The 139,056-nt window shown below is 47.2% G+C and overlaps 1 protein-coding gene, 35 non-coding genes and 1 pseudogene across 38 annotated transcripts; all 37 read right to left on the bottom strand.

The window, feature by feature from the left end:
• Positions 1 to 427: 427 nt before the first annotated feature.
• Positions 428 to 25,746, bottom strand: rpf2 (ribosome production factor 2 homolog). 3 transcript variants are annotated; one of them, XM_067985054.1, is made up of 11 exons: positions 25,342 to 25,628; positions 25,214 to 25,236; positions 22,355 to 22,487; positions 21,260 to 21,297; positions 19,028 to 19,067; positions 14,735 to 14,816; positions 9,991 to 10,067; positions 9,767 to 9,866; positions 8,932 to 9,034; positions 4,325 to 4,469; positions 428 to 2,070 (listed from the first exon to the last, which is right to left on the bottom strand). In XM_067985054.1, exons 3-11 carry the CDS (start codon positions 22,409 to 22,411, stop codon positions 1,885 to 1,887), a joined length of 828 nt encoding a protein of 275 aa, XP_067841155.1. In that variant the 5' UTR covers positions 22,412 to 22,487; positions 25,214 to 25,236; positions 25,342 to 25,628; the 3' UTR covers positions 428 to 1,884. The 3 variants fall into 3 exon arrangements, with proteins under 3 accessions (XP_067841155.1, XP_067841154.1, XP_067841153.1); XM_067985053.1 differs by lacking the exons at positions 25,214 to 25,236; positions 25,342 to 25,628 and adding an exon at positions 25,661 to 25,746; XM_067985052.1 differs by lacking the exons at positions 25,214 to 25,236; positions 25,342 to 25,628 and adding an exon at positions 23,814 to 25,167.
• A 2,847-nt stretch (positions 25,747 to 28,593) lies between these two features.
• Positions 28,594 to 28,713, bottom strand: LOC137322335 (5S ribosomal RNA; annotated as a pseudogene).
• A 3,018-nt stretch (positions 28,714 to 31,731) lies between these two features.
• On the bottom strand, positions 31,732 to 31,851 carry LOC137322290 (5S ribosomal RNA). The gene has a single exon (XR_010963045.1). It is a non-coding gene; the product is annotated as a 5S ribosomal RNA (ribosomal RNA).
• A 3,022-nt stretch (positions 31,852 to 34,873) lies between these two features.
• On the bottom strand, positions 34,874 to 34,993 carry LOC137322289 (5S ribosomal RNA). The gene has a single exon (XR_010963044.1). It is a non-coding gene; the product is annotated as a 5S ribosomal RNA (ribosomal RNA).
• Positions 34,994 to 38,015: 3,022 nt separating this feature from the next.
• Positions 38,016 to 38,134, bottom strand: LOC137322238 (5S ribosomal RNA). Its single transcript, XR_010962995.1, has one exon. It is a non-coding gene; the product is annotated as a 5S ribosomal RNA (ribosomal RNA).
• Positions 38,135 to 41,678: 3,544 nt separating this feature from the next.
• On the bottom strand, positions 41,679 to 41,798 carry LOC137322288 (5S ribosomal RNA). The gene has a single exon (XR_010963043.1). It is a non-coding gene; the product is annotated as a 5S ribosomal RNA (ribosomal RNA).
• A 3,022-nt stretch (positions 41,799 to 44,820) lies between these two features.
• On the bottom strand, positions 44,821 to 44,940 carry LOC137322286 (5S ribosomal RNA). Its single transcript, XR_010963041.1, has one exon. It is a non-coding gene; the product is annotated as a 5S ribosomal RNA (ribosomal RNA).
• A 2,998-nt stretch (positions 44,941 to 47,938) lies between these two features.
• Positions 47,939 to 48,058, bottom strand: LOC137322285 (5S ribosomal RNA). The gene has a single exon (XR_010963040.1). It is a non-coding gene; the product is annotated as a 5S ribosomal RNA (ribosomal RNA).
• A 2,998-nt stretch (positions 48,059 to 51,056) lies between these two features.
• On the bottom strand, positions 51,057 to 51,175 carry LOC137322225 (5S ribosomal RNA). Its single transcript, XR_010962982.1, has one exon. It is a non-coding gene; the product is annotated as a 5S ribosomal RNA (ribosomal RNA).
• A 3,030-nt stretch (positions 51,176 to 54,205) lies between these two features.
• Positions 54,206 to 54,325, bottom strand: LOC137322296 (5S ribosomal RNA). The gene has a single exon (XR_010963050.1). It is a non-coding gene; the product is annotated as a 5S ribosomal RNA (ribosomal RNA).
• Positions 54,326 to 57,335: 3,010 nt separating this feature from the next.
• Positions 57,336 to 57,454, bottom strand: LOC137322224 (5S ribosomal RNA). Its single transcript, XR_010962981.1, has one exon. It is a non-coding gene; the product is annotated as a 5S ribosomal RNA (ribosomal RNA).
• A 3,006-nt stretch (positions 57,455 to 60,460) lies between these two features.
• LOC137322223 (5S ribosomal RNA) lies at positions 60,461 to 60,579 on the bottom strand. Its single transcript, XR_010962980.1, has one exon. It is a non-coding gene; the product is annotated as a 5S ribosomal RNA (ribosomal RNA).
• A 3,010-nt stretch (positions 60,580 to 63,589) lies between these two features.
• On the bottom strand, positions 63,590 to 63,708 carry LOC137322222 (5S ribosomal RNA). Its single transcript, XR_010962979.1, has one exon. It is a non-coding gene; the product is annotated as a 5S ribosomal RNA (ribosomal RNA).
• A 3,010-nt stretch (positions 63,709 to 66,718) lies between these two features.
• Positions 66,719 to 66,837, bottom strand: LOC137322221 (5S ribosomal RNA). Its single transcript, XR_010962978.1, has one exon. It is a non-coding gene; the product is annotated as a 5S ribosomal RNA (ribosomal RNA).
• A 3,010-nt stretch (positions 66,838 to 69,847) lies between these two features.
• LOC137322220 (5S ribosomal RNA) lies at positions 69,848 to 69,966 on the bottom strand. The gene has a single exon (XR_010962977.1). It is a non-coding gene; the product is annotated as a 5S ribosomal RNA (ribosomal RNA).
• Positions 69,967 to 72,972: 3,006 nt separating this feature from the next.
• Positions 72,973 to 73,091, bottom strand: LOC137322218 (5S ribosomal RNA). The gene has a single exon (XR_010962975.1). It is a non-coding gene; the product is annotated as a 5S ribosomal RNA (ribosomal RNA).
• A 3,010-nt stretch (positions 73,092 to 76,101) lies between these two features.
• Positions 76,102 to 76,220, bottom strand: LOC137322217 (5S ribosomal RNA). Its single transcript, XR_010962974.1, has one exon. It is a non-coding gene; the product is annotated as a 5S ribosomal RNA (ribosomal RNA).
• A 3,006-nt stretch (positions 76,221 to 79,226) lies between these two features.
• On the bottom strand, positions 79,227 to 79,345 carry LOC137322216 (5S ribosomal RNA). The gene has a single exon (XR_010962973.1). It is a non-coding gene; the product is annotated as a 5S ribosomal RNA (ribosomal RNA).
• Positions 79,346 to 82,347: 3,002 nt separating this feature from the next.
• LOC137322215 (5S ribosomal RNA) lies at positions 82,348 to 82,466 on the bottom strand. Its single transcript, XR_010962972.1, has one exon. It is a non-coding gene; the product is annotated as a 5S ribosomal RNA (ribosomal RNA).
• A 2,998-nt stretch (positions 82,467 to 85,464) lies between these two features.
• Positions 85,465 to 85,583, bottom strand: LOC137322214 (5S ribosomal RNA). The gene has a single exon (XR_010962971.1). It is a non-coding gene; the product is annotated as a 5S ribosomal RNA (ribosomal RNA).
• Positions 85,584 to 88,585: 3,002 nt separating this feature from the next.
• On the bottom strand, positions 88,586 to 88,704 carry LOC137322411 (5S ribosomal RNA). Its single transcript, XR_010963119.1, has one exon. It is a non-coding gene; the product is annotated as a 5S ribosomal RNA (ribosomal RNA).
• Positions 88,705 to 91,706: 3,002 nt separating this feature from the next.
• Positions 91,707 to 91,825, bottom strand: LOC137322410 (5S ribosomal RNA). Its single transcript, XR_010963118.1, has one exon. It is a non-coding gene; the product is annotated as a 5S ribosomal RNA (ribosomal RNA).
• Positions 91,826 to 94,827: 3,002 nt separating this feature from the next.
• On the bottom strand, positions 94,828 to 94,946 carry LOC137322409 (5S ribosomal RNA). Its single transcript, XR_010963117.1, has one exon. It is a non-coding gene; the product is annotated as a 5S ribosomal RNA (ribosomal RNA).
• A 3,002-nt stretch (positions 94,947 to 97,948) lies between these two features.
• Positions 97,949 to 98,067, bottom strand: LOC137322408 (5S ribosomal RNA). The gene has a single exon (XR_010963116.1). It is a non-coding gene; the product is annotated as a 5S ribosomal RNA (ribosomal RNA).
• A 3,002-nt stretch (positions 98,068 to 101,069) lies between these two features.
• On the bottom strand, positions 101,070 to 101,188 carry LOC137322407 (5S ribosomal RNA). The gene has a single exon (XR_010963115.1). It is a non-coding gene; the product is annotated as a 5S ribosomal RNA (ribosomal RNA).
• Positions 101,189 to 104,190: 3,002 nt separating this feature from the next.
• LOC137322405 (5S ribosomal RNA) lies at positions 104,191 to 104,309 on the bottom strand. The gene has a single exon (XR_010963113.1). It is a non-coding gene; the product is annotated as a 5S ribosomal RNA (ribosomal RNA).
• Positions 104,310 to 107,307: 2,998 nt separating this feature from the next.
• On the bottom strand, positions 107,308 to 107,426 carry LOC137322404 (5S ribosomal RNA). The gene has a single exon (XR_010963112.1). It is a non-coding gene; the product is annotated as a 5S ribosomal RNA (ribosomal RNA).
• A 3,002-nt stretch (positions 107,427 to 110,428) lies between these two features.
• Positions 110,429 to 110,547, bottom strand: LOC137322402 (5S ribosomal RNA). Its single transcript, XR_010963111.1, has one exon. It is a non-coding gene; the product is annotated as a 5S ribosomal RNA (ribosomal RNA).
• Positions 110,548 to 113,549: 3,002 nt separating this feature from the next.
• Positions 113,550 to 113,668, bottom strand: LOC137322401 (5S ribosomal RNA). The gene has a single exon (XR_010963110.1). It is a non-coding gene; the product is annotated as a 5S ribosomal RNA (ribosomal RNA).
• Positions 113,669 to 116,666: 2,998 nt separating this feature from the next.
• LOC137322400 (5S ribosomal RNA) lies at positions 116,667 to 116,785 on the bottom strand. The gene has a single exon (XR_010963109.1). It is a non-coding gene; the product is annotated as a 5S ribosomal RNA (ribosomal RNA).
• A 3,002-nt stretch (positions 116,786 to 119,787) lies between these two features.
• Positions 119,788 to 119,906, bottom strand: LOC137322328 (5S ribosomal RNA). The gene has a single exon (XR_010963072.1). It is a non-coding gene; the product is annotated as a 5S ribosomal RNA (ribosomal RNA).
• A 3,002-nt stretch (positions 119,907 to 122,908) lies between these two features.
• Positions 122,909 to 123,027, bottom strand: LOC137322399 (5S ribosomal RNA). The gene has a single exon (XR_010963108.1). It is a non-coding gene; the product is annotated as a 5S ribosomal RNA (ribosomal RNA).
• A 3,006-nt stretch (positions 123,028 to 126,033) lies between these two features.
• Positions 126,034 to 126,152, bottom strand: LOC137322398 (5S ribosomal RNA). The gene has a single exon (XR_010963107.1). It is a non-coding gene; the product is annotated as a 5S ribosomal RNA (ribosomal RNA).
• A 3,002-nt stretch (positions 126,153 to 129,154) lies between these two features.
• LOC137322213 (5S ribosomal RNA) lies at positions 129,155 to 129,273 on the bottom strand. Its single transcript, XR_010962970.1, has one exon. It is a non-coding gene; the product is annotated as a 5S ribosomal RNA (ribosomal RNA).
• Positions 129,274 to 132,275: 3,002 nt separating this feature from the next.
• On the bottom strand, positions 132,276 to 132,394 carry LOC137322397 (5S ribosomal RNA). Its single transcript, XR_010963106.1, has one exon. It is a non-coding gene; the product is annotated as a 5S ribosomal RNA (ribosomal RNA).
• A 3,006-nt stretch (positions 132,395 to 135,400) lies between these two features.
• LOC137322387 (5S ribosomal RNA) lies at positions 135,401 to 135,519 on the bottom strand. Its single transcript, XR_010963099.1, has one exon. It is a non-coding gene; the product is annotated as a 5S ribosomal RNA (ribosomal RNA).
• Positions 135,520 to 138,521: 3,002 nt separating this feature from the next.
• On the bottom strand, positions 138,522 to 138,640 carry LOC137322381 (5S ribosomal RNA). The gene has a single exon (XR_010963096.1). It is a non-coding gene; the product is annotated as a 5S ribosomal RNA (ribosomal RNA).
• Positions 138,641 to 139,056: the final 416 nt, after the last annotated feature.

Below are 139,056 nucleotides of genomic sequence, written 5' to 3'. Positions count from 1 at the left end.
AACCTTAAACACAGAACCCATGGTGGCTGCCTCGGTTTGAATACATCGCAGCCTTTTTTTGTGCTCTGAAGAGGAACTCAAAGCTAGCATGTCTGTTCCATATAGTTTCTTTAAATCTGTTAACACATATTAGGGGCGACTACACATCAATTTGGAAGCTCAGAAAATATCCTCGTATGCAGGCAATACTCCCTCTCATTTCAATTATGCCTTACAGAATGAATTGATTTCAATGTGAAAACAAGCCAAACCCAAAGAAAATTGGAATGAATCCAAAGCAATTCTCTCCAGACCACAATAACCAGCTGCTTTAAGTTCTTTTCTATGCTGCTAGGGAAGGCACAAGAGATCTGGATACCAAATTTGATCTAGACTTCACATAGGAAATTTATTATCACAACTGCTGTTTTAAGATGAAGCTCTGTGCTTGTATTCAAAACAAATTTATTTCTCAAATTGGGTTGCCAATGGCCGTCTATGGCCCTTTTGGGAGATTTGTCTCAACAAAATACAGAACGATTTTGTCCAAAATTGATTAAAAACAGTATCAAAATGAATTAAATGTTACATAGCTGGCAGAGTAAGACCAGAAATGTTACATTCAAGTAATTCTTTAAGTTCTCGGAGGAAAAAAGGAGACATTCATTTCAAACAAATAGAAAACACATTTCAGATACAAAGCTGACAAAAAAATTAGTTACATTAACCAAACATTATATAACCAAAATATAAGGTAGAACAGAAAACAGTTTAATTTGTTTGGGATGGGGGGGGGGGGGGGAATTTATAATCTATTCATCACTCAAAAGTCACAAAGTCTTCCTCACTCATGGAAGTTACCCCTGTATTTCCTCTGCAGAAGGTGTTTTATGTGGCTTCCGGTAGTTAGGAATATGTAAGCAACCTCCAACTGAAAATATTTGAAAAGGGTTAAAAGGGACATGCAATTGCACAGCCAGTTCCATGGGACCATAAAATTATATATTTAATGGTATGTAGAATAAATTGTTTTTGTCCAAAATATCCATGCATTTGTCAGCATCTGCTATTGTTAAATTTCTTTCCTCATTATGAGTGGGTGGATGAATCCTCATTTAATTTTAATCAGAGTTCAGAAGATGGGGCTACTCAAGACAAAACAAGTTTCTTTTAACAAAAAGCAAAATACTGCAGCTGCTGGAAATCTGAAATAAAAACAGAAAGTACTGGAATTCTGGTGATTAAATCAGATGGAACTCACTGAATTTCCTAACTTGAGTGTTAAGGCACAAGAGACACCAATACAAGAAGTGCTTCTGAAAGCAATGAAACCATTGAGTTAGCTTTGCTAGTAACCAGGATTTTGTTTTCCAAAACCCAAAAGAATAATTTTGTTGCTTCAGAAGCAGTTATTATGAAAGGTAATTATGCCAGAGAACTTTTTTATATTTGTTCCATGTTGCACTGATCTGTATTTTACTAAATGTATACTTCATGTCACTATTTAATTGTAAATAACAGTATCAAGTTGCTGTAGTCTATCTGAATTGAATATCTGGCACTCCAAAGCAAGCATGAGTGTAGTTTGAAATTACATTTAATCCAGCAATGCAAGGATAATTGCTAACGCCCAGGGTCAAACAACTCTATAAGGGCAGATTTCTCAAACAGTACAGCTTCCAAACCATAAAGGAAAGGTCAGCCTATAGAACCCTGAAATTTTACTCCCCCAAAAGAAATACTGTAAACATCAGTCTATGGTACAATAAAAACATGCCCATTTATATCAACACACTGATGGTATGTAAGTCCTCTATAAATACATTTGATCATTTATTTGGTCTGTGCTTGCTGGTGCTGAAAATTCAGAAGATCCTAGATTGCTCACATTTTCCAACAGTCCCTTTACTCTACTTTTGTCTTTTTGGAGCTGCTCTCTGCCCCATCATCTACAACCACCTTCTCTCCTTTCCTCTTCTTCAGTCCTTTCACTTTTCTGGTCTGCAGTTTGCCAAGGTCTTGCTTCTGCATATGGATTCGGCCATATGTTGTTCCAAACACATCTTGGGAAATATTCTTCTTCTTCTTTGCCTAAAGCAAAAGAGGACAAAACAATTATGGAAAACAGTTTTCTTTCCCCTATAATCCCAATCCTCACATTTAGCTCTGAAATAAACAAAATCAAAGCCGCATTTTGAAGTTAACTGCAATTTAAATAGTTTAAGAAATATAGCCTTAAATTAACAGCCATTGCTCTGTGAATTGATGTGAAGATCCTCACTTTGAAATCCTTCCATGGCCTCATTTTACCTCAGCGATCTCCTACAGCTGTACACTCCTGCCCACAACCTCCCTCCTCCAACACTGACTTACTCCTTACTCCACCAATGGCAGTCCCTCGTTTTTAAAATATATTTTTGTTACATATTTGTTCTTGGGATGTGGGCGACACTGGCAAGGCCGCATTTATTGCCCAAGCCTAGTTACCCTGAGGACATTAACAGTCAGCATGTAGTGTGGGACTGGAGCCAGATGTAGTGTAGGCCAGACCGGGTAGGGTAGCTGGTTCCCCTCCCTGAAGTACATTAGTGAACCAGTTGGGTTTTTACAAGCTCTGGCAGCTCTCAGTTATTTTCTAGCAGCTTTCAGAGTTATTTTCTAGCAGCTTTCAGAGTTATTTTCTAGCAGCTTTCAGAGTTATTTTATCTGGTGCCAGCCCACAAATGACCAGATTTACTGAATTCAATTTCTTAACATGCCATGGTGGGATCTGAACTCACACCCACTGGATGCTAGTCCAGTACCATAAACCATAGGCTACAGTACCCAGACTTTTCAGTCACTGCGCATTAGTCCTCTGGAACTTCCTCCCTACCTCCCATCTGATTTGCTTTCAAACCCTTGAGTCCTTTGATTTCCCTTTCTCCCTCCTACTCAGTGCCCACTTTAATCCTCTGCATTGTAAATCATTCTGCACGCGAGAACAGTAGAAATGAAAGTTGTTGCATATCACGAGACAAAAACCATTAGGTATTCTGTGGTTACACAGTCCTGCTTTCAACAGGTACATTTTGGTTAATGCATTTTGGAGAGAGGTAATAAATGAATGCATTTTAGTTTTCAGATGTGTAAATATAACAGTAATGAGCAATTCGCTATTAGATCCAACATTTTTTGCACTGCAGTTCTGAAAGTCTGAATAAACTGATAAACTAAATTAATAAACAAGCTGCTTTTTTAATGCCATTTGAGAAGAAAAATCTGTTGCACTGAAAGTATAAAAAGTCATCTATTTATGACTGAGGACAGTCCAATGTAGCTTTTTCCTTACATTTAAAATATAAAAAGATTATATCACCCATTTTCTTCCCTTCCTGTTTTACGACCTTGGTCACTTTCCACTGAAATTTATTTTACACAGATCAACCACCAGCAAGAGAGCACTTGAGGAGCGACAAGACAGCAAATATATTTTGTCTCCAATTACTCCCAAGACCCGGCAAAGAAGTCTTTTTTCTTGAGAGCATGCTAACCTAGGTATACACCCTCTTTTACCTCCTCTTTCAGGCCACACACTTCTTCCAGCAAAAAAAACAACAGGGCAGGTAGCCCACTACCATGACATTGATAGTCAGTAACCAAGAAGGCATTGAATATAATCAGGTGCTAGAACATTTTTTGGCCTCATCACCTCTCCACACAACTTTGTCGTGGTTGGACACTTAGTGGAGGAAAAATTTGAAACAAGATGTAGTGTCACCTGCTGCACCTGGATTGAGAACAGATTCAGTTCATCACATGTATCTAGTTAATTCAGTGTCGGACAGCCTCAGGTAGTTACATTTCTAATCATGATGTCTGCCTGTGAACATTAAACTGTTTGGTTTGATCGAGTGCTTGAATCTTGTTTTTGATGGTGGTGGGGGGGGCAGGGTAGTGAATGTTGTAGAACAAAAAAACACTTGCCTCAATACTTCACCTAGCTTTTTCTAGGTATCTCATACAAACATTTACCATTTCATATAATGGATAAATATTGTGGTCAACAGTCCTTCTGATTATTTATATTATTAAAAATTTTGTGTCTGTGTAATGTAGTATTATATAGTCCCTTTGATCAATCAGATCACAGAATGTTTGATCATGACACTCAACTGTGTCAACCAGGACAGAGGAGCCCAATCCATATAAATCCTCAAGGAATCCCATGGGAGGTCAACTTGCCATGCTTAATTCCATCACAAAAATGTCCAGTTCCTTAATGGTTATATGACATTAAAACAGAAACAGGCTCCAGAACTCAATACTATCCTGGAACCTTAACTCTTGTTTCTACCCATCTCACCTTAAGTGCCTTTGGCTGTTTAAGGGACTTTTTGTAGAGGTCATCAGATGCCAAGTGCGTTCTCCTCAATACAAAATTAAAGGAAGGTCCCATTTCTTCCAGCTCTATCCTGGGTGTTCTACAACCAGACTTCTTCAGCAGGACCCTGTGAATAAGGCAGGTCTTCATTAGTCAAGATTCACATTAATTGTAAGGCAGAGCAGGCGCTAAGCAATATGACAGACTGCTATTTTAATACAAATATTCAAATTATATAGACTCTCATGCCACCTGGCAATCTCCAGGATGAAATTCGACCTGCAAACACAAAACAGGAAATCCAGTGTCGTACTCAGGTCAACTTTATCGCCATTATTGTAGACAAGAGGAATTTCACGTCTTATGTATCCTGGTATAAATCCTATCAGAGGCCAAATTCAACCTAGTACCAGCAACTGTGTAGTCATTAGGTATTGAATTCTCATCTAGTAACTTTCTAAAGTCTCAGTGGCACAGTGAAATCGATTTCATATCATGTCACTTTGATTGAACTCTGATCTGAGACGAACGGGAAGCATTGATCACGACCTTGGACAGACCTGCAGTAAAAGAGGCAGTGTGCTTAATTCAGATAACCAGCATAGCATACTTCTACGGCAACTAACTTAAAACAAGCGTAATCAACAAAAATTGAATATATCCCCAAATTGGGCATGGCACAATTAACTGGGTTTAGATCAGGTTCTACACAAAATTGGTAATGTCTTTGTTTTTAAAAAAAAATTAATTGAGCAATAGATGTACAGAAGGTGATTGGATCAGTGTGCTATTTCTTCAGCATGACAACAACTTTGTGCAGGATCTAAAATGAACATTTAACTAGGTAAATTGCACCATCTTTATGGTAGATAAAACTAAAATGTTATTTTTTTTAATAGAATACTCAGCCATCGGAGAAATAAACACTCCTGGACTACTGTGGGCTGTGTAAGCGGCAACTACATTCGACATTCTGGGCGTTTGTACATATGTCCCCTCTAGAGGTATGTTTACATTAGACTTAATAACTTCAAATTGATCTACTGTGTCGCTGATCAGGAGAAAAATCAGCTACAAGGAGACTAATACAAGCAAATTTAAACACATACTATGCAGGGTGGGAATGCCCCCTGCTGACAGGTTTGCAGTCTGGATCCTGGAAGAACTGCTAGATAATACTCAGACTTAATGGATGCAGAGATGCCATAACACCACAAAATCAGAGGGTGGTTATGCAAATCAAACCCCACCCTCCAAAGAAATACAGCTCTTCATTTGGTTTTGTTCCTGTGTAGTTATGGGAAAGCTGCATTTGCATCAAGTTGCAGAATTGAATATAAGATGGAAAGGTTCACACACAGAAAGATCAGGAGGCTGTGTCTATAAATCCAAGAACACTTCAAGAAGGAATTGAACTTAAAAAAAAAGAAAATGATTGCTGTGTATCCTCAACTAATACAAGTGGCTCTTGAAGTTAAATGTACTTCAAATTCTGCTGGCAGGTCAAGATTGTGTGATGTTTTCAGATAACCATTAAAATCTGTTTTGAGTAGGTTTTGACCTAACCAACTGATTGCAACATTTTACCTTTACTTTGTAGTTTATTTTTTTTTGGCTTACTTTTTCCCCCAATATCAGTATTTCAGGCTCTCAAGGTGGGAGGCACTTTTAGACTTTGGGCACCCAGTGTCAGGACCAAAGACGTCCAAGTACAAGTCAAATTCACTGTGTACTCTGCCCCAGCAATGTAGCTTGCAGCTAAATTCAACATCTCCTACAACACCAGTGTGACATTTCACATAGAAAACACCCTGAACTTATTTATCAATCTACATTATTACAGATATAATCAGGTCTGTGATACAAACTGAAGCTCATTGTAAAATGAGTCGAGAATGTCTAAAGTAATTTCAGTTAGAATCCTTAGAGCTGGTAGATAAAGAATTTCATATTGAGTTTGAGAGTGGTGTAGTTAAGTCTGAAACTAGGGTCTTAAATTTAAACAAAGCCAATTACATAGGTATGAGGGGTGAATTGGCTAAGGTAGATTGGGAAATTAGATTAAAAGATATGACTGTAGATAAGCAATGGTGAACATTTAAAGAAATAACTCAATTCTCAACGAATATACATTCCCTTGAGGAATTAAAAACTCCACGGGAAGAGTGATCCATCTGTGGCTAGCTAGAGAAGTTAAGGATAGTATTAGATTAAAAGAGGCTTACAACGTTGCCAAAAAGTGTAGTAAGCCTAAGGAGTGGGAGGATTTTAGAAATCAGCAAAGGATGACCAAGAAATTGATAGAGAAAGAAAATTGAATATGAGAGTAAACTACAAGAAATATATAAGGAGTCGCACAACACCAGCTTTGCTCCGTCGTCAGGTGAAGGAGCAAAGCTCCGAAAGCTTGTGATTTCAAATAAAGCTGTTGGACTATAACCTGGTGTTGTGCGACTCCTCACATTTGTTCACCCCAGTCCATCACCGGCATCTCCACATCATGGCTACAAGAAATATAAAAATAGATTGTAATAGCTTCTACTGGTATGTAAAAGGAAAGAGATTAGCGAAAGTAAACGTGGGTCCCTTAGAAATTATAATGGGGAATAAGGAAATGGCAGACGTTAAACAAATATTTTGTATCTGTCTTCACAGTAGAAGACATAAAAAACATATTGGAAATAGTGGGGAACCAAGGATCTAATGAGTGAGGATTAAAGTAATTAAGATTAGTAAAGAAAATTTACTGGAGAAATTAATGGGACTAAAAGCCGACAAATCCCCTGGACCTGATGGCCTACATCCTAGGGTTTTAAAAGAGGTGGCTGCAGAGAAAGTGGATGCATTGGTTTTGATCTTCCAGTATGATCCCCGTGGATTGGAAGGTAGCAAATGTTACCCCGCTATTCAAGAAAGGAGGGAGAGAGAAAAGAGGGAACTACAGGCCAGTTAGTCTGACATCAGTAGTAGGGAAAGTGCTAGAATCGATTATTAAAGATGTAGTAACAGGGCACTTATAAAATCATAATATGATTAGGCAGAGTCAACACAGTTTTATGAAAGGGAAATAGTGTTTGACAAATCTTAGAGAATTTTTTTGAGGGTTTAACCAGCAGGGTAGATAAGGGAAAACTAGTGGATATAGTATATTTGGATTTTCAAAAGACATTCGATAAGGTGCCACACAAGAGGTTGTTACACAAGATTAGGGCTCATGGGATTGATTAATGGACTGAAAACAGACAGTAGGAATAAACGGGTCATTTTCGAGTTGGCAGGTTGTAACTAGTGAGGTGCCGCAAAGATCGGTGCTTGGGCCTCAGCTGTTTACAATATATATCAATGACTTAGATGAGGGGACAAAGTGTAATGTATCCAAGTTTGCTGATAATATAAAGCTAGGTGGGAAAGTAATGGTCTGTGAGGAGGACGCAAAGAAGCTGCAAAGGGATATAGACAGGTTAAGTGAGTGGGTAAGAAGATGGCAGATGGAGTATAATGTGGGGAAATGTGAAATTATCCACTTTGGTAGGAAGAATAGAAAAGCAGAGTATTTAAAAAGGTGAAAGACTAAGAAATGTTGGTAGTCAGAGGGATTTAGGTGTCCTTCCACATGAATCACAGAAAGTTAACATGCAGATACAGCAAGCAATTAGGAAGGCAAATGGAATGTTAGCCTTTATTGCAAGGGTGTTGGAGTACAAAAGTAAAGAGGTCTTGTTGCAACTATATAGGGCTCTGGTAAGATCACACCTGGAGTAGAGTGTACAATTTTGGTTTCCTTACCCAAGGAAGGATATACTTGCCTTAGAGGGGATACAACAAAGGTTCACAAGATTGATTCCTGGGATGAGAGGGTTGTCCTACGAGGAGAGATTGAGTAGAATGGGCCTATATTCTCTGGAGTTTAGAAGAATGAGAAATGATCTCATTGCAACGTCTATAAATATTAGAGGGCTTGACAGGGTAGATGCTGAGAGGCTGTTTCCCCTGACTGGAGAGACTAGATCTAGGGGTCAGAGTCTCAAGATAAGGGGTCGGCCATTTAGGTCTGAGATGAGGAAAAATTTCTTCACTCGGTGGGTTGTGAATCTTTGGAATTCTCTACCCCAGAGGACTGTGGCTGCTCAGTCGTTGAGTATATTCGACTCTGAGATCAATAGATTCTTGGACACTAAGGGAATCAAGGGATATGGGGATAGTGTGGGAAAGTGGAGTTGAGATAGATCAGTCATGATCTTATTGAATGGCGGAGCAGGCTCGAGGGGCCGTATGGCCTGCTCCTATTTCTTATGTTCTTATCCCATCAGGCTGGGTTGCATTTAAATCCATGTGTGTATCTTTAAGTCAGAGTTCAATTTCCTCCACCAGCATGCATTGCCCACTGTCAAACCAGTTAGGGAACATCAACACTAAAGAACCTGAAGCTGATTCTGATACTCCTCAAGCATGCGAATGAACCCAAAGAGGTTGCAAATTAAACAGGCACCTTTAATGGACAGTCTGAACACAGACTTAGTGTTCACGGGCCAGAGCTGAGCGATCAGTTTTTAAACATAAATAGGAAAGAAACATTACAGACAACTCACTTATAGGTTCGCATGAAGATCTTTCCAGCAAAAGCTGTGAAATGAAGTACAATTTCCAGGCCACCTAAACGAACCTTTGGCACTGTGGGTCCTCGAAAGAAATCTATGAAGTGCATTGAAAGAAATTAACAGATGTCATTAATCAAATTTTAAATGCAATCAACGAGTGGCCAACTTCGAAATTTTAAACATCAGATTTAGGAAGATCACTCAAATAAACTAAAAGCATGACAGGAAGCTAAAGTATATCTACTTAATTGTTGGCTTGGTTTATCCTTCGCTTCAAATGTCAAGTTTTGGCTTCTGTTTAGGCTAAAAACATCATTACAAACAGAATACAATGACATTCTCTTCCTTTCTTTGCCCTTACTCTTCTCTCTTTCCCCCTCCCCCACCGCTGCCATTTCTCTGAGCCAGACATCATTCCTCAGCCAACAGATAGGCACACAGGTCACTTGCTCTCACACCATTCTCCATATTCTTCAGCAGATTGCCAGAAAATGCACAAATAAATAAGTCCTTTGATTTTCTTTCCCTGCGAGGATGTAAATGCTCGCTCGCCTGCCCATTTCCTTACTGCAAGAATCTCACATTTGAATCCATGACCAAGTACTCAATGGCACAGGACGCTGGCCCACTAACATGCTGAGATGCCAACCTGAAAAGTGATGTTTTAAATGGGCATTTTGCTTCATAGGTAGGGCACAATCAGATCCGTGTAAGAAAATAACTTGTATTTATACGGTGCCTTATCACATTCTCATGACCTCTCAAAACGCTTCACAACCAGTTAATTGCTTCTGAAGTGCAGTCATGGTTATGTACGCAAACTTACCAATAAGGAGGTTTTTCAATCTTTTATGATCATTATCTATTTCAAATGAATCTCCTGCAAAAACCAACATAGGTTTGGACCCCTCTGATGATTTGCTGTTCTGGAAAAGTAAAAAAAAAATCAAAGATTCTTTAAATGTATTTCTGCTGCATTGCTTCAAATAGTGCTCTCTTCAGAGAATTCAAAAGAGAAATCCTCATTTTGCTTATAAAATATTACCTTACCTTAAAATCTCTCAAACCATCAAACTTTTCAATTCCTAGCTCAATCATATCCAGAACATGGTAATCAAACATACGGCCTGCAAAGAGGGAAACCAACGAATTATTAACAAATACTTTGTTGTGCTAATACATCCATGTGGAATTATACAAACTATACCAGCTTAGAAAATTTAATAAAATATTCCTGTATACAAAATAGGAAACATACAATGCAATCCTGTTATAAACAGCGGGCCAACAAAATTACACAGGTGATTCTTAGAACCTTCTCTCCCTCACCATTTAACAAATCATTCAGCAAAACCACAAAAACAAAAATAAAAAAAGGCAATTTTGTCTCTGAACAGAGCTTTCTCTTAAAAAATACATCAGTGCAAGAAAAGTCACTGATAGTAGAATCCACTCAAAATAATTTGGAAGTACCTTGTACTTACAGTGGTGCTTAGATTTGAGATTATAAATCATATCTGGATTACTTATTGTGCATTTAAATCCCCTAACAAATGACAGGTAATGTTCGATATTAAGGAATTGCTTACCAGTCCACAGGACGACTGTAACCGGGAGGTCAGGTTAATAGTTAGCTGTTTCTATACTATATAAATTCTACCCAGCCTGTCTCAGCTCACTCCTAAACATCACATTGCAAAAATGGGAATACCTATTAAGTGATATTACTGCGGTCAATATTTTCCAAATATACACTTTGTCTTCAGTTCTTCCTCAGAAAAAAACAATTAACTCCCTTCCCAACAGCACAGTTGAGAGGAAGGGAATTCACCGAATAAAGAAATTACAGTTGTGAATTAACATCCTATTATTTCATGGCACATAATTTTTTGAGAAATTAAGATTTAAGATGATGATGTATATAAGGGGAAGCTAGATAAACACATGAGGGAGAAAGGAATAGAAGGATATGCTGATAGGGTTAGATGAAGTAGGGAGGGAGGAGGCTCGTGTGGGGCATAAACACCGGCATGGACTTATTGGGCCAAATGGCCTGTTTCTGTGCTGTCCATTCTATGTAATTCTATGTAAGAGACAAGACACCAGGATAGAAAAAAAGAGACAAGTAGGAAAGCAATAATTAGACGATGACAAGCTTCAATTTTAAAACCTGAAGTTTGTAGGAAGAAAGAAAAAGCAAGGGAGGTAAGGAGTTGCACAATTATGGTCCTGGAAAAGAACAAGTTACATTTAGAACAAGACGACTGTGAGATAAGTTTCAATTTTAACACAAGGAGTGTGTGTGGTTGGATGCCAGGAACGAGAGAGATTACAATCCCACTTAAGAATTAGATTTTCATTAATGACGGAAGCTTTTTTTTGTTCTGGCTCATTCAAAACAACATGCAAAATCCCTCCATTTTCCTGTAATAGGCTTCCACATCATGCACTTCCTCCAGCCACGAGTACAAACAGGTAGACTGTAACTGAGCAGTTGCCACCAATGCGGCTCTTCTGTCAGCCACCCAGAGGTAGGCAACTACGGTCTGGCAACAACTCTCCCTCTGGTTTGCCTCCTCGTTGGAAACCACTCAGATGTTGGGCACCTTCCTAAGGCCATTCATCAGAGACCAAGAACTCAGTAGAATATGGGGAAAATCGAACATCTATCCACTGCAGATTGCTATACTTTCTCCATCGCCCTCCCCCCCCACCCCCCGAGAATGCAAGTTTACCACAAAAAACCTAGATTGCCACTGTACTAAATTCATAATATTACAATACTTGAAGTTTTTGATAAATCGTGTAAGAGAACCGATTGAAACACTGATGTGTCAAAATTCAGCCCGATTGTAAAAAAGGAAGTAATTTGAAGTTATGCTATATTCAAATTATGTTCACAAGTGCATGAGCATTACTTCAGCTAGAATTATAAAAGCAGCATGACACTGTATATACAGTGAATAGGATGCTAGCTACAAAACTAGCTGACCACACACCACTGAAAATTGCTCACAGCTATCAGAGCAAAGTACATCATGAAACATACATTTTTCATTAAATATACTTTTTCATTATCGCAATCAGCAGCAATTCACTTCCTTCAAGGCCAGGAGAAATATCGCATCTCTGATGGAACAAAACGTTCCAGAAAAATTGTATCACAAAATGAGACAAATTAGAATATTTACCAAAACAGTAAACAAAGTTCTGAAGGAACAATTGCGCAGGGTTTCATCATGAGGAAACCCAACAAGTGCACAAGAGTCAGCAATCTATGACAGATTAGAAGTTGCCAAGATCGGTCAAGAGACTGCTGTGCAATTATTTTCAGTTTGTCTGAAATGCATGACAACAGCCACAAACAAAATTTCTCCATGTCAGCAGAAACAGCAACTTGCCCTTATATACAGTGCCTTTAATATAGAAAAATGTCCCAATGCACTTCACTTCACTGTGTAATCATAAAAATAGACATTGAACCAGAGGAGCTATTAGGAGGGATAACCTAAAACCTTGGTCAAAGAGGTGGGTTTTAAGGAGGGTCTTAAAGGAAGAGAGGAAAGTGGAGAGGCGGAGAGGTTTAGGGGGGGGTTCCAGAACATGGGACCTAGGCAGCTGAAGGCATGGCTTCCAACTGTCGGGCAAAAGGAGGGGAAGATGCACAAGAGCCTTGAGTCAAACGAACAAATTTCAGGATCAAAAGCAAAATACTGCAGATGCTGGAAATCTGAAGTAAAAACAGAAAATGCTGGAGAAGCTCAGCAAGTCAGGCAGCATCTGACGGCCTGAAACGTTAACTCGTGTTTCTTTCTCCACAGATGCTGCCTGACTCGCTGAGCTTCTCCAGCATTTTCTGTTTTTATATTTGAGATTTCAGGATGGTTTGTAGTACTGGAGGAAGTTACAAAGATAGGGAGGGACAAGGCCATAGAAGGATTAAAACACAAAAGTTGAGAATTTTAAATCGGAGGTGTTGGGAAACCGGAATCCAATGCAGGTCAGCAAGGACATGGATAATAATGAGCGGGACAGGATGCGGCAGAGATTTGGATGAGCTGCAGATATTTTAAAAAATCATAATTTTTGAGATGTGGGCATCGCTGGCAAAGCCAACATTTATTGCCCATCCCTAGTTACCCCGAAGTAGCAATTTGATACAACCAAGTGGCTTGCTAGGGTATCCCTCCTAATATCTCAAGAGTCAACCACGTTGGTGTGGAACTGGAGTCACATATAGGCAAACCGGGTAAGGACGGCAGTTTTCCTTCCCTAAAGGACATTAGTGAATGGGTTGGGTTTTCACGACAATCTGATAGCTTCATGGTTGCTTTTACTGATACCAGCTTTACAGATTTAAAAGAAAACTGAATTCAAATTCTGAAACTGCCGTGGTGAGATTTGAATTCACGTTCTCAGAATTATTAGTCCAAGCCTCTGGATCACTAGTCCAGTAAAACAACCACAACACTACCATACCCCGTTTATAAAGGGTGGAAGATGGGAGGTTAGCCAGCATTACAATAGACAAGTCCAGAGGTGACAGTGGAATGCACTACCAGAGTTAATGATTGAAACAAAGACGTCAACATTTAAGAATAAGTTAATAGATGGTCGAAGGAAACAGGAATAAAAGGACATGGGAACTATTCTGCCCCTACTGAAAATATTTTCCACGTCTGCCCAGTTTGCAGCCAAGTCTCAGTTAGTGCTATTAAATCTATAACCTCCCTGTGACATCATTGCTTCTAATTCCCCCAGCTTCTTTCCCACACTCATGCACTTGAATGCTTGTTTGTATTGATGCTGCTCCTAATCCCTTGATCTTTTTTTGTCCAAGCAAACCTTTATTTGCTCCTTGTCTTCAGTCTTTTCCCTGCTTATAACTGGTCAATTTTATTTTCCTCCTCTACTTCCTTCATTCTTTTTGCATGCTATCCATCTTGCTAATTCTTTATTTGTATAATTACCTCATTTGTTTCTACCTTCTCCAATTGCTCTTTGATTGCTTTTATTTTCCCTGCCCCCTTTTCTAGTTTAAATGATGCTTCACTTCCCTATTTATCTGCTTTGCCAGTTCATTAGCTCCCCTCCTGTTCCTTTTCCTAGCGGAATAGCTCCAATCTTCCTCAGAACTGATGTCAATGTCCCATAAAAAACCACCACCCGTTCAGCTATGTGTCGAGTTCCCTAATCTTCCTATTGTTTCCTATTCTAGCATGTAGCTGGAGGAGTAATTGGGAGGTTACCACCCTTAAAGTTCTAATCCTAAATTTGCTTCCGAATCTCCTAAACTCCCTTTGTAGGACTTCAGATAATGAGTGAACTGAGTGAAAAACAATACGGCAATTTGACAAGAGTGGGAAGTCGGAGAAGGGGAAGGAGGAGCAGAGTAGTTAAATAAAATTTAAGTGGATAAACTTAACTAACATTTATAGTTACAGTGGTCTCTGGTTCTGCAACTGATCGATTAAAGGAACACACAAACAAGAACCTACATTTATACAGGCACAAGATCTCTCTTGGCATTGCTCACAGGTAGTCTTGGATATGGAACACAATTGCGATGTTTAGCTACTAACTTTGCCTGTCCCTTAAGGATCGGCTATATATAGGCAAATCCAGATATCAGCTGCTGAGATCAGACGGCAGTTGTCATTGTTTTAAATTTCTGGCTCCAAGTCAATGATTGGCTTTCTTGTTTAAGTGTAATGCCTGGTGTTACAGATGCAAGACATATAGATGCATTTTAAATCTGCTTTACAAGAACACCAAAATATCTCTGCAATCTTACCTATTATCAAATTGTGTGGTCGCTTCTTATTGTGAGAACCGAACATAAACAAAGAACAATCAGACTTCTTCGAAAAAAATTCCTATTAATACAAAAGGCAATCATTTAAGAGCCAATTAAAGCATTTCATCTCAAAGACTGAAAATATACAGTTTGATATATTTTGATGTTTATCAGCAATCTTTTTTTTTAAAAAGTACTTTCTTTAAAAAGTTTAAACATAACTGGTAGTAGAAATCCTTATTTTATTTCATGCACCACCCCATTATGAAGGGTGCGAAACAAATTCATAATGCCTTCATTAAGGGATCAGCATCCCTGAACTGCTATTCTTTTTAGAGAATTAACTGCCAGCAATACATAGCTACTAAACATAAGAACATAAATAGGCAGAGTAGGCCATTCAGCCCCTCGAGCCTCCTCCGCTATTCAATATCATGAATGATCATCTACCTCCACTCCACTTTCCCGCCTGATCCCCATATCCCTACGTGTCCAAAAGTCTATCGATCTCAGTTTTGAATATACTCAACAACTGTGCATCCACAAAATTCCAAAGATTCACAACCCTCCGAGTAAAGAAATTCTTCCTCATCTCAGTCCTAAATGGATGAACCCCTTATCTCGAGACCATGACCCCAAGTTCAAGACTCTCCAGCCAGGGGAAACAGCCTCTCAGCATCTACCCTGTTAAGCCCTCTAATAATTATAGACGTTGCAATGAGATCACCTCTCATTCTTCTAAACTCCAGAGAATTATTGGCCCATTCTACTCAATCTCTCCTCATAGGACAACCCTCTCATCCCAGGAATCAATCTAGTGAACCTTCGCTGCACCCCTTCTAAGGCAAGAATATCCTTCCTAGGTAAGGAGACCAAAACTGTACACACTACTCCAGGTTTGGTATCACCAGAGCTCTATATAATTGCAGCAAGACCTCCTTACCCTTATACTCCAAACACCCTTGCAATAAAGTCTAACCTACCATAAACAGATCCCCTGATGGATTGTCAGTAATGCATCTTCTGATAGAGTCATGTAGTCCAGCAAGTCCAAGGTTCAGTCACCGGTGTAAACAGAATTAGTTGATATCAGCTGGGGCAACAATTGGGAAACTCCAATTGTTCTTTGCACCTCTAGATATCATCTGCAGGCATGGGGTCAGCTTCCATAGTTTACTGATGACACCTGGGTTAACCTCTCCGCTAGTTTTCTTGACACCATGATTACCGTTGTGCTATCAGACTGCCCGTTCAAGATCAAGTCTCAGATGAGTCACAACTTCCTTCAGGTGAGCATCAGGAAGGTCAAAACCATTGTACTAGGCACCTGCAAGTCTCTGTTCCCATCTCCCTCCCTGGCCTCTCACTCAGGCTAGGAAAGCCCATAAGAAACCGTGCCAAAGTTGAATGTTATCCCCTATGACTTAACTTCTGAGCATCAGCACAATGCTCTCCTGATCTGAAGTGCCAGGTCTCCTGGGGTGTGTACTGAAATGAGATTTATTTCAAAGCATTCTTAATGAATACTTTGCGTCTGTCTTCACAAAAAGAGAGGGATAATGCAGACATTGTAGTTAAGGAGGAAGAATGTGAAATATTGGATGGGATAAACATAGTGAGAGAGGAAGTATTAAGGGGATTAGCATCACAGAGTAGATAAATCACCAGGCTGTTAAAAGAAGCAAGGAAGGAAATAGCAGAAGCTCTGAGCATCATTTTCCAATCCTCACTGGATACAGGCGTGGTGCTGGAGGACTGGAGAACTGATAACTTTGTACCGTTGTTTAAAAAGGGAGCAAGGGATAGACCAAGTAATTACAGGCCAGTCAGTCTAACCTCGGTAGAGGGCAAATTATTGGAATCAATTCGGAGAGACAGGATAAACCATCACTTAGACAGGCACGGAGTAATCAAGGACAGTCAGCACGGATTTGTTAAAGGGAAGGCGTGTCTGACTAACTTGACTGAATTTTTTGAGGAGAGGTAACAAGGAGGGTCGATGAGGGTAGTGCGTTTGATGTAATCTACATGGATTTTAGCAAGGCTTTTGACAAGGTCCCACAGGGCAGACTGGGATCCAAGGGAAAGTGGCAAGTTGGATCCAAAATTAGCTCAGTGGCAGGAAGCAAAGAGTAATGGTCAACGGGTGTTTTTATTACTGGAAGGCTGTTTCCAGTGGGGTTCCGCAGGGCTCAGTCCTAGGTCCTTGCTTTTTGTGGTATATATTATTGATTTGGACTTAAATGTAGGGGGCATGATTAAGACGTTTGCAGATGATACAAAAATTGGCCATGTGGTTGAGGAGGAAAGCTGTAGACTGCCGGAAGATATCAATGGTCTGGTCAGGTGGGCAAAAAAGTGGCAAATGGAATTCAATCCAGAGAAGTGAGAGGTAATGCATTTGGGGAGGGCAAACAAGGTAAGGAAATACACAATAAATGGGAGGATACTGAGAGGAGTAGAGGAAGTGAGGGACCTTGGAGTGCAAGTCCACAGATCCCTGAAGGTAGCAGGACAGGTAGATAAGGTGGTTAAGAAGGCATATGGAATACTTTCCTTGATTAGCCAAGGCATAGAAAATAAGAGCAGGGAGGTTATGCTAGAACTGTATAAAACACTAGTTAGGCCACAGTTTAAGTACTGCGTACAGTTCTGGTCACATTACAGGAAGGATGTAATTGCACTAGAGAGGGTACAGATGAGATTTACGAGGATGTTACCAGGACTGGAGAATTTTAGCTATGAGGAAAGATTGGATAGGCTGGGGTTGTTCTCTTTGGAACAGAGGAGGCTGAGGGGCAAGTAACATTCGCGCCAGATAAGTGCCAGGCAATGACCATCTCCAACAAGAGAGAGTCTAACCACCTCCCCTTGACATTCAACGGCATTACCATCGCCGAATCCCCCACCATCAACATCCTGGGGGTCACCATTGACCAGAAACTTTACTGGACCAGCCATATAAATACTGTGGCTACGAGAGCAGGTCAGAGGCTGGGTATTCTGCGGCGAGTGACTCACCTCCTGACTCCCCAAAGCCTTTCCACTATCTACAAGGCACAAGTCAGGAGTATGATGGAATACTCTCCACTTGCCTGGATGAGTGCAGCTCCAACAACACTCAAGAAGCTCGACACCATCCAAGATAAAGCAGCCCGCTTGATTGGCACCCCATCCACCACCCTAAACATTCACTCCCTTCACCACCGGCGCAATGTGGCTGCAGTGTGCACCATCCACAGGATGCACTGCAGCAACTCGCCAAGGCTTCTTCGACAGCACCTCCCAAACCCGCGACCTCTACCACCTAGAAGGACAAGGGCAGCAGGCGCATGGGAACAACACGACCTGCACGTTCCCCTCCAAGTCACACACCATCCCGACTTGGAAATATATCGCCGTTCCTTCATTGTCGCTGGGTCAAAATCCTGGAACTCCCTTCCTAACAGCATTGTGGGAGAACCGTCACCACACGGACTGCAGCGGTTCAAGAAGGCGGCTCACCACCACCTTCTCGAGGGCAATTAGGGATGGGCAATAAATGCCGGCCTTGCCAGCGACGCCCACATCCCGTGAACGAATTTTTAAAAAAGGGGTGATTTGATTGAGGTGTATAAAATTATGAGGGGCCTAGATAGAGTTGACAGTAAGGACCTATTTCCCTTCGCAGAGGTCAATAACCAGGGGGCATAGATTTAAAGTAATTGGTAGGATTAGAGAAAAAACATTTTCACCCAGAGTTTACCACCTTCTGTGTCTGGTACTCACTGCCTGAAAGGGTGGTAGAGGCAGAAACCCTCAACTCATTTAAAAAGTATGGATGTGCACATGAAGTGCCGTAACCTACAAGGCTACGGACCAAGTGCTGGAAAGTGGGATCAGGCTGGGTGGCTCATTTTTGGCCGGCGCGGAGACGATGGGCCGAATGGCCTCCTTCTGTGCCGTAAATTTTCTATGCGTCTACGATCAGGCAAAGGAAGTTTTAAAAATGTTTTCATTTACTCTTTCCCTCCCCAACTCCACAATAAAATCCCCCCTCAATACGTTGTATATAAACAGCTACAGTATCATTAATTGCATCCCTATGGTGCTACTGAACCTGCAAATATCAGCACCGTACACCACCAGGAGAAAAATACTCGCAGGAGCAACAGATAAGATAGCAACTCAAAAGTGTTGTATAGTCAAACGCAGTTTTTATATTCACAGAAACAGAATAAAACCATAAAGCTTAAAAAATGAACTGAAGTCTACAGTAATTAAATGTTAGGCGTAACAATCTGTACTCACCACTGACGTCTGATCTTCAAAGGGCCGAGTAATATTTTTTCTGGTTAAAAAGAAATCATTTTAAGAAACTAATTTTTACAGATTTCTTCAAAAATCATTCACATTTTTCTGTTAGCTTTTAGTGACTGAAACAAAATGGGTTTAGTAATAATAAACCTGCATTTATGCAGCACCATAGCACATTAAAATGTCTCAAAACTTTTCACAATGTTTGAAATACGCATAAATGCAGCAGCCATTCTAAACAGTCGTGAAATGAATGACCGGCTAATCTGTTTCTTGGCGATATTGGTTGAGGAAGGAATGTTGACCAGGAGAACTTCTTCCTCTTCCTTGAATAGTGCCATGAGATTTTAAATGCCTTATCTCTGAGGGACACACCTCTTGACAGTGCAACAGTCCAATACAGTGTCATCCTAGATTATCAGCTCAAGCTCTGATACATGCTTCTAGCCCACAAGCTTCTGACCTCGAAGTAAGAATGCTACCAACTGAGCCAAAGTGACAAAAATTGACAACCTAAATTTGTCTTTCAGCAGACTACAGAATTTAACCCAAATCATGTATTGCAATCTGCTGAAAGCAAATCTCCAGACATCACATCAGTTATCCTTATAATTAAAAACAGTTTGCAACTCAAACCCAGATGCAATTGTACAAATTTTCTGGTTACACCCCCACCCCACTAAAAACATAAATCAGCTGGGACTATCCTAATCTGTATGGCTCAACAGCACACCAGACTACATTTAGCTTCTTATAGTCACTGGGGTAAAGAGAGCTTCCTTAATATACCAGATCATCCACACTAATTAGCAGAATTTCTGTTCAGCAAAGTATATAAGAGAAAGAAACAAGCAAAAGATACTTTTAGCAAGGTTACACAGACCAAGAACACAACCTTGATCCCTGATCAGTGCTGTGTTGGTTGATGTTAAGACGGAGTGGGGCAAGAAAATAGGTCTGTCCCCCTGGGAAAGGGGGTGAGAAAAATACTCAACTACAATGCCTACTCATGTTTGCCATTCAGTAAACCCTGTTAGAAAGTGCACAAATGGACACTGTTTAAAGACACATCACCCAAAGTAACCATGTAACATTCACTGCCTATGCTCAACACAGGATGCTGGGGCTAGGTACGAGAGGGTTGGCTACACTGGGGGGAAGAATATCACAGCACATCAGCCTCCCAGAGACGAGGGGCAAAAATTGGAGGGAAAAATCTATTTTCTGCATGGCGAATGAGGAAATTAGCATCAATCTCAAAACAAACTGATTAACTCACCAACACTGCAGTACAATGTCTTTAACTGATTGATACACAATTTTTTTTAATATAGCATTGGTTCCACTTGATGACCATCATTGCAGATATCCCACTTATGTAATGAGTGTAAAAGATAGGTTTTCAAATCAAAGACCCTCGACCATAGAAAGGTCCGAGGGGTTAACTGGCGGTTTCTGTCCGTCTGTCAATCGGATTCTTGTATTTTTCTACAGTTGTTGATTTATTTGCATACTATTTCTGTTGCTGTATACGAATGTACTGTCAGACAGCATGTTGGAGTCCTGTTCAACCTTTCAAATCCCACATCCTATTCATCACCAAGCCTTCTTATTTCCATCTTTTCAACATTGCCGATATCTGCTCCTACCTCAGCCCCTCAATCTCTTATCCACGTTTCATTCACCTCTAAACTGGATTATTCCAAAGCCCTCATCAGCCTCTCATCCTCCATAAACTCCTACTTGTCCAAAACTCAGCCACCCATATTTTATCCCACACTGCATCCCACTCGCCCAGTAGCCCGTCCTTGCGAACCTACATTGGCTCCCTGCCCCCTCCATCAATTGAATGTAAAATTCTTATTTTCCAATCATTCCGCTGCACTGACCTAGTCTATCTCCGTAACCTCCTTGAATCCCCACCTACACCCTTTGGTCCACTAGCTCTGACCTTTTGTGCATCCCCTCCTCCTCTTCACCTCACCATCAGTGGCACAGCCTTCAGCTGCCTCTGTCCTATTCTCTGGAACTTCCTCCTAAACCCCTCTGCCTCTGCACTTCTTTCTCTTTAAAATCCCACTCAAAACATCTTTTCAACCTACCTTTTGGTCACCCCCTTCTAATTTCTCACTCCCTGGTTCAGCCTCTGATCCTCTGAAATGGCTCGAGACAGTTTTTATGTCAATGGTACTATACAAATGCTTGTTAATAAAATAGGATACTTACTTCTTGTATAGAACTGCATTCGGCTTTTTTAGAGAATACTGCGAAGAGAAGAACAGGAGTGTCAGTATAAACTATTCTGAAACTGCTCACAGCACAGCATATAAACCTGGCCTTTGTTCAATTTAAAGTTCTAGAGAATATACTTCTCACTTTAGGTTTGATTTCAAATTCTAATTCAGCCCCAAAACTGGCCTAGGCCTAGGCTGGCGGTGATAAAGGAAAGAAAGTCAATTTTTAATTACAGAACTTGAAAATCTTAGCAGAGAATGGGGTCCAATAACTTCCAAGTTTATTGAGACAAAATGGGAATCATTGTGTTGAATGAAATACCAATGAAACTTAGTTAATAAGATTTAGACCAGTATATCCTCACTGAAATATTTAACAAAGCAATGAACAAACATTTCAATTAGAGGTCAGACATTTTCCTACACAAAGAAAGTCAAATGTCAAACTACCTAAAGCCATTATCATGAACTTTGCAACTGGCTACTGGGCAATATTAGCAAATGATTGTTGTTTTGGCTAGAAAATCAAGCATAGTAAGAAATAACAAATTCCCTCTTTCTCAACTTAAAAAGTTAATTTGCAGTAACAACACTGTCCTGCTAACTCTAAGACAGTTTAGAATCCAGTGCAAACTGACTGGATAAAAAATCTGTCTGTTCCAGCAGTCCTTTACAAAACAAGTTTGGACAATTTCAACTCATTTCCTTGCACAGGTAAGTAACGAGTATAAAACAGCCCATTATCTACAATCCATCTGAAAGGCCACAAAAATAGCTGGAGTAAGAAATTAAAATGTGCAGCATGAATGTTTTTGAAGTTGGAGTGAAAGCACATTGCTGGCACAGAGTGGAAGGAGGTTTACTCTGAATCTTACCATGTAATAGTTACCAGGGAGTGCTCACTACTGTCACTGGATGCATAATTCCATTCTTCAGCACTGACACCCCTTGTCTCGATGAAAATAATTGATAGGAAGTACTAACAATTGTGACAGTCAATGCAACTTTGTCATCTTGGTAAACAAATCAATTATAGAAAATAATAGACAATATATACTGCAAATTTACAATAACCTGCTATACTTACAATATCTTTGAGAGCTTGAGACACAGTTTCACTGGTATTGCCTCCCTTGATGAGCATGGCATTCTTAGTATTCTCAATGAGTTTGGAATCTCTCTTCTCAAGAAACCTCTTTGCCCGTTTTGTCTTGGGCTTGCTACAGTTCAGAAGTGTAAAGGAAACTATTAAAAAAATCTTATAATAACAATCAATTGAAATGACATGTCAGAAATATCAAACAGAACTAATGGAAACAAATCCCCAACTTCATAAAGATTACATTTTTTCATCTAACTGAAGGACTGGGAGAGCATCCTTACTGCCACAGTATCCAACATCAGCTAGCTTAGCATAGACCAGGGATCAAAGCTGGAGTCTTCTGGTCTATGTGCATCAGTTATACAACAACTACTTGCATTGGAATAGTCAAGTCTAGGAGGTACCAAAGGTACGGATGAGGGTTTTTTTCAGCAGCAGATGAGCTGAGGCAGTAGAGACGGGCGATAGGGGAAATTTTTAGCGTTCCCTGTAGAGCACACCAGCCCAGACCTCAGATGATTGATTCCAGCATTAACGTCAATTTCTTCAGACCCTCCCTGGACATGACTGAAGCAGTCTCTAGTAAGTGCCTTTATTCATCCAAATCCAGGTATTTTTCAGACATCATCTTGTTGCATGTCCAACCTCATATTACATCCTTAAGTACTGGTTTCAATATTATCCATGTGCCTTTGTTAAAGTAAATCCTTTTAATAAAAACATTTTTTTTTTAAATCACAGGTGACCCAGAATTTGAAATGCTGATACCCATCACAAGTGGAGATTGTGGAATTCAAGATTAATAATTATATATTTTTTTTAAAAGCACAGTAGTTGATTTCTCTCTCCACCACCACCCCCCACCCCAAACAAAGAGTTCACATCATCACAGGATGAAGAAGTTAGAACATCCCGTTAAAATAGAGAAATACACAGCTTTAGACTGCAACTCTCACGTTTTACATTATAGAGCAACAGACCAGTCTCCTGAATCATGGTAACAGTCCAGCAGAGTATTTAAACTCTTCACGTTCTCCTCCCCCCTTTCATGGCTCAGCAGTTCAATGAATGCAGACCACAAAGGTTCCCCTGTTGGCTCCCCATTTTATCTGATAGCACATTAGTCTAAGTATCACAGGGCTAGGTACAGGAGAAACCAGTCAAGGTTTCTACTATTCCCCTGCTGGAAGTGCATGTGGGGAAGGACAGCATCAAGCTCAGCTATGACACCTCCCACAGCCAAACAACCTGCCAACAGTCAACATCTAGGCTCACACATGAAGGTTAGGTACTTGGGTGAGGTAAAGTGCAGGGGGGGTAGGGAATGCCCAGCACTCTCAGAACTACAACTCAGCCACAAATCAATCACATGGGGGGCAGAGGAGAGAAGAAGGAAACCTCTTCAGGCATTAAAGAACTTGCATTTATTTAGCACCTTACTCACCTCAGGAAATACCAAAGCACTTTACAGCCAATGACATACTTTTGAAGTGTAGTCACTGTTGTAATATAGGAAACGTAGCTGCCAATTTGCACACAGCAAGATCCCACAAACATCATGATAATAATAATGTTTTTTTTCATAACGTTGGTTAGGGGATTAATGGTTGCTAGGACACGGGGCAAAACCCCCGACTCTTCTTCGAAATAGTGCGGAGGGATCTTTTATGTCCACCTGAGGAAGGAGGACGGTATCTCCAATATATATCAATGATTTGGATGAGGGACCGGAATGTAACATTTCCAAGTTTGCAGTCGACACAAAGCTGGGGTGGAATGTGAGCTGTGAGGAGGATGCAAAGAGGCTCCAATGTGATTTTGACAAGTTGGGTGAATGGGCAAGAACATGGCAGATGCAGTATAAGATGGATAAATGTGAGGTTATCCACTTTGGTTGTAAAAACAGAACGGCAGATTATCTGAATGGTGATAGATTGGGAAAAGGGGAGGTGCAACAAGACCTGGGTGTCCTTGTACACCAGTTGCTGAAAGCGAGCATTCAGGTGCAGCAAGCAGTTAGGAAGGCAAATGGTATGTTGGCCTCCATTGCAAGAGGATTTGAGTACAGGAACAGGGATGTCTTACTGCAGTTATACAGGGCCTTGGTGAGACCACATCTGGAGTATTGTGTGCAGTTTTGGTCTCCTTATCTGAGGAAGGATGTCCTTGCCATGGAGGGAGTGCAACAGAGGTTTACCAGACTGATTCCTGGGATGGCAGGACTGACGTATGAGGAGAGATTGGGTCGACTAGGCCTATATTCACTAGAGTTTAGAAGAATGAGAGGTGATCTCAATGAAACATATAAAATTCTAACAGGACTGGACAGACTAGATGCAGGGAGGATGTTCCTGATGGCTGGGGAGTCCAGAACCAGGGGTTACAGTCTCAGGATCCGGGGTATGCCATTTAGAACCGAGATGAGGAGAAATTTCTTCACTGAGGGTGGTGAACCTGTGGAATTCTCTACCACAGAAGGTAGTGGAGGCCAAGTCATTAGATGTATTCAAGAAGGCGATAGTTATATTTCTTAATGCTAAATGGATATGGGGAACAAGCGGGAACAGGGTACTGAGTTAGACGATCGGCCATGATCATTTTGAACGGCGGAGCAGGCCCGAGGGCCCGAACGGCCAACTCTTGCTCCTATTTTCTGTCTCTCCGACAGTGCAGCACCCGAGCGTCGGCCCGGATTTTGCCCGCACCTGTCCCCGGAGCGGGACTTGAACCGAGAGCCTTCGGTCTCAGAGGCGAGAGCGCTCCCGGCTGAGCCACGGCCGACAGCGTCCATCACCCCGGAGACAGACAGGCAGACAGACACCCCCCTCCCCTCAGTGACCGTACCGGAGCGGCGCGGGGCCCGCGGGAGGGCGGACTCTCGCTCGGTGCCGGAGCCGGAGCCTCTGCTGCCCCGGCGGACGGACTCTCGCTCGGAGCCGGAGCCTCTGCTGCCCCGGGGCCCGGAGGGCGGGCGGACTCTCGCTCGGTGCCGGAGCCGGAGCCTCTGCTGCCCCGGGGCCCGGAGGGCGGGCGGGCGGGCGGACTCTCGCTCGGTGCCGGAGCCGGAGCCTCTGTTCCCCCGGGGCCCGGAGGGCGGGCGGGCGGGCGGGCGGACTCTCGCTCGGAGCCGGAGCCGGAGCCTCTGCTGCCCCGGGGCCCGGAGGGCGGGCGGGCGGGCGGACTCTCGCTCGGAGCCGGTGCCGGAGCCTCTGCTGCCCCGGGGCCCGGCGGACGGACTCTCGCTCGGTGCCGGAGCCTCTGCTGCCCCGGGGCCCGGACGGAATCACTTACACCACTCGGTCCAACTGCGTCATGGCGCCACTCCACCACGAGAACCCACCGGCCGGCCCGGCGGAAGTTAGTGTGCGGCCGACGTCACTTCCTCTCGGAGGAAGGGGGCGGGGAAAGAGGAGGCTGCCGTGGCGGCGCCCCCTGGCGGCGGACCGTGGTGCTGGCCGGAGGCGCTGTGTCAATGAGAGTGAGAGAGAGAGAGAGAGGTCCAAACTCTGCCACTGCAACAGCCATTCCAGCATTTTGTTTCTTTGTACTTTTCTTCCATTCCCCCAACCCCTTCCAAAATAAAAAAAACATTTTGACCTCACCAAAGTGTTTCAAAAATTAAACTGATAAAGCTGTCATAGTTTTCAATGTTAGGAGTGATGGTATATGCTCATGCTGTTCCTTACTGTTAATTCTGAATCGATTCCACCATTCTCCAAAGGTGGTAATGTCCAGAAATTGCATAAGCGGGGGAGACAGGTTCAAACGAGACATGGCCTCGGAGCGGGAGAGAACCAGCAATGGCAGAGCATCTCGAGAGGACCGAGGGGCGGCCTCATATAGAGCGGCGAATCTGAAACACACAGGAAAAAAAAATCAAGAAGTCAAAGGTGATGTCACAAGACAAGGAGCAGCGCCGAGGGCAAGTCAGTGTAAGTATTTAGTTTACACTTACACTGTAAAATGCCTCCTTTAAAATCCTCGTTTTCTACCGCCCACCCAAGTACCACGCAAAGGTTCTCACTGAGCTATCTTCTCTGCTTTCCTCCCTCGGGCTCTGCACCGAGTGACTACTCATCTTTGGTGAATTCAACCTCCATCTCAACTCATCATGCTCTCTCTCGTCAACTTTGCTTCCAATTTCTACCCTTCCCTCGCCTTCACATAGTCCATCTCCGACTCTTCCCTTCCTTCACTTCTCCAGATCCATTTCTGGGGACAGGCTGTCAACCAATATCTATTACAAGCCTACCGACTCCCACAGCGACCTTGATTACACTCCCTCCCAGCCAACGTCCTGCAAGGACCCTATTCTCTTCTCCCAGTTTCACCGTCTCCGTCACATCTGTTCTGATGATACCACCTTCCGCACCAGTGCTTCCAATAGGCCTTCCGTTTTCCTCAACTGAGGATTCCCCTCCACTGTAATTGACAGGGCCCTCAACTGTGTCCGTCCTATTTCCCGCACTTCTGCCCTCACCCCTTCCCCTCCCTCCCAGAACTATGATAGGATCCCCCTTGTCCTCACCTTCCACCCCACCAGCCTCCACATTCAACGTATCATGCCACGCCATTTCCGCCACCTCCAACGCAATCCCAAAACCAAACACATTTGCTCCCCTCCCCTTTCAGCATTCCGAAATCCTGGTCCATTCTTCCATCACCCCCAACATCCGCTCTCCTCCCCACGGCACCTTCCCGAACGAGTGCAGAAGATGCAACATCTACCTCTTCACCTTCACCCTTCCCCCCGTGCAGGGCCTCAAACACTCCTTCCAGGTGAAACAGCAGTTTACTTGCACTTTTTCAATTTAGAATACTGTATCCGTTCCACACGATGCGGTCTCCTCAACATTGGGGAAACCAAATGCAGGTTGGATGATGGCTTTGCTGAACACCTCTGCTCTGTCCATAAGTGTAGGCTATGGGTTCAGAACAGGCAGTTCAAGGGTGATGTCAGGAAGCACTTCTTCACACAAAGGGTAGTTGAAATCTGGAACTCTCTCCCCCAAAAAGCTGTTGAGGCTGGGGATCAATTGAAAATCTCAAAACCGAGATTGATTGATTTTTGTTAGGCACGGGTGTTGAGGGTTATGGAGCACAGGCGGGTAAATGGAGTTAAGGTACACATCAGTCACGAATGGCGGAACAGGCTCAAAGGGATGAATGGCCTTCTCCCGTTCCTATGAACGTGCTGCCAGGAAATGGGCCGAGGAAAGCGAGCAACAGCGAGCGAGCGAGCGAGCGATCAGCAAAAAGACTGGCAAATGAAGGCAGCGTCGGCGTGAAGAACAGCAAACAGCGAACAAGAAAAGCCGACGGCAGTTGCTATTTCCAGGCTCGTATTCCCTTGAGTTTAGAAGATTAAGATCTAATTGAGGTGTTTAAGATTATTAAAGGAGCTGATAGGCTCGATAGAGAAACTATTTCCTCTGGTGGGGGAGTCCGGAACAAGGGGGCATAATCTGAAAATTACAGCTAGGCAGTTCACGGGTGATGTCAGGAAGCACTTCTTCACACAAAGTGTAGTAGAAATCTGGAACTCTCTCCCCCAAAAGCTGTTGAGGCTGGGGATCAATTGAAAATCTCAAAACCGAGATTGATTGATTTTTGTTAGGCACGGGTGTTGAGGGTTATGGAGCACAGGCGGGTAAATGGAGTTAAGGTACACATCAGTCACGAATGGCAGAACAGGCTCAAAGGGCTGAATGGCCTTCTCCCGTTCCTATGAACGTGCTGCCAGGAAATGGGCCGAGGAAAGCGAGCAACAGCGAGCGAGCGAGCGAGCGATCAGCAAAAAGACTGGCAAATGAAGGCAGCGTCGGCGTGAAGAACAGCAAACAGCGAACAAGAAAAGCCGACGGCAGTTGCTATTTCCAGGCGGTGTCCCAAGCGAGTACTGACCAGGCCTGCCTCTGACTAAGCTTGTGATATCGGATGGGATGGGGTACTTTTCAGAGGAGTGTGGTAGTAAGCGATGGCCTGCTTTGCTTCTCTTTACTTAAACGCTTGCTGCTTTGTGTATGTTTTTTGCCAGCTTATTTTCTTCATGTGTTTTTTTTTGTTGACTCTGTGTCGACTCCCTTGCCTTTGTCTGGCAGCAGGAGAATGTGCAGCAAAGGAATGGGCAAAGGAAAGCGAGAGAGAGTGCAGGAGCAAGCAGCAAAAAGCTTTGTGATTGAAGGGAGTGCGCAGAGCTGAGAGCAGCCTCTGCTGGCAAGAAAAGCCTACTGCACCTGGTATTCCCAGGCGGTCTCCCATCCAAGTACTAACCAGGCCTGACTCCGCTTAAGCTTCCGAGATCAGACGAGATCGGGCGTTTTCAGACTAGTACGGCCGTAGGCATTGATTGCTTGCTTTTCCCTTTACTTAAAGGGCTGCAGTCCTCTTCTTCATTCTTTACCACACTTTCTGCACTTGCCTGGCGCCGGGGGAAACAACATCACTCACAGGGTACACGCATTCGCACTGCCAAACACAAACACACACAAGTCCTGCTTCATCTGCAAAACAATCACATAGCAAGCTCAACGCTTCATTCAAATCCTACAACATAGCAACAGGAGGAGGCCATTCACACCCGCCTGCCTGCCTGCCTGCCTGCCTCCCTGCCTGCCTGCCTGCCTGCTCCGCCATTTCAGAACATCATGGCTCATCTCTCATCTAACTCCAGAGACCTGCCTTTCGCCCATATCCCTTCATACCTTTGCTTGACAAAAACCTATCTCTCTCACATTTCAATTTCGCAATTCAGCTCCTATCAATTGCCCTTTGCGTGAGAGACTTACAAACTTCTACCACCCTTTGTGGGTAGTAATGTTTTCTCATCTCTCTCCTCAAAGGTCTGGCTCTACTTTTTAGACTCTGCCCCCTACTCCTAGAATCCCCAACCAGCGGAAATAGTTGCTCTCTATCCACCCTATCTGTTCCCCTTAATATCTTATGAACTTCCATCAGATCACCCCTTAACCTTCGAAACTCCAGAGAATACAACCCCAATTTGTGTCATCTCTCCTCGTAACTTAACCCTTGAAGTCCGGCTAGCGTTCTAGTAAACCTACGCTGCACTCCCTCCGAGGCCGATATGTCCTTCCGAAGGTGCGGTGCCCAGAACTGCTCACAGTACTCCAGGTGCGGTCTAACCAGGGTTTTGTATAGCTGCAGCATAACTTCTGCCGCCTTGTACTCTAGTCCTCTACTCACACTTTCACCAGCTACGGATAGGGACCAAGTTAAAAACAAGGACCTCAAAGGTAGCAATCTCTGCAAGGGAAAACATTTACTGGCCTGTGGCCTCCTTCTGTGCTGTACTAAGAAGTAAACTTAGCACTGACCTTTCTCACATAAAAACTCATCAACACCTGCGCTGGACTTCTGGCTAGTGTCTTCGCGACGAAAGCCCCTGAAATCATTCAATAAACACATGCCGTGATTGTTGGTCGGGAGAGGCCTTTCGGGACTTTCCGGATGCATGAACTAAAATGGGCATCAAAATGGTGATGGAGAGGCTTGTAGATTATGTGGTGTAGGCATAAGAAATGGGGCAGGCAGAGGCCCTAAGGGGTGAAATTGACCTGTCGGAGGCCCGGCAAAACCTGGGGAGAAAGGGACAGAAGTCCAAATGTTGGGTAAAGAAAATGTAGATTCATTATGAAAAGTCAGTACTTGACTGCTTACCTCACGCAATTGTAGGGTTGCCAAGCCTCCAGGATTGCCCTGGAGTCTCCAGGAATTAAAGATTAATCTCCTGGACACTGCTGCCAACCAACCGTGGAGAAACATCATAGAGGCATTAAAAGAAAAATGGCTTTTCCTTTTCTTTGAACGCTTTTCTTAATTAGTTCGAAAATTATAGCAGATGGGTCAAAAAGGATGTTTGACTGGGTCGGGTGGTTGGAAGTCATGTGATAAAACCTCCAGGAATGCGTCCAACCAGAGTTGGCAACCCTACCTACCCTTCATTGCCTTCCCCTGGCCTTAACCTTCATTAGCTTCACCATTCCTTCACTCACTCACCCAATCACTCACTCACTCACTCACTCACTCACTGCTGCAAAAACGCTGCTCCCTCCTGCCTCAAAATACAGACAACCGGGGAGCAGCCTTTTCTCCTCTCCCAGGCCCAGCTGCTTAGAAAAGGCTCAAGCCCACACCCCAATTTAAGTCACCTTGGCCCAATTCAGGCCAGAAGAAGATGTGTGCCTTTCCGCACATGGATAAAAGCAGCCGCTGGCCCCGATTTGACCGGCAGGTCGGCGAATGTTAGTCTTCATCTCAACAGGGCTGGAATACAATACAAAGTTATGCTACGGTTGTATAAAGCTCTGCTTAGACCGCATCTGGAGAACTGCGTTCAGTTCTGGGCACCACACCTCAGGAAGGATACACTGGCCTTGGAGGGGCTGCAGCGCACATTTACCAAAATGATACCGGGGCTAAAAGGGTTAAGTTGTCAGGACAGGTTGCATCGACTAGGCTCGTATTCCCTTGAGTTTAGAAGATTAAGATCTAATTGAGGTGTTTAAGATTATTAAAGGAGCTGATAGGCTCGATAGAGAAACTATTTCCTCTGGTGGGGGAGTCCGGAACAAGGGGGCATAATCTGAAAATTACAGCTAGGCAGTTCACGGGTGATGTCAGGAAGCACTTCTTCACACAAAGTGTAGTAGAAATCTGGAACTCTCTCCCCCAAAAAGCTGTTGAGGCTGGGGATCAATTGAAAATCTCAAAACCGAGATTGATTGATTTTTGTTAGGCACGGGTGTTGAGGGTTATGGAGCACAGGCGGGTAAATGGAGTTAAGGTACACATCAGTCACGAATGGCAGAACAGGCTCAAAGGGCTGAATGGCCTTCTCCCGTTCCTATGAACGTGCTGCCAGGAAATGGGCCGAGGAAAGCGAGCAACAGCGAGCGAGCGAGCGAGCGATCAGCAAAAAGACTGGCAAATGAAGGCAGCGTCGGCGTGAAGAACAGCAAACAGCGAACAAGAAAAGCCGACGGCAGTTGCTATTTCCAGGCGGTGTCCCAAGCGAGTACTGACCAGGCCTGCCTCTGACTTAGCTTGTGATATCGGATGGGATGGGGTACTTTTCAGAGGAGTGTGGTAGTAAGCGATGGCCTGCTTTGCTTCTCTTTACTTGAACGCTTGCTGCTTTGTGTATGTTTTTTGCCAGCTTATTTTCTTCATGTGTTTTTTTTTGTTGACTCTGTGTCGACTCCCTTGCCTTTGTCTGGCAGCAGGAGAATGTGCAGCAAAGGAATGGGCAAAGGAAAGCGAGAGAGAGTGCAGGAGCAAGCAGCAAAAAGCTTTGTGATTGAAGGGAGTGCGCAGAGCTGAGAGCAGCCTCTGCTGGCAAGAAAAGCCTACTGCACCTGGTATTCCCAGGCGGTCTCCCATCCAAGTACTAACCAGGCCTGACTCTGCTTAAGCTTCCGAGATCAGACGAGATCGGGCGTTTTCAGACTAGTATGGCCGTAGGCATCAATTGCTTGCTTTTCCCTTTACTTAAAGGGCTGCAGTCCTCTTCTTCATTCTTTACCACACTTTCTGCACTTGCCTGGCGCCGGGGGAAACAACATCACTCACAGGGTACACGCATTCGCACTGCCAAACACAAACACACACAAGTCCTGCTTCATCTGCAAAACAATCACATAGCAAGCTCAACGCTTCATTCAAATCCTACAACATAGCAACAGGAGGAGGCCATTCACACCCGCCTGCCTGCCTGCCTGCCTGCCTGCCTCCCTGCCTGCCTGCCTGCCTGCTCCGCCATTTCAGAACATCATGGCTCATCTCTCATCTAACTCCAGAGACCTGCCTTTCGCCCATATCCCTTCATACCTTTGCTTGACAAAAACCTATCTCTCTCACATTTCAATTTCGCAATTCAGCTCCTATCAATTGCCCTTTGCGTGAGAGACTTACAAACTTCTACCACCCTTTGTGGGTAGTAATGTTTTCTCATCTCTCTCCTCAAAGGTCTGGCTCTACTTTTTAGACTCTGCCCCCTACTCCTAGAATCCCCAACCAGCGGAAATAGTTGCTCTCTATCCACCCTATCTGTTCCCCTTAATATCTTATGAACTTCCATCAGATCACCCCTTAACCTTCGAAACTCCAGAGAATACAACCCCAATTTGTGTCATCTCTCCTCGTAACTTAACCCTTGAAGTCCGGCTAGCGTTCTAGTAAACCTACGCTGCACTCCCTCCGAGGCCGATATGTCCTTCCGAAGGTGCGGTGCCCAGAACTGCTCACAGTACTCCAGGTGCGGTCTAACCAGGGTTTTGTATAGCTGCAGCATAACTTCTGCCGCCTTGTACTCTAGTCCTCTACTCACACTTTCACCAGCTACGGATAGGGACCAAGTTAAAAACAAGGACCTCAAAGGTAGCAATCTCTGCAAGGGAAAACATTTACTGGCCTGTGGCCTCCTTCTGTGCTGTACTAAGAAGTAAACTTAGCACTGACCTTTCTCACATAAAAACTCATCAACACCTGCGCTGGACTTCTGGCTAGTGTCTTCGCGACGAAAGCCCCTGAAATCATTCAATAAACACATGCCGTGATTGTTGGTCGGGAGAGGCCTTTCGGGACTTTCCGGATGCATGAACTAAAATGGGCATCAAAATGGTGATGGAGAGGCTTGTAGATTATGTGGTGTAGGCATAAGAAATGGGGCAGGCAGAGGCCCTAAGGGGTGAAATTGACCTGTCGGAGGCCCGGCAAAACCTGGGGAGAAAGGGACAGAAGTCCAAATGTTGGGTAAAGAAAATGTAGATTCAATATGAAAAGTCAGTACTTGACTGCTTACCTCACGCAATTGTAGGGTTGCCAAGCCTCCAGGATTGCCCTGGAGTCTCCAGGAATTAAAGATTAATCTCCTGGACACTGCTGCCAACCAACCGTGGAGAAACATCATAGAGGCATTAAAAGAAAAATGGCTTTTCCTTTTCTTTGAAATCTTTTCTTAATTAGTTCGAAAATTATAGCAGATGGGTCAAAAAGGATGTTTGACTGGGTCGGGTGGTTGGAAGTCATGTGATAAAACCTCCAGGAATGCGTCCAACCAGAGTTGGCAACCCTACCTACCCTTCATTGCCTTCCCCTGGCCTTAACCTTCATTAGCTTCACCATTCCTTCACTCACTCACCCAATCACTCACTCACTCACTCACTCACTCACTGCTGCAAAAACGCTGCTCCCTCCTGCCTCAAAATACAGACAACCGGGGAGCAGCCTTTTCTCCTCTCCCAGGCCCAGCTGCTTAGAAAAGGCTCAAGCCCACACCCCAATTTAAGTCACCTTGGCCCAATTCAGGCCAGAAGAAGATGTGTGCCTTTCCGCACATGGATAAAAGCAGCCGCTGGCCCCGATTTGACCGGCAGGTCGGCGAATGTTAGTCTTCATCTCAACAGGGCTGGAATACAATACAAAGTTATGCTACGGTTGTATAAAGCTCTGCTTAGACCGCATCTGGAGAACTGCGTTCAGTTCTGGGCACCACACCTCAGGAAGGATACACTGGCCTTGGAGGGGCTGCAGCGCACATTTACCAAAATGATACCGGGGCTAAAAGGGTTAAGTTGTCAGGACAGGTTGCATCGACTAGGCTCGTATTCCCTTGAGTTTAGAAGATTAAGATCTAATTGAGGTGTTTAAGATTATTAAAGGAGCTGATAGGCTCGATAGAGAAACTATTTCCTCTGGTGGGGGAGTCCGGAACAAGGGGGCATAATCTGAAAATTACAGCTAGGCAGTTCACGGGTGATGTCAGGAAGCACTTCTTCACACAAAGTGTAGTAGAAATCTGGAACTCTCTCCCCCAAAAAGCTGTTGAGGCTGGGGATCAATTGAAAATCTCAAAACCGAGATTGATTGATTTTTGTTAGGCACGGGTGTTGAGGGTTATGGAGCACAGGCGGGTAAATGGAGTTAAGGTACACATCAGTCACGAATGGCAGAACAGGCTCAAAGGGCTGAATGGCCTTCTCCCGTTCCTATGAACGTGCTGCCAGGAAATGGGCCGAGGAAAGCGAGCAACAGCGAGCGAGCGAGCGAGCGATCAGCAAAAAGACTGGCAAATGAAGGCAGCGTCGGCGTGAAGAACAGCAAACAGCGAACAAGAAAAGCCGACGGCAGTTGCTATTTCCAGGCGGTGTCCCAAGCGAGTACTGACCAGGCCTGCCTCTGACTTAGCTTGTGATATCGGATGGGATGGGGTACTTTTCAGAGGAGTGTGGTAGTAAGCGATGGCCTGCTTTGCTTCTCTTTACTTGAACGCTTGCTGCTTTGTGTATGTTTTTTGCCAGCTTATTTTCTTCATGTGTTTTTTTTTGTTGACTCTGTGTCGACTCCCTTGCCTTTGTCTGGCAGCAGGAGAATGTGCAGCAAAGGAATGGGCAAAGGAAAGCGAGAGAGAGTGCAGGAGCAAGCAGCAAAAAGCTTTGTGATTGAAGGGAGTGCGCAGAGCTGAGAGCAGCCTCTGCTGGCAAGAAAAGCCTACTGCACCTGGTATTCCCAGGCGGTCTCCCATCCAAGTACTAACCAGGCCTGACTCTGCTTAAGCTTCCGAGATCAGACGAGATCGGGCGTTTTCAGACTAGTATGGCCGTAGGCATCAATTGTTTGCTTTTCCCTTTACTTAAAGGGCTGCAGTCCTCTTCTTCATTCTTTACCACACTTTCTGCACTTGCCTGGCGCCGGGGGAAACAACATCACTCACAGGGTACACGCATTCGCACTGCCAAACACAAACACACACAAGTCCTGCTTCATCTGCAAAACAATCACATAGCAAGCTCAACGCTTCATTCAAATCCTACAACATAGCAACAGGAGGAGGCCATTCACACCCGCCTGCCTGCCTGCCTGCCTGCCTCCCTGCCTGCCTGCCTGCCTGCTCCGCCATTTCAGAACATCATGGCTCATCTCTCATCTAACTCCAGAGACCTGCCTTTCGCCCATATCCCTTCATACCTTTGCTTGACAAAAACCTATCTCTCTCACATTTCAATTTCGCAATTCAGCTCCTATCAATTGCCCTTTGCGTGAGAGACTTACAAACTTCTACCACCCTTTGTGGGTAGTAATGTTTTCTCATCTCTCTCCTCAAAGGTCTGGCTCTACTTTTTAGACTCTGCCCCCTACTCCTAGAATCCCCAACCAGCGGAAATAGTTGCTCTCTATCCACCCTATCTGTTCCCCTTAATATCTTATGAACTTCCATCAGATCACCCCTTAACCTTCGAAACTCCAGAGAATACAACCCCAATTTGTGTCATCTCTCCTCGTAACTTAACCCTTGAAGTCCGGCTAGCGTTCTAGTAAACCTACGCTGCACTCCCTCCGAGGCCGATATGTCCTTCCGAAGGTGCGGTGCCCAGAACTGCTCACAGTACTCCAGGTGCGGTCTAACCAGGGTTTTGTATAGCTGCAGCATAACTTCTGCCGCCTTGTACTCTAGTCCTCTACTCACACTTTCACCAGCTACGGATAGGGACCAAGTTAAAAACAAGGACCTCAAAGGTAGCAATCTCTGCAAGGGAAAACATTTACTGGCCTGTGGCCTCCTTCTGTGCTGTACTAAGAAGTAAACTTAGCACTGACCTTTCTCACATAAAAACTCATCAACACCTGCGCTGGACTTCTGGCTAGTGTCTTCGCGACGAAAGCCCCTGAAATCATTCAATAAACACATGCCGTGATTGTTGGTCGGGAGAGGCCTTTCGGGACTTTCCGGATGCATGAACTAAAATGGGCATCAAAATGGTGATGGAGAGGCTTGTAGATTATGTGGTGTAGGCATAAGAAATGGGGCAGGCAGAGGCCCTAAGGGGTGAAATTGACCTGTCGGAGGCCCGGCAAAACCTGGGGAGAAAGGGACAGAAGTCCAAATGTTGGGTAAAGAAAATGTAGATTCAATATGAAAAGTCAGTACTTGACTGCTTACCTCACGCAATTGTAGGGTTGCCAAGCCTCCAGGATTGCCCTGGAGTCTCCAGGAATTAAAGATTAATCTCCTGGACACTGCTGCCAACCAACCGTGGAGAAACATCATAGAGGCATTAAAAGAAAAATGGCTTTTCCTTTTCTTTGAACGCTTTTCTTAATTAGTTCGAAAATTATAGCAGATGGGTCAAAAAGGATGTTTGACTGGGTCGGGTGGTTGGAAGTCATGTGATAAAACCTCCAGGAATGCGTCCAACCAGAGTTGGCAACCCTACCTACCCTTCATTGCCTTCCCCTGGCCTTAACCTTCATTAGCTTCACCATTCCTTCACTCACTCACCCAATCACTCACTCACTCACTCACTCACTGCTGCAAAAACGCTGGTCCCTCCTGCCTCAAAATACAGACAACCGGGGAGCAGCCTTTTCTCCTCTCCCAGGCCCAGCTGCTTAGAAAAGGCTCAAGCCCACACCCCAATTTAAGTCACCTTGGCCCAATTCAGGCCAGAAGAAGATGTGTGCCTTTCCGCACATGGATAAAAGCAGCCGCTGGCCCCGATTTGACCGGCAGGTCGGCGAATGTTAGTCTTCATCTCAACAGGGCTGGAATACAATACAAAGTTATGCTACGGTTGTATAAAGCTCTGCTTAGACCGCATCTGGAGTACTGCGTTCAGTTCTGGGCACCACACCTCAGGAAGGATACACTGGTCTTGGAGGGGCTGCAGCGCACATTTACCAAAATGATACCGGGGCTAAAAGGGTTAAGTTGTCAGGACAGGTTGCATCGACTCGGTTGGTATTCCCTTGAGTTTAGAAGATTAAGATCTAATTGAGGTGTTTAAGATTATTAAAGGAGCTGATAGGCTCGATAGAGAAACTATTTCCTCTGGTGGGGGAGTCCGGAACAAGGGGGCATAATCTGAAAATTACAGCTAGGCAGTTCACGGGTGATGTCAGGAAGCACTTCTTCACACAAAGTGTAGTAGAAATCTGGAACTCTCTCCCCCAAAAAGCTGTTGAGGCTGGGGATCAATTGAAAATCTCAAAACCGAGATTGATTGATTTTTGTTAGGCACGGGTGTTGAGGGTTATGGAGCACAGGCGGGTAAATGGAGTTAAGGTACACATCAGTCACGAATGGCGGAACAGGCTCAAAGGGCTGAATGGCCTTCTCCCGTTCCTATGAACGTGCTGCCAGGAAATGGGCCGAGGAAAGCGAGCAACAGCGAGCGAGCGAGCGAGCGAGCGAGCGATCAGCAAAAAGACTGGCAAATGAAGGCAGCGTCGGCGTGAAGAACAGCAAACAGCTAACAAGAAAAGCCGACGGCAGTTGCTATTTCCAGGCGGTATCCCAAGCGAGTACTGACCAGGCCTGCCTCTGACTTAGCTTGTGATATCGGATGGGATGGGGTACTTTTCAGAGGAGTGTGGTAGTAAGCGATGGCCTGCTTTGCTTCTCTTTACTTAAACGCTTGCTGCTTTGTGTATGTTTTTTGCCAGCTTATTTTCTTCATGTGTTTTTTTTTGTTGACTCTGTGTCGACTCCCTTGCCTTTGTCTGGCAGCAGGAGAATGTGCAGCAAAGGAATGGGCAAAGGAAAGCGAGAGAGAGTGCAGGAGCAAGCAGCAAAAAGCTTTGTGATTGAAGGGAGTGCGCAGAGCTGAGAGCAGCCTCTGCTGGCAAGAAAAGCCTACTGCACCTGGTATTCCCAGGCGGTCTCCCATCCAAGTACTAACCAGGCCTGACTCTGCTTAGTTTCCGAGATCAGACGAGATCGGGCATTTTCAGACTAGTATGGCCATAGGCATCAATTGTTTGCTTTTCCCTTTACTTAAAGGGCTGCAGTCCTCTTCTTCATTCTTTACCACACTTTCTGCACTTGCCTGGCGCCGGGGGAAACAACATCACTCACAGGGTACACGCATTCGCACTGCCAAACACAAACACACACAAGTCCTGCTTCATCTGCAAAACAATCACATAGCAAGCTCAACGCTTCATTCAAATCCTACAACATAGCAACAGGAGGAGGCCATTCACACCCGCCTGCCTGCCTGCCTGCCTCCCTGCCTGCTCCGCCATTTCAGAACATCATGGCTCATCTCTCATCTAACTCCAGAGACCTGCCTTTCGCCCATATCCCTTCATACCTTTGCTTGACAAAAACCTATCTCTCTCACATTTCAATTTCGCAATTCAGCTCCTATCAATTGCCCTTTGCGTGAGAGACTTACAAACTTCTACCACCCTTTGTGGGTAGTAATGTTTTCTCATCTCTCTCCTCAAAGGTCTGGCTCTACTTTTTAGACTCTGCCCCCTACTCCTAGAATCCCCAACCAGCGGAAATAGTTGCTCTCTATCCACCCTATCTGTTCCCCTTAATATCTTATGAACTTCCATCAGATCACCCCTTAACCTTCGAAACTCCAGAGAATACAACCCCAATTTGTGTCATCTCTCCTCGTAACTTAACCCTTGAAGTCCGGCTAGCGTTCTAGTAAACCTACGCTGCACTCCCTCCGAGGCCGATATGTCCTTCCGAAGGTGCGGTGCCCAGAACTGCTCACAGTACTCCAGGTGCGGTCTAACCAGGGTTTTGTATAGCTGCAGCATAACTTCTGCCGCCTTGTACTCTAGTCCTCTACTCACACTTTCACCAGCTACGGATAGGGACCAAGTTAAAAACAAGGACCTCAAAGGTAGCAATCTCTGCAAGGGAAAACATTTACTGGCCTGTGGCCTCCTTCTGTGCTGTACTAAGAAGTAAACTTAGCACTGACCTTTCTCACATAAAAACTCATCAACACCTGCGCTGGACTTCTGGCTAGTGTCTTCGCGACGAAAGCCCCTGAAATCATTCAATAAACACATGCCGTGATTGTTGGTCGGGAGAGGCCTTTCGGGACTTTCCGGATGCATGAACTAAAATGGGCATCAAAATGGTGATGGAGAGGCTTGTAGATTATGTGGTGTAGGCATAAGAAATGGGGCAGGCAGAGGCCCTAAGGGGTGAAATTGACCTGTCGGAGGCCCGGCAAAACCTGGGGAGAAAGGGACAGAAGTCCAAATGTTGGGTAAAGAAAATGTAGATTCAATATGAAAAGTCAGTACTTGACTGCTTACCTCACGCAATTGTAGGGTTGCCAAGCCTCCAGGATTGCCCTGGAGTCTCCAGGAATTAAAGATTAATCTCCTGGACACTGCTGCCAACCAACCGTGGAGAAACATCATAGAGGCATTAAAAGAAAAATGGTTTTTCCTTTTCTTTGAACGCTTTTCTTAATTAGTTCGAAAATTATAGCAGATGGGTCAAAAAGGATGTTTGACTGGGTCGGGTGGTTGGAAGTCATGTGATAAAACCTCCAGGAATGCGTCCAACCAGAGTTGGCAACCCTACCTACCCTTCATTGCCTTCCCCTGGCCTTAACCTTCATTAGCTTCACCATTCCTTCACTCACTCACCCAATCACTCACTCACTCACTCACTCACTCACTGCTGCAAAAACGCTGGTCCCTCCTGCCTCAAAATACAGACAACCGGGGAGCAGCCTTTTCTCCTCTCCCAGGCCCAGCTGCTTAGAAAAGGCTCAAGCCCACACCCCAATTTAAGTCACCTTGGCCCAATTCAGGCCAGAAGAAGATGTGTGCCTTTCCGCACATGGATAAAAGCAGCCGCTGGCCCCGATTTGACCGGCAGGTCGGCGAATGTTAGTCTTCATCTCAACAGGGCTGGAATACAATACAAAGTTATGCTACGGTTGTATAAAGCTCTGCTTAGACCGCATCTGGAGTACTGCGTTCAGTTCTGGGCACCACACCTCAGGAAGGATACACTGGTCTTGGAGGGGCTGCAGCGCACATTTACCAAAATGATACCGGGGCTAAAAGGGTTAAGTTGTCAGGACAGGTTGCATCGACTCGGTTGGTATTCCCTTGAGTTTAGAAGATTAAGATCTAATTGAGGTGTTTAAGATTATTAAAGGAGCTGATAGGCTCGATAGAGAAACTATTTCCTCTGGTGGGGGAGTCCGGAACAAGGGGGCATAATCTGAAAATTACAGCTAGGCAGTTCACGGGTGATGTCAGGAAGCACTTCTTCACACAAAGTGTAGTAGAAATCTGGAACTCTCTCCCCCAAAAAGCTGTTGAGGCTGGGGATCAATTGAAAATCTCAAAACCGAGATTGATTGATTTTTGTTAGGCACGGGTGTTGAGGGTTATGGAGCACAGGCGGGTAAATGGAGTTAAGGTACACATCAGTCACGAATGGCAGAACAGGCTCAAAGGGCTGAATGGCCTTCTCCCGTTCCTATGAACGTGCTGTCAGGAAATGGGCCGAGGAAAGCGAGCAACAGCGAGCGAGCGAGCGAGCGATCAGCAAAAAGACTGGCAAATGAAGGCAGCGTCGGCGTGAAGAACAGCAAACAGCGAACAAGAAAAGCCGACGGCAGTTGCTATTTCCAGGCTCGTATTCCCTTGAGTTTAGAAGATTAAGATCTAATTGAGGTGTTTAAGATTATTAAAGGAGCTGATAGGCTCGATAGAGAAACTATTTCCTCTGGTGGGGGAGTCCGGAACAAGGGGGCATAATCTGAAAATTACAGCTAGGCAGTTCACGGGTGATGTCAGGAAGCACTTCTTCACACAAAGTGTAGTAGAAATCTGGAACTCTCTCCCCCAAAAGCTGTTGAGGCTGGGGATCAATTGAAAATCTCAAAACCGAGATTGATTGATTTTTGTTAGGCACGGGTGTTGAGGGTTATGGAGCACAGGCGGGTAAATGGAGTTAAGGTACACATCAGTCACGAATGGCAGAACAGGCTCAAAGGGCTGAATGGCCTTCTCCCGTTCCTATGAACGTGCTGCCAGGAAATGGGCCGAGGAAAGCGAGCAACAGCGAGCGAGCGAGCGAGCGATCAGCAAAAAGACTGGCAAATGAAGGCAGCGTCGGCGTGAAGAACAGCAAACAGCGAACAAGAAAAGCCGACGGCAGTTGCTATTTCCAGGCGGTGTCCCAAGCGAGTACTGACCAGGCCTGCCTCTGACTAAGCTTGTGATATCGGATGGGATGGGGTACTTTTCAGAGGAGTGTGGTAGTAAGCGATGGCCTGCTTTGCTTCTCTTTACTTAAACGCTTGCTGCTTTGTGTATGTTTTTTGCCAGCTTATTTTCTTCATGTGTTTTTTTTTGTTGACTCTGTGTCGACTCCCTTGCCTTTGTCTGGCAGCAGGAGAATGTGCAGCAAAGGAATGGGCAAAGGAAAGCGAGAGAGAGTGCAGGAGCAAGCAGCAAAAAGCTTTGTGATTGAAGGGAGTGCGCAGAGCTGAGAGCAGCCTCTGCTGGCAAGAAAAGCCTACTGCACCTGGTATTCCCAGGCGGTCTCCCATCCAAGTACTAACCAGGCCTGACTCTGCTTAAGCTTCCGAGATCAGACGAGATCGGGCGTTTTCAGACTAGTATGGCCGTAGGCATCAATTGTTTGCTTTTCCCTTTACTTAAAGGGCTGCAGTCCTCTTCTTCATTCTTTACCACACTTTCTGCACTTGCCTGGCGCCGGGGGAAACAACATCACTCACAGGGTACACGCATTCGCACTGCCAAACACAAACACACACAAGTCCTGCTTCATCTGCAAAACAATCACATAGCAAGCTCAACGCTTCATTCAAATCCTACAACATAGCAACAGGAGGAGGCCATTCACACCCGCCTGCCTGCCTGCCTGCCTGCCTGCCTCCCTGCCTGCCTGCCTGCCTGCTCCGCCATTTCAGAACATCATGGCTCATCTCTCATCTAACTCCAGAGACCTGCCTTTCGCCCATATCCCTTCATACCTTTGCTTGACAAAAACCTATCTCTCTCACATTTCAATTTCGCAATTCAGCTCCTATCAATTGCCCTTTGCGTGAGAGACTTACAAACTTCTACCACCCTTTGTGGGTAGTAATGTTTTCTCATCTCTCTCCTCAAAGGTCTGGCTCTACTTTTTAGACTCTGCCCCCTACTCCTAGAATCCCCAACCAGCGGAAATAGTTGCTCTCTATCCACCCTATCTGTTCCCCTTAATATCTTATGAACTTCCATCAGATCACCCCTTAACCTTCGAAACTCCAGAGAATACAACCCCAATTTGTGTCATCTCTCCTCGTAACTTAACCCTTGAAGTCCGGCTAGCGTTCTAGTAAACCTACGCTGCACTCCCTCCGAGGCCGATATGTCCTTCCGAAGGTGCGGTGCCCAGAACTGCTCACAGTACTCCAGGTGCGGTCTAACCAGGGTTTTGTATAGCTGCAGCATAACTTCTGCCGCCTTGTACTCTAGTCCTCTACTCACACTTTCACCAGCTACGGATAGGGACCAAGTTAAAAACAAGGACCTCAAAGGTAGCAATCTCTGCAAGGGAAAACATTTACTGGCCTGTGGCCTCCTTCTGTGCTGTACTAAGAAGTAAACTTAGCACTGACCTTTCTCACATAAAAACTCATCAACACCTGCGCTGGACTTCTGGCTAGTGTCTTCGCGACGAAAGCCCCTGAAATCATTCAATAAACACATGCCGTGATTGTTGGTCGGGAGAGGCCTTTCGGGACTTTCCGGATGCATGAACTAAAATGGGCATCAAAATGGTGATGGAGAGGCTTGTAGATTATGTGGTGTAGGCATAAGAAATGGGGCAGGCAGAGGCCCTAAGGGGTGAAATTGACCTGTCGGAGGCCCGGCAAAACCTGGGGAGAAAGGGACAGAAGTCCAAATGTTGGGTAAAGAAAATGTAGATTCATTATGAAAAGTCAGTACTTGACTGCTTACCTCACGCAATTGTAGGGTTGCCAAGCCTCCAGGATTGCCCTGGAGTCTCCAGGAATTAAAGATTAATCTCCTGGACACTGCTGCCAACCAACCGTGGAGAAACATCATAGAGGCATTAAAAGAAAAATGGCTTTTCCTTTTCTTTGAACGCTTTTCTTAATTAGTTCGAAAATTATAGCAGATGGGTCAAAAAGGATGTTTGACTGGGTCGGGTGGTTGGAAGTCATGTGATAAAACCTCCAGGAATGCGTCCAACCAGAGTTGGCAACCCTACCTACCCTTCATTGCCTTCCCCTGGCCTTAACCTTCATTAGCTTCACCATTCCTTCACTCACTCACCCAATCACTCACTCACTCACTCACTCACTCACTGCTGCAAAAACGCTGCTCCCTCCTGCCTCAAAATACAGACAACCGGGGAGCAGCCTTTTCTCCTCTCCCAGGCCCAGCTGCTTAGAAAAGGCTCAAGCCCACACCCCAATTTAAGTCACCTTGGCCCAATTCAGGCCAGAAGAAGATGTGTGCCTTTCCGCACATGGATAAAAGCAGCCGCTGGCCCCGATTTGACCGGCAGGTCGGCGAATGTTAGTCTTCATCTCAACAGGGCTGGAATACAATACAAAGTTATGCTACGGTTGTATAAAGCTCTGCTTAGACCGCATCTGGAGAACTGCGTTCAGTTCTGGGCACCACACCTCAGGAAGGATACACTGGCCTTGGAGGGGCTGCAGCGCACATTTACCAAAATGATACCGGGGCTAAAAGGGTTAAGTTGTCAGGACAGGTTGCATCGACTAGGCTCGTATTCCCTTGAGTTTAGAAGATTAAGATCTAATTGAGGTGTTTAAGATTATTAAAGGAGCTGATAGGCTCGATAGAGAAACTATTTCCTCTGGTGGGGGAGTCCGGAACAAGGGGGCATAATCTGAAAATTACAGCTAGGCAGTTCACGGGTGATGTCAGGAAGCACTTCTTCACACAAAGTGTAGTAGAAATCTGGAACTCTCTCCCCCAAAAAGCTGTTGAGGCTGGGGATCAATTGAAAATCTCAAAACCGAGATTGATTGATTTTTGTTAGGCACGGGTGTTGAGGGTTATGGAGCACAGGCGGGTAAATGGAGTTAAGGTACACATCAGTCACGAATGGCAGAACAGGCTCAAAGGGCTGAATGGCCTTCTCCCGTTCCTATGAACGTGCTGCCAGGAAATGGGCCGAGGAAAGCGAGCAACAGCGAGCGAGCGAGCGAGCGATCAGCAAAAAGACTGGCAAATGAAGGCAGCGTCGGCGTGAAGAACAGCAAACAGCGAACAAGAAAAGCCGACGGCAGTTGCTATTTCCAGGCGGTGTCCCAAGCGAGTACTGACCAGGCCTGCCTCTGACTTAGCTTGTGATATCGGATGGGATGGGGTACTTTTCAGAGGAGTGTGGTAGTAAGCGATGGCCTGCTTTGCTTCTCTTTACTTGAACGCTTGCTGCTTTGTGTATGTTTTTTGCCAGCTTATTTTCTTCATGTGTTTTTTTTTGTTGACTCTGTGTCGACTCCCTTGCCTTTGTCTGGCAGCAGGAGAATGTGCAGCAAAGGAATGGGCAAAGGAAAGCGAGAGAGAGTGCAGGAGCAAGCAGCAAAAAGCTTTGTGATTGAAGGGAGTGCGCAGAGCTGAGAGCAGCCTCTGCTGGCAAGAAAAGCCTACTGCACCTGGTATTCCCAGGCGGTCTCCCATCCAAGTACTAACCAGGCCTGACTCTGCTTAAGCTTCCGAGATCAGACGAGATCGGGCGTTTTCAGACTAGTATGGCCGTAGGCATCAATTGCTTGCTTTTCCCTTTACTTAAAGGGCTGCAGTCCTCTTCTTCATTCTTTACCACACTTTCTGCACTTGCCTGGCGCCGGGGGAAACAACATCACTCACAGGGTACACGCATTCGCACTGCCAAACACAAACACACACAAGTCCTGCTTCATCTGCAAAACAATCACATAGCAAGCTCAACGCTTCATTCAAATCCTACAACATAGCAACAGGAGGAGGCCATTCACACCCGCCTGCCTGCCTGCCTGCCTGCCTCCCTGCCTGCCTGCCTGCCTGCTCCGCCATTTCAGAACATCATGGCTCATCTCTCATCTAACTCCAGAGACCTGCCTTTCGCCCATATCCCTTCATACCTTTGCTTGACAAAAACCTATCTCTCTCACATTTCAATTTCGCAATTCAGCTCCTATCAATTGCCCTTTGCGTGAGAGACTTACAAACTTCTACCACCCTTTGTGGGTAGTAATGTTTTCTCATCTCTCTCCTCAAAGGTCTGGCTCTACTTTTTAGACTCTGCCCCCTACTCCTAGAATCCCCAACCAGCGGAAATAGTTGCTCTCTATCCACCCTATCTGTTCCCCTTAATATCTTATGAACTTCCATCAGATCACCCCTTAACCTTCGAAACTCCAGAGAATACAACCCCAATTTGTGTCATCTCTCCTCGTAACTTAACCCTTGAAGTCCGGCTAGCGTTCTAGTAAACCTACGCTGCACTCCCTCCGAGGCCGATATGTCCTTCCGAAGGTGCGGTGCCCAGAACTGCTCACAGTACTCCAGGTGCGGTCTAACCAGGGTTTTGTATAGCTGCAGCATAACTTCTGCCGCCTTGTACTCTAGTCCTCTACTCACACTTTCACCAGCTACGGATAGGGACCAAGTTAAAAACAAGGACCTCAAAGGTAGCAATCTCTGCAAGGGAAAACATTTACTGGCCTGTGGCCTCCTTCTGTGCTGTACTAAGAAGTAAACTTAGCACTGACCTTTCTCACATAAAAACTCATCAACACCTGCGCTGGACTTCTGGCTAGTGTCTTCGCGACGAAAGCCCCTGAAATCATTCAATAAACACATGCCGTGATTGTTGGTCGGGAGAGGCCTTTCGGGACTTTCCGGATGCATGAACTAAAATGGGCATCAAAATGGTGATGGAGAGGCTTGTAGATTATGTGGTGTAGGCATAAGAAATGGGGCAGGCAGAGGCCCTAAGGGGTGAAATTGACCTGTCGGAGGCCCGGCAAAACCTGGGGAGAAAGGGACAGAAGTCCAAATGTTGGGTAAAGAAAATGTAGATTCAATATGAAAAGTCAGTACTTGACTGCTTACCTCACGCAATTGGAGGGTTGCCAAGCCTCCAGGATTGCCCTGGAGTCTCCAGGAATTAAAGATTAATCTCCTGGACACTGCTGCCAACCAACCGTGGAGAAACATCATAGAGGCATTAAAAGAAAAATGGTTTTTCCTTTTCTTTGAACGCTTTTCTTAATTAGTTCGAAAATTATAGCAGATGGGTCAAAAAGGATGTTTGACTGGGTCGGGTGGTTGGAAGTCATGTGATAAAACCTCCAGGAATGCGTCCAACCAGAGTTGGCAACCCTACCTACCCTTCATTGCCTTCCCCTGGCCTTAACCTTCATTAGCTTCACCATTCCTTCACTCACTCACTCACTCACTCACTGCTGCAAAAACGCTGGTCCCTCCTGCCTCAAAATACAGACAACCGGGGAGCAGCCTTTTCTCCTCTCCCAGGCCCAGCTGCTTAGAAAAGGCTCAAGCCCACATCCCAATTTAAGTCACCTTGGCCCAATTCAGGCCAGAAGAAGATGTGTGCCTTTCCGCACATGGATAAAAGCAGCCGCTGGCCCCGATTTGACCGGCAGGTCGGCGAATGTTAGTCTTCATCTCAACAGGGCTGGAATACAATACAAAGTTATGCTACGGTTGTATAAAGCTCTGCTTAGACCGCATCTGGAGTACTGCGTTCAGTTCTGGGCACCACACCTCAGGAAGGATACACTGGTCTTGGAGGGGCTGCAGCGCACATTTACCAAAATGATACCGGGGCTAAAAGGGTTAAGTTGTCAGGACAGGTTGCATCGACTAGGCTCGTATTCCCTTGAGTTTAGAAGATTAAGATCTAATTGAGGTGTTTAAGATTATTAAAGGACCTGATAGGCTCGATAGAGAAACTATTTCCTCTGGTGGGGGAGTCCGGAACAAGGGGGCATAATCTGAAAATTACAGCTAGGCAGTTCACGGGTGATGTCAGGAAGCACTTCTTCACACAAAGTGTAGTAGAAATCTGGAACTCTCTCCCCCAAAAAGCTGTTGAGGCTGGGGATCAATTGAAAATCTCAAAACCGAGATTGATTGATTTTTGTTAGGCACGGGTGTTGAGGGTTATGGAGCACAGGCGGGTAAATGGAGTTAAGGTACACATCAGTCACGAATGGCGGAACAGGCTCAAAGGGCTGAATGGCCTTCTCCCATTCCTATGAACGTGCTGCCAGGAAATGGGCCGAGGAAAGCGAGCAACAGCGAGCGAGCGAGCGAGCGATCAGCAAAAAGACTGGCAAATGAAGGCAGCGTCGGCGTGAAGAACAGCAAACAGCTAACAAGAAAAGCTGACGGCAGTTGCTATTTCCAGGCGGTGTCCCAAGCGAGTACTGACCAGGCCTGCCTCTGACTTAGCTTGTGATATCGGATGGGATGGGGTACTTTTCAGAGGAGTGTGGGAGTAAGCGATGGCCTGCTTTGCTTCTCTTTACTTAAACGCTTGCTGCTTTGTGTATGTTTTTTGCCAGCTTATTTTCTTCATGTGTTTTTTTTTGTTGACTCTGTGTCGACTCCCTTGCCTTTGTCTGGCAGCAGGAGAATGTGCAGCAAAGGAATGGGCAAAGGAAAGCGAGAGAGAGTGCAGGAGCAAGCAGCAAAAAGCTTTGTGATTGAAGGGAGTGCGCAGAGCTGAGAGCAGCCTCTGCTGGCAAGAAAAGCCTACTGCACCTGGTATTCCCAGGCGGTCTCCCATCCAAGTACTAACCAGGCCTGACTCTGCTTAAGCTTCCGAGATCAGACGAGATCGGGCGTTTTCAGACTAGTATGGCCGTAGGCATCAATTACTTGCTTTTCCCTTTACTTAAAGGGCTGCAGTCCTCTTCTTCATTCTTTACCACACTTTCTGCACTTGCCTGGCGCCGGGGGAAACAACATCACTCACAGGGTACACGCATTCGCACTGCCAAACACAAACACACACAAGTCCTGCTTCATCTGCAAAACAATCACATAGCAAGCTCAACGCTTCATTCAAATCCTACAACATAGCAACAGGAGGAGGCCATTCACACCCGCCTGCCTGCCTGTCTGCCTGCCTGCCTGCCTGCTCCGCCATTTCAGAACATCATGGCTCATCTCTCATCTAACTCCAGAGACCTGCCTTTCGCCCATATCCCTTCATACCTTTGCTTGACAAAAACCTATCTCTCTCACATTTCAATTTCGCAATTCAGCTCCTATCAATTGCCCTTTGCGTGAGAGACTTACAAACTTCTACCACCCTTTGTGGGTAGTAATGTTTTCTCATCTCTCTCCTCAAAGGTCTGGCTCTACTTTTTAGACTCTGCCCCCTACTCCTAGAATCCCCAACCAGCGGAAATAGTTGCTCTCTATCCACCCTATCTGTTCCCCTTAATATCTTATGAACTTCCATCAGATCACCCCTTAACCTTCGAAACTCCAGAGAATACAACCCCAATTTGTGTCATCTCTCCTCGTAACTTAACCCTTGAAGTCCAGCTAGCGTTCTAGTAAACCTACGCCGCACTCCCTCCGAGGCCGATATGTCCTTCCGAAGGTGCGGTGCCCAGAACTGCTCACAGTACTCCAGGTGCGGTCTAACCAGGGTTTTGTATAGCTGCAGCATAACTTCTGCCGCCTTGTACTCTAGTCCTCTACTCACACTTTCACCAGCTACGGATAGGGACCAAGTTAAAAACAAGGACCTCAAAGGTAGCAATCTCTGCAAGGGAAAACATTTACTGGCCTGTGGCCTCCTTCTGTGCTGTACTAAGAAGTAAACTTAGCACTGACCTTTCTCACATAAAAACTCATCAACACCTGCGCTGGACTTCTGGCTAGTGTCTTCGCGACGAAAGCCCCTGAAATCATTCAATAAACACATGCCGTGATTGTTGGTCGGGAGAGGCCTTTCGGGACTTTCCGGATGCATGAACTAAAATGGGCATCAAAATGGTGATGGAGAGGCTTGTAGATTATGTGGTGTAGGCATAAGAAATGGGGCAGGCAGAGGCCCTAAGGGGTGAAATTGACCTGTCGGAGGCCCGGCAAAACCTGGGGAGAAAGGGACAGAAGTCCAAATGTTGGGTAAAGAAAATGTAGATTCAATATGAAAAGTCAGTACTTGACTGCTTACCTCACGCAATTGTAGGGTTGCCAAGCCTCCAGGATTGCCCTGGAGTCTCCAGGAATTAAAGATTAATCTCCTGGACACTGCTGCCAACCAACCGTGGAGAAACATCATAGAGGCATTAAAAGAAAAATGGTTTTTCCTTTTCTTTGAACGCTTTTCTTAATTAGTTCGAAAATTATAGCAGATGGGTCAAGAAGGATGTTTGACTGGGTCGGGTGGTTGGAAGTCATGTGATAAAACCTCCAGGAATGCGTCCAACCAGAGTTGGCAACCCTACCTACCCTTCATTGCCTTCCCCTGGCCTTAACCTTCATTAGCTTCACCATTCCTTCACTCACTCACTCACTCACTCACTGCTGCAAAAACGCTGGTCCCTCCTGCCTCAAAATACAGACAACCGGGGAGCAGCCTTTTCTCCTCTCCCAGGCCCAGCTGCTTAGAAAAGGCTCAAGCCCACACCCCAATTTAAGTCACCTTGGCCCAATTCAGGCCAGAAGAAGATGTGTGCCTTTCCGCACATGGATAAAAGCAGCCGCTGGCCCCGATTTGACCGGCAGGTCGGCGAATGTTAGTCTTCATCTCAACAGGGCTGGAATACAATACAAAGTTATGCTACGGTTGTATAAAGCTCTGCTTAGACCGCATCTGGAGTACTGCGTTCAGTTCTGGGCACCACACCTCAGGAAGGATACACTGGTCTTGGAGGGGCTGCAGCGCACATTTACCAAAATGATACCGGGGCTAAAAGGGTTAAGTTGTCAGGACAGGTTGCATCGACTAGGCTCGTATTCCCTTGAGTTTAGAAGATTAAGATCTAATTGAGGTGTTTAAGATTATTAAAGGAGCTGATAGGCTCGATAGAGAAACTATTTCCTCTGGTGGGGGAGTCCGGAACAAGGGGGCATAATCTGAAAATTACAGCTAGGCAGTTCACGGGTGATGTCAGGAAGCACTTCTTCACACAAAGTGTAGTAGAAATCTGGAACTCTCTCCCCCAAAAAGCTGTTGAGGCTGGGGATCAATTGAAAATCTCAAAACCGAGATTGATTGATTTTTGTTAGGCACGGGTGTTGAGGGTTATGGAGCACAGGCGGGTAAATGGAGTTAAGGTACACATCAGTCACGAATGGCGGAACAGGCTCAAAGGGCTGAATGGCCTTCTCCCGTTCCTATGAACGTGCTGCCAGGAAATGGGCCGAGGAAAGCGAGCAACAGCGAGCGAGCGAGTGAGCGAGCGAGCGAGCGATCAGCAAAAAGACTGGCAAATGAAGGCAGCGTCGGCGTGAAGAACAGCAAACAGCTAACAAGAAAAGCCGACGGCAGTTGCTATTTCCAGGCGGTGTCCCAAGCGAGTACTGACCAGGCCTGCCTCTGACTTAGCTTGTGATATCGGATGGGATGGGGTACTTTTCAGAGGAGTGTGGTAGTAAGCGATGGCCTGCTTTGCTTCTCTTTACTTAAACGCTTGCTGCTTTGTGTATGTTTTTTGCCAGCTTATTTTCTTCATGTGTTTTTTTTTGTTGACTCTGTGTCGACTCCCTTGCCTTTGTCTGGCAGCAGGAGAATGTGCAGCAAAGCAATGGGCAAAGGAAAGCGAGAGAGAGTGCAGGAGCAAGCAGCAAAAAGCTTTGTGATTGAAGGGAGTGCGCAGAGCTGAGAGCAGCCTCTGCTGGCAAGAAAAGCCTACTGCACCTGGTATTCCCAGGCGGTCTCCCATCCAAGTACTAACCAGGCCTGACTCTGCTTAGCTTCCGAGATCAGACGAGATCGGGCGTTTTCAGACTAGTATGGCCGTAGGCATCAATTGCTTGCTTTTCCCTTTACTTAAAGGGCTGCAGTCCTCTTCTTCATTCTTTACCACACTTTCTGCACTTGCCTGGCGCCGGGGGAAACAACATCACTCACAGGGTACACGCATTCGCACTGCCAAACACAAACACACACAAGTCCTGCTTCATCTGCAAAACAATCACATAGCAAGCTCAACGCTTCATTCAAATCCTACAACATAGCAACAGGAGGAGGCCATTCACACCCGCCTGCCTGCCTGCCTCCCTGCCTGCCTGCCTGCCTGCCTGCCTGCTCCGCCATTTCAGAACATCATGGCTCATCTCTCATCTAACTCCAGAGACCTGCCTTTCGCCCATATCCCTTCATACCTTTGCTTGACAAAAACCTATCTCTCTCACATTTCAATTTCGCAATTCAGCTCCTATCAATTGCCCTTTGCGTGAGAGACTTACAAACTTCTACCACCCTTTGTGGGTAGTAATGTTTTCTCATCTCTCTCCTCAAAGGTCTGGCTCTACTTTTTAGACTCTGCCCCCTACTCCTAGAATCCCCAACCAGCGGAAATAGTTGCTCTCTATCCACCCTATCTGTTCCCCTTAATATCTTATGAACTTCCATCAGATCACCCCTTAACCTTCGAAACTCCAGAGAATACAACCCCAATTTGTGTCATCTCTCCTCGTAACTTAACCCTTGAAGTCCGGCTAGCGTTCTAGTAAACCTACGCTGCACTCCCTCCGAGGCCGATATGTCCTTCCGAAGGTGCGGTGCCCAGAACTGCTCACAGTACTCCAGGTGCGGTCTAACCAGGGTTTTGTATAGCTGCAGCATAACTTCTGCCGCCTTGTACTCTAGTCCTCTACTCACACTTTCACCAGCTACGGATAGGGACCAAGTTAAAAACAAGGACCTCAAAGGTAGCAATCTCTGCAAGGGAAAACATTTACTGGCCTGTGGCCTCCTTCTGTGCTGTACTAAGAAGTAAACTTAGCACTGACCTTTCTCACATAAAAACTCATCAACACCTGCGCTGGACTTCTGGCTAGTGTCTTCGCGACGAAAGCCCCTGAAATCATTCAATAAACACATGCCGTGATTGTTGGTCGGGAGAGGCCTTTCGGGACTTTCCGGATGCATGAACTAAAATGGGCATCAAAATGGTGATGGAGAGGCTTGTAGATTATGTGGTGTAGGCATAAGAAATGGGGCAGGCAGAGGCCCTAAGGGGTGAAATTGACCTGTCGGAGACCCGGCAAAACCTGGGGAGAAAGGGACAGAAGTCCAAATGTTGGGTAAAGAAAATGTAGATTCAATATGAAAAGTCAGTACTTGACTGCTTACCTCACGCAATTGTAGGGTTGCCAAGCCTCCAGGATTGCCCTGGAGTCTCCAGGAATTAAAGATTAATCTCCTGGACACTGCTGCCAACCAACCGTGGAGAAACATCATAGAGGCATTAAAAGAAAAATGGTTTTTCCTTTTCTTTGAACGCTTTTCTTAATTAGTTCGAAAATTATAGCAGATGGGTCAAAAAGGATGTTTGACTGGGTCGGGTGGTTGGAAGTCATGTGATAAAACCTCCAGGAATGCGTCCAACCAGAGTTGGCAACCCTACCTACCCTTCATTGCCTTCCCCTGGCCTTAACCTTCATTAGCTTCACCATTCCTTCACTCACTCACCCAATCACTCACTCACTCACTCACTCACTCACTGCTGCAAAAACGCTGGTCCCTCCTGCCTCAAAATACAGACAACCGGGGAGCAGCCTTTTCTCCTCTCCCAGGCCCAGCTGCTTAGAAAAGGCTCAAGCCCACACCCCAATTTAAGTCACCTTGGCCCAATTCAGGCCAGAAGAAGATGTGTGCCTTTCCGCACATGGATAAAAGCAGCCGCTGGCCCCGATTTGACCGGCAGGTCGGCGAATGTTAGTCTTCATCTCAACAGGGCTGGAATACAATACAAAGTTATGCTACGGTTGTATAAAGCTCTGCTTAGACCGCATCTGGAGTACTGCGTTCAGTTCTGGGCACCACACCTCAGGAAGGATACACTGGTCTTGGAGGGGCTGCAGCGCACATTTACCAAAATGATACCGGGGCTAAAAGGGTTAAGTTGTCAGGACAGGTTGCATCGACTAGGCTCGTATTCCCTTGAGTTTAGAAGATTAAGATCTAATTGAGGTGTTTAAGATTATTAAAGGAGCTGATAGGCTCGATAGAGAAACTATTTCCTCTGGTGGGGGAGTCCGGAACAAGGGGGCATAATCTGAAAATTACAGCTAGGCAGTTCACGGGTGATGTCAGGAAGCACTTCTTCACACAAAGTGTAGTAGAAATCTGGAACTCTCTCCCCCAAAAAGCTGTTGAGGCTGGGGATCAATTGAAAATCTCAAAACCGAGATTGATTGATTTTTGTTAGGCACGGGTGTTGAGGGTTATGGAGCAAAGGCGGGTAAATGGAGTTAAGGTACACATCAGTCACGAATGGCGGAACAGGCTCAAAGGGCTGAATGGCCTTCTCCCGTTCCTATGAACGTGCTGCCAGGAAATGGGCCGAGGAAAGCGAGCAACAGCGAGCGAGCGAGTGAGCGAGCGAGCGAGCGATCAGCAAAAAGACTGGCAAATGAAGGCAGCGTCGGCGTGAAGAACAGCAAACAGCTAACAAGAAAAGCCGACGGCAGTTGCTATTTCCAGGCGGTGTCCCAAGCGAGTACTGACCAGGCCTGCCTCTGACTTAGCTTGTGATATCGGATGGGATGGGGTACTTTTCAGAGGAGTGTGGTAGTAAGCGATGGCCTGCTTTGCTTCTCTTTACTTAAACGCTTGCTGCTTTGTGTATGTTTTTTGCCAGCTTATTTTCTTCATGTGTTTTTTTTTGTTGACTCTGTGTCGACTCCCTTGGCTTTGTCTGGCAGCAGGAGAATGTGCAGCAAAGGAATGGGCAAAGGAAAGCGAGAGAGAGTGCAGGAGCAAGCAGCAAAAAGCTTTGTGATTGAAGGGAGTGCGCAGAGCTGAGAGCAGCCTCTGCTGGCAAGAAAAGCCTACTGCACCTGGTATTCCCAGGCGGTCTCCCATCCAAGTACTAACCAGGCCTGACTCTGCTTAAGTTTCCGAGATCAGACGAGATCGGGCGTTTTCAGACTAGTATGGCCGTAGGCATCAATTGCTTGCTTTTCCCTTTACTTAAAGGGCTGCAGTCCTCTTCTTCATTCTTTACCACACTTTCTGCACTTGCCTGGCGCCGGGGGAAACAACATCACTCACAGGGTACACGCATTCGCACTGCCAAACACAAACACACACAAGTCCTGCTTCATCTGCAAAACAATCACATAGCAAGCTCAACGCTTCATTCAAATCCTACAACATAGCAACAGGAGGAGGCCATTCACACCCGCCTGCCTGCCTGCCTCCCTGCCTGCCTGCCTGCCTGCCTGCCTGCTCCGCCATTTCAGAACATCATGGCTCATCTCTCATCTAACTCCAGAGACCTGCCTTTCGCCCATATCCCTTCATACCTTTGCTTGACAAAAACCTATCTCTCTCACATTTCAATTTCGCAATTCAGCTCCTATCAATTGCCCTTTGCGTGAGAGACTTACAAACTTCTACCACCCTTTGTGGGTAGTAATGTTTTCTCATCTCTCTCCTCAAAGGTCTGGCTCTACTTTTTAGACTCTGCCCCCTACTCCTAGAATCCCCAACCAGCGGAAATAGTTGCTCTCTATCCACCCTATCTGTTCCCCTTAATATCTTATGAACTTCCATCAGATCACCCCTTAACCTTCGAAACTCCAGAGAATACAACCCCAATTTGTGTCATCTCTCCTCGTAACTTAACCCTTGAAGTCCGGCTAGCGTTCTAGTAAACCTACGCTGCACTCCCTCCGAGGCCGATATGTCCTTCCGAAGGTGCGGTGCCCAGAACTGCTCACAGTACTCCAGGTGCGGTCTAACCAGGGTTTTGTATAGCTGCAGCATAACTTCTGCCGCCTTGTACTCTAGTCCTCTACTCACACTTTCACCAGCTACGGATAGGGACCAAGTTAAAAACAAGGACCTCAAAGGTAGCAATCTCTGCAAGGGAAAACATTTACTGGCCTGTGGCCTCCTTCTGTGCTGTACTAAGAAGTAAACTTAGCACTGACCTTTCTCACATAAAAACTCATCAACACCTGCGCTGGACTTCTGGCTAGTGTCTTCGCGACGAAAGCCCCTGAAATCATTCAATAAACACATGCCGTGATTGTTGGTCGGGAGAGGCCTTTCGGGACTTTCCGCATGCATGAACTAAAATGGGCATCAAAATGGTGATGGAGAGGCTTGTAGATTATGTGGTGTAGGCATAAGAAATGGGGCAGGCAGAGGCCCTAAGGGGTGAAATTGACCTGTCGGAGGCCCGGCAAAACCTGGGGAGAAAGGGACAGAAGTCCAAATGTTGGGTAAAGAAAATGTAGATTCAATATGAAAAGTCAGTACTTGACTGCTTACCTCACGCAATTGGAGGGTTGCCAAGCCTCCAGGATTGCCCTGGAGTCTCCAGGAATTAAAGATTAATCTCCTGGACACTGCTGCCAACCAACCGTGGAGAAACATCATAGAGGCATTAAAAGAAAAATGGTTTTTCCTTTTCTTTGAACGCTTTTCTTAATTAGTTCGAAAATTATAGCAGATGGGTCAAAAAGGATGTTTGACTGGGTCGGGTGGTTGGAAGTCATGTGATAAAACCTCCAGGAATGCGTCCAACCAGAGTTGGCAACCCTACCTACCCTTCATTGCCTTCCCCTGGCCTTAACCTTCATTAGCTTCACCATTCCTTCACTCACTCACTCACTCACTCACTGCTGCAAAAACGCTGGTCCCTCCTGCCTCAAAATACAGACAACCGGGGAGCAGCCTTTTCTCCTCTCCCAGGCCCAGCTGCTTAGAAAAGGCTCAAGCCCACACCCCAATTTAAGTCACCTTGGCCCAATTCAGGCCAGAAGAAGATGTGTGCCTTTCCGCACATGGATAAAAGCAGCCGCTGGCCCCGATTTGACCGGCAGGTCGGCGAATGTTAGTCTTCATCTCAACAGGGCTGGAATACAATACAAAGTTATGCTACGGTTGTATAAAGCTCTGCTTAGACCGCATCTGGAGTACTGCGTTCAGTTCTGGGCACCACACCTCAGGAAGGATACACTGGTCTTGGAGGGGCTGCAGCGCACATTTACCAAAATGATACCGGGGCTAAAAGGGTTAAGTTGTCAGGACAGGTTGCATCGACTAGGCTCGTATTCCCTTGAGTTTAGAAGATTAAGATCTAATTGAGGTGTTTAAGATTATTAAAGGAGCTGATAGGCTCGATAGAGAAACTATTTCCTCTGGTGGGGGAGTCCGGAACAAGGGGGCATAATCTGAAAATTACAGCTAGGCAGTTCACGGGTGATGTCAGGAAGCACTTCTTCACACAAAGTGTAGTAGAAATCTGGAACTCTCTCCCCCAAAAAGCTGTTGAGGCTGGGGATCAATTGAAAATCTCAAAACCGAGATTGATTGATTTTTGTTAGGCACGGGTGTTGAGGGTTATGGAGCACAGGCGGGTAAATGGAGTTAAGGTACACATCAGTCACGAATGGCGGAACAGGCTCAAAGGGCTGAATGGCCTTCTCCCGTTCCTATGAACGTGCTGCCAGGAAATGGGCCGAGGAAAGCGAGCAACAGCGAGCGAGCGAGTGAGCGAGCGAGCGAGCGATCAGCAAAAAGACTGGCAAATGAAGGCAGCGTCGGCGTGAAGAACAGCAAACAGCTAACAAGAAAAGCCGACGGCAGTTGCTATTTCCAGGCGGTGTCCCAAGCGAGTACTGACCAGGCCTGCCTCTGACTTAGCTTGTGATATCGGATGGGATGGGGTACTTTTCAGAGGAGTGTGGTAGTAAGCGATGGCCTGCTTTGCTTCTCTTTACTTAAACGCTTGCTGCTTTGTGTATGTTTTTTGCCAGCTTATTTTCTTCATGTGTTTTTTTTTGTTGACTCTGTGTCGACTCCCTTGCCTTTGTCTGGCAGCAGGAGAATGTGCAGCAAAGCAATGGGCAAAGGAAAGCGAGAGAGAGTGCAGGAGCAAGCAGCAAAAAGCTTTGTGATTGAAGGGAGTGCGCAGAGCTGAGAGCAGCCTCTGCTGGCAAGAAAAGCCTACTGCACCTGGTATTCCCAGGCGGTCTCCCATCCAAGTACTAACCAGGCCTGACTCTGCTTAGCTTCCGAGATCAGACGAGATCGGGCGTTTTCAGACTAGTATGGCCGTAGGCATCAATTGCTTGCTTTTCCCTTTACTTAAAGGGCTGCAGTCCTCTTCTTCATTCTTTACCACACTTTCTGCACTTGCCTGGCGCCGGGGGAAACAACATCACTCACAGGGTACACGCATTCGCACTGCCAAACACAAACACACACAAGTCCTGCTTCATCTGCAAAACAATCACATAGCAAGCTCAACGCTTCATTCAAATCCTACAACATAGCAACAGGAGGAGGCCATTCACACCCGCCTGCCTGCCTGCCTCCCTGCCTGCCTGCCTGCCTGCCTGCTCCGCCATTTCAGAACATCATGGCTCATCTCTCATCTAACTCCAGAGACCTGCCTTTCGCCCATATCCCTTCATACCTTTGCTTGACAAAAACCTATCTCTCTCACATTTCAATTTCGCAATTCAGCTCCTATCAATTGCCCTTTGCGTGAGAGACTTACAAACTTCTACCACCCTTTGTGGGTAGTAATGTTTTCTCATCTCTCTCCTCAAAGGTCTGGCTCTACTTTTTAGACTCTGCCCCCTACTCCTAGAATCCCCAACCAGCGGAAATAGTTGCTCTCTATCCACCCTATCTGTTCCCCTTAATATCTTATGAACTTCCATCAGATCACCCCTTAACCTTCGAAACTCCAGAGAATACAACCCCAATTTGTGTCATCTCTCCTCGTAACTTAACCCTTGAAGTCCGGCTAGCGTTCTAGTAAACCTACGCTGCACTCCCTCCGAGGCCGATATGTCCTTCCGAAGGTGCGGTGCCCAGAACTGCTCACAGTACTCCAGGTGCGGTCTAACCAGGGTTTTGTATAGCTGCAGCATAACTTCTGCCGCCTTGTACTCTAGTCCTCTACTCACACTTTCACCAGCTACGGATAGGGACCAAGTTAAAAACAAGGACCTCAAAGGTAGCAATCTCTGCAAGGGAAAACATTTACTGGCCTGTGGCCTCCTTCTGTGCTGTACTAAGAAGTAAACTTAGCACTGACCTTTCTCACATAAAAACTCATCAACACCTGCGCTGGACTTCTGGCTAGTGTCTTCGCGACGAAAGCCCCTGAAATCATTCAATAAACACATGCCGTGATTGTTGGTCGGGAGAGGCCTTTCGGGACTTTCCGGATGCATGAACTAAAATGGGCATCAAAATGGTGATGGAGAGGCTTGTAGATTATGTGGTGTAGGCATAAGAAATGGGGCAGGCAGAGGCCCTAAGGGGTGAAATTGACCTGTCGGAGGCCCGGCAAAACCTGGGGAGAAAGGGACAGAAGTCCAAATGTTGGGTAAAGAAAATGTAGATTCAATATGAAAAGTCAGTACTTGACTGCTTACCTCACGCAATTGGAGGGTTGCCAAGCCTCCAGGATTGCCCTGGAGTCTCCAGGAATTAAAGATTAATCTCCTGGACACTGCTGCCAACCAACCGTGGAGAAACATCATAGAGGCATTAAAAGAAAAATGGTTTTTCCTTTTCTTTGAACGCTTTTCTTAATTAGTTCGAAAATTATAGCAGATGGGTCAAAAAGGATGTTTGACTGGGTCGGGTGGTTGGAAGTCATGTGATAAAACCTCCAGGAATGCGTCCAACCAGAGTTGGCAACCCTACCTACCCTTCATTGCCTTCCCCTGGCCTTAACCTTCATTAGCTTCACCATTCCTTCACTCACTCACTCACTCACTCACTGCTGCAAAAACGCTGGTCCCTCCTGCCTCAAAATACAGACAACCGGGGAGCAGCCTTTTCTCCTCTCCCAGGCCCAGCTGCTTAGAAAAGGCTCAAGCCCACACCCCAATTTAAGTCACCTTGGCCCAATTCAGGCCAGAAGAAGATGTGTGCCTTTCCGCACATGGATAAAAGCAGCCGCTGGCCCCGATTTGACCGGCAGGTCGGCGAATGTTAGTCTTCATCTCAACAGGGCTGGAATACAATACAAAGTTATGCTACGGTTGTATAAAGCTCTGCTTAGACCGCATCTGGAGTACTGCGTTCAGTTCTGGGCACCACACCTCAGGAAGGATACACTGGTCTTGGAGGGGCTGCAGCGCACATTTACCAAAATGATACCGGGGCTAAAAGGGTTAAGTTGTCAGGACAGGTTGCATCGACTAGGCTCGTATTCCCTTGAGTTTAGAAGATTAAGATCTAATTGAGGTGTTTAAGATTATTAAAGGAGCTGATAGGCTCGATAGAGAAACTATTTCCTCTGGTGGGGGAGTCCGGAACAAGGGGGCATAATCTGAAAATTACAGCTAGGCAGTTCACGGGTGATGTCAGGAAGCACTTCTTCACACAAAGTGTAGTAGAAATCTGGAACTCTCTCCCCCAAAAAGCTGTTGAGGCTGGGGATCAATTGAAAATCTCAAAACCGAGATTGATTGATTTTTGTTAGGCACGGGTGTTGAGGGTTATGGAGCACAGGCGGGTAAATGGAGTTAAGGTACACATCAGTCACGAATGGCGGAACAGGCTCAAAGGGCTGAATGGCCTTCTCCCGTTCCTATGAACGTGCTGCCAGGAAATGGGCCGAGGAAAGCGAGCAACAGCGAGCGAGCGAGTGAGCGAGCGAGCGAGCGATCAGCAAAAAGACTGGCAAATGAAGGCAGCGTCGGCGTGAAGAACAGCAAACAGCTAACAAGAAAAGCCGACGGCAGTTGCTATTTCCAGGCGGTGTCCCAAGCGAGTACTGACCAGGCCTGCCTCTGACTTAGCTTGTGATATCGGATGGGATGGGGTACTTTTCAGAGGAGTGTGGTAGTAAGCGATGGCCTGCTTTGCTTCTCTTTACTTAAACGCTTGCTGCTTTGTGTATGTTTTTTGCCAGCTTATTTTCTTCATGTGTTTTTTTTTGTTGACTCTGTGTCGACTCCCTTGCCTTTGTCTGGCAGCAGGAGAATGTGCAGCAAAGCAATGGGCAAAGGAAAGCGAGAGAGAGTGCAGGAGCAAGCAGCAAAAAGCTTTGTGATTGAAGGGAGTGCGCAGAGCTGAGAGCAGCCTCTGCTGGCAAGAAAAGCCTACTGCACCTGGTATTCCCAGGCGGTCTCCCATCCAAGTACTAACCAGGCCTGACTCTGCTTAGCTTCCGAGATCAGACGAGATCGGGCGTTTTCAGACTAGTATGGCCGTAGGCATCAATTGCTTGCTTTTCCCTTTACTTAAAGGGCTGCAGTCCTCTTCTTCATTCTTTACCACACTTTCTGCACTTGCCTGGCGCCGGGGGAAACAACATCACTCACAGGGTACACGCATTCGCACTGCCAAACACAAACACACACAAGTCCTGCTTCATCTGCAAAACAATCACATAGCAAGCTCAACGCTTCATTCAAATCCTACAACATAGCAACAGGAGGAGGCCATTCACACCCGCCTGCCTGCCTGCCTCCCTGCCTGCCTGCCTGCCTGCCTGCCTGCTCCGCCATTTCAGAACATCATGGCTCATCTCTCATCTAACTCCAGAGACCTGCCTTTCGCCCATATCCCTTCATACCTTTGCTTGACAAAAACCTATCTCTCTCACATTTCAATTTCGCAATTCAGCTCCTATCAATTGCCCTTTGCGTGAGAGACTTACAAACTTCTACCACCCTTTGTGGGTAGTAATGTTTTCTCATCTCTCTCCTCAAAGGTCTGGCTCTACTTTTTAGACTCTGCCCCCTACTCCTAGAATCCCCAACCAGCGGAAATAGTTGCTCTCTATCCACCCTATCTGTTCCCCTTAATATCTTATGAACTTCCATCAGATCACCCCTTAACCTTCGAAACTCCAGAGAATACAACCCCAATTTGTGTCATCTCTCCTCGTAACTTAACCCTTGAAGTCCGGCTAGCGTTCTAGTAAACCTACGCTGCACTCCCTCCGAGGCCGATATGTCCTTCCGAAGGTGCGGTGCCCAGAACTGCTCACAGTACTCCAGGTGCGGTCTAACCAGGGTTTTGTATAGCTGCAGCATAACTTCTGCCGCCTTGTACTCTAGTCCTCTACTCACACTTTCACCAGCTACGGATAGGGACCAAGTTAAAAACAAGGACCTCAAAGGTAGCAATCTCTGCAAGGGAAAACATTTACTGGCCTGTGGCCTCCTTCTGTGCTGTACTAAGAAGTAAACTTAGCACTGACCTTTCTCACATAAAAACTCATCAACACCTGCGCTGGACTTCTGGCTAGTGTCTTCGCGACGAAAGCCCCTGAAATCATTCAATAAACACATGCCGTGATTGTTGGTCGGGAGAGGCCTTTCGGGACTTTCCGGATGCATGAACTAAAATGGGCATCAAAATGGTGATGGAGAGGCTTGTAGATTATGTGGTGTAGGCATAAGAAATGGGGCAGGCAGAGGCCCTAAGGGGTGAAATTGACCTGTCGGAGGCCCGGCAAAACCTGGGGAGAAAGGGACAGAAGTCCAAATGTTGGGTAAAGAAAATGTAGATTCAATATGAAAAGTCAGTACTTGACTGCTTACCTCACGCAATTGGAGGGTTGCCAAGCCTCCAGGATTGCCCTGGAGTCTCCAGGAATTAAAGATTAATCTCCTGGACACTGCTGCCAACCAACCGTGGAGAAACATCATAGAGGCATTAAAAGAAAAATGGTTTTTCCTTTTCTTTGAACGCTTTTCTTAATTAGTTCGAAAATTATAGCAGATGGGTCAAAAAGGATGTTTGACTGGGTCGGGTGGTTGGAAGTCATGTGATAAAACCTCCAGGAATGCGTCCAACCAGAGTTGGCAACCCTACCTACCCTTCATTGCCTTCCCCTGGCCTTAACCTTCATTAGCTTCACCATTCCTTCACTCACTCACTCACTCACTCACTGCTGCAAAAACGCTGGTCCCTCCTGCCTCAAAATACAGACAACCGGGGAGCAGCCTTTTCTCCTCTCCCAGGCCCAGCTGCTTAGAAAAGGCTCAAGCCCACACCCCAATTTAAGTCACCTTGGCCCAATTCAGGCCAGAAGAAGATGTGTGCCTTTCCGCACATGGATAAAAGCAGCCGCTGGCCCCGATTTGACCGGCAGGTCGGCGAATGTTAGTCTTCATCTCAACAGGGCTGGAATACAATACAAAGTTATGCTACGGTTGTATAAAGCTCTGCTTAGACCGCATCTGGAGTACTGCGTTCAGTTCTGGGCACCACACCTCAGGAAGGATACACTGGTCTTGGAGGGGCTGCAGCGCACATTTACCAAAATGATACCGGGGCTAAAAGGGTTAAGTTGTCAGGACAGGTTGCATCGACTAGGCTCGTATTCCCTTGAGTTTAGAAGATTAAGATCTAATTGAGGTGTTTAAGATTATTAAAGGAGCTGATAGGCTCGATAGAGAAACTATTTCCTCTGGTGGGGGAGTCCGGAACAAGGGGGCATAATCTGAAAATTACAGCTAGGCAGTTCACGGGTGATGTCAGGAAGCACTTCTTCACACAAAGTGTAGTAGAAATCTGGAACTCTCTCCCCCAAAAAGCTGTTGAGGCTGGGGATCAATTGAAAATCTCAAAACCGAGATTGATTGATTTTTGTTAGGCACGGGTGTTGAGGGTTATGGAGCACAGGCGGGTAAATGGAGTTAAGGTACACATCAGTCACGAATGGCGGAACAGGCTCAAAGGGCTGAATGGCCTTCTCCCGTTCCTATGAACGTGCTGCCAGGAAATGGGCCGAGGAAAGCGAGCAACAGCGAGCGAGCGAGTGAGCGAGCGAGCGAGCGATCAGCAAAAAGACTGGCAAATGAAGGCAGCGTCGGCGTGAAGAACAGCAAACAGCTAACAAGAAAAGCCGACGGCAGTTGCTATTTCCAGGCGGTGTCCCAAGCGAGTACTGACCAGGCCTGCCTCTGACTTAGCTTGTGATATCGGATGGGATGGGGTACTTTTCAGAGGAGTGTGGTAGTAAGCGATGGCCTGCTTTGCTTCTCTTTACTTAAACGCTTGCTGCTTTGTGTATGTTTTTTGCCAGCTTATTTTCTTCATGTGTTTTTTTTTGTTGACTCTGTGTCGACTCCCTTGCCTTTGTCTGGCAGCAGGAGAATGTGCAGCAAAGCAATGGGCAAAGGAAAGCGAGAGAGAGTGCAGGAGCAAGCAGCAAAAAGCTTTGTGATTGAAGGGAGTGCGCAGAGCTGAGAGCAGCCTCTGCTGGCAAGAAAAGCCTACTGCACCTGGTATTCCCAGGCGGTCTCCCATCCAAGTACTAACCAGGCCTGACTCTGCTTAGCTTCCGAGATCAGACGAGATCGGGCGTTTTCAGACTAGTATGGCCGTAGGCATCAATTGCTTGCTTTTCCCTTTACTTAAAGGGCTGCAGTCCTCTTCTTCATTCTTTACCACACTTTCTGCACTTGCCTGGCGCCGGGGGAAACAACATCACTCACAGGGTACACGCATTCGCACTGCCAAACACAAACACACACAAGTCCTGCTTCATCTGCAAAACAATCACATAGCAAGCTCAACGCTTCATTCAAATCCTACAACATAGCAACAGGAGGAGGCCATTCACACCCGCCTGCCTGCCTGCCTCCCTGCCTGCCTGCCTGCCTGCCTGCCTGCTCCGCCATTTCAGAACATCATGGCTCATCTCTCATCTAACTCCAGAGACCTGCCTTTCGCCCATATCCCTTCATACCTTTGCTTGACAAAAACCTATCTCTCTCACATTTCAATTTCGCAATTCAGCTCCTATCAATTGCCCTTTGCGTGAGAGACTTACAAACTTCTACCACCCTTTGTGGGTAGTAATGTTTTCTCATCTCTCTCCTCAAAGGTCTGGCTCTACTTTTTAGACTCTGCCCCCTACTCCTAGAATCCCCAACCAGCGGAAATAGTTGCTCTCTATCCACCCTATCTGTTCCCCTTAATATCTTATGAACTTCCATCAGATCACCCCTTAACCTTCGAAACTCCAGAGAATACAACCCCAATTTGTGTCATCTCTCCTCGTAACTTAACCCTTGAAGTCCGGCTAGCGTTCTAGTAAACCTACGCTGCACTCCCTCCGAGGCCGATATGTCCTTCCGAAGGTGCGGTGCCCAGAACTGCTCACAGTACTCCAGGTGCGGTCTAACCAGGGTTTTGTATAGCTGCAGCATAACTTCTGCCGCCTTGTACTCTAGTCCTCTACTCACACTTTCACCAGCTACGGATAGGGACCAAGTTAAAAACAAGGACCTCAAAGGTAGCAATCTCTGCAAGGGAAAACATTTACTGGCCTGTGGCCTCCTTCTGTGCTGTACTAAGAAGTAAACTTAGCACTGACCTTTCTCACATAAAAACTCATCAACACCTGCGCTGGACTTCTGGCTAGTGTCTTCGCGACGAAAGCCCCTGAAATCATTCAATAAACACATGCCGTGATTGTTGGTCGGGAGAGGCCTTTCGGGACTTTCCGGATGCATGAACTAAAATGGGCATCAAAATGGTGATGGAGAGGCTTGTAGATTATGTGGTGTAGGCATAAGAAATGGGGCAGGCAGAGGCCCTAAGGGGTGAAATTGACCTGTCGGAGGCCCGGCAAAACCTGGGGAGAAAGGGACAGAAGTCCAAATGTTGGGTAAAGAAAATGTAGATTCAATATGAAAAGTCAGTACTTGACTGCTTACCTCACGCAATTGGAGGGTTGCCAAGCCTCCAGGATTGCCCTGGAGTCTCCAGGAATTAAAGATTAATCTCCTGGACACTGCTGCCAACCAACCGTGGAGAAACATCATAGAGGCATTAAAAGAAAAATGGTTTTTCCTTTTCTTTGAACGCTTTTCTTAATTAGTTCGAAAATTATAGCAGATGGGTCAAAAAGGATGTTTGACTGGGTCGGGTGGTTGGAAGTCATGTGATAAAACCTCCAGGAATGCGTCCAACCAGAGTTGGCAACCCTACCTACCCTTCATTGCCTTCCCCTGGCCTTAACCTTCATTAGCTTCACCATTCCTTCACTCACTCACTCACTCACTCACTGCTGCAAAAACGCTGGTCCCTCCTGCCTCAAAATACAGACAACCGGGGAGCAGCCTTTTCTCCTCTCCCAGGCCCAGCTGCTTAGAAAAGGCTCAAGCCCACACCCCAATTTAAGTCACCTTGGCCCAATTCAGGCCAGAAGAAGATGTGTGCCTTTCCGCACATGGATAAAAGCAGCCGCTGGCCCCGATTTGACCGGCAGGTCGGCGAATGTTAGTCTTCATCTCAACAGGGCTGGAATACAATACAAAGTTATGCTACGGTTGTATAAAGCTCTGCTTAGACCGCATCTGGAGTACTGCGTTCAGTTCTGGGCACCACACCTCAGGAAGGATACACTGGTCTTGGAGGGGCTGCAGCGCACATTTACCAAAATGATACCGGGGCTAAAAGGGTTAAGTTGTCAGGACAGGTTGCATCGACTAGGCTCGTATTCCCTTGAGTTTAGAAGATTAAGATCTAATTGAGGTGTTTAAGATTATTAAAGGAGCTGATAGGCTCGATAGAGAAACTATTTCCTCTGGTGGGGGAGTCCGGAACAAGGGGGCATAATCTGAAAATTACAGCTAGGCAGTTCACGGGTGATGTCAGGAAGCACTTCTTCACACAAAGTGTAGTAGAAATCTGGAACTCTCTCCCCCAAAAAGCTGTTGAGGCTGGGGATCAATTGAAAATCTCAAAACCGAGATTGATTGATTTTTGTTAGGCACGGGTGTTGAGGGTTATGGAGCACAGGCGGGTAAATGGAGTTAAGGTACACATCAGTCACGAATGGCGGAACAGGCTCAAAGGGCTGAATGGCCTTCTCCCGTTCCTATGAACGTGCTGCCAGGAAATGGGCCGAGGAAAGCGAGCAACAGCGAGCGAGCGAGTGAGCGAGCGAGCGAGCGATCAGCAAAAAGACTGGCAAATGAAGGCAGCGTCGGCGTGAAGAACAGCAAACAGCTAACAAGAAAAGCCGACGGCAGTTGCTATTTCCAGGCGGTGTCCCAAGCGAGTACTGACCAGGCCTGCCTCTGACTTAGCTTGTGATATCGGATGGGATGGGGTACTTTTCAGAGGAGTGTGGTAGTAAGCGATGGCCTGCTTTGCTTCTCTTTACTTAAACGCTTGCTGCTTTGTGTATGTTTTTTGCCAGCTTATTTTCTTCATGTGTTTTTTTTTGTTGACTCTGTGTCGACTCCCTTGCCTTTGTCTGGCAGCAGGAGAATGTGCAGCAAAGCAATGGGCAAAGGAAAGCGAGAGAGAGTGCAGGAGCAAGCAGCAAAAAGCTTTGTGATTGAAGGGAGTGCGCAGAGCTGAGAGCAGCCTCTGCTGGCAAGAAAAGCCTACTGCACCTGGTATTCCCAGGCGGTCTCCCATCCAAGTACTAACCAGGCCTGACTCTGCTTAGCTTCCGAGATCAGACGAGATCGGGCGTTTTCAGACTAGTATGGCCGTAGGCATCAATTGCTTGCTTTTCCCTTTACTTAAAGGGCTGCAGTCCTCTTCTTCATTCTTTACCACACTTTCTGCACTTGCCTGGCGCCGGGGGAAACAACATCACTCACAGGGTACACGCATTCGCACTGCCAAACACAAACACACACAAGTCCTGCTTCATCTGCAAAACAATCACATAGCAAGCTCAACGCTTCATTCAAATCCTACAACATAGCAACAGGAGGAGGCCATTCACACCCGCCTGCCTGCCTGCCTCCCTGCCTGCCTGCCTGCCTGCCTGCCTGCTCCGCCATTTCAGAACATCATGGCTCATCTCTCATCTAACTCCAGAGACCTGCCTTTCGCCCATATCCCTTCATACCTTTGCTTGACAAAAACCTATCTCTCTCACATTTCAATTTCGCAATTCAGCTCCTATCAATTGCCCTTTGCGTGAGAGACTTACAAACTTCTACCACCCTTTGTGGGTAGTAATGTTTTCTCATCTCTCTCCTCAAAGGTCTGGCTCTACTTTTTAGACTCTGCCCCCTACTCCTAGAATCCCCAACCAGCGGAAATAGTTGCTCTCTATCCACCCTATCTGTTCCCCTTAATATCTTATGAACTTCCATCAGATCACCCCTTAACCTTCGAAACTCCAGAGAATACAACCCCAATTTGTGTCATCTCTCCTCGTAACTTAACCCTTGAAGTCCGGCTAGCGTTCTAGTAAACCTACGCTGCACTCCCTCCGAGGCCGATATGTCCTTCCGAAGGTGCGGTGCCCAGAACTGCTCACAGTACTCCAGGTGCGGTCTAACCAGGGTTTTGTATAGCTGCAGCATAACTTCTGCCGCCTTGTACTCTAGTCCTCTACTCACACTTTCACCAGCTACGGATAGGGACCAAGTTAAAAACAAGGACCTCAAAGGTAGCAATCTCTGCAAGGGAAAACATTTACTGGCCTGTGGCCTCCTTCTGTGCTGTACTAAGAAGTAAACTTAGCACTGACCTTTCTCACATAAAAACTCATCAACACCTGCGCTGGACTTCTGGCTAGTGTCTTCGCGACGAAAGCCCCTGAAATCATTCAATAAACACATGCCGTGATTGTTGGTCGGGAGAGGCCTTTCGGGACTTTCCGGATGCATGAACTAAAATGGGCATCAAAATGGTGATGGAGAGGCTTGTAGATTATGTGGTGTAGGCATAAGAAATGGGGCAGGCAGAGGCCCTAAGGGGTGAAATTGACCTGTCGGAGGCCCGGCAAAACCTGGGGAGAAAGGGACAGAAGTCCAAATGTTGGGTAAAGAAAATGTAGATTCAATATGAAAAGTCAGTACTTGACTGCTTACCTCACGCAATTGGAGGGTTGCCAAGCCTCCAGGATTGCCCTGGAGTCTCCAGGAATTAAAGATTAATCTCCTGGACACTGCTGCCAACCAACCGTGGAGAAACATCATAGAGGCATTAAAAGAAAAATGGTTTTTCCTTTTCTTTGAACGCTTTTCTTAATTAGTTCGAAAATTATAGCAGATGGGTCAAAAAGGATGTTTGACTGGGTCGGGTGGTTGGAAGTCATGTGATAAAACCTCCAGGAATGCGTCCAACCAGAGTTGGCAACCCTACCTACCCTTCATTGCCTTCCCCTGGCCTTAACCTTCATTAGCTTCACCATTCCTTCACTCACTCACTCACTCACTCACTGCTGCAAAAACGCTGGTCCCTCCTGCCTCAAAATACAGACAACCGGGGAGCAGCCTTTTCTCCTCTCCCAGGCCCAGCTGCTTAGAAAAGGCTCAAGCCCACACCCCAATTTAAGTCACCTTGGCCCAATTCAGGCCAGAAGAAGATGTGTGCCTTTCCGCACATGGATAAAAGCAGCCGCTGGCCCCGATTTGACCGGCAGGTCGGCGAATGTTAGTCTTCATCTCAACAGGGCTGGAATACAATACAAAGTTATGCTACGGTTGTATAAAGCTCTGCTTAGACCGCATCTGGAGTACTGCGTTCAGTTCTGGGCACCACACCTCAGGAAGGATACACTGGTCTTGGAGGGGCTGCAGCGCACATTTACCAAAATGATACCGGGGCTAAAAGGGTTAAGTTGTCAGGACAGGTTGCATCGACTAGGCTCGTATTCCCTTGAGTTTAGAAGATTAAGATCTAATTGAGGTGTTTAAGATTATTAAAGGAGCTGATAGGCTCGATAGAGAAACTATTTCCTCTGGTGGGGGAGTCCGGAACAAGGGGGCATAATCTGAAAATTACAGCTAGGCAGTTCACGGGTGATGTCAGGAAGCACTTCTTCACACAAAGTGTAGTAGAAATCTGGAACTCTCTCCCCCAAAAAGCTGTTGAGGCTGGGGATCAATTGAAAATCTCAAAACCGAGATTGATTGATTTTTGTTAGGCACGGGTGTTGAGGGTTATGGAGCACAGGCGGGTAAATGGAGTTAAGGTACACATCAGTCACGAATGGCGGAACAGGCTCAAAGGGCTGAATGGCCTTCTCCCGTTCCTATGAACGTGCTGCCAGGAAATGGGCCGAGGAAAGCGAGCAACAGCGAGCGAGCGAGTGAGCGAGCGAGCGAGCGATCAGCAAAAAGACTGGCAAATGAAGGCAGCGTCGGCGTGAAGAACAGCAAACAGCTAACAAGAAAAGCCGACGGCAGTTGCTATTTCCAGGCGGTGTCCCAAGCGAGTACTGACCAGGCCTGCCTCTGACTTAGCTTGTGATATCGGATGGGATGGGGTACTTTTCAGAGGAGTGTGGTAGTAAGCGATGGCCTGCTTTGCTTCTCTTTACTTAAACGCTTGCTGCTTTGTGTATGTTTTTTGCCAGCTTATTTTCTTCATGTGTTTTTTTTTGTTGACTCTGTGTCGACTCCCTTGCCTTTGTCTGGCAGCAGGAGAATGTGCAGCAAAGCAATGGGCAAAGGAAAGCGAGAGAGAGTGCAGGAGCAAGCAGCAAAAAGCTTTGTGATTGAAGGGAGTGCGCAGAGCTGAGAGCAGCCTCTGCTGGCAAGAAAAGCCTACTGCACCTGGTATTCCCAGGCGGTCTCCCATCCAAGTACTAACCAGGCCTGACTCTGCTTAGCTTCCGAGATCAGACGAGATCGGGCGTTTTCAGACTAGTATGGCCGTAGGCATCAATTGCTTGCTTTTCCCTTTACTTAAAGGGCTGCAGTCCTCTTCTTCATTCTTTACCACACTTTCTGCACTTGCCTGGCGCCGGGGGAAACAACATCACTCACAGGGTACACGCATTCGCACTGCCAAACACAAACACACACAAGTCCTGCTTCATCTGCAAAACAATCACATAGCAAGCTCAACGCTTCATTCAAATCCTACAACATAGCAACAGGAGGAGGCCATTCACACCCGCCTGCCTGCCTGCCTCCCTGCCTGCCTGCCTGCCTGCCTGCTCCGCCATTTCAGAACATCATGGCTCATCTCTCATCTAACTCCAGAGACCTGCCTTTCGCCCATATCCCTTCATACCTTTGCTTGACAAAAACCTATCTCTCTCACATTTCAATTTCGCAATTCAGCTCCTATCAATTGCCCTTTGCGTGAGAGACTTACAAACTTCTACCACCCTTTGTGGGTAGTAATGTTTTCTCATCTCTCTCCTCAAAGGTCTGGCTCTACTTTTTAGACTCTGCCCCCTACTCCTAGAATCCCCAACCAGCGGAAATAGTTGCTCTCTATCCACCCTATCTGTTCCCCTTAATATCTTATGAACTTCCATCAGATCACCCCTTAACCTTCGAAACTCCAGAGAATACAACCCCAATTTGTGTCATCTCTCCTCGTAACTTAACCCTTGAAGTCCGGCTAGCGTTCTAGTAAACCTACGCTGCACTCCCTCCGAGGCCGATATGTCCTTCCGAAGGTGCGGTGCCCAGAACTGCTCACAGTACTCCAGGTGCGGTCTAACCAGGGTTTTGTATAGCTGCAGCATAACTTCTGCCGCCTTGTACTCTAGTCCTCTACTCACACTTTCACCAGCTACGGATAGGGACCAAGTTAAAAACAAGGACCTCAAAGGTAGCAATCTCTGCAAGGGAAAACATTTACTGGCCTGTGGCCTCCTTCTGTGCTGTACTAAGAAGTAAACTTAGCACTGACCTTTCTCACATAAAAACTCATCAACACCTGCGCTGGACTTCTGGCTAGTGTCTTCGCGACGAAAGCCCCTGAAATCATTCAATAAACACATGCCGTGATTGTTGGTCGGGAGAGGCCTTTCGGGACTTTCCGGATGCATGAACTAAAATGGGCATCAAAATGGTGATGGAGAGGCTTGTAGATTATGTGGTGTAGGCATAAGAAATGGGGCAGGCAGAGGCCCTAAGGGGTGAAATTGACCTGTCGGAGGCCCGGCAAAACCTGGGGAGAAAGGGACAGAAGTCCAAATGTTGGGTAAAGAAAATGTAGATTCAATATGAAAAGTCAGTACTTGACTGCTTACCTCACGCAATTGGAGGGTTGCCAAGCCTCCAGGATTGCCCTGGAGTCTCCAGGAATTAAAGATTAATCTCCTGGACACTGCTGCCAACCAACCGTGGAGAAACATCATAGAGGCATTAAAAGAAAAATGGTTTTTCCTTTTCTTTGAACGCTTTTCTTAATTAGTTCGAAAATTATAGCAGATGGGTCAAAAAGGATGTTTGACTGGGTCGGGTGGTTGGAAGTCATGTGATAAAACCTCCAGGAATGCGTCCAACCAGAGTTGGCAACCCTACCTACCCTTCATTGCCTTCCCCTGGCCTTAACCTTCATTAGCTTCACCATTCCTTCACTCACTCACTCACTCACTCACTGCTGCAAAAACGCTGGTCCCTCCTGCCTCAAAATACAGACAACCGGGGAGCAGCCTTTTCTCCTCTCCCAGGCCCAGCTGCTTAGAAAAGGCTCAAGCCCACACCCCAATTTAAGTCACCTTGGCCCAATTCAGGCCAGAAGAAGATGTGTGCCTTTCCGCACATGGATAAAAGCAGCCGCTGGCCCCGATTTGACCGGCAGGTCGGCGAATGTTAGTCTTCATCTCAACAGGGCTGGAATACAATACAAAGTTATGCTACGGTTGTATAAAGCTCTGCTTAGACCGCATCTGGAGTACTGCGTTCAGTTCTGGGCACCACACCTCAGGAAGGATACACTGGTCTTGGAGGGGCTGCAGCGCACATTTACCAAAATGATACCGGGGCTAAAAGGGTTAAGTTGTCAGGACAGGTTGCATCGACTAGGCTCGTATTCCCTTGAGTTTAGAAGATTAAGATCTAATTGAGGTGTTTAAGATTATTAAAGGAGCTGATAGGCTCGATAGAGAAACTATTTCCTCTGGTGGGGGAGTCCGGAACAAGGGGGCATAATCTGAAAATTACAGCTAGGCAGTTCACGGGTGATGTCAGGAAGCACTTCTTCACACAAAGTGTAGTAGAAATCTGGAACTCTCTCCCCCAAAAAGCTGTTGAGGCTGGGGATCAATTGAAAATCTCAAAACCGAGATTGATTGATTTTTGTTAGGCACGGGTGTTGAGGGTTATGGAGCACAGGCGGGTAAATGGAGTTAAGGTACACATCAGTCACGAATGGCGGAACAGGCTCAAAGGGCTGAATGGCCTTCTCCCGTTCCTATGAACGTGCTGCCAGGAAATGGGCCGAGGAAAGCGAGCAACAGCGAGCGAGCGAGTGAGCGAGCGAGCGAGCGATCAGCAAAAAGACTGGCAAATGAAGGCAGCGTCGGCGTGAAGAACAGCAAACAGCTAACAAGAAAAGCCGACGGCAGTTGCTATTTCCAGGCGGTGTCCCAAGCGAGTACTGACCAGGCCTGCCTCTGACTTAGCTTGTGATATCGGATGGGATGGGGTACTTTTCAGAGGAGTGTGGGAGTAAGCGATGGCCTGCTTTGCTTCTCTTTACTTAAACGCTTGCTGCTTTGTGTATGTTTTTTGCCAGCTTATTTTCTTCATGTGTTTTTTTTTGTTGACTCTGTGTCGACTCCCTTGCCTTTGTCTGGCAGCAGGAGAATGTGCAGCAAAGCAATGGGCAAAGGAAAGCGAGAGAGAGTGCAGGAGCAAGCAGCAAAAAGCTTTGTGATTGAAGGGAGTGCGCAGAGCTGAGAGCAGCCTCTGCTGGCAAGAAAAGCCTACTGCACCTGGTATTCCCAGGCGGTCTCCCATCCAAGTACTAACCAGGCCTGACTCTGCTTAGCTTCCGAGATCAGACGAGATCGGGCGTTTTCAGACTAGTATGGCCGTAGGCATCAATTGCTTGCTTTTCCCTTTACTTAAAGGGCTGCAGTCCTCTTCTTCATTCTTTACCACACTTTCTGCACTTGCCTGGCGCCGGGGGAAACAACATCACTCACAGGGTACACGCATTCGCACTGCCAAACACAAACACACACAAGTCCTGCTTCATCTGCAAAACAATCACATAGCAAGCTCAACGCTTCATTCAAATCCTACAACATAGCAACAGGAGGAGGCCATTCACACCCGCCTGCCTGCCTGCCTCCCTGCCTGCCTGCCTGCCTGCCTGCCTGCTCCGCCATTTCAGAACATCATGGCTCATCTCTCATCTAACTCCAGAGACCTGCCTTTCGCCCATATCCCTTCATACCTTTGCTTGACAAAAACCTATCTCTCTCACATTTCAATTTCGCAATTCAGCTCCTATCAATTGCCCTTTGCGTGAGAGACTTACAAACTTCTACCACCCTTTGTGGGTAGTAATGTTTTCTCATCTCTCTCCTCAAAGGTCTGGCTCTACTTTTTAGACTCTGCCCCCTACTCCTAGAATCCCCAACCAGCGGAAATAGTTGCTCTCTATCCACCCTATCTGTTCCCCTTAATATCTTATGAACTTCCATCAGATCACCCCTTAACCTTCGAAACTCCAGAGAATACAACCCCAATTTGTGTCATCTCTCCTCGTAACTTAACCCTTGAAGTCCGGCTAGCGTTCTAGTAAACCTACGCTGCACTCCCTCCGAGGCCGATATGTCCTTCCGAAGGTGCGGTGCCCAGAACTGCTCACAGTACTCCAGGTGCGGTCTAACCAGGGTTTTGTATAGCTGCAGCATAACTTCTGCCGCCTTGTACTCTAGTCCTCTACTCACACTTTCACCAGCTACGGATAGGGACCAAGTTAAAAACAAGGACCTCAAAGGTAGCAATCTCTGCAAGGGAAAACATTTACTGGCCTGTGGCCTCCTTCTGTGCTGTACTAAGAAGTAAACTTAGCACTGACCTTTCTCACATAAAAACTCATCAACACCTGCGCTGGACTTCTGGCTAGTGTCTTCGCGACGAAAGCCCCTGAAATCATTCAATAAACACATGCCGTGATTGTTGGTCGGGAGAGGCCTTTCGGGACTTTCCGGATGCATGAACTAAAATGGGCATCAAAATGGTGATGGAGAGGCTTGTAGATTATGTGGTGTAGGCATAAGAAATGGGGCAGGCAGAGGCCCTAAGGGGTGAAATTGACCTGTCGGAGGCCCGGCAAAACCTGGGGAGAAAGGGACAGAAGTCCAAATGTTGGGTAAAGAAAATGTAGATTCAATATGAAAAGTCAGTACTTGACTGCTTACCTCACGCAATTGGAGGGTTGCCAAGCCTCCAGGATTGCCCTGGAGTCTCCAGGAATTAAAGATTAATCTCCTGGACACTGCTGCCAACCAACCGTGGAGAAACATCATAGAGGCATTAAAAGAAAAATGGTTTTTCCTTTTCTTTGAACGCTTTTCTTAATTAGTTCGAAAATTATAGCAGATGGGTCAAAAAGGATGTTTGACTGGGTCGGGTGGTTGGAAGTCATGTGATAAAACCTCCAGGAATGCGTCCAACCAGAGTTGGCAACCCTACCTACCCTTCATTGCCTTCCCCTGGCCTTAACCTTCATTAGCTTCACCATTCCTTCACTCACTCACTCACTCACTCACTGCTGCAAAAACGCTGGTCCCTCCTGCCTCAAAATACAGACAACCGGGGAGCAGCCTTTTCTCCTCTCCCAGGCCCAGCTGCTTAGAAAAGGCTCAAGCCCACACCCCAATTTAAGTCACCTTGGCCCAATTCAGGCCAGAAGAAGATGTGTGCCTTTCCGCACATGGATAAAAGCAGCCGCTGGCCCCGATTTGACCGGCAGGTCGGCGAATGTTAGTCTTCATCTCAACAGGGCTGGAATACAATACAAAGTTATGCTACGGTTGTATAAAGCTCTGCTTAGACCGCATCTGGAGTACTGCGTTCAGTTCTGGGCACCACACCTCAGGAAGGATACACTGGTCTTGGAGGGGCTGCAGCGCACATTTACCAAAATGATACCGGGGCTAAAAGGGTTAAGTTGTCAGGACAGGTTGCATCGACTAGGCTCGTATTCCCTTGAGTTTAGAAGATTAAGATCTAATTGAGGTGTTTAAGATTATTAAAGGAGCTGATAGGCTCGATAGAGAAACTATTTCCTCTGGTGGGGGAGTCCGGAACAAGGGGGCATAATCTGAAAATTACAGCTAGGCAGTTCACGGGTGATGTCAGGAAGCACTTCTTCACACAAAGTGTAGTAGAAATCTGGAACTCTCTCCCCCAAAAAGCTGTTGAGGCTGGGGATCAATTGAAAATCTCAAAACCGAGATTGATTGATTTTTGTTAGGCACGGGTGTTGAGGGTTATGGAGCACAGGCGGGTAAATGGAGTTAAGGTACACATCAGTCACGAATGGCGGAACAGGCTCAAAGGGCTGAATGGCCTTCTCCCGTTCCTATGAACGTGCTGCCAGGAAATGGGCCGAGGAAAGCGAGCAACAGCGAGCGAGCGAGTGAGCGAGCGAGCGAGCGATCAGCAAAAAGACTGGCAAATGAAGGCAGCGTCGGCGTGAAGAACAGCAAACAGCTAACAAGAAAAGCCGACGGCAGTTGCTATTTCCAGGCGGTGTCCCAAGCGAGTACTGACCAGGCCTGCCTCTGACTTAGCTTGTGATATCGGATGGGATGGGGTACTTTTCAGAGGAGTGTGGTAGTAAGCGATGGCCTGCTTTGCTTCTCTTTACTTAAACGCTTGCTGCTTTGTGTATGTTTTTTGCCAGCTTATTTTCTTCATGTGTTTTTTTTTGTTGACTCTGTGTCGACTCCCTTGCCTTTGTCTGGCAGCAGGAGAATGTGCAGCAAAGCAATGGGCAAAGGAAAGCGAGAGAGAGTGCAGGAGCAAGCAGCAAAAAGCTTTGTGATTGAAGGGAGTGCGCAGAGCTGAGAGCAGCCTCTGCTGGCAAGAAAAGCCTACTGCACCTGGTATTCCCAGGCGGTCTCCCATCCAAGTACTAACCAGGCCTGACTCTGCTTAGCTTCCGAGATCAGACGAGATCGGGCGTTTTCAGACTAGTATGGCCGTAGGCATCAATTGCTTGCTTTTCCCTTTACTTAAAGGGCTGCAGTCCTCTTCTTCATTCTTTACCACACTTTCTGCACTTGCCTGGCGCCGGGGGAAACAACATCACTCACAGGGTACACGCATTCGCACTGCCAAACACAAACACACACAAGTCCTGCTTCATCTGCAAAACAATCACATAGCAAGCTCAACGCTTCATTCAAATCCTACAACATAGCAACAGGAGGAGGCCATTCACACCCGCCTGCCTGCCTGCCTCCCTGCCTGCCTGCCTGCCTGCCTGCTCCGCCATTTCAGAACATCATGGCTCATCTCTCATCTAACTCCAGAGACCTGCCTTTCGCCCATATCCCTTCATACCTTTGCTTGACAAAAACCTATCTCTCTCACATTTCAATTTCGCAATTCAGCTCCTATCAATTGCCCTTTGCGTGAGAGACTTACAAACTTCTACCACCCTTTGTGGGTAGTAATGTTTTCTCATCTCTCTCCTCAAAGGTCTGGCTCTACTTTTTAGACTCTGCCCCCTACTCCTAGAATCCCCAACCAGCGGAAATAGTTGCTCTCTATCCACCCTATCTGTTCCCCTTAATATCTTATGAACTTCCATCAGATCACCCCTTAACCTTCGAAACTCCAGAGAATACAACCCCAATTTGTGTCATCTCTCCTCGTAACTTAACCCTTGAAGTCCGGCTAGCGTTCTAGTAAACCTACGCTGCACTCCCTCCGAGGCCGATATGTCCTTCCGAAGGTGCGGTGCCCAGAACTGCTCACAGTACTCCAGGTGCGGTCTAACCAGGGTTTTGTATAGCTGCAGCATAACTTCTGCCGCCTTGTACTCTAGTCCTCTACTCACACTTTCACCAGCTACGGATAGGGACCAAGTTAAAAACAAGGACCTCAAAGGTAGCAATCTCTGCAAGGGAAAACATTTACTGGCCTGTGGCCTCCTTCTGTGCTGTACTAAGAAGTAAACTTAGCACTGACCTTTCTCACATAAAAACTCATCAACACCTGCGCTGGACTTCTGGCTAGTGTCTTCGCGACGAAAGCCCCTGAAATCATTCAATAAACACATGCCGTGATTGTTGGTCGGGAGAGGCCTTTCGGGACTTTCCGGATGCATGAACTAAAATGGGCATCAAAATGGTGATGGAGAGGCTTGTAGATTATGTGGTGTAGGCATAAGAAATGGGGCAGGCAGAGGCCCTAAGGGGTGAAATTGACCTGTCGGAGGCCCGGCAAAACCTGGGGAGAAAGGGACAGAAGTCCAAATGTTGGGTAAAGAAAATGTAGATTCAATATGAAAAGTCAGTACTTGAATGCTTACCTCACGCAATTGTAGGGTTGCCAAGCCTCCAGGATTGCCCTGGAGTCTCCAGGAATTAAAGATTAATCTCCTGGACACTGCTGCCAGCCAACCGTGGAGAAACATCATAGAGGCATTAAAAGAAAAATGGTTTTTCCTTTTCTTTGAACGCTTTTCTTAATTAGTTCGAAAATTATAGCAGATGGGTCAAAAAGGATGTTTGACTGGGTCGGGTGGTTGGAAGTCATGTGATAAAACCTCCAGGAATGCGTCCAACCAGAGTTGGCAACCCTACCTACCCTTCATTGCCTTCCCCTGGCCTTAACCTTCATTAGCTTCACCATTCCTTCACTCACTCACTCACTCACTCACTGCTGCAAAAACGCTGGTCCCTCCTGCCTCAAAATACAGACAACCGGGGAGCAGCCTTTTCTCCTCTCCCAGGCCCAGCTGCTTAGAAAAGGCTCAAGCCCACACCCCAATTTAAGTCACCTTGGCCCAATTCAGGCCAGAAGAAGATGTGTGCCTTTCCGCACATGGATAAAAGCAGCCGCTGGCCCCGATTTGACCGGCAGGTCGGCGAATGTTAGTCTTCATCTCAACAGGGCTGGAATACAATACAAAGTTATGCTACGGTTGTATAAAGCTCTGCTTAGACCGCATCTGGAGTACTGCGTTCAGTTCTGGGCACCACACCTCAGGAAGGATACACTGGTCTTGGAGGGGCTGCAGCGCACATTTACCAAAATGATACCGGGGCTAAAAGGGTTAAGTTGTCAGGACAGGTTGCATCGACTAGGCTCGTATTCCCTTGAGTTTAGAAGATTAAGATCTAATTGAGGTGTTTAAGATTATTAAAGGAGCTGATAGGCTCGATAGAGAAACTATTTCCTCTGGTGGGGGAGTCCGGAACAAGGGGGCATAATCTGAAAATTACAGCTAGGCAGTTCACGGGTGATGTCAGGAAGCACTTCTTCACACAAAGTGTAGTAGAAATCTGGAACTCTCTCCCCCAAAAAGCTGTTGAGGCTGGGGATCAATTGAAAATCTCAAAACCGAGATTGATTGATTTTTGTTAGGCACGGGTGTTGAGGGTTATGGAGCACAGGCGGGTAAATGGAGTTAAGGTACACATCAGTCACGAATGGCGGAACAGGCTCAAAGGGCTGAATGGCCTTCTCCCGTTCCTATGAACGTGCTGCCAGGAAATGGGCAGAGGAAAGCGAGCAACAGCGAGCGAGCGAGTGAGCGAGCGAGCGAGCGATCAGCAAAAAGACTGGCAAATGAAGGCAGCGTCGGCGTGAAGAACAGCAAACAGCTAACAAGAAAAGCTGACGGCAGTTGCTATTTCCAGGCGGTGTCCCAAGCGAGTACTGACCAGGCCTGCCTCTGACTTAGCTTGTGATATCGGATGGGATGGGGTACTTTTCAGAGGAGTGTGGGAGTAAGCGATGGCCTGCTTTGCTTCTCTTTACTTAAACGCTTGCTGCTTTGTGTATGTTTTTTGCCAGCTTATTTTCTTCATGTGTTTTTTTTTGTTGACTCTGTGTCGACTCCCTTGCCTTTGTCTGGCAGCAGGAGAATGTGCAGCAAAGCAATGGGCAAAGGAAAGCGAGAGAGAGTGCAGGAGCAAGCAGCAAAAAGCTTTGTGATTGAAGGGAGTGCGCAGAGCTGAGAGCAGCCTCTGCTGGCAAGAAAAGCCTACTGCACCTGGTATTCCCAGGCGGTCTCCCATCCAAGTACTAACCAGGCCTGACTCTGCTTAGCTTCCGAGATCAGACGAGATCGGGCGTTTTCAGACTAGTATGGCCGTAGGCATCAATTGCTTGCTTTTCCCTTTACTTAAAGGGCTGCAGTCCTCTTCTTCATTCTTTACCACACTTTCTGCACTTGCCTGGCGCCGGGGGAAACAACATCACTCACAGGGTACACGCATTCGCACTGCCAAACACAAACACACACAAGTCCTGCTTCATCTGCAAAACAATCACATAGCAAGCTCAACGCTTCATTCAAATCCTACAACATAGCAACAGGAGGAGGCCATTCACACCCGCCTGCCTGCCTGCCTCCCTGCCTGCCTGCCTGCCTGCTCCGCCATTTCAGAACATCATGGCTCATCTCTCATCTAACTCCAGAGACCTGCCTTTCGCCCATATCCCTTCATACCTTTGCTTGACAAAAACCTATCTCTCTCACATTTCAATTTCGCAATTCAGCTCCTATCAATTGCCCTTTGCGTGAGAGACTTACAAACTTCTACCACCCTTTGTGGGTAGTAATGTTTTCTCATCTCTCTCCTCAAAGGTCTGGCTCTACTTTTTAGACTCTGCCCCCTACTCCTAGAATCCCCAACCAGCGGAAATAGTTGCTCTCTATCCACCCTATCTGTTCCCCTTAATATCTTATGAACTTCCATCAGATCACCCCTTAACCTTCGAAACTCCAGAGAATACAACCCCAATTTGTGTCATCTCTCCTCGTAACTTAACCCTTGAAGTCCGGCTAGCGTTCTAGTAAACCTACGCCGCACTCCCTCCGAGGCCGATATGTCCTTCCGAAGGTGCGGTGCCCAGAACTGCTCACAGTACTCCAGGTGCGGTCTAACCAGGGTTTTGTATAGCTGCAGCATAACTTCTGCCGCCTTGTACTCTAGTCCTCTACTCACACTTTCACCAGCTACGGATAGGGACCAAGTTAAAAACAAGGACCTCAAAGGTAGCAATCTCTGCAAGGGAAAACATTTACTGGCCTGTGGCCTCCTTCTGTGCTGTACTAAGAAGTAAACTTAGCACTGACCTTTCTCACATAAAAACTCATCAACACCTGCGCTGGACTTCTGGCTAGTGTCTTCGCGACGAAAGCCCCTGAAATCATTCAATAAACACATGCCGTGATTGTTGGTCGGGAGAGGCCTTTCGGGACTTTCCGGATGCATGAACTAAAATGGGCATCAAAATGGTGATGGAGAGGCTTGTAGATTATGTGGTGTAGGCATAAGAAATGGGGCAGGCAGAGGCCCTAAGGGGTGAAATTGACCTGTCGGAGGCCCGGCAAAACCTGGGGAGAAAGGGACAGAAGTCCAAATGTTGGGTAAAGAAAATGTAGATTCAATATGAAAAGTCAGTACTTGAATGCTTACCTCACGCAATTGTAGGGTTGCCAAGCCTCCAGGATTGCCCTGGAGTCTCCAGGAATTAAAGATTAATCTCCTGGACACTGCTGCCAGCCAACCGTGGAGAAACATCATAGAGGCATTAAAAGAAAAATGGTTTTTCCTTTTCTTTGAACGCTTTTCTTAATTAGTTCGAAAATTATAGCAGATGGGTCAAAAAGGATGTTTGACTGGGTCGGGTGGTTGGAAGTCATGTGATAAAACCTCCAGGAATGCGTCCAACCAGAGTTGGCAACCCTACCTACCCTTCATTGCCTTCCCCTGGCCTTAACCTTCATTAGCTTCACCATTCCTTCACTCACTCACTCACTCACTCACTGCTGCAAAAACGCTGGTCCCTCCTGCCTCAAAATACAGACAACCGGGGAGCAGCCTTTTCTCCTCTCCCAGGCCCAGCTGCTTAGAAAAGGCTCAAGCCCACACCCCAATTTAAGTCACCTTGGCCCAATTCAGGCCAGAAGAAGATGTGTGCCTTTCCGCACATGGATAAAAGCAGCCGCTGGCCCCGATTTGACCGGCAGGTCGGCGAATGTTAGTCTTCATCTCAACAGGGCTGGAATACAATACAAAGTTATGCTACGGTTGTATAAAGCTCTGCTTAGACCGCATCTGGAGTACTGCGTTCAGTTCTGGGCACCACACCTCAGGAAGGATACACTGGTCTTGGAGGGGCTGCAGCGCACATTTACCAAAATGATACCGGGGCTAAAAGGGTTAAGTTGTCAGGACAGGTTGCATCGACTAGGCTCGTATTCCCTTGAGTTTAGAAGATTAAGATCTAATTGAGGTGTTTAAGATTATTAAAGGAGCTGATAGGCTCGATAGAGAAACTATTTCCTCTGGTGGGGGAGTCCGGAACAAGGGGGCATAATCTGAAAATTACAGCTAGGCAGTTCACGGGTGATGTCAGGAAGCACTTCTTCACACAAAGTGTAGTAGAAATCTGGAACTCTCTCCCCCAAAAAGCTGTTGAGGCTGGGGATCAATTGAAAATCTCAAAACCGAGATTGATTGATTTTTGTTAGGCACGGGTGTTGAGGGTTATGGAGCACAGGCGGGTAAATGGAGTTAAGGTACACATCAGTCACGAATGGCGGAACAGGCTCAAAGGGCTGAATGGCCTTCTCCCGTTCCTATGAACGTGCTGCCAGGAAATGGGCCGAGGAAAGCGAGCAACAGCGAGCGAGCGAGTGAGCGAGCGAGCGAGCGATCAGCAAAAAGACTGGCAAATGAAGGCAGCGTCGGCGTGAAGAACAGCAAACAGCTAACAAGAAAAGCTGACGGCAGTTGCTATTTCCAGGCGGTGTCCCAAGCGAGTACTGACCAGGCCTGCCTCTGACTTAGCTTGTGATATCGGATGGGATGGGGTACTTTTCAGAGGAGTGTGGGAGTAAGCGATGGCCTGCTTTGCTTCTCTTTACTTAAACGCTTGCTGCTTTGTGTATGTTTTTTGCCAGCTTATTTTCTTCATGTGTTTTTTTTTGTTGACTCTGTGTCGACTCCCTTGCCTTTGTCTGGCAGCAGGAGAATGTGCAGCAAAGGAATGGGCAAAGGAAAGCGAGAGAGAGTGCAGGAGCAAGCAGCAAAAAGCTTTGTGATTGAAGGGAGTGCGCAGAGCTGAGAGCAGCCTCTGCTGGCAAGAAAAGCCTACTGCACCTGGTATTCCCAGGCGGTCTCCCATCCAAGTACTAACCAGGCCTGACTCTGCTTAGCTTCCGAGATCAGACGAGATCGGGCGTTTTCAGACTAGTATGGCCGTAGGCATCAATTGCTTGCTTTTCCCTTTACTTAAAGGGCTGCAGTCCTCTTCTTCATTCTTTACCACACTTTCTGCACTTGCCTGGCGCCGGGGGAAACAACATCACTCACAGGGTACACGCATTCGCACTGCCAAACACAAACACACACAAGTCCTGCTTCATCTGCAAAACAATCACATAGCAAGCTCAACGCTTCATTCAAATCCTACAACATAGCAACAGGAGGAGGCCATTCACACCCGCCTGCCTGCCTGTCTGCCTGCCTGCCTGCCTGCTCCGCCATTTCAGAACATCATGGCTCATCTCTCATCTAACTCCAGAGACCTGCCTTTCGCCCATATCCCTTCATACCTTTGCTTGACAAAAACCTATCTCTCTCACATTTCAATTTCGCAATTCAGCTCCTATCAATTGCCCTTTGCGTGAGAGACTTACAAACTTCTACCACCCTTTGTGGGTAGTAATGTTTTCTCATCTCTCTCCTCAAAGGTCTGGCTCTACTTTTTAGACTCTGCCCCCTATTCCTAGAATCCCCAACCAGCGGAAATAGTTGCTCTCTATCCACCCTATCTGTTCCCCTTAATATCTTATGAACTTCCATCAGATCACCCCTTAACCTTCGAAACTCCAGAGAATACAACCCCAATTTGTGTCATCTCTCCTCGTAACTTAACCCTTGAAGTCCAGCTAGCGTTCTAGTAAACCTACGCCGCACTCCCTCCGAGGCCGATATGTCCTTCCGAAGGTGCGGTGCCCAGAACTGCTCACAGTACTCCAGGTGCGGTCTAACCAGGGTTTTGTATAGCTGCAGCATAACTTCTGCCGCCTTGTACTCTAGTCCTCTACTCACACTTTCACCAGCTACGGATAGGGACCAAGTTAAAAACAAGGACCTCAAAGGTAGCAATCTCTGCAAGGGAAAACATTTACTGGCCTGTGGCCTCCTTCTGTGCTGTACTAAGAAGTAAACTTAGCACTGACCTTTCTCACATAAAAACTCATCAACACCTGCGCTGGACTTCTGGCTAGTGTCTTCGCGACGAAAGCCCCTGAAATCATTCAATAAACACATGCCGTGATTGTTGGTCGGGAGAGGCCTTTCGGGACTTTCCGGATGCATGAACTAAAATGGGCATCAAAATGGTGATGGAGAGGCTTGTAGATTATGTGGTGTAGGCATAAGAAATGGGGCAGGCAGAGGCCCTAAGGGGTGAAATTGACCTGTCGGAGGCCCGGCAAAACCTGGGGAGAAAGGGACAGAAGTCCAAATGTTGGGTAAAGAAAATGTAGATTCAATATGAAAAGTCAGTACTTGAATGCTTACCTCACGCAATTGTAGGGTTGCCAAGCCTCCAGGATTGCCCTGGAGTCTCCAGGAATTAAAGATTAATCTCCTGGACACTGCTGCCAGCCAACCGTGGAGAAACATCATAGAGGCATTAAAAGAAAAATGGTTTTTCCTTTTCTTTGAACGCTTTTCTTAATTAGTTCGAAAATTATAGCAGATGGGTCAAAAAGGATGTTTGACTGGGTCGGGTGGTTGGAAGTCATGTGATAAAACCTCCAGGAATGCGTCCAACCAGAGTTGGCAACCCTACCTACCCTTCATTGCCTTCCCCTGGCCTTAACCTTCATTAGCTTCACCATTCCTTCACTCACTCACTCACTCACTCACTGCTGCAAAAACGCTGGTCCCTCCTGCCTCAAAATACAGACAACCGGGGAGCAGCCTTTTCTCCTCTCCCAGGCCCAGCTGCTTAGAAAAGGCTCAAGCCCACACCCCAATTTAAGTCACCTTGGCCCAATTCAGGCCAGAAGAAGATGTGTGCCTTTCCGCACATGGATAAAAGCAGCCGCTGGCCCCGATTTGACCGGCAGGTCGGCGAATGTTAGTCTTCATCTCAACAGGGCTGGAATACAATACAAAGTTATGCTACGGTTGTATGAAGCTCTGCTTAGACCGCATCTGGAGTACTGCGTTCAGTTCTGGGCACCACACCTCAGGAAGGATACACTGGTCTTGGAGGGGCTGCAGCGCACATTTACCAAAATGATACCGGGGCTAAAAGGGTTAAGTTGTCAGGACAGGTTGCATCGACTAGGCTCGTATTCCCTTGAGTTTAGAAGATTAAGATCTAATTGAGGTGTTTAAGATTATTAAAGGAGCTGATAGGCTCGATAGAGAAACTATTTCCTCTGGTGGGGGAGTCCGGAACAAGGGGGCATAATCTGAAAATTACAGCTAGGCAGTTCACGGGTGATGTCAGGAAGCACTTCTTCACACAAAGTGTAGTAGAAATCTGGAACTCTCTCCCCCAAAAAGCTGTTGAGGCTGGGGATCAATTGAAAATCTCAAAACCGAGATTGATTGATTTTTGTTAGGCACGGGTGTTGAGGGTTATGGAGCACAGGCGGGTAAATGGAGTTAAGGTACACATCAGTCACGAATGGCGGAACAGGCTCAAAGGGCTGAATGGCCTTCTCCCGTTCCTATGAACGTGCTGCCAGGAAATGGGCCGAGGAAAGCGAGCAACAGCGAGCGACCGAGTGAGCGAGCGAGCGAGCGATCAGCAAAAAGACTGGCAAATGAAGGCAGCGTCGGCGTGAAGAACAGCAAACAGCTAACAAGAAAAGCTGACGGCAGTTGCTATTTCCAGGCAGTGTCCCAAGCGAGTACTGACCAGGCCTGCCTCTGACTTAGCTTGTGATATCGGATGGGATGGGGTACTTTTCAGAGGAGTGTGGGAGTAAGCGATGGCCTGCTTTGCTTCTCTTTACTTAAACGCTTGCTGCTTTGTGTATGTTTTTTGCCAGCTTATTTTCTTCATGTGTTTTTTTTTGTTGACTCTGTGTCGACTCCCTTGCCTTTGTCTGGCAGCAGGAGAATGTGCAGCAAAGGAATGGGCAAAGGAAAGCGAGAGAGAGTGCAGGAGCAAGCAGCAAAAAGCTTTGTGATTGAAGGGAGTGCGCAGAGCTGAGAGCAGCCTCTGCTGGCAAGAAAAGCCTACTGCACCTGGTATTCCCAGGCGGTCTCCCATCCAAGTACTAACCAGGCCTGACTCTGCTTAGCTTCCGAGATCAGACGAGATCGGGCGTTTTCAGACTAGTATGGCCGTAGGCATCAATTGCTTGCTTTTCCCTTTACTTAAAGGGCTGCAGTCCTCTTCTTCATTCTTTACCACACTTTCTGCACTTGCCTGGCGCCGGGGGAAACAACATCACTCACAGGGTACACGCATTCGCACTGCCAAACACAAACACACACAAGTCCTGCTTCATCTGCAAAACAATCACATAGCAAGCTCAACGCTTCATTCAAATCCTACAACATAGCAACAGGAGGAGGCCATTCACACCCGCCTGCCTGCCTGTCTGCCTGCCTGCCTGCCTGCCTGCTCCGCCATTTCAGAACATCATGGCTCATCTCTCATCTAACTCCAGAGACCTGCCTTTCGCCCATATCCCTTCATACCTTTGCTTGACAAAAACCTATCTCTCTCACATTTCAATTTCGCAATTCAGCTCCTATCAATTGCCCTTTGCGTGAGAGACTTACAAACTTCTACCACCCTTTGTGGGTAGTAATGTTTTCTCATCTCTCTCCTCAAAGGTCTGGCTCTACTTTTTAGACTCTGCCCCCTACTCCTAGAATCCCCAACCAGCGGAAATAGTTGCTCTCTATCCACCCTATCTGTTCCCCTTAATATCTTATGAACTTCCATCAGATCACCCCTTAACCTTCGAAACTCCAGAGAATACAACCCCAATTTGTGTCATCTCTCCTCGTAACTTAACCCTTGAAGTCCAGCTAGCGTTCTAGTAAACCTACGCCGCACTCCCTCCGAGGCCGATATGTCCTTCCGAAGGTGCGGTGCCCAGAACTGCTCACAGTACTCCAGGTGCGGTCTAACCAGGGTTTTGTATAGCTGCAGCATAACTTCTGCCGCCTTGTACTCTAGTCCTCTACTCACACTTTCACCAGCTACGGATAGGGACCAAGTTAAAAACAAGGACCTCAAAGGTAGCAATCTCTGCAAGGGAAAACATTTACTGGCCTGTGGCCTCCTTCTGTGCTGTACTAAGAAGTAAACTTAGCACTGACCTTTCTCACATAAAAACTCATCAACACCTGCGCTGGACTTCTGGCTAGTGTCTTCGCGACGAAAGCCCCTGAAATCATTCAATAAACACATGCCGTGATTGTTGGTCGGGAGAGGCCTTTCGGGACTTTCCGGATGCATGAACTAAAATGGGCATCAAAATGGTGATGGAGAGGCTTGTAGATTATGTGGTGTAGGCATAAGAAATGGGGCAGGCAGAGGCCCTAAGGGGTGAAATTGACCTGTCGGAGGCCCGGCAAAACCTGGGGAGAAAGGGACAGAAGTCCAAATGTTGGGTAAAGAAAATGTAGATTCAATATGAAAAGTCAGTACTTGAATGCTTACCTCACGCAATTGTAGGGTTGCCAAGCCTCCAGGATTGCCCTGGAGTCTCCAGGAATTAAAGATTAATCTCCTGGACACTGCTGCCAGCCAACCGTGGAGAAACATCATAGAGGCATTAAAAGAAAAATGGTTTTTCCTTTTCTTTGAACGCTTTTCTTAATTAGTTCGAAAATTATAGCAGATGGGTCAAAAAGGATGTTTGACTGGGTCGGGTGGTTGGAAGTCATGTGATAAAACCTCCAGGAATGCGTCCAACCAGAGTTGGCAACCCTACCTACCCTTCATTGCCTTCCCCTGGCCTTAACCTTCATTAGCTTCACCATTCCTTCACTCACTCACTCACTCACTCACTGCTGCAAAAACGCTGGTCCCTCCTGCCTCAAAATACAGACAACCGGGGAGCAGCCTTTTCTCCTCTCCCAGGCCCAGCTGCTTAGAAAAGGCTCAAGCCCACACCCCAATTTAAGTCACCTTGGCCCAATTCAGGCCAGAAGAAGATGTGTGCCTTTCCGCACATGGATAAAAGCAGCCGCTGGCCCCGATTTGACCGGCAGGTCGGCGAATGTTAGTCTTCATCTCAACAGGGCTGGAATACAATACAAAGTTATGCTACGGTTGTATGAAGCTCTGCTTAGACCGCATCTGGAGTACTGCGTTCAGTTCTGGGCACCACACCTCAGGAAGGATACACTGGTCTTGGAGGGGCTGCAGCGCACATTTACCAAAATGATACCGGGGCTAAAAGGGTTAAGTTGTCAGGACAGGTTGCATCGACTAGGCTCGTATTCCCTTGAGTTTAGAAGATTAAGATCTAATTGAGGTGTTTAAGATTATTAAAGGAGCTGATAGGCTCGATAGAGAAACTATTTCCTCTGGTGGGGGAGTCCGGAACAAGGGGGCATAATCTGAAAATTACAGCTAGGCAGTTCACGGGTGATGTCAGGAAGCACTTCTTCACACAAAGTGTAGTAGAAATCTGGAACTCTCTCCCCCAAAAAGCTGTTGAGGCTGGGGATCAATTGAAAATCTCAAAACCGAGATTGATTGATTTTTGTTAGGCACGGGTGTTGAGGGTTATGGAGCACAGGCGGGTAAATGGAGTTAAGGTACACATCAGTCACGAATGGCGGAACAGGCTCAAAGGGCTGAATGGCCTTCTCCCGTTCCTATGAACGTGCTGCCAGGAAATGGGCCGAGGAAAGCGAGCAACAGCGAGCGACCGAGTGAGCGAGCGAGCGAGCGATCAGCAAAAAGACTGGCAAATGAAGGCAGCGTCGGCGTGAAGAACAGCAAACAGCTAACAAGAAAAGCTGACGGCAGTTGCTATTTCCAGGCAGTGTCCCAAGCGAGTACTGACCAGGCCTGCCTCTGACTTAGCTTGTGATATCGGATGGGATGGGGTACTTTTCAGAGGAGTGTGGGAGTAAGCGATGGCCTGCTTTGCTTCTCTTTACTTAAACGCTTGCTGCTTTGTGTATGTTTTTTGCCAGCTTATTTTCTTCATGTGTTTTTTTTTGTTGACTCTGTGTCGACTCCCTTGCCTTTGTCTGGCAGCAGGAGAATGTGCAGCAAAGGAATGGGCAAAGGAAAGCGAGAGAGAGTGCAGGAGCAAGCAGCAAAAAGCTTTGTGATTGAAGGGAGTGCGCAGAGCTGAGAGCAGCCTCTGCTGGCAAGAAAAGCCTACTGCACCTGGTATTCCCAGGCGGTCTCCCATCCAAGTACTAACCAGGCCTGACTCTGCTTAGCTTCCGAGATCAGACGAGATCGGGCGTTTTCAGACTAGTATGGCCGTAGGCATCAATTGCTTGCTTTTCCCTTTACTTAAAGGGCTGCAGTCCTCTTCTTCATTCTTTACCACACTTTCTGCACTTGCCTGGCGCCGGGGGAAACAACATCACTCACAGGGTACACGCATTCGCACTGCCAAACACAAACACACACAAGTCCTGCTTCATCTGCAAAACAATCACATAGCAAGCTCAACGCTTCATTCAAATCCTACAACATAGCAACAGGAGGAGGCCATTCACACCCGCCTGCCTGCCTGTCTGCCTGCCTGCCTGCCTGCCTGCTCCGCCATTTCAGAACATCATGGCTCATCTCTCATCTAACTCCAGAGACCTGCCTTTCGCCCATATCCCTTCATACCTTTGCTTGACAAAAACCTATCTCTCTCACATTTCAATTTCGCAATTCAGCTCCTATCAATTGCCCTTTGCGTGAGAGACTTACAAACTTCTACCACCCTTTGTGGGTAGTAATGTTTTCTCATCTCTCTCCTCAAAGGTCTGGCTCTACTTTTTAGACTCTGCCCCCTACTCCTAGAATCCCCAACCAGCGGAAATAGTTGCTCTCTATCCACCCTATCTGTTCCCCTTAATATCTTATGAACTTCCATCAGATCACCCCTTAACCTTCGAAACTCCAGAGAATACAACCCCAATTTGTGTCATCTCTCCTCGTAACTTAACCCTTGAAGTCCGGCTAGCGTTCTAGTAAACCTACGCCGCACTCCCTCCGAGGCCGATATGTCCTTCCGAAGGTGCGGTGCCCAGAACTGCTCACAGTACTCCAGGTGCGGTCTAACCAGGGTTTTGTATAGCTGCAGCATAACTTCTGCCGCCTTGTACTCTAGTCCTCTACTCACACTTTCACCAGCTACGGATAGGGACCAAGTTAAAAACAAGGACCTCAAAGGTAGCAATCTCTGCAAGGGAAAACATTTACTGGCCTGTGGCCTCCTTCTGTGCTGTACTAAGAAGTAAACTTAGCACTGACCTTTCTCACATAAAAACTCATCAACACCTGCGCTGGACTTCTGGCTAGTGTCTTCGCGACGAAAGCCCCTGAAATCATTCAATAAACACATGCCGTGATTGTTGGTCGGGAGAGGCCTTTCGGGACTTTCCGGATGCATGAACTAAAATGGGCATCAAAATGGTGATGGAGAGGCTTGTAGATTATGTGGTGTAGGCATAAGAAATGGGGCAGGCAGAGGCCCTAAGGGGTGAAATTGACCTGTCGGAGGCCCGGCAAAACCTGGGGAGAAAGGGACAGAAGTCCAAATGTTGGGTAAAGAAAATGTAGATTCAATATGAAAAGTCAGTACTTGAATGCTTACCTCACGCAATTGTAGGGTTGCCAAGCCTCCAGGATTGCCCTGGAGTCTCCAGGAATTAAAGATTAATCTCCTGGACACTGCTGCCAGCCAACCGTGGAGAAACATCATAGAGGCATTAAAAGAAAAATGGTTTTTCCTTTTCTTTGAACGCTTTTCTTAATTAGTTCGAAAATTATAGCAGATGGGTCAAAAAGGATGTTTGACTGGGTCGGGTGGTTGGAAGTCATGTGATAAAACCTCCAGGAATGCGTCCAACCAGAGTTGGCAACCCTACCTACCCTTCATTGCCTTCCCCTGGCCTTAACCTTCATTAGCTTCACCATTCCTTCACTCACTCACTCACTCACTCACTGCTGCAAAAACGCTGGTCCCTCCTGCCTCAAAATACAGACAACCGGGGAGCAGCCTTTTCTCCTCTCCCAGGCCCAGCTGCTTAGAAAAGGCTCAAGCCCACACCCCAATTTAAGTCACCTTGGCCCAATTCAGGCCAGAAGAAGATGTGTGCCTTTCCGCACATGGATAAAAGCAGCCGCTGGCCCCGATTTGACCGGCAGGTCGGCGAATGTTAGTCTTCATCTCAACAGGGCTGGAATACAATACAAAGTTATGCTACGGTTGTATGAAGCTCTGCTTAGACCGCATCTGGAGTACTGCGTTCAGTTCTGGGCACCACACCTCAGGAAGGATACACTGGTCTTGGAGGGGCTGCAGCGCACATTTACCAAAATGATACCGGGGCTAAAAGGGTTAAGTTGTCAGGACAGGTTGCATCGACTAGGCTCGTATTCCCTTGAGTTTAGAAGATTAAGATCTAATTGAGGTGTTTAAGATTATTAAAGGAGCTGATAGGCTCGATAGAGAAACTATTTCCTCTGGTGGGGGAGTCCGGAACAAGGGGGCATAATCTGAAAATTACAGCTAGGCAGTTCACGGGTGATGTCAGGAAGCACTTCTTCACACAAAGTGTAGTAGAAATCTGGAACTCTCTCCCCCAAAAAGCTGTTGAGGCTGGGGATCAATTGAAAATCTCAAAACCGAGATTGATTGATTTTTGTTAGGCACGGGTGTTGAGGGTTATGGAGCACAGGCGGGTAAATGGAGTTAAGGTACACATCAGTCACGAATGGCGGAACAGGCTCAAAGGGCTGAATGGCCTTCTCCCGTTCCTATGAACGTGCTGCCAGGAAATGGGCCGAGGAAAGCGAGCAACAGCGAGCGACCGAGTGAGCGAGCGAGCGAGCGATCAGCAAAAAGACTGGCAAATGAAGGCAGCGTCGGCGTGAAGAACAGCAAACAGCTAACAAGAAAAGCTGACGGCAGTTGCTATTTCCAGGCAGTGTCCCAAGCGAGTACTGACCAGGCCTGCCTCTGACTTAGCTTGTGATATCGGATGGGATGGGGTACTTTTCAGAGGAGTGTGGGAGTAAGCGATGGCCTGCTTTGCTTCTCTTTACTTAAACGCTTGCTGCTTTGTGTATGTTTTTTGCCAGCTTATTTTCTTCATGTGTTTTTTTTTGTTGACTCTGTGTCGACTCCCTTGCCTTTGTCTGGCAGCAGGAGAATGTGCAGCAAAGGAATGGGCAAAGGAAAGCGAGAGAGAGTGCAGGAGCAAGCAGCAAAAAGCTTTGTGATTGAAGGGAGTGCGCAGAGCTGAGAGCAGCCTCTGCTGGCAAGAAAAGCCTACTGCACCTGGTATTCCCAGGCGGTCTCCCATCCAAGTACTAACCAGGCCTGACTCTGCTTAGCTTCCGAGATCAGACGAGATCGGGCGTTTTCAGACTAGTATGGCCGTAGGCATCAATTGCTTGCTTTTCCCTTTACTTAAAGGGCTGCAGTCCTCTTCTTCATTCTTTACCACACTTTCTGCACTTGCCTGGCGCCGGGGGAAACAACATCACTCACAGGGTACACGCATTCGCACTGCCAAACACAAACACACACAAGTCCTGCTTCATCTGCAAAACAATCACATAGCAAGCTCAACGCTTCATTCAAATCCTACAACATAGCAACAGGAGGAGGCCATTCACACCCGCCTGCCTGCCTGTCTGCCTGCCTGCCTGCCTGCCTGCTCCGCCATTTCAGAACATCATGGCTCATCTCTCATCTAACTCCAGAGACCTGCCTTTCGCCCATATCCCTTCATACCTTTGCTTGACAAAAACCTATCTCTCTCACATTTCAATTTCGCAATTCAGCTCCTATCAATTGCCCTTTGCGTGAGAGACTTACAAACTTCTACCACCCTTTGTGGGTAGTAATGTTTTCTCATCTCTCTCCTCAAAGGTCTGGCTCTACTTTTTAGACTCTGCCCCCTACTCCTAGAATCCCCAACCAGCGGAAATAGTTGCTCTCTATCCACCCTATCTGTTCCCCTTAATATCTTATGAACTTCCATCAGATCACCCCTTAACCTTCGAAACTCCACAGAATACAACCCCAATTTGTGTCATCTCTCCTCGTAACTTAACCCTTGAAGTCCGGCTAGCGTTCTAGTAAACCTACGCCGCACTCCCTCCGAGGCCGATATGTCCTTCCGAAGGTGCGGTGCCCAGAACTGCTCACAGTACTCCAGGTGCGGTCTAACCAGGGTTTTGTATAGCTGCAGCATAACTTCTGCCGCCTTGTACTCTAGTCCTCTACTCACACTTTCACCAGCTACGGATAGGGACCAAGTTAAAAACAAGGACCTCAAAGGTAGCAATCTCTGCAAGGGAAAACATTTACTGGCCTGTGGCCTCCTTCTGTGCTGTACTAAGAAGTAAACTTAGCACTGACCTTTCTCACATAAAAACTCATCAACACCTGCGCTGGACTTCTGGCTAGTGTCTTCGCGACGAAAGCCCCTGAAATCATTCAATAAACACATGCCGTGATTGTTGGTCGGGAGAGGCCTTTCGGGACTTTCCGGATGCATGAACTAAAATGGGCATCAAAATGGTGATGGAGAGGCTTGTAGATTATGTGGTGTAGGCATAAGAAATGGGGCAGGCAGAGGCCCTAAGGGGTGAAATTGACCTGTCGGAGGCCCGGCAAAACCTGGGGAGAAAGGGACAGAAGTCCAAATGTTGGGTAAAGAAAATGTAGATTCAATATGAAAAGTCAGTACTTGAATGCTTACCTCACGCAATTGTAGGGTTGCCAAGCCTCCAGGATTGCCCTGGAGTCTCCAGGAATTAAAGATTAATCTCCTGGACACTGCTGCCAGCCAACCGTGGAGAAACATCATAGAGGCATTAAAAGAAAAATGGTTTTTCCTTTTCTTTGAACGCTTTTCTTAATTAGTTCGAAAATTATAGCAGATGGGTCAAAAAGGATGTTTGACTGGGTCGGGTGGTTGGAAGTCATGTGATAAAACCTCCAGGAATGCGTCCAACCAGAGTTGGCAACCCTACCTACCCTTCATTGCCTTCCCCTGGCCTTAACCTTCATTAGCTTCACCATTCCTTCACTCACTCACTCACTCACTCACTGCTGCAAAAACGCTGGTCCCTCCTGCCTCAAAATACAGACAACCGGGGAGCAGCCTTTTCTCCTCTCCCAGGCCCAGCTGCTTAGAAAAGGCTCAAGCCCACACCCCAATTTAAGTCACCTTGGCCCAATTCAGGCCAGAAGAAGATGTGTGCCTTTCCGCACATGGATAAAAGCAGCCGCTGGCCCCGATTTGACCGGCAGGTCGGCGAATGTTAGTCTTCATCTCAACAGGGCTGGAATACAATACAAAGTTATGCTACGGTTGTATAAAGCTCTGCTTAGACCGCATCTGGAGTACTGCGTTCAGTTCTGGGCACCACACCTCAGGAAGGATACACTGGTCTTGGAGGGGCTGCAGCGCACATTTACCAAAATGATACCGGGGCTAAAAGGGTTAAGTTGTCAGGACAGGTTGCATCGACTAGGCTCGTATTCCCTTGAGTTTAGAAGATTAAGATCTAATTGAGGTGTTTAAGATTATTAAAGGAGCTGATAGGCTCGATAGAGAAACTATTTCCTCTGGTGGGGGAGTCCGGAACAAGGGGGCATAATCTGAAAATTACAGCTAGGCAGTTCACGGGTGATGTCAGGAAGCACTTCTTCACACAAAGTGTAGTAGAAATCTGGAACTCTCTCCCCCAAAAAGCTGTTGAGGCTGGGGATCAATTGAAAATCTCAAAACCGAGATTGATTGATTTTTGTTAGGCACGGGTGTTGAGGGTTATGGAGCACAGGCGGGTAAATGGAGTTAAGGTACACATCAGTCACGAATGGCGGAACAGGCTCAAAGGGCTGAATGGCCTTCTCCCGTTCCTATGAACGTGCTGCCAGGAAATGGGCAGAGGAAAGCGAGCAACAGCGAGCGAGCGAGTGAGCGAGCGAGCGAGCGATCAGCAAAAAGACTGGCAAATGAAGGCAGCGTCGGCGTGAAGAACAGCAAACAGCTAACAAGAAAAGCTGACGGCAGTTGCTATTTCCAGGCGGTGTCCCAAGCGAGTACTGACCAGGCCTGCCTCTGACTTAGCTTGTGATATCGGATGGGATGGGGTACTTTTCAGAGGAGTGTGGGAGTAAGCGATGGCCTGCTTTGCTTCTCTTTACTTAAACGCTTGCTGCTTTGTGTATGTTTTTTGCCAGCTTATTTTCTTCATGTGTTTTTTTTTGTTGACTCTGTGTCGACTCCCTTGCCTTTGTCTGGCAGCAGGAGAATGTGCAGCAAAGGAATGGGCAAAGGAAAGCGAGAGAGAGTGCAGGAGCAAGCAGCAAAAAGCTTTGTGATTGAAGGGAGTGCGCAGAGCTGAGAGCAGCCTCTGCTGGCAAGAAAAGCCTACTGCACCTGGTATTCCCAGGCGGTCTCCCATCCAAGTACTAACCAGGCCTGACTCTGCTTAGCTTCCGAGATCAGACGAGATCGGGCGTTTTCAGACTAGTATGGCCGTAGGCATCAATTGCTTGCTTTTCCCTTTACTTAAAGGGCTGCAGTCTTCTTCTTCATTCTTTACCATACTTTCTGCACTTGCCTGGCGCCGGGGGAAACAACATCACTCACAGGGTACACGCATTCGCACTGCCAAACACAAACACACACAAGTCCTGCTTCATCTGCAAAACAATCACATAGCAAGCTCAACGCTTCATTCAAATCCTACAACATAGCAACAGGAGGAGGCCATTCACACCCACCCGCCTGCCTGCCTGTCTGCCTGCCTGCCTGCCTGCTCCGCCATTTCAGAACATCATGGCTCATCTCTCATCTAACTCCAGAGACCTGCCTTTCGCCCATATCCCTTCATACCTTTGCTTGACAAAAACCTATCTCTCTCACATTTCAATTTCGCAATTCAGCTCCTATCAATTGCCCTTTGCGTGAGAGACTTACAAACTTCTACCACCCTTTGTGGGTAGTAATGTTTTCTCATCTCTCTCCTCAAAGGTCTGGCTCTACTTTTTAGACTCTGCCCCCTACTCCTAGAATCCCCAACCAGCGGAAATAGTTGCTCTCTATCCACCCTATCTGTTCCCCTTAATATCTTATGAACTTCCATCAGATCACCCCTTAACCTTCGAAACTCCAGAGAATACAACCCCAATTTGTGTCATCTCTCCTCGTAACTTAACCCTTGAAGTCCAGCTAGCGTTCTAGTAAACCTACGCCGCACTCCCTCCGAGGCCGATATGTCCTTCCGAAGGTGCGGTGCCCAGAACTGCTCACAGTACTCCAGGTGCGGTCTAACCAGGGTTTTGTATAGCTGCAGCATAACTTCTGCCGCCTTGTACTCTAGTCCTCTACTCACACTTTCACCAGCTACGGATAGGGACCAAGTTAAAAACAAGGACCTCAAAGGTAGCAATCTCTGCAAGGGAAAACATTTACTGGCCTGTGGCCTCCTTCTGTGCTGTACTAAGAAGTAAACTTAGCACTGACCTTTCTCACATAAAAACTCATCAACACCTGCGCTGGACTTCTGGCTAGTGTCTTCGCGACGAAAGCCCCTGAAATCATTCAATAAACACATGCCGTGATTGTTGGTCGGGAGAGGCCTTTCGGGACTTTCCGGATGCATGAACTAAAATGGGCATCAAAATGGTGATGGAGAGGCTTGTAGATTATGTGGTGTAGGCATAAGAAATGGGGCAGGCAGAGGCCCTAAGGGGTGAAATTGACCTGTCGGAGGCCCGGCAAAACCTGGGGAGAAAGGGACAGAAGTCCAAATGTTGGGTAAAGAAAATGTAGATTCAATATGAAAAGTCAGTACTTGAATGCTTACCTCACGCAATTGTAGGGTTGCCAAGCCTCCAGGATTGCCCTGGAGTCTCCAGGAATTAAAGATTAATCTCCTGGACACTGCTGCCAGCCAACCGTGGAGAAACATCATAGAGGCATTAAAAGAAAAATGGTTTTTCCTTTTCTTTGAACGCTTTTCTTAATTAGTTCGAAAATTATAGCAGATGGGTCAAAAAGGATGTTTGACTGGGTCGGGTGGTTGGAAGTCATGTGATAAAACCTCCAGGAATGCGTCCAACCAGAGTTGGCAACCCTACCTACCCTTCATTGCCTTCCCCTGGCCTTAACCTTCATTAGCTTCACCATTCCTTCACTCACTCACTCACTCACTCACTGCTGCAAAAACGCTGGTCCCTCCTGCCTCAAAATACAGACAACCGGGGAGCAGCCTTTTCTCCTCTCCCAGGCCCAGCTGCTTAGAAAAGGCTCAAGCCCACACCCCAATTTAAGTCACCTTGGCCCAATTCAGGCCAGAAGAAGATGTGTGCCTTTCCGCACATGGATAAAAGCAGCCGCTGGCCCCGATTTGACCGGCAGGTCGGCGAATGTTAGTCTTCATCTCAACAGGGCTGGAATACAATACAAAGTTATGCTACGGTTGTATAAAGCTCTGCTTAGACCGCATCTGGAGTACTGCGTTCAGTTCTGGGCACCACACCTCAGGAAGGATACACTGGTCTTGGAGGGGCTGCAGCGCACATTTACCAAAATGATACCGGGGCTAAAAGGGTTAAGTTGTCAGGACAGGTTGCATCGACTAGGCTCGTATTCCCTTGAGTTTAGAAGATTAAGATCTAATTGAGGTGTTTAAGATTATTAAAGGAGCTGATAGGCTCGATAGAGAAACTATTTCCTCTGGTGGGGGAGTCCGGAACAAGGGGGCATAATCTGAAAATTACAGCTAGGCAGTTCACGGGTGATGTCAGGAAGCACTTCTTCACACAAAGTGTAGTAGAAATCTGGAACTCTCTCCCCCAAAAAGCTGTTGAGGCTGGGGATCAATTGAAAATCTCAAAACCGAGATTGATTGATTTTTGTTAGGCACGGGTGTTGAGGGTTATGGAGCACAGGCGGGTAAATGGAGTTAAGGTACACATCAGTCACGAATGGCGGAACAGGCTCAAAGGGCTGAATGGCCTTCTCCCGTTCCTATGAACGTGCTGCCAGGAAATGGGCCGAGGAAAGCGAGCAACAGCGAGCGACCGAGTGAGCGAGCGAGCGAGCGATCAGCAAAAAGACTGGCAAATGAAGGCAGCGTCGGCGTGAAGAACAGCAAACAGCTAACAAGAAAAGCTGACGGCAGTTGCTATTTCCAGGCGGTGTCCCAAGCGAGTACTGACCAGGCCTGCCTCTGACTTAGCTTGTGATATCGGATGGGATGGGGTACTTTTCAGAGGAGTGTGGGAGTAAGCGATGGCCTGCTTTGCTTCTCTTTACTTAAACGCTTGCTGCTTTGTGTATGTTTTTTGCCAGCTTATTTTCTTCATGTGTTTTTTTTTGTTGACTCTGTGTCGACTCCCTTGCCTTTGTCTGGCAGCAGGAGAATGTGCAGCAAAGGAATGGGCAAAGGAAAGCGAGAGAGAGTGCAGGAGCAAGCAGCAAAAAGCTTTGTGATTGAAGGGAGTGCGCAGAGCTGAGAGCAGCCTCTGCTGGCAAGAAAAGCCTACTGCACCTGGTATTCCCAGGCGGTCTCCCATCCAAGTACTAACCAGGCCTGACTCTGCTTAGCTTCCGAGATCAGACGAGATCGGGCGTTTTCAGACTAGTATGGCCGTAGGCATCAATTGCTTGCTTTTCCCTTTACTTAAAGGGCTGCAGTCTTCTTCTTCATTCTTTACCATACTTTCTGCACTTGCCTGGCGCCGGGGGAAACAACATCACTCACAGGGTACACGCATTCGCACTGCCAAACACAAACACACACAAGTCCTGCTTCATCTGCAAAACAATCACATAGCAAGCTCAACGCTTCATTCAAATCCTACAACATAGCAACAGGAGGAGGCCATTCACACCCACCCGCCTGCCTGCCTGTCTGCCTGCCTGCCTGCCTGCTCCGCCATTTCAGAACATCATGGCTCATCTCTCATCTAACTCCAGAGACCTGCCTTTCGCCCATATCCCTTCATACCTTTGCTTGACAAAAACCTATCTCTCTCACATTTCAATTTCGCAATTCAGCTCCTATCAATTGCCCTTTGCGTGAGAGACTTACAAACTTCTACCACCCTTTGTGGGTAGTAATGTTTTCTCATCTCTCTCCTCAAAGGTCTGGCTCTACTTTTTAGACTCTGCCCCCTACTCCTAGAATCCCCAACCAGCGGAAATAGTTGCTCTCTATCCACCCTATCTGTTCCCCTTAATATCTTATGAACTTCCATCAGATCACCCCTTAACCTTCGAAACTCCAGAGAATACAACCCCAATTTGTGTCATCTCTCCTCGTAACTTAACCCTTGAAGTCCAGCTAGCGTTCTAGTAAACCTACGCCGCACTCCCTCCGAGGCCGATATGTCCTTCCGAAGGTGCGGTGCCCAGAACTGCTCACAGTACTCCAGGTGCGGTCTAACCAGGGTTTTGTATAGCTGCAGCATAACTTCTGCCGCCTTGTACTCTAGTCCTCTACTCACACTTTCACCAGCTACGGATAGGGACCAAGTTAAAAACAAGGACCTCAAAGGTAGCAATCTCTGCAAGGGAAAACATTTACTGGCCTGTGGCCTCCTTCTGTGCTGTACTAAGAAGTAAACTTAGCACTGACCTTTCTCACATAAAAACTCATCAACACCTGCGCTGGACTTCTGGCTAGTGTCTTCGCGACGAAAGCCCCTGAAATCATTCAATAAACACATGCCGTGATTGTTGGTCGGGAGAGGCCTTTCGGGACTTTCCGGATGCATGAACTAAAATGGGCATCAAAATGGTGATGGAGAGGCTTGTAGATTATGTGGTGTAGGCATAAGAAATGGGGCAGGCAGAGGCCCTAAGGGGTGAAATTGACCTGTCGGAGGCCCGGCAAAACCTGGGGAGAAAGGGACAGAAGTCCAAATGTTGGGTAAAGAAAATGTAGATTCAATATGAAAAGTCAGTACTTGAATGCTTACCTCACGCAATTGTAGGGTTGCCAAGCCTCCAGGATTGCCCTGGAGTCTCCAGGAATTAAAGATTAATCTCCTGGACACTGCTGCCAGCCAACCGTGGAGAAACATCATAGAGGCATTAAAAGAAAAATGGTTTTTCCTTTTCTTTGAACGCTTTTCTTAATTAGTTCGAAAATTATAGCAGATGGGTCAAAAAGGATGTTTGACTGGGTCGGGTGGTTGGAAGTCATGTGATAAAACCTCCAGGAATGCGTCCAACCAGAGTTGGCAACCCTACCTACCCTTCATTGCCTTCCCCTGGCCTTAACCTTCATTAGCTTCACCATTCCTTCACTCACTCACTCACTCACTCACTGCTGCAAAAACGCTGGTCCCTCCTGCCTCAAAATACAGACAACCGGGGAGCAGCCTTTTCTCCTCTCCCAGGCCCAGCTGCTTAGAAAAGGCTCAAGCCCACACCCCAATTTAAGTCACCTTGGCCCAATTCAGGCCAGAAGAAGATGTGTGCCTTTCCGCACATGGATAAAAGCAGCCGCTGGCCCCGATTTGACCGGCAGGTCGGCGAATGTTAGTCTTCATCTCAACAGGGCTGGAATACAATACAAAGTTATGCTACGGTTGTATAAAGCTCTGCTTAGACCGCATCTGGAGTACTGCGTTCAGTTCTGGGCACCACACCTCAGGAAGGATACACTGGTCTTGGAGGGGCTGCAGCGCACATTTACCAAAATGATACCGGGGCTAAAAGGGTTAAGTTGTCAGGACAGGTTGCATCGACTAGGCTCGTATTCCCTTGAGTTTAGAAGATTAAGATCTAATTGAGGTGTTTAAGATTATTAAAGGAGCTGATAGGCTCGATAGAGAAACTATTTCCTCTGGTGGGGGAGTCCGGAACAAGGGGGCATAATCTGAAAATTACAGCTAGGCAGTTCACGGGTGATGTCAGGAAGCACTTCTTCACACAAAGTGTAGTAGAAATCTGGAACTCTCTCCCCCAAAAAGCTGTTGAGGCTGGGGATCAATTGAAAATCTCAAAACCGAGATTGATTGATTTTTGTTAGGCACGGGTGTTGAGGGTTATGGAGCACAGGCGGGTAAATGGAGTTAAGGTACACATCAGTCACGAATGGCGGAACAGGCTCAAAGGGCTGAATGGCCTTCTCCCGTTCCTATGAACGTGCTGCCAGGAAATGGGCCGAGGAAAGCGAGCAACAGCGAGCGAGCGAGTGAGCGAGCGAGCGAGCGATCAGCAAAAAGACTGGCAAATGAAGGCAGCGTCGGCGTGAAGAACAGCAAACAGCTAACAAGAAAAGCTGACGGCAGTTGCTATTTCCAGGCGGTGTCCCAAGCGAGTACTGACCAGGCCTGCCTCTGACTTAGCTTGTGATATCGGATGGGATGGGGTACTTTTCAGAGGAGTGTGGGAGTAAGCGATGGCCTGCTTTGCTTCTCTTTACTTAAACGCTTGCTGCTTTGTGTATGTTTTTTGCCAGCTTATTTTCTTCATGTGTTTTTTTTTGTTGACTCTGTGTCGACTCCCTTGCCTTTGTCTGGCAGCAGGAGAATGTGCAGCAAAGGAATGGGCAAAGGAAAGCGAGAGAGAGTGCAGGAGCAAGCAGCAAAAAGCTTTGTGATTGAAGGGAGTGCGCAGAGCTGAGAGCAGCCTCTGCTGGCAAGAAAAGCCTACTGCACCTGGTATTCCCAGGCGGTCTCCCATCCAAGTACTAACCAGGCCTGACTCTGCTTAGCTTCCGAGATCAGACGAGATCGGGCGTTTTCAGACTAGTATGGCCGTAGGCATCAATTGCTTGCTTTTCCCTTTACTTAAAGGGCTGCAGTCCTCTTCTTCATTCTTTACCACACTTTCTGCACTTGCCTGGCGCCGGGGGAAACAACATCACTCACAGGGTACACGCATTCGCACTGCCAAACACAAACACACACAAGTCCTGCTTCATCTGCAAAACAATCACATAGCAAGCTCAACGCTTCATTCAAATCCTACAACATAGCAACAGGAGGAGGCCATTCACACCCGCCTGCCTGCCTGTCTGCCTGCCTGCCTGCCTGCCTGCTCCGCCATTTCAGAACATCATGGCTCATCTCTCATCTAACTCCAGAGACCTGCCTTTCGCCCATATCCCTTCATACCTTTGCTTGACAAAAACCTATCTCTCTCACATTTCAATTTCGCAATTCAGCTCCTATCAATTGCCCTTTGCGTGAGAGACTTACAAACTTCTACCACCCTTTGTGGGTAGTAATGTTTTCTCATCTCTCTCCTCAAAGGTCTGGCTCTACTTTTTAGACTCTGCCCCCTATTCCTAGAATCCCCAACCAGCGGAAATAGTTGCTCTCTATCCACCCTATCTGTTCCCCTTAATATCTTATGAACTTCCATCAGATCACCCCTTAACCTTCGAAACTCCAGAGAATACAACCCCAATTTGTGTCATCTCTCCTCGTAACTTAACCCTTGAAGTCCAGCTAGCGTTCTAGTAAACCTACGCCGCACTCCCTCCGAGGCCGATATGTCCTTCCGAAGGTGCGGTGCCCAGAACTGCTCACAGTACTCCAGGTGCGGTCTAACCAGGGTTTTGTATAGCTGCAGCATAACTTCTGCCGCCTTGTACTCTAGTCCTCTACTCACACTTTCACCAGCTACGGATAGGGACCAAGTTAAAAACAAGGACCTCAAAGGTAGCAATCTCTGCAAGGGAAAACATTTACTGGCCTGTGGCCTCCTTCTGTGCTGTACTAAGAAGTAAACTTAGCACTGACCTTTCTCACATAAAAACTCATCAACACCTGCGCTGGACTTCTGGCTAGTGTCTTCGCGACGAAAGCCCCTGAAATCATTCAATAAACACATGCCGTGATTGTTGGTCGGGAGAGGCCTTTCGGGACTTTCCGGATGCATGAACTAAAATGGGCATCAAAATGGTGATGGAGAGGCTTGTAGATTATGTGGTGTAGGCATAAGAAATGGGGCAGGCAGAGGCCCTAAGGGGTGAAATTGACCTGTCGGAGGCCCGGCAAAACCTGGGGAGAAAGGGACAGAAGTCCAAATGTTGGGTAAAGAAAATGTAGATTCAATATGAAAAGTCAGTACTTGACTGCTTACCTCACGCAATTGTAGGGTTGCCAAGCCTCCAGGATTGCCCTGGAGTCTCCAGGAATTAAAGATTAATCTCCTGGACACTGCTGCCAACCAACCGTGGAGAAACATCATAGAGGCATTAAAAGAAAAATGGTTTTTCCTTTTCTTTGAACGCTTTTCTTAATTAGTTCGAAAATTATAGCAGATGGGTCAAAAAGGATGTTTGACTGGGTCGGGTGGTTGGAAGTCATGTGATAAAACCTCCAGGAATGCGTCCAACCAGAGTTGGCAACCCTACCTACCCTTCATTGCCTTCCCCTGGCCTTAACCTTCATTAGCTTCACCATTCCTTCACTCACTCACTCACTCACTCACTGCTGCAAAAACGCTGGTCCCTCCTGCCTCAAAATACAGACAACCGGGGAGCAGCCTTTTCTCCTCTCCCAGGCCCAGCTGCTTAGAAAAGGCTCAAGCCCACACCCCAATTTAAGTCACCTTGGCCCAATTCAGGCCAGAAGAAGATGTGTGCCTTTCCGCACATGGATAAAAGCAGCCGCTGGCCCCGATTTGACCGGCAGGTCGGCGAATGTTAGTCTTCATCTCAACAGGGCTGGAATACAATACAAAGTTATGCTACGGTTGTATAAAGCTCTGCTTAGACCGCATCTGGAGTACTGCGTTCAGTTCTGGGCACCACACCTCAGGAAGGATACACTGGTCTTGGAGGGGCTGCAGCGCACATTTACCAAAATGATACCGGGGCTAAAAGGGTTAAGTTGTCAGGACAGGTTGCATCGACTAGGCTCGTATTCCCTTGAGTTTAGAAGATTAAGATCTAATTGAGGTGTTTAAGATTATTAAAGGAGCTGATAGGCTCGATAGAGAAACTATTTCCTCTGGTGGGGGAGTCCGGAACAAGGGGGCATAATCTGAAAATTACAGCTAGGCAGTTCACGGGTGATGTCAGGAAGCACTTCTTCACACAAAGTGTAGTAGAAATCTGGAACTCTCTCCCCCAAAAAGCTGTTGAGGCTGGGGATCAATTGAAAATCTCAAAACCGAGATTGATTGATTTTTGTTAGGCACGGGTGTTGAGGGTTATGGAGCACAGGCGGGTAAATGGAGTTAAGGTACACATCAGTCACGAATGGCGGAACAGGCTCAAAGGGCTGAATGGCCTTCTCCCGTTCCTATGAACGTGCTGCCAGGAAATGGGCAGAGGAAAGCGAGCAACAGCGAGCGAGCGAGTGAGCGAGCGAGCGAGCGATCAGCAAAAAGACTGGCAAATGAAGGCAGCGTCGGCGTGAAGAACAGCAAACAGCTAACAAGAAAAGCTGACGGCAGTTGCTATTTCCAGGCGGTGTCCCAAGCGAGTACTGACCAGGCCTGCCTCTGACTTAGCTTGTGATATCGGATGGGATGGGGTACTTTTCAGAGGAGTGTGGGAGTAAGCGATGGCCTGCTTTGCTTCTCTTTACTTAAACGCTTGCTGCTTTGTGTATGTTTTTTGCCAGCTTATTTTCTTCATGTGTTTTTTTTTGTTGACTCTGTGTCGACTCCCTTGCCTTTGTCTGGCAGCAGGAGAATGTGCAGCAAAGGAATGGGCAAAGGAAAGCGAGAGAGAGTGCAGGAGCAAGCAGCAAAAAGCTTTGTGATTGAAGGGAGTGCGCAGAGCTGAGAGCAGCCTCTGCTGGCAAGAAAAGCCTACTGCACCTGGTATTCCCAGGCGGTCTCCCATCCAAGTACTAACCAGGCCTGACTCTGCTTAGCTTCCGAGATCAGACGAGATCGGGCGTTTTCAGACTAGTATGGCCGTAGGCATCAATTGCTTGCTTTTCCCTTTACTTAAAGGGCTGCAGTCTTCTTCTTCATTCTTTACCATACTTTCTGCACTTGCCTGGCGCCGGGGGAAACAACATCACTCACAGGGTACACGCATTCGCACTGCCAAACACAAACACACACAAGTCCTGCTTCATCTGCAAAACAATCACATAGCAAGCTCAACGCTTCATTCAAATCCTACAACATAGCAACAGGAGGAGGCCATTCACACCCGCCTGCCTGCCTGTCTGCCTGCCTGCCTGCCTGCTCCGCCATTTCAGAACATCATGGCTCATCTCTCATCTAACTCCAGAGACCTGCCTTTCGCCCATATCCCTTCATACCTTTGCTTGACAAAAACCTATCTCTCTCACATTTCAATTTCGCAATTCAGCTCCTATCAATTGCCCTTTGCGTGAGAGACTTACAAACTTCTACCACCCTTTGTGGGTAGTAATGTTTTCTCATCTCTCTCCTCAAAGGTCTGGCTCTACTTTTTAGACTCTGCCCCCTACTCCTAGAATCCCCAACCAGCGGAAATAGTTGCTCTCTATCCACCCTATCTGTTCCCCTTAATATCTTATGAACTTCCATCAGATCACCCCTTAACCTTCGAAACTCCAGAGAATACAACCCCAATTTGTGTCATCTCTCCTCGTAACTTAACCCTTGAAGTCCAGCTAGCGTTCTAGTAAACCTACGCCGCACTCCCTCCGAGGCCGATATGTCCTTCCGAAGGTGCGGTGCCCAGAACTGCTCACAGTACTCCAGGTGCGGTCTAACCAGGGTTTTGTATAGCTGCAGCATAACTTCTGCCGCCTTGTACTCTAGTCCTCTACTCACACTTTCACCAGCTACGGATAGGGACCAAGTTAAAAACAAGGACCTCAAAGGTAGCAATCTCTGCAAGGGAAAACATTTACTGGCCTGTGGCCTCCTTCTGTGCTGTACTAAGAAGTAAACTTAGCACTGACCTTTCTCACATAAAAACTCATCAACACCTGCGCTGGACTTCTGGCTAGTGTCTTCGCGACGAAAGCCCCTGAAATCATTCAATAAACACATGCCGTGATTGTTGGTCGGGAGAGGCCTTTCGGGACTTTCCGGATGCATGAACTAAAATGGGCATCAAAATGGTGATGGAGAGGCTTGTAGATTATGTGGTGTAGGCATAAGAAATGGGGCAGGCAGAGGCCCTAAGGGGTGAAATTGACCTGTCGGAGGCCCGGCAAAACCTGGGGAGAAAGGGACAGAAGTCCAAATGTTGGGTAAAGAAAATGTAGATTCAATATGAAAAGTCAGTACTTGAATGCTTACCTCACGCAATTGTAGGGTTGCCAAGCCTCCAGGATTGCCCTGGAGTCTCCAGGAATTAAAGATTAATCTCCTGGACACTGCTGCCAGCCAACCGTGGAGAAACATCATAGAGGCATTAAAAGAAAAATGGTTTTTCCTTTTCTTTGAACGCTTTTCTTAATTAGTTCGAAAATTATAGCAGATGGGTCAAAAAGGATGTTTGACTGGGTCGGGTGGTTGGAAGTCATGTGATAAAACCTCCAGGAATGCGTCCAACCAGAGTTGGCAACCCTACCTACCCTTCATTGCCTTCCCCTGGCCTTAACCTTCATTAGCTTCACCATTCCTTCACTCACTCACTCACTCACTCACTGCTGCAAAAACGCTGGTCCCTCCTGCCTCAAAATACAGACAACCGGGGAGCAGCCTTTTCTCCTCTCCCAGGCCCAGCTGCTTAGAAAAGGCTCAAGCCCACACCCCAATTTAAGTCACCTTGGCCCAATTCAGGCCAGAAGAAGATGTGTGCCTTTCCGCACATGGATAAAAGCAGCCGCTGGCCCCGATTTGACCGGCAGGTCGGCGAATGTTAGTCTTCATCTCAACAGGGCTGGAATACAATACAAAGTTATGCTACGGTTGTATAAAGCTCTGCTTAGACCGCATCTGGAGTACTGCGTTCAGTTCTGGGCACCACACCTCAGGAAGGATACACTGGTCTTGGAGGGGCTGCAGCGCACATTTACCAAAATGATACCGGGGCTAAAAGGGTTAAGTTGTCAGGACAGGTTGCATCGACTAGGCTCGTATTCCCTTGAGTTTAGAAGATTAAGATCTAATTGAGGTGTTTAAGATTATTAAAGGAGCTGATAGGCTCGATAGAGAAACTATTTCCTCTGGTGGGGGAGTCCGGAACAAGGGGGCATAATCTGAAAATTACAGCTAGGCAGTTCACGGGTGATGTCAGGAAGCACTTCTTCACACAAAGTGTAGTAGAAATCTGGAACTCTCTCCCCCAAAAAGCTGTTGAGGCTGGGGATCAATTGAAAATCTCAAAACCGAGATTGATTGATTTTTGTTAGGCACGGGTGTTGAGGGTTATGGAGCACAGGCGGGTAAATGGAGTTAAGGTACACATCAGTCACGAATGGCGGAACAGGCTCAAAGGGCTGAATGGCCTTCTCCCGTTCCTATGAACGTGCTGCCAGGAAATGGGCCGAGGAAAGCGAGCAACAGCGAGCGACCGAGTGAGCGAGCGAGCGAGCGATCAGCAAAAAGACTGGCAAATGAAGGCAGCGTCGGCGTGAAGAACAGCAAACAGCTAACAAGAAAAGCTGACGGCAGTTGCTATTTCCAGGCGGTGTCCCAAGCGAGTACTGACCAGGCCTGCCTCTGACTTAGCTTGTGATATCGGATGGGATGGGGTACTTTTCAGAGGAGTGTGGGAGTAAGCGATGGCCTGCTTTGCTTCTCTTTACTTAAACGCTTGCTGCTTTGTGTATGTTTTTTGCCAGCTTATTTTCTTCATGTGTTTTTTTTTGTTGACTCTGTGTCGACTCCCTTGCCTTTGTCTGGCAGCAGGAGAATGTGCAGCAAAGGAATGGGCAAAGGAAAGCGAGAGAGAGTGCAGGAGCAAGCAGCAAAAAGCTTTGTGATTGAAGGGAGTGCGCAGAGCTGAGAGCAGCCTCTGCTGGCAAGAAAAGCCTACTGCACCTGGTATTCCCAGGCGGTCTCCCATCCAAGTACTAACCAGGCCTGACTCTGCTTAGCTTCCGAGATCAGACGAGATCGGGCGTTTTCAGACTAGTATGGCCGTAGGCATCAATTGCTTGCTTTTCCCTTTACTTAAAGGGCTGCAGTCTTCTTCTTCATTCTTTACCATACTTTCTGCACTTGCCTGGCGCCGGGGGAAACAACATCACTCACAGGGTACACGCATTCGCACTGCCAAACACAAACACACACAAGTCCTGCTTCATCTGCAAAACAATCACATAGCAAGCTCAACGCTTCATTCAAATCCTACAACATAGCAACAGGAGGAGGCCATTCACACCCACCCGCCTGCCTGCCTGTCTGCCTGCCTGCCTGCCTGCTCCGCCATTTCAGAACATCATGGCTCATCTCTCATCTAACTCCAGAGACCTGCCTTTCGCCCATATCCCTTCATACCTTTGCTTGACAAAAACCTATCTCTCTCACATTTCAATTTCGCAATTCAGCTCCTATCAATTGCCCTTTGCGTGAGAGACTTACAAACTTCTACCACCCTTTGTGGGTAGTAATGTTTTCTCATCTCTCTCCTCAAAGGTCTGGCTCTACTTTTTAGACTCTGCCCCCTACTCCTAGAATCCCCAACCAGCGGAAATAGTTGCTCTCTATCCACCCTATCTGTTCCCCTTAATATCTTATGAACTTCCATCAGATCACCCCTTAACCTTCGAAACTCCAGAGAATACAACCCCAATTTGTGTCATCTCTCCTCGTAACTTAACCCTTGAAGTCCAGCTAGCGTTCTAGTAAACCTACGCCGCACTCCCTCCGAGGCCGATATGTCCTTCCGAAGGTGCGGTGCCCAGAACTGCTCACAGTACTCCAGGTGCGGTCTAACCAGGGTTTTGTATAGCTGCAGCATAACTTCTGCCGCCTTGTACTCTAGTCCTCTACTCACACTTTCACCAGCTACGGATAGGGACCAAGTTAAAAACAAGGACCTCAAAGGTAGCAATCTCTGCAAGGGAAAACATTTACTGGCCTGTGGCCTCCTTCTGTGCTGTACTAAGAAGTAAACTTAGCACTGACCTTTCTCACATAAAAACTCATCAACACCTGCGCTGGACTTCTGGCTAGTGTCTTCGCGACGAAAGCCCCTGAAATCATTCAATAAACACATGCCGTGATTGTTGGTCGGGAGAGGCCTTTCGGGACTTTCCGGATGCATGAACTAAAATGGGCATCAAAATGGTGATGGAGAGGCTTGTAGATTATGTGGTGTAGGCATAAGAAATGGGGCAGGCAGAGGCCCTAAGGGGTGAAATTGACCTGTCGGAGGCCCGGCAAAACCTGGGGAGAAAGGGACAGAAGTCCAAATGTTGGGTAAAGAAAATGTAGATTCAATATGAAAAGTCAGTACTTGAATGCTTACCTCACGCAATTGTAGGGTTGCCAAGCCTCCAGGATTGCCCTGGAGTCTCCAGGAATTAAAGATTAATCTCCTGGACACTGCTGCCAGCCAACCGTGGAGAAACATCATAGAGGCATTAAAAGAAAAATGGTTTTTCCTTTTCTTTGAACGCTTTTCTTAATTAGTTCGAAAATTATAGCAGATGGGTCAAAAAGGATGTTTGACTGGGTCGGGTGGTTGGAAGTCATGTGATAAAACCTCCAGGAATGCGTCCAACCAGAGTTGGCAACCCTACCTACCCTTCATTGCCTTCCCCTGGCCTTAACCTTCATTAGCTTCACCATTCCTTCACTCACTCACTCACTCACTCACTGCTGCAAAAACGCTGGTCCCTCCTGCCTCAAAATACAGACAACCGGGGAGCAGCCTTTTCTCCTCTCCCAGGCCCAGCTGCTTAGAAAAGGCTCAAGCCCACACCCCAATTTAAGTCACCTTGGCCCAATTCAGGCCAGAAGAAGATGTGTGCCTTTCCGCACATGGATAAAAGCAGCCGCTGGCCCCGATTTGACCGGCAGGTCGGCGAATGTTAGTCTTCATCTCAACAGGGCTGGAATACAATACAAAGTTATGCTACGGTTGTATAAAGCTCTGCTTAGACCGCATCTGGAGTACTGCGTTCAGTTCTGGGCACCACACCTCAGGAAGGATACACTGGTCTTGGAGGGGCTGCAGCGCACATTTACCAAAATGATACCGGGGCTAAAAGGGTTAAGTTGTCAGGACAGGTTGCATCGACTAGGCTCGTATTCCCTTGAGTTTAGAAGATTAAGATCTAATTGAGGTGTTTAAGATTATTAAAGGAGCTGATAGGCTCGATAGAGAAACTATTTCCTCTGGTGGGGGAGTCCGGAACAAGGGGGCATAATCTGAAAATTACAGCTAGGCAGTTCACGGGTGATGTCAGGAAGCACTTCTTCACACAAAGTGTAGTAGAAATCTGGAACTCTCTCCCCCAAAAAGCTGTTGAGGCTGGGGATCAATTGAAAATCTCAAAACCGAGATTGATTGATTTTTGTTAGGCACGGGTGTTGAGGGTTATGGAGCACAGGCGGGTAAATGGAGTTAAGGTACACATCAGTCACGAATGGCGGAACAGGCTCAAAGGGCTGAATGGCCTTCTCCCGTTCCTATGAACGTGCTGCCAGGAAATGGGCCGAGGAAAGCGAGCAACAGCGAGCGAGCGAGTGAGCGAGCGAGCGAGCGATCAGCAAAAAGACTGGCAAATGAAGGCAGCGTCGGCGTGAAGAACAGCAAACAGCTAACAAGAAAAGCTGACGGCAGTTGCTATTTCCAGGCGGTGTCCCAAGCGAGTACTGACCAGGCCTGCCTCTGACTTAGCTTGTGATATCGGATGGGATGGGGTACTTTTCAGAGGAGTGTGGGAGTAAGCGATGGCCTGCTTTGCTTCTCTTTACTTAAACGCTTGCTGCTTTGTGTATGTTTTTTGCCAGCTTATTTTCTTCATGTGTTTTTTTTTGTTGACTCTGTGTCGACTCCCTTGCCTTTGTCTGGCAGCAGGAGAATGTGCAGCAAAGGAATGGGCAAAGGAAAGCGAGAGAGAGTGCAGGAGCAAGCAGCAAAAAGCTTTGTGATTGAAGGGAGTGCGCAGAGCTGAGAGCAGCCTCTGCTGGCAAGAAAAGCCTACTGCACCTGGTATTCCCAGGCGGTCTCCCATCCAAGTACTAACCAGGCCTGACTCTGCTTAGCTTCCGAGATCAGACGAGATCGGGCGTTTTCAGACTAGTATGGCCGTAGGCATCAATTGCTTGCTTTTCCCTTTACTTAAAGGGCTGCAGTCCTCTTCTTCATTCTTTACCACACTTTCTGCACTTGCCTGGCGCCGGGGGAAACAACATCACTCACAGGGTACACGCATTCGCACTGCCAAACACAAACACACACAAGTCCTGCTTCATCTGCAAAACAATCACATAGCAAGCTCAACGCTTCATTCAAATCCTACAACATAGCAACAGGAGGAGGCCATTCACACCCGCCTGCCTGCCTGTCTGCCTGCCTGCCTGCCTGCCTGCTCCGCCATTTCAGAACATCATGGCTCATCTCTCATCTAACTCCAGAGACCTGCCTTTCGCCCATATCCCTTCATACCTTTGCTTGACAAAAACCTATCTCTCTCACATTTCAATTTCGCAATTCAGCTCCTATCAATTGCCCTTTGCGTGAGAGACTTACAAACTTCTACCACCCTTTGTGGGTAGTAATGTTTTCTCATCTCTCTCCTCAAAGGTCTGGCTCTACTTTTTAGACTCTGCCCCCTATTCCTAGAATCCCCAACCAGCGGAAATAGTTGCTCTCTATCCACCCTATCTGTTCCCCTTAATATCTTATGAACTTCCATCAGATCACCCCTTAACCTTCGAAACTCCAGAGAATACAACCCCAATTTGTGTCATCTCTCCTCGTAACTTAACCCTTGAAGTCCAGCTAGCGTTCTAGTAAACCTACGCCGCACTCCCTCCGAGGCCGATATGTCCTTCCGAAGGTGCGGTGCCCAGAACTGCTCACAGTACTCCAGGTGCGGTCTAACCAGGGTTTTGTATAGCTGCAGCATAACTTCTGCCGCCTTGTACTCTAGTCCTCTACTCACACTTTCACCAGCTACGGATAGGGACCAAGTTAAAAACAAGGACCTCAAAGGTAGCAATCTCTGCAAGGGAAAACATTTACTGGCCTGTGGCCTCCTTCTGTGCTGTACTAAGAAGTAAACTTAGCACTGACCTTTCTCACATAAAAACTCATCAACACCTGCGCTGGACTTCTGGCTAGTGTCTTCGCGACGAAAGCCCCTGAAATCATTCAATAAACACATGCCGTGATTGTTGGTCGGGAGAGGCCTTTCGGGACTTTCCGGATGCATGAACTAAAATGGGCATCAAAATGGTGATGGAGAGGCTTGTAGATTATGTGGTGTAGGCATAAGAAATGGGGCAGGCAGAGGCCCTAAGGGGTGAAATTGACCTGTCGGAGGCCCGGCAAAACCTGGGGAGAAAGGGACAGAAGTCCAAATGTTGGGTAAAGAAAATGTAGATTCAATATGAAAAGTCAGTACTTGACTGCTTACCTCACGCAATTGTAGGGTTGCCAAGCCTCCAGGATTGCCCTGGAGTCTCCAGGAATTAAAGATTAATCTCCTGGACACTGCTGCCAACCAACCGTGGAGAAACATCATAGAGGCATTAAAAGAAAAATGGTTTTTCCTTTTCTTTGAACGCTTTTCTTAATTAGTTCGAAAATTATAGCAGATGGGTCAAAAAGGATGTTTGACTGGGTCGGGTGGTTGGAAGTCATGTGATAAAACCTCCAGGAATGCGTCCAACCAGAGTTGGCAACCCTACCTACCCTTCATTGCCTTCCCCTGGCCTTAACCTTCATTAGCTTCACCATTCCTTCACTCACTCACTCACTCACTCACTGCTGCAAAAACGCTGGTCCCTCCTGCCTCAAAATACAGACAACCGGGGAGCAGCCTTTTCTCCTCTCCCAGGCCCAGCTGCTTAGAAAAGGCTCAAGCCCACACCCCAATTTAAGTCACCTTGGCCCAATTCAGGCCAGAAGAAGATGTGTGCCTTTCCGCACATGGATAAAAGCAGCCGCTGGCCCCGATTTGACCGGCAGGTCGGCGAATGTTAGTCTTCATCTCAACAGGGCTGGAATACAATACAAAGTTATGCTACGGTTGTATAAAGCTCTGCTTAGACCGCATCTGGAGTACTGCGTTCAGTTCTGGGCACCACACCTCAGGAAGGATACACTGGTCTTGGAGGGGCTGCAGCGCACATTTACCAAAATGATACCGGGGCTAAAAGGGTTAAGTTGTCAGGACAGGTTGCATCGACTAGGCTCGTATTCCCTTGAGTTTAGAAGATTAAGATCTAATTGAGGTGTTTAAGATTATTAAAGGAGCTGATAGGCTCGATAGAGAAACTATTTCCTCTGGTGGGGGAGTCCGGAACAAGGGGGCATAATCTGAAAATTACAGCTAGGCAGTTCACGGGTGATGTCAGGAAGCACTTCTTCACACAAAGTGTAGTAGAAATCTGGAACTCTCTCCCCCAAAAAGCTGTTGAGGCTGGGGATCAATTGAAAATCTCAAAACCGAGATTGATTGATTTTTGTTAGGCACGGGTGTTGAGGGTTATGGAGCACAGGCGGGTAAATGGAGTTAAGGTACACATCAGTCACGAATGGCGGAACAGGCTCAAAGGGCTGAATGGCCTTCTCCCGTTCCTATGAACGTGCTGCCAGGAAATGGGCAGAGGAAAGCGAGCAACAGCGAGCGAGCGAGTGAGCGAGCGAGCGAGCGATCAGCAAAAAGACTGGCAAATGAAGGCAGCGTCGGCGTGAAGAACAGCAAACAGCTAACAAGAAAAGCTGACGGCAGTTGCTATTTCCAGGCGGTGTCCCAAGCGAGTACTGACCAGGCCTGCCTCTGACTTAGCTTGTGATATCGGATGGGATGGGGTACTTTTCAGAGGAGTGTGGGAGTAAGCGATGGCCTGCTTTGCTTCTCTTTACTTAAACGCTTGCTGCTTTGTGTATGTTTTTTGCCAGCTTATTTTCTTCATGTGTTTTTTTTTGTTGACTCTGTGTCGACTCCCTTGCCTTTGTCTGGCAGCAGGAGAATGTGCAGCAAAGGAATGGGCAAAGGAAAGCGAGAGAGAGTGCAGGAGCAAGCAGCAAAAAGCTTTGTGATTGAAGGGAGTGCGCAGAGCTGAGAGCAGCCTCTGCTGGCAAGAAAAGCCTACTGCACCTGGTATTCCCAGGCGGTCTCCCATCCAAGTACTAACCAGGCCTGACTCTGCTTAGCTTCCGAGATCAGACGAGATCGGGCGTTTTCAGACTAGTATGGCCGTAGGCATCAATTGCTTGCTTTTCCCTTTACTTAAAGGGCTGCAGTCTTCTTCTTCATTCTTTACCATACTTTCTGCACTTGCCTGGCGCCGGGGGAAACAACATCACTCACAGGGTACACGCATTCGCACTGCCAAACACAAACACACACAAGTCCTGCTTCATCTGCAAAACAATCACATAGCAAGCTCAACGCTTCATTCAAATCCTACAACATAGCAACAGGAGGAGGCCATTCACACCCGCCTGCCTGCCTGTCTGCCTGCCTGCCTGCCTGCTCCGCCATTTCAGAACATCATGGCTCATCTCTCATCTAACTCCAGAGACCTGCCTTTCGCCCATATCCCTTCATACCTTTGCTTGACAAAAACCTATCTCTCTCACATTTCAATTTCGCAATTCAGCTCCTATCAATTGCCCTTTGCGTGAGAGACTTACAAACTTCTACCACCCTTTGTGGGTAGTAATGTTTTCTCATCTCTCTCCTCAAAGGTCTGGCTCTACTTTTTAGACTCTGCCCCCTACTCCTAGAATCCCCAACCAGCGGAAATAGTTGCTCTCTATCCACCCTATCTGTTCCCCTTAATATCTTATGAACTTCCATCAGATCACCCCTTAACCTTCGAAACTCCAGAGAATACAACCCCAATTTGTGTCATCTCTCCTCGTAACTTAACCCTTGAAGTCCGGCTAGCGTTCTAGTAAACCTACGCCGCACTCCCTCCGAGGCCGATATGTCCTTCCGAAGGTGCGGTGCCCAGAACTGCTCACAGTACTCCAGGTGCGGTCTAACCAGGGTTTTGTATAGCTGCAGCATAACTTCTGCCGCCTTGTACTCTAGTCCTCTACTCACACTTTCACCAGCTACGGATAGGGACCAAGTTAAAAACAAGGACCTCAAAGGTAGCAATCTCTGCAAGGGAAAACATTTACTGGCCTGTGGCCTCCTTCTGTGCTGTACTAAGAAGTAAACTTAGCACTGACCTTTCTCACATAAAAACTCATCAACACCTGCGCTGGACTTCTGGCTAGTGTCTTCGCGACGAAAGCCCCTGAAATCATTCAATAAACACATGCCGTGATTGTTGGTCGGGAGAGGCCTTTCGGGACTTTCCGGATGCATGAACTAAAATGGGCATCAAAATGGTGATGGAGAGGCTTGTAGATTATGTGGTGTAGGCATAAGAAATGGGGCAGGCAGAGGCCCTAAGGGGTGAAATTGACCTGTCGGAGGCCCGGCAAAACCTGGGGAGAAAGGGACAGAAGTCCAAATGTTGGGTAAAGAAAATGTAGATTCAATATGAAAAGTCAGTACTTGAATGCTTACCTCACGCAATTGTAGGGTTGCCAAGCCTCCAGGATTGCCCTGGAGTCTCCAGGAATTAAAGATTAATCTCCTGGACACTGCTGCCAGCCAACCGTGGAGAAACATCATAGAGGCATTAAAAGAAAAATGGTTTTTCCTTTTCTTTGAACGCTTTTCTTAATTAGTTCGAAAATTATAGCAGATGGGTCAAAAAGGATGTTTGACTGGGTCGGGTGGTTGGAAGTCATGTGATAAAACCTCCAGGAATGCGTCCAACCAGAGTTGGCAACCCTACCTACCCTTCATTGCCTTCCCCTGGCCTTAACCTTCATTAGCTTCACCATTCCTTCACTCACTCACTCACTCACTCACTGCTGCAAAAACGCTGGTCCCTCCTGCCTCAAAATACAGACAACCGGGGAGCAGCCTTTTCTCCTCTCCCAGGCCCAGCTGCTTAGAAAAGGCTCAAGCCCACACCCCAATTTAAGTCACCTTGGCCCAATTCAGGCCAGAAGAAGATGTGTGCCTTTCCGCACATGGATAAAAGCAGCCGCTGGCCCCGATTTGACCGGCAGGTCGGCGAATGTTAGTCTTCATCTCAACAGGGCTGGAATACAATACAAAGTTATGCTACGGTTGTATAAAGCTCTGCTTAGACCGCATCTGGAGTACTGCGTTCAGTTCTGGGCACCACACCTCAGGAAGGATACACTGGTCTTGGAGGGGCTGCAGCGCACATTTACCAAAATGATACCGGGGCTAAAAGGGTTAAGTTGTCAGGACAGGTTGCATCGACTAGGCTCGTATTCCCTTGAGTTTAGAAGATTAAGATCTAATTGAGGTGTTTAAGATTATTAAAGGAGCTGATAGGCTCGATAGAGAAACTATTTCCTCTGGTGGGGGAGTCCGGAACAAGGGGGCATAATCTGAAAATTACAGCTAGGCAGTTCACGGGTGATGTCAGGAAGCACTTCTTCACACAAAGTGTAGTAGAAATCTGGAACTCTCTCCCCCAAAAAGCTGTTGAGGCTGGGGATCAATTGAAAATCTCAAAACCGAGATTGATTGATTTTTGTTAGGCACGGGTGTTGAGGGTTATGGAGCACAGGCGGGTAAATGGAGTTAAGGTACACATCAGTCACGAATGGCGGAACAGGCTCAAAGGGCTGAATGGCCTTCTCCCGTTCCTATGAACGTGCTGCCAGGAAATGGGCCGAGGAAAGCGAGCAACAGCGAGCGAGCGAGTGAGCGAGCGAGCGAGCGATCAGCAAAAAGACTGGCAAATGAAGGCAGCGTCGGCGTGAAGAACAGCAAACAGCTAACAAGAAAAGCTGACGGCAGTTGCTATTTCCAGGCGGTGTCCCAAGCGAGTACTGACCAGGCCTGCCTCTGACTTAGCTTGTGATATCGGATGGGATGGGGTACTTTTCAGAGGAGTGTGGGAGTAAGCGATGGCCTGCTTTGCTTCTCTTTACTTAAACGCTTGCTGCTTTGTGTATGTTTTTTGCCAGCTTATTTTCTTCATGTGTTTTTTTTTGTTGACTCTGTGTCGACTCCCTTGCCTTTGTCTGGCAGCAGGAGAATGTGCAGCAAAGGAATGGGCAAAGGAAAGCGAGAGAGAGTGCAGGAGCAAGCAGCAAAAAGCTTTGTGATTGAAGGGAGTGCGCAGAGCTGAGAGCAGCCTCTGCTGGCAAGAAAAGCCTACTGCACCTGGTATTCCCAGGCGGTCTCCCATCCAAGTACTAACCAGGCCTGACTCTGCTTAGCTTCCGAGATCAGACGAGATCGGGCGTTTTCAGACTAGTATGGCCGTAGGCATCAATTGCTTGCTTTTCCCTTTACTTAAAGGGCTGCAGTCCTCTACTTCATTCTTTACCACACTTTCTGCACTTGCCTGGCGCCGGGGGAAACAACATCACTCACAGGGTACACGCATTCGCACTGCCAAACACAAACACACACAAGTCCTGCTTCATCTGCAAAACAATCACATAGCAAGCTCAACGCTTCATTCAAATCCTACAACATAGCAACAGGAGGAGGCCATTCACACCCGCCTGCCTGCCTGTCTGCCTGCCTGCCTGCCTGCCTGCTCCGCCATTTCAGAACATCATGGCTCATCTCTCATCTAACTCCAGAGACCTGCCTTTCGCCCATATCCCTTCATACCTTTGCTTGACAAAAACCTATCTCTCTCACATTTCAATTTCGCAATTCAGCTCCTATCAATTGCCCTTTGCGTGAGAGACTTACAAACTTCTACCACCCTTTGTGGGTAGTAATGTTTTCTCATCTCTCTCCTCAAAGGTCTGGCTCTACTTTTTAGACTCTGCCCCCTACTCCTAGAATCCCCAACCAGCGGAAATAGTTGCTCTCTATCCACCCTATCTGTTCCCCTTAATATCTTATGAACTTCCATCAGATCACCCCTTAACCTTCGAAACTCCAGAGAATACAACCCCAATTTGTGTCATCTCTCCTCGTAACTTAACCCTTGAAGTCCGGCTAGCGTTCTAGTAAACCTACGCCGCACTCCCTCCGAGGCCGATATGTCCTTCCGAAGGTGCGGTGCCCAGAACTGCTCACAGTACTCCAGGTGCGGTCTAACCAGGGTTTTGTATAGCTGCAGCATAACTTCTGCCGCCTTGTACTCTAGTCCTCTACTCACACTTTCACCAGCTACGGATAGGGACCAAGTTAAAAACAAGGACCTCAAAGGTAGCAATCTCTGCAAGGGAAAACATTTACTGGCCTGTGGCCTCCTTCTGTGCTGTACTAAGAAGTAAACTTAGCACTGACCTTTCTCACATAAAAACTCATCAACACCTGCGCTGGACTTCTGGCTAGTGTCTTCGCGACGAAAGCCCCTGAAATCATTCAATAAACACATGCCGTGATTGTTGGTCGGGAGAGGCCTTTCGGGACTTTCCGGATGCATGAACTAAAATGGGCATCAAAATGGTGATGGAGAGGCTTGTAGATTATGTGGTGTAGGCATAAGAAATGGGGCAGGCAGAGGCCCTAAGGGGTGAAATTGACCTGTCGGAGGCCCGGCAAAACCTGGGGAGAAAGGGACAGAAGTCCAAATGTTGGGTAAAGAAAATGTAGATTCAATATGAAAAGTCAGTACTTGAATGCTTACCTCACGCAATTGTAGGGTTGCCAAGCCTCCAGGATTGCCCTGGAGTCTCCAGGAATTAAAGATTAATCTCCTGGACACTGCTGCCAGCCAACCGTGGAGAAACATCATAGAGGCATTAAAAGAAAAATGGTTTTTCCTTTTCTTTGAACGCTTTTCTTAATTAGTTCGAAAATTATAGCAGATGGGTCAAAAAGGATGTTTGACTGGGTCGGGTGGTTGGAAGTCATGTGATAAAACCTCCAGGAATGCGTCCAACCAGAGTTGGCAACCCTACCTACCCTTCATTGCCTTCCCCTGGCCTTAACCTTCATTAGCTTCACCATTCCTTCACTCACTCACTCACTCACTCACTGCTGCAAAAACGCTGGTCCCTCCTGCCTCAAAATACAGACAACCGGGGAGCAGCCTTTTCTCCTCTCCCAGGCCCAGCTGCTTAGAAAAGGCTCAAGCCCACACCCCAATTTAAGTCACCTTGGCCCAATTCAGGCCAGAAGAAGATGTGTGCCTTTCCGCACATGGATAAAAGCAGCCGCTGGCCCCGATTTGACCGGCAGGTCGGCGAATGTTAGTCTTCATCTCAACAGGGCTGGAATACAATACAAAGTTATGCTACGGTTGTATAAAGCTCTGCTTAGACCGCATCTGGAGTACTGCGTTCAGTTCTGGGCACCACACCTCAGGAAGGATACACTGGTCTTGGAGGGGCTGCAGCGCACATTTACCAAAATGATACCGGGGCTAAAAGGGTTAAGTTGTCAGGACAGGTTGCATCGACTAGGCTCGTATTCCCTTGAGTTTAGAAGATTAAGATCTAATTGAGGTGTTTAAGATTATTAAAGGAGCTGATAGGCTCGATAGAGAAACTATTTCCTCTGGTGGGGGAGTCCGGAACAAGGGGGCATAATCTGAAAATTACAGCTAGGCAGTTCACGGGTGATGTCAGGAAGCACTTCTTCACACAAAGTGTAGTAGAAATCTGGAACTCTCTCCCCCAAAAAGCTGTTGAGGCTGGGGATCAATTGAAAATCTCAAAACCGAGATTGATTGATTTTTGTTAGGCACGGGTGTTGAGGGTTATGGAGCACAGGCGGGTAAATGGAGTTAAGGTACACATCAGTCACGAATGGCGGAACAGGCTCAAAGGGCTGAATGGCCTTCTCCCGTTCCTATGAACGTGCTGCCAGGAAATGGGCAGAGGAAAGCGAGCAACAGCGAGCGAGCGAGTGAGCGAGCGAGCGAGCGATCAGCAAAAAGACTGGCAAATGAAGGCAGCGTCGGCGTGAAGAACAGCAAACAGCTAACAAGAAAAGCTGACGGCAGTTGCTATTTCCAGGCGGTGTCCCAAGCGAGTACTGACCAGGCCTGCCTCTGACTTAGCTTGTGATATCGGATGGGATGGGGTACTTTTCAGAGGAGTGTGGGAGTAAGCGATGGCCTGCTTTGCTTCTCTTTACTTAAACGCTTGCTGCTTTGTGTATGTTTTTTGCCAGCTTATTTTCTTCATGTGTTTTTTTTTGTTGACTCTGTGTCGACTCCCTTGCCTTTGTCTGGCAGCAGGAGAATGTGCAGCAAAGGAATGGGCAAAGGAAAGCGAGAGAGAGTGCAGGAGCAAGCAGCAAAAAGCTTTGTGATTGAAGGGAGTGCGCAGAGCTGAGAGCAGCCTCTGCTGGCAAGAAAAGCCTACTGCACCTGGTATTCCCAGGCGGTCTCCCATCCAAGTACTAACCAGGCCTGACTCTGCTTAGCTTCCGAGATCAGACGAGATCGGGTGTTTTCAGACTAGTATGGCCGTAGGCATCAATTGCTTGCTTTTCCCTTTACTTAAAGGGCTGCAGTCCTCTACTTCATTCTTTACCACACTTTCTGCACTTGCCTGGCGCCGGGGGAAACAACATCACTCACAGGGTACACGCATTCGCACTGCCAAACACAAACACACACAAGTCCTGCTTCATCTGCAAAACAATCACATAGCAAGCTCAACGCTTCATTCAAATCCTACAACATAGCAACAGGAGGAGGCCATTCACACCCGCCTGCCTGCCTGTCTGCCTGCCTGCCTGCCTGCCTGCTCCGCCATTTCAGAACATCATGGCTCATCTCTCATCTAACTCCAGAGACCTGCCTTTCGCCCATATCCCTTCATACCTTTGCTTGACAAAAACCTATCTCTCTCACATTTCAATTTCGCAATTCAGCTCCTATCAATTGCCCTTTGCGTGAGAGACTTACAAACTTCTACCACCCTTTGTGGGTAGTAATGTTTTCTCATCTCTCTCCTCAAAGGTCTGGCTCTACTTTTTAGACTCTGCCCCCTACTCCTAGAATCCCCAACCAGCGGAAATAGTTGCTCTCTATCCACCCTATCTGTTCCCCTTAATATCTTATGAACTTCCATCAGATCACCCCTTAACCTTCGAAACTCCAGAGAATACAACCCCAATTTGTGTCATCTCTCCTCGTAACTTAACCCTTGAAGTCCGGCTAGCGTTCTAGTAAACCTACGCCGCACTCCCTCCGAGGCCGATATGTCCTTCCGAAGGTGCGGTGCCCAGAACTGCTCACAGTACTCCAGGTGCGGTCTAACCAGGGTTTTGTATAGCTGCAGCATAACTTCTGCCGCCTTGTACTCTAGTCCTCTACTCACACTTTCACCAGCTACGGATAGGGACCAAGTTAAAAACAAGGACCTCAAAGGTAGCAATCTCTGCAAGGGAAAACATTTACTGGCCTGTGGCCTCCTTCTGTGCTGTACTAAGAAGTAAACTTAGCACTGACCTTTCTCACATAAAAACTCATCAACACCTGCGCTGGACTTCTGGCTAGTGTCTTCGCGACGAAAGCCCCTGAAATCATTCAATAAACACATGCCGTGATTGTTGGTCGGGAGAGGCCTTTCGGGACTTTCCGGATGCATGAACTAAAATGGGCATCAAAATGGTGATGGAGAGGCTTGTAGATTATGTGGTGTAGGCATAAGAAATGGGGCAGGCAGAGGCCCTAAGGGGTGAAATTGACCTGTCGGAGGCCCGGCAAAACCTGGGGAGAAAGGGACAGAAGTCCAAATGTTGGGTAAAGAAAATGTAGATTCAATATGAAAAGTCAGTACTTGAATGCTTACCTCACGCAATTGTAGGGTTGCCAAGCCTCCAGGATTGCCCTGGAGTCTCCAGGAATTAAAGATTAATCTCCTGGACACTGCTGCCAGCCAACCGTGGAGAAACATCATAGAGGCATTAAAAGAAAAATGGTTTTTCCTTTTCTTTGAACGCTTTTCTTAATTAGTTCGAAAATTATAGCAGATGGGTCAAAAAGGATGTTTGACTGGGTCGGGTGGTTGGAAGTCATGTGATAAAACCTCCAGGAATGCGTCCAACCAGAGTTGGCAACCCTACCTACCCTTCATTGCCTTCCCCTGGCCTTAACCTTCATTAGCTTCACCATTCCTTCACTCACTCACTCACTCACTCACTGCTGCAAAAACGCTGGTCCCTCCTGCCTCAAAATACAGACAACCGGGGAGCAGCCTTTTCTCCTCTCCCAGGCCCAGCTGCTTAGAAAAGGCTCAAGCCCACACCCCAATTTAAGTCACCTTGGCCCAATTCAGGCCAGAAGAAGATGTGTGCCTTTCCGCACATGGATAAAAGCAGCCGCTGGCCCCGATTTGACCGGCAGGTCGGCGAATGTTAGTCTTCATCTCAACAGGGCTGGAATACAATACAAAGTTATGCTACGGTTGTATAAAGCTCTGCTTAGACCGCATCTGGAGTACTGCGTTCAGTTCTGGGCACCACACCTCAGGAAGGATACACTGGTCTTGGAGGGGCTGCAGCGCACATTTACCAAAATGATACCGGGGCTAAAAGGGTTAAGTTGTCAGGACAGGTTGCATCGACTAGGCTCGTATTCCCTTGAGTTTAGAAGATTAAGATCTAATTGAGGTGTTTAAGATTATTAAAGGAGCTGATAGGCTCGATAGAGAAACTATTTCCTCTGGTGGGGGAGTCCGGAACAAGGGGGCATAATCTGAAAATTACAGCTAGGCAGTTCACGGGTGATGTCAGGAAGCACTTCTTCACACAAAGTGTAGTAGAAATCTGGAACTCTCTCCCCCAAAAAGCTGTTGAGGCTGGGGATCAATTGAAAATCTCAAAACCGAGATTGATTGATTTTTGTTAGGCACGGGTGTTGAGGGTTATGGAGCACAGGCGGGTAAATGGAGTTAAGGTACACATCAGTCACGAATGGCGGAACAGGCTCAAAGGGCTGAATGGCCTTCTCCCGTTCCTATGAACGTGCTGCCAGGAAATGGGCAGAGGAAAGCGAGCAACAGCGAGCGAGCGAGTGAGCGAGCGAGCGAGCGATCAGCAAAAAGACTGGCAAATGAAGGCAGCGTCGGCGTGAAGAACAGCAAACAGCTAACAAGAAAAGCTGACGGCAGTTGCTATTTCCAGGCGGTGTCCCAAGCGAGTACTGACCAGGCCTGCCTCTGACTTAGCTTGTGATATCGGATGGGATGGGGTACTTTTCAGAGGAGTGTGGGAGTAAGCGATGGCCTGCTTTGCTTCTCTTTACTTAAACGCTTGCTGCTTTGTGTATGTTTTTTGCCAGCTTATTTTCTTCATGTGTTTTTTTTTGTTGACTCTGTGTCGACTCCCTTGCCTTTGTCTGGCAGCAGGAGAATGTGCAGCAAAGGAATGGGCAAAGGAAAGCGAGAGAGAGTGCAGGAGCAAGCAGCAAAAAGCTTTGTGATTGAAGGGAGTGCGCAGAGCTGAGAGCAGCCTCTGCTGGCAAGAAAAGCCTACTGCACCTGGTATTCCCAGGCGGTCTCCCATCCAAGTACTAACCAGGCCTGACTCTGCTTAGCTTCCGAGATCAGACGAGATCGGGCGTTTTCAGACTAGTATGGCCGTAGGCATCAATTGCTTGCTTTTCCCTTTACTTAAAGGGCTGCAGTCCTCTACTTCATTCTTTACCACACTTTCTGCACTTGCCTGGCGCCGGGGGAAACAACATCACTCACAGGGTACACGCATTCGCACTGCCAAACACAAACACACACAAGTCCTGCTTCATCTGCAAAACAATCACATAGCAAGCTCAACGCTTCATTCAAATCCTACAACATAGCAACAGGAGGAGGCCATTCACACCCGCCTGCCTGCCTGTCTGCCTGCCTGCCTGCCTGCCTGCCTGCTCCGCCATTTCAGAACATCATGGCTCATCTCTCATCTAACTCCAGAGACCTGCCTTTCGCCCATATCCCTTCATACCTTTGCTTGACAAAAACCTATCTCTCTCACATTTCAATTTCGCAATTCAGCTCCTATCAATTGCCCTTTGCGTGAGAGACTTACAAACTTCTACCACCCTTTGTGGGTAGTAATGTTTTCTCATCTCTCTCCTCAAAGGTCTGGCTCTACTTTTTAGACTCTGCCCCCTACTCCTAGAATCCCCAACCAGCGGAAATAGTTGCTCTCTATCCACCCTATCTGTTCCCCTTAATATCTTATGAACTTCCATCAGATCACCCCTTAACCTTCGAAACTCCAGAGAATACAACCCCAATTTGTGTCATCTCTCCTCGTAACTTAACCCTTGAAGTCCGGCTAGCGTTCTAGTAAACCTACGCCGCACTCCCTCCGAGGCCGATATGTCCTTCCGAAGGTGCGGTGCCCAGAACTGCTCACAGTACTCCAGGTGCGGTCTAACCAGGGTTTTGTATAGCTGCAGCATAACTTCTGCCGCCTTGTACTCTAGTCCTCTACTCACACTTTCACCAGCTACGGATAGGGACCAAGTTAAAAACAAGGACCTCAAAGGTAGCAATCTCTGCAAGGGAAAACATTTACTGGCCTGTGGCCTCCTTCTGTGCTGTACTAAGAAGTAAACTTAGCACTGACCTTTCTCACATAAAAACTCATCAACACCTGCGCTGGACTTCTGGCTAGTGTCTTCGCGACGAAAGCCCCTGAAATCATTCAATAAACACATGCCGTGATTGTTGGTCGGGAGAGGCCTTTCGGGACTTTCCGGATGCATGAACTAAAATGGGCATCAAAATGGTGATGGAGAGGCTTGTAGATTATGTGGTGTAGGCATAAGAAATGGGGCAGGCAGAGGCCCTAAGGGGTGAAATTGACCTGTCGGAGGCCCGGCAAAACCTGGGGAGAAAGGGACAGAAGTCCAAATGTTGGGTAAAGAAAATGTAGATTCAATATGAAAAGTCAGTACTTGAATGCTTACCTCACGCAATTGTAGGGTTGCCAAGCCTCCAGGATTGCCCTGGAGTCTCCAGGAATTAAAGATTAATCTCCTGGACACTGCTGCCAGCCAACCGTGGAGAAACATCATAGAGGCATTAAAAGAAAAATGGTTTTTCCTTTTCTTTGAACGCTTTTCTTAATTAGTTCGAAAATTATAGCAGATGGGTCAAAAAGGATGTTTGACTGGGTCGGGTGGTTGGAAGTCATGTGATAAAACCTCCAGGAATGCGTCCAACCAGAGTTGGCAACCCTACCTACCCTTCATTGCCTTCCCCTGGCCTTAACCTTCATTAGCTTCACCATTCCTTCACTCACTCACTCACTCACTCACTGCTGCAAAAACGCTGGTCCCTCCTGCCTCAAAATACAGACAACCGGGGAGCAGCCTTTTCTCCTCTCCCAGGCCCAGCTGCTTAGAAAAGGCTCAAGCCCACACCCCAATTTAAGTCACCTTGGCCCAATTCAGGCCAGAAGAAGATGTGTGCCTTTCCGCACATGGATAAAAGCAGCCGCTGGCCCCGATTTGACCGGCAGGTCGGCGAATGTTAGTCTTCATCTCAACAGGGCTGGAATACAATACAAAGTTATGCTACGGTTGTATAAAGCTCTGCTTAGACCGCATCTGGAGTACTGCGTTCAGTTCTGGGCACCACACCTCAGGAAGGATACACTGGTCTTGGAGGGGCTGCAGCGCACATTTACCAAAATGATACCGGGGCTAAAAGGGTTAAGTTGTCAGGACAGGTTGCATCGACTAGGCTCGTATTCCCTTGAGTTTAGAAGATTAAGATCTAATTGAGGTGTTTAAGATTATTAAAGGAGCTGATAGGCTCGATAGAGAAACTATTTCCTCTGGTGGGGGAGTCCGGAACAAGGGGGCATAATCTGAAAATTACAGCTAGGCAGTTCACGGGTGATGTCAGGAAGCACTTCTTCACACAAAGTGTAGTAGAAATCTGGAACTCTCTCCCCCAAAAAGCTGTTGAGGCTGGGGATCAATTGAAAATCTCAAAACCGAGATTGATTGATTTTTGTTAGGCACGGGTGTTGAGGGTTATGGAGCACAGGCGGGTAAATGGAGTTAAGGTACACATCAGTCACGAATGGCGGAACAGGCTCAAAGGGCTGAATGGCCTTCTCCCGTTCCTATGAACGTGCTGCCAGGAAATGGGCCGAGGAAAGCGAGCAACAGCGAGCGACCGAGTGAGCGAGCGAGCGAGCGATCAGCAAAAAGACTGGCAAATGAAGGCAGCGTCGGCGTGAAGAACAGCAAACAGCTAACAAGAAAAGCCGACGGCAGTTGCTATTTCCAGGCGGTGTCCCAAGCGAGTACTGACCAGGCCTGCCTCTGACTTAGCTTGTGATATCGGATGGGATGGGGTACTTTTCAGAGGAGTGTGGGAGTAAGCGATGGCCTGCTTTGCTTCTCTTTACTTAAACGCTTGCTGCTTTGTGTATGTTTTTTGCCAGCTTATTTTCTTCATGTGTTTTTTTTTGTTGACTCTGTGTCGACTCCCTTGCCTTTGTCTGGCAGCAGGAGAATGTGCAGCAAAGGAATGGGCAAAGGAAAGCGAGAGAGAGTGCAGGAGCAAGCAGCAAAAAGCTTTGTGATTGAAGGGAGTGCGCAGAGCTGAGAGCAGCCTCTGCTGGCAAGAAAAGCCTACTGCACCTGGTATTCCCAGGCGGTCTCCCATCCAAGTACTAACCAGGCCTGACTCTGCTTAGCTTCCGAGATCAGACGAGATCGGGCGTTTTCAGACTAGTATGGCCGTAGGCATCAATTGCTTGCTTTTCCCTTTACTTAAAGGGCTGCAGTCCTCTACTTCATTCTTTACCACACTTTCTGCACTTGCCTGGCGCCGGGGGAAACAACATCACTCACAGGGTACACGCATTCGCACTGCCAAACACAAACACACACAAGTCCTGCTTCATCTGCAAAACAATCACATAGCAAGCTCAACGCTTCATTCAAATCCTACAACATAGCAACAGGAGGAGGCCATTCACACCCGCCTGCCTGCCTGTCTGCCTGCCTGCCTGCCTGCCTGCTCCGCCATTTCAGAACATCATGGCTCATCTCTCATCTAACTCCAGAGACCTGCCTTTCGCCCATATCCCTTCATACCTTTGCTTGACAAAAACCTATCTCTCTCACATTTCAATTTCGCAATTCAGCTCCTATCAATTGCCCTTTGCGTGAGAGACTTACAAACTTCTACCACCCTTTGTGGGTAGTAATGTTTTCTCATCTCTCTCCTCAAAGGTCTGGCTCTACTTTTTAGACTCTGCCCCCTACTCCTAGAATCCCCAACCAGCGGAAATAGTTGCTCTCTATCCACCCTATCTGTTCCCCTTAATATCTTATGAACTTCCATCAGATCACCCCTTAACCTTCGAAACTCCAGAGAATACAACCCCAATTTGTGTCATCTCTCCTCGTAACTTAACCCTTGAAGTCCGGCTAGCGTTCTAGTAAACCTACGCCGCACTCCCTCCGAGGCCGATATGTCCTTCCGAAGGTGCGGTGCCCAGAACTGCTCACAGTACTCCAGGTGCGGTCTAACCAGGGTTTTGTATAGCTGCAGCATAACTTCTGCCGCCTTGTACTCTAGTCCTCTACTCACACTTTCACCAGCTACGGATAGGGACCAAGTTAAAAACAAGGACCTCAAAGGTAGCAATCTCTGCAAGGGAAAACATTTACTGGCCTGTGGCCTCCTTCTGTGCTGTACTAAGAAGTAAACTTAGCACTGACCTTTCTCACATAAAAACTCATCAACACCTGCGCTGGACTTCTGGCTAGTGTCTTCGCGACGAAAGCCCCTGAAATCATTCAATAAACACATGCCGTGATTGTTGGTCGGGAGAGGCCTTTCGGGACTTTCCGGATGCATGAACTAAAATGGGCATCAAAATGGTGATGGAGAGGCTTGTAGATTATGTGGTGTAGGCATAAGAAATGGGGCAGGCAGAGGCCCTAAGGGGTGAAATTGACCTGTCGGAGGCCCGGCAAAACCTGGGGAGAAAGGGACAGAAGTCCAAATGTTGGGTAAAGAAAATGTAGATTCAATATGAAAAGTCAGTACTTGAATGCTTACCTCACGCAATTGTAGGGTTGCCAAGCCTCCAGGATTGCCCTGGAGTCTCCAGGAATTAAAGATTAATCTCCTGGACACTGCTGCCAGCCAACCGTGGAGAAACATCATAGAGGCATTAAAAGAAAAATGGTTTTTCCTTTTCTTTGAACGCTTTTCTTAATTAGTTCGAAAATTATAGCAGATGGGTCAAAAAGGATGTTTGACTGGGTCGGGTGGTTGGAAGTCATGTGATAAAACCTCCAGGAATGCGTCCAACCAGAGTTGGCAACCCTACCTACCCTTCATTGCCTTCCCCTGGCCTTAACCTTCATTAGCTTCACCATTCCTTCACTCACTCACTCACTCACTCACTGCTGCAAAAACGCTGGTCCCTCCTGCCTCAAAATACAGACAACCGGGGAGCAGCCTTTTCTCCTCTCCCAGGCCCAGCTGCTTAGAAAAGGCTCAAGCCCACACCCCAATTTAAGTCACCTTGGCCCAATTCAGGCCAGAAGAAGATGTGTGCCTTTCCGCACATGGATAAAAGCAGCCGCTGGCCCCGATTTGACCGGCAGGTCGGCGAATGTTAGTCTTCATCTCAACAGGGCTGGAATACAATACAAAGTTATGCTACGGTTGTATAAAGCTCTGCTTAGACCGCATCTGGAGTACTGCGTTCAGTTCTGGGCACCACACCTCAGGAAGGATACACTGGTCTTGGAGGGGCTGCAGCGCACATTTACCAAAATGATACCGGGGCTAAAAGGGTTAAGTTGTCAGGACAGGTTGCATCGACTAGGCTCGTATTCCCTTGAGTTTAGAAGATTAAGATCTAATTGAGGTGTTTAAGATTATTAAAGGAGCTGATAGGCTCGATAGAGAAACTATTTCCTCTGGTGGGGGAGTCCGGAACAAGGGGGCATAATCTGAAAATTACAGCTAGGCAGTTCACGGGTGATGTCAGGAAGCACTTCTTCACACAAAGTGTAGTAGAAATCTGGAACTCTCTCCCCCAAAAAGCTGTTGAGGCTGGGGATCAATTGAAAATCTCAAAACCGAGATTGATTGATTTTTGTTAGGCACGGGTGTTGAGGGTTATGGAGCACAGGCGGGTAAATGGAGTTAAGGTACACATCAGTCACGAATGGCGGAACAGGCTCAAAGGGCTGAATGGCCTTCTCCCGTTCCTATGAACGTGCTGCCAGGAAATGGGCAGAGGAAAGCGAGCAACAGCGAGCGAGCGAGTGAGCGAGCGAGCGAGCGATCAGCAAAAAGACTGGCAAATGAAGGCAGCGTCGGCGTGAAGAACAGCAAACAGCTAACAAGAAAAGCTGACGGCAGTTGCTATTTCCAGGCGGTGTCCCAAGCGAGTACTGACCAGGCCTGCCTCTGACTTAGCTTGTGATATCGGATGGGATGGGGTACTTTTCAGAGGAGTGTGGGAGTAAGCGATGGCCTGCTTTGCTTCTCTTTACTTAAACGCTTGCTGCTTTGTGTATGTTTTTTGCCAGCTTATTTTCTTCATGTGTTTTTTTTTGTTGACTCTGTGTCGACTCCCTTGCCTTTGTCTGGCAGCAGGAGAATGTGCAGCAAAGGAATGGGCAAAGGAAAGCGAGAGAGAGTGCAGGAGCAAGCAGCAAAAAGCTTTGTGATTGAAGGGAGTGCGCAGAGCTGAGAGCAGCCTCTGCTGGCAAGAAAAGCCTACTGCACCTGGTATTCCCAGGCGGTCTCCCATCCAAGTACTAACCAGGCCTGACTCTGCTTAGCTTCCGAGATCAGACGAGATCGGGTGTTTTCAGACTAGTATGGCCGTAGGCATCAATTGCTTGCTTTTCCCTTTACTTAAAGGGCTGCAGTCCTCTACTTCATTCTTTACCACACTTTCTGCACTTGCCTGGCGCCGGGGGAAACAACATCACTCACAGGGTACACGCATTCGCACTGCCAAACACAAACACACACAAGTCCTGCTTCATCTGCAAAACAATCACATAGCAAGCTCAACGCTTCATTCAAATCCTACAACATAGCAACAGGAGGAGGCCATTCACACCCGCCTGCCTGCCTGTCTGCCTGCCTGCCTGCCTGCCTGCTCCGCCATTTCAGAACATCATGGCTCATCTCTCATCTAACTCCAGAGACCTGCCTTTCGCCCATATCCCTTCATACCTTTGCTTGACAAAAACCTATCTCTCTCACATTTCAATTTCGCAATTCAGCTCCTATCAATTGCCCTTTGCGTGAGAGACTTACAAACTTCTACCACCCTTTGTGGGTAGTAATGTTTTCTCATCTCTCTCCTCAAAGGTCTGGCTCTACTTTTTAGACTCTGCCCCCTACTCCTAGAATCCCCAACCAGCGGAAATAGTTGCTCTCTATCCACCCTATCTGTTCCCCTTAATATCTTATGAACTTCCATCAGATCACCCCTTAACCTTCGAAACTCCAGAGAATACAACCCCAATTTGTGTCATCTCTCCTCGTAACTTAACCCTTGAAGTCCGGCTAGCGTTCTAGTAAACCTACGCCGCACTCCCTCCGAGGCCGATATGTCCTTCCGAAGGTGCGGTGCCCAGAACTGCTCACAGTACTCCAGGTGCGGTCTAACCAGGGTTTTGTATAGCTGCAGCATAACTTCTGCCGCCTTGTACTCTAGTCCTCTACTCACACTTTCACCAGCTACGGATAGGGACCAAGTTAAAAACAAGGACCTCAAAGGTAGCAATCTCTGCAAGGGAAAACATTTACTGGCCTGTGGCCTCCTTCTGTGCTGTACTAAGAAGTAAACTTAGCACTGACCTTTCTCACATAAAAACTCATCAACACCTGCGCTGGACTTCTGGCTAGTGTCTTCGCGACGAAAGCCCCTGAAATCATTCAATAAACACATGCCGTGATTGTTGGTCGGGAGAGGCCTTTCGGGACTTTCCGGATGCATGAACTAAAATGGGCATCAAAATGGTGATGGAGAGGCTTGTAGATTATGTGGTGTAGGCATAAGAAATGGGGCAGGCAGAGGCCCTAAGGGGTGAAATTGACCTGTCGGAGGCCCGGCAAAACCTGGGGAGAAAGGGACAGAAGTCCAAATGTTGGGTAAAGAAAATGTAGATTCAATATGAAAAGTCAGTACTTGAATGCTTACCTCACGCAATTGTAGGGTTGCCAAGCCTCCAGGATTGCCCTGGAGTCTCCAGGAATTAAAGATTAATCTCCTGGACACTGCTGCCAGCCAACCGTGGAGAAACATCATAGAGGCATTAAAAGAAAAATGGTTTTTCCTTTTCTTTGAACGCTTTTCTTAATTAGTTCGAAAATTATAGCAGATGGGTCAAAAAGGATGTTTGACTGGGTCGGGTGGTTGGAAGTCATGTGATAAAACCTCCAGGAATGCGTCCAACCAGAGTTGGCAACCCTACCTACCCTTCATTGCCTTCCCCTGGCCTTAACCTTCATTAGCTTCACCATTCCTTCACTCACTCACTCACTCACTCACTGCTGCAAAAACGCTGGTCCCTCCTGCCTCAAAATACAGACAACCGGGGAGCAGCCTTTTCTCCTCTCCCAGGCCCAGCTGCTTAGAAAAGGCTCAAGCCCACACCCCAATTTAAGTCACCTTGGCCCAATTCAGGCCAGAAGAAGATGTGTGCCTTTCCGCACATGGATAAAAGCAGCCGCTGGCCCCGATTTGACCGGCAGGTCGGCGAATGTTAGTCTTCATCTCAACAGGGCTGGAATACAATACAAAGTTATGCTACGGTTGTATAAAGCTCTGCTTAGACCGCATCTGGAGTACTGCGTTCAGTTCTGGGCACCACACCTCAGGAAGGATACACTGGTCTTGGAGGGGCTGCAGCGCACATTTACCAAAATGATACCGGGGCTAAAAGGGTTAAGTTGTCAGGACAGGTTGCATCGACTAGGCTCGTATTCCCTTGAGTTTAGAAGATTAAGATCTAATTGAGGTGTTTAAGATTATTAAAGGAGCTGATAGGCTCGATAGAGAAACTATTTCCTCTGGTGGGGGAGTCCGGAACAAGGGGGCATAATCTGAAAATTACAGCTAGGCAGTTCACGGGTGATGTCAGGAAGCACTTCTTCACACAAAGTGTAGTAGAAATCTGGAACTCTCTCCCCCAAAAAGCTGTTGAGGCTGGGGATCAATTGAAAATCTCAAAACCGAGATTGATTGATTTTTGTTAGGCACGGGTGTTGAGGGTTATGGAGCACAGGCGGGTAAATGGAGTTAAGGTACACATCAGTCACGAATGGCGGAACAGGCTCAAAGGGCTGAATGGCCTTCTCCCGTTCCTATGAACGTGCTGCCAGGAAATGGGCAGAGGAAAGCGAGCAACAGCGAGCGAGCGAGTGAGCGAGCGAGCGAGCGATCAGCAAAAAGACTGGCAAATGAAGGCAGCGTCGGCGTGAAGAACAGCAAACAGCTAACAAGAAAAGCTGACGGCAGTTGCTATTTCCAGGCGGTGTCCCAAGCGAGTACTGACCAGGCCTGCCTCTGACTTAGCTTGTGATATCGGATGGGATGGGGTACTTTTCAGAGGAGTGTGGGAGTAAGCGATGGCCTGCTTTGCTTCTCTTTACTTAAACGCTTGCTGCTTTGTGTATGTTTTTTGCCAGCTTATTTTCTTCATGTGTTTTTTTTTGTTGACTCTGTGTCGACTCCCTTGCCTTTGTCTGGCAGCAGGAGAATGTGCAGCAAAGGAATGGGCAAAGGAAAGCGAGAGAGAGTGCAGGAGCAAGCAGCAAAAAGCTTTGTGATTGAAGGGAGTGCGCAGAGCTGAGAGCAGCCTCTGCTGGCAAGAAAAGCCTACTGCACCTGGTATTCCCAGGCGGTCTCCCATCCAAGTACTAACCAGGCCTGACTCTGCTTAGCTTCCGAGATCAGACGAGATCGGGCGTTTTCAGACTAGTATGGCCGTAGGCATCAATTGCTTGCTTTTCCCTTTACTTAAAGGGCTGCAGTCCTCTACTTCATTCTTTACCACACTTTCTGCACTTGCCTGGCGCCGGGGGAAACAACATCACTCACAGGGTACACGCATTCGCACTGCCAAACACAAACACACACAAGTCCTGCTTCATCTGCAAAACAATCACATAGCAAGCTCAACGCTTCATTCAAATCCTACAACATAGCAACAGGAGGAGGCCATTCACACCCGCCTGCCTGCCTGTCTGCCTGCCTGCCTGCCTGCCTGCCTGCTCCGCCATTTCAGAACATCATGGCTCATCTCTCATCTAACTCCAGAGACCTGCCTTTCGCCCATATCCCTTCATACCTTTGCTTGACAAAAACCTATCTCTCTCACATTTCAATTTCGCAATTCAGCTCCTATCAATTGCCCTTTGCGTGAGAGACTTACAAACTTCTACCACCCTTTGTGGGTAGTAATGTTTTCTCATCTCTCTCCTCAAAGGTCTGGCTCTACTTTTTAGACTCTGCCCCCTACTCCTAGAATCCCCAACCAGCGGAAATAGTTGCTCTCTATCCACCCTATCTGTTCCCCTTAATATCTTATGAACTTCCATCAGATCACCCCTTAACCTTCGAAACTCCAGAGAATACAACCCCAATTTGTGTCATCTCTCCTCGTAACTTAACCCTTGAAGTCCGGCTAGCGTTCTAGTAAACCTACGCCGCACTCCCTCCGAGGCCGATATGTCCTTCCGAAGGTGCGGTGCCCAGAACTGCTCACAGTACTCCAGGTGCGGTCTAACCAGGGTTTTGTATAGCTGCAGCATAACTTCTGCCGCCTTGTACTCTAGTCCTCTACTCACACTTTCACCAGCTACGGATAGGGACCAAGTTAAAAACAAGGACCTCAAAGGTAGCAATCTCTGCAAGGGAAAACATTTACTGGCCTGTGGCCTCCTTCTGTGCTGTACTAAGAAGTAAACTTAGCACTGACCTTTCTCACATAAAAACTCATCAACACCTGCGCTGGACTTCTGGCTAGTGTCTTCGCGACGAAAGCCCCTGAAATCATTCAATAAACACATGCCGTGATTGTTGGTCGGGAGAGGCCTTTCGGGACTTTCCGGATGCATGAACTAAAATGGGCATCAAAATGGTGATGGAGAGGCTTGTAGATTATGTGGTGTAGGCATAAGAAATGGGGCAGGCAGAGGCCCTAAGGGGTGAAATTGACCTGTCGGAGGCCCGGCAAAACCTGGGGAGAAAGGGACAGAAGTCCAAATGTTGGGTAAAGAAAATGTAGATTCAATATGAAAAGTCAGTACTTGAATGCTTACCTCACGCAATTGTAGGGTTGCCAAGCCTCCAGGATTGCCCTGGAGTCTCCAGGAATTAAAGATTAATCTCCTGGACACTGCTGCCAGCCAACCGTGGAGAAACATCATAGAGGCATTAAAAGAAAAATGGTTTTTCCTTTTCTTTGAACGCTTTTCTTAATTAGTTCGAAAATTATAGCAGATGGGTCAAAAAGGATGTTTGACTGGGTCGGGTGGTTGGAAGTCATGTGATAAAACCTCCAGGAATGCGTCCAACCAGAGTTGGCAACCCTACCTACCCTTCATTGCCTTCCCCTGGCCTTAACCTTCATTAGCTTCACCATTCCTTCACTCACTCACTCACTCACTCACTGCTGCAAAAACGCTGGTCCCTCCTGCCTCAAAATACAGACAACCGGGGAGCAGCCTTTTCTCCTCTCCCAGGCCCAGCTGCTTAGAAAAGGCTCAAGCCCACACCCCAATTTAAGTCACCTTGGCCCAATTCAGGCCAGAAGAAGATGTGTGCCTTTCCGCACATGGATAAAAGCAGCCGCTGGCCCCGATTTGACCGGCAGGTCGGCGAATGTTAGTCTTCATCTCAACAGGGCTGGAATACAATACAAAGTTATGCTACGGTTGTATAAAGCTCTGCTTAGACCGCATCTGGAGTACTGCGTTCAGTTCTGGGCACCACACCTCAGGAAGGATACACTGGTCTTGGAGGGGCTGCAGCGCACATTTACCAAAATGATACCGGGGCTAAAAGGGTTAAGTTGTCAGGACAGGTTGCATCGACTAGGCTCGTATTCCCTTGAGTTTAGAAGATTAAGATCTAATTGAGGTGTTTAAGATTATTAAAGGAGCTGATAGGCTCGATAGAGAAACTATTTCCTCTGGTGGGGGAGTCCGGAACAAGGGGGCATAATCTGAAAATTACAGCTAGGCAGTTCACGGGTGATGTCAGGAAGCACTTCTTCACACAAAGTGTAGTAGAAATCTGGAACTCTCTCCCCCAAAAAGCTGTTGAGGCTGGGGATCAATTGAAAATCTCAAAACCGAGATTGATTGATTTTTGTTAGGCACGGGTGTTGAGGGTTATGGAGCACAGGCGGGTAAATGGAGTTAAGGTACACATCAGTCACGAATGGCGGAACAGGCTCAAAGGGCTGAATGGCCTTCTCCCGTTCCTATGAACGTGCTGCCAGGAAATGGGCCGAGGAAAGCGAGCAACAGCGAGCGACCGAGTGAGCGAGCGAGCGAGCGATCAGCAAAAAGACTGGCAAATGAAGGCAGCGTCGGCGTGAAGAACAGCAAACAGCTAACAAGAAAAGCCGACGGCAGTTGCTATTTCCAGGCGGTGTCCCAAGCGAGTACTGACCAGGCCTGCCTCTGACTTAGCTTGTGATATCGGATGGGATGGGGTACTTTTCAGAGGAGTGTGGGAGTAAGCGATGGCCTGCTTTGCTTCTCTTTACTTAAACGCTTGCTGCTTTGTGTATGTTTTTTGCCAGCTTATTTTCTTCATGTGTTTTTTTTTGTTGACTCTGTGTCGACTCCCTTGCCTTTGTCTGGCAGCAGGAGAATGTGCAGCAAAGGAATGGGCAAAGGAAAGCGAGAGAGAGTGCAGGAGCAAGCAGCAAAAAGCTTTGTGATTGAAGGGAGTGCACAGAGCTGAGAGCAGCCTCTGCTGGCAAGAAAAGCCTACTGCACCTGGTATTCCCAGGCGGTCTCCCATCCAAGTACTAACCAGGCCTGACTCTGCTTAGCTTCCGAGATCAGACGAGATCGGGCGTTTTCAGACTAGTATGGCCGTAGGCATCAATTGCTTGCTTTTCCCTTTACTTAAAGGGCTGCAGTCCTCTACTTCATTCTTTACCACACTTTCTGCACTTGCCTGGCGCCGGGGGAAACAACATCACTCACAGGGTACACGCATTCGCACTGCCAAACACAAACACACACAAGTCCTGCTTCATCTGCAAAACAATCACATAGCAAGCTCAACGCTTCATTCAAATCCTACAACATAGCAACAGGAGGAGGCCATTCACACCCGCCTGCCTGCCTGTCTGCCTGCCTGCCTGCCTGCCTGCTCCGCCATTTCAGAACATCATGGCTCATCTCTCATCTAACTCCAGAGACCTGCCTTTCGCCCATATCCCTTCATACCTTTGCTTGACAAAAACCTATCTCTCTCACATTTCAATTTCGCAATTCAGCTCCTATCAATTGCCCTTTGCGTGAGAGACTTACAAACTTCTACCACCCTTTGTGGGTAGTAATGTTTTCTCATCTCTCTCCTCAAAGGTCTGGCTCTACTTTTTAGACTCTGCCCCCTACTCCTAGAATCCCCAACCAGCGGAAATAGTTGCTCTCTATCCACCCTATCTGTTCCCCTTAATATCTTATGAACTTCCATCAGATCACCCCTTAACCTTCGAAACTCCAGAGAATACAACCCCAATTTGTGTCATCTCTCCTCGTAACTTAACCCTTGAAGTCCGGCTAGCGTTCTAGTAAACCTACGCCGCACTCCCTCCGAGGCCGATATGTCCTTCCGAAGGTGCGGTGCCCAGAACTGCTCACAGTACTCCAGGTGCGGTCTAACCAGGGTTTTGTATAGCTGCAGCATAACTTCTGCCGCCTTGTACTCTAGTCCTCTACTCACACTTTCACCAGCTACGGATAGGGACCAAGTTAAAAACAAGGACCTCAAAGGTAGCAATCTCTGCAAGGGAAAACATTTACTGGCCTGTGGCCTCCTTCTGTGCTGTACTAAGAAGTAAACTTAGCACTGACCTTTCTCACATAAAAACTCATCAACACCTGCGCTGGACTTCTGGCTAGTGTCTTCGCGACGAAAGCCCCTGAAATCATTCAATAAACACATGCCGTGATTGTTGGTCGGGAGAGGCCTTTCGGGACTTTCCGGATGCATGAACTAAAATGGGCATCAAAATGGTGATGGAGAGGCTTGTAGATTATGTGGTGTAGGCATAAGAAATGGGGCAGGCAGAGGCCCTAAGGGGTGAAATTGACCTGTCGGAGGCCCGGCAAAACCTGGGGAGAAAGGGACAGAAGTCCAAATGTTGGGTAAAGAAAATGTAGATTCAATATGAAAAGTCAGTACTTGAATGCTTACCTCACGCAATTGTAGGGTTGCCAAGCCTCCAGGATTGCCCTGGAGTCTCCAGGAATTAAAGATTAATCTCCTGGACACTGCTGCCAGCCAACCGTGGAGAAACATCATAGAGGCATTAAAAGAAAAATGGTTTTTCCTTTTCTTTGAACGCTTTTCTTAATTAGTTCGAAAATTATAGCAGATGGGTCAAAAAGGATGTTTGACTGGGTCGGGTGGTTGGAAGTCATGTGATAAAACCTCCAGGAATGCGTCCAACCAGAGTTGGCAACCCTACCTACCCTTCATTGCCTTCCCCTGGCCTTAACCTTCATTAGCTTCACCATTCCTTCACTCACTCACTCACTCACTCACTGCTGCAAAAACGCTGGTCCCTCCTGCCTCAAAATACAGACAACCGGGGAGCAGCCTTTTCTCCTCTCCCAGGCCCAGCTGCTTAGAAAAGGCTCAAGCCCACACCCCAATTTAAGTCACCTTGGCCCAATTCAGGCCAGAAGAAGATGTGTGCCTTTCCGCACATGGATAAAAGCAGCCGCTGGCCCCGATTTGACCGGCAGGTCGGCGAATGTTAGTCTTCATCTCAACAGGGCTGGAATACAATACAAAGTTATGCTACGGTTGTATAAAGCTCTGCTTAGACCGCATCTGGAGTACTGCGTTCAGTTCTGGGCACCACACCTCAGGAAGGATACACTGGTCTTGGAGGGGCTGCAGCGCACATTTACCAAAATGATACCGGGGCTAAAAGGGTTAAGTTGTCAGGACAGGTTGCATCGACTAGGCTCGTATTCCCTTGAGTTTAGAAGATTAAGATCTAATTGAGGTGTTTAAGATTATTAAAGGAGCTGATAGGCTCGATAGAGAAACTATTTCCTCTGGTGGGGGAGTCCGGAACAAGGGGGCATAATCTGAAAATTACAGCTAGGCAGTTCACGGGTGATGTCAGGAAGCACTTCTTCACACAAAGTGTAGTAGAAATCTGGAACTCTCTCCCCCAAAAAGCTGTTGAGGCTGGGGATCAATTGAAAATCTCAAAACCGAGATTGATTGATTTTTGTTAGGCACGGGTGTTGAGGGTTATGGAGCACAGGCGGGTAAATGGAGTTAAGGTACACATCAGTCACGAATGGCGGAACAGGCTCAAAGGGCTGAATGGCCTTCTCCCGTTCCTATGAACGTGCTGCCAGGAAATGGGCAGAGGAAAGCGAGCAACAGCGAGCGAGCGAGTGAGCGAGCGAGCGAGCGATCAGCAAAAAGACTGGCAAATGAAGGCAGCGTCGGCGTGAAGAACAGCAAACAGCTAACAAGAAAAGCTGACGGCAGTTGCTATTTCCAGGCGGTGTCCCAAGCGAGTACTGACCAGGCCTGCCTCTGACTTAGCTTGTGATATCGGATGGGATGGGGTACTTTTCAGAGGAGTGTGGGAGTAAGCGATGGCCTGCTTTGCTTCTCTTTACTTAAACGCTTGCTGCTTTGTGTATGTTTTTTGCCAGCTTATTTTCTTCATGTGTTTTTTTTTGTTGACTCTGTGTCGACTCCCTTGCCTTTGTCTGGCAGCAGGAGAATGTGCAGCAAAGGAATGGGCAAAGGAAAGCGAGAGAGAGTGCAGGAGCAAGCAGCAAAAAGCTTTGTGATTGAAGGGAGTGCGCAGAGCTGAGAGCAGCCTCTGCTGGCAAGAAAAGCCTACTGCACCTGGTATTCCCAGGCGGTCTCCCATCCAAGTACTAACCAGGCCTGACTCTGCTTAGCTTCCGAGATCAGACGAGATCGGGCGTTTTCAGACTAGTATGGCCGTAGGCATCAATTGCTTGCTTTTCCCTTTACTTAAAGGGCTGCAGTCCTCTACTTCATTCTTTACCACACTTTCTGCACTTGCCTGGCGCCGGGGGAAACAACATCACTCACAGGGTACACGCATTCGCACTGCCAAACACAAACACACACAAGTCCTGCTTCATCTGCAAAACAATCACATAGCAAGCTCAACGCTTCATTCAAATCCTACAACATAGCAACAGGAGGAGGCCATTCACACCCGCCTGCCTGCCTGTCTGCCTGCCTGCCTGCCTGCCTGCTCCGCCATTTCAGAACATCATGGCTCATCTCTCATCTAACTCCAGAGACCTGCCTTTCGCCCATATCCCTTCATACCTTTGCTTGACAAAAACCTATCTCTCTCACATTTCAATTTCGCAATTCAGCTCCTATCAATTGC

This window comes from Heptranchias perlo, chromosome 5, assembly GCF_035084215.1.
Source record: "Heptranchias perlo isolate sHepPer1 chromosome 5, sHepPer1.hap1, whole genome shotgun sequence".
Classification (NCBI taxonomy): Eukaryota; Metazoa; Chordata; class Chondrichthyes; order Hexanchiformes; family Hexanchidae; genus Heptranchias; species Heptranchias perlo.
This window is presented reverse-complemented; position numbering and strand designations above follow the sequence as displayed.

Excerpts from the sequence above, each read along its gene's own strand:
- rpf2 (XM_067985052.1), bottom strand. The coding sequence starts at position 23,953 with ATGAAAAAAAACATTATTATTATCATGATGTTTGTGGGATCTTGCTGT. Across the intron at positions 14,817-19,027 it reads TTGAAGATCAGACGTCAGTG|GAATTTTTTTCGAAGAAGTC; the intron begins GTGAGTACAGAT and ends TTGTATTAATAG. Across the intron at positions 9,867-9,990 it reads ATGGTTTGAGAGATTTTAAG|AACAGCAAATCATCAGAGGG; the intron begins GTAAGGTAATAT and ends TTACTTTTCCAG.